General features: G+C 42.8%; 1 protein-coding gene across 3 annotated transcripts; it reads right to left on the bottom strand.

Moving 5' to 3' along the window:
* Positions 1 to 6,122: 6,122 nt before the first annotated feature.
* Positions 6,123 to 79,604, bottom strand: PPM1B (protein phosphatase, Mg2+/Mn2+ dependent 1B). Of its 3 annotated transcripts, XM_053311910.1 has the most exons (7): positions 79,298 to 79,604; positions 41,084 to 41,952; positions 38,677 to 38,794; positions 19,362 to 19,473; positions 15,407 to 15,464; positions 9,212 to 9,516; positions 6,123 to 7,955 (listed from the first exon to the last, which is right to left on the bottom strand). In XM_053311910.1, exons 2-7 carry the CDS (start codon positions 41,927 to 41,929, stop codon positions 7,940 to 7,942), a joined length of 1,455 nt encoding a protein of 484 aa, XP_053167885.1. In that variant the 5' UTR covers positions 41,930 to 41,952; positions 79,298 to 79,604; the 3' UTR covers positions 6,123 to 7,939. The 3 variants fall into 3 exon arrangements, with proteins under 3 accessions (XP_053167885.1, XP_053167892.1, XP_053167899.1); XM_053311917.1 differs by lacking the exon at positions 9,212 to 9,516 and having other exon boundaries at positions 79,298 to 79,599; XM_053311924.1 differs by lacking the exons at positions 6,123 to 7,955; positions 9,212 to 9,516; positions 15,407 to 15,464; positions 19,362 to 19,473 and adding an exon at positions 23,520 to 23,730.
* Positions 79,605 to 127,530: the final 47,926 nt, after the last annotated feature.

Raw genomic sequence — 127,530 nt, 5'->3', positions numbered from 1 at the left:
CTAAAAACCTGCTAGAGTTCCTTGGCCTCGGACTCTGCTTTTCACTTAATCCTTGTCATTGTCCCTTCTTCTCTGACACTGTTTTGCACCTAGTCCCTGTCCCTGCTTATTTGTTTGAATCATTATGATCTCTTGTTTTCTGGTCTGAAGTGAGGGTTCACCTCACCTCACTTTCTCCCCAATCCCTTCTCTGTCACTGACTTACCTATGTGGATGGCAGAAGAGCATAAGAACCTCTTTCACTCAAAGAACACCCTCCCATAAACACCATTTTCCAGGAGGAGCATTTGTTCACAGTGGAAGTCAGGATGCAGCCCTAACAATTCTACCCCTAATATGGTTTTAGACCTACTGAAAATATTCAGTCTCTGGCATCTCCAGGGAGAAGGGGAAAGCAGCACAGAGGTCACATGATGATGGCTTAGATGTCTGTTCTAGATGGGGCTACACTCCCCCAGAAGGAAGAGGTATGCAGTCTGGGAGGGCTTCTGGATTCAAACCTTTCTCTGGTTCTTCAGAATGTGGCAGCTGCCAGGAGTGCTATCAACTTCAGCCGATACGCCAGCTGCACCCATTTCTGAGGGTAAAGAATCTTAAGACAGTGGTACATATGCTGGCAATTTCTGGATGAGACTTCTGTAGTGTGCTGTTCATGGGGCTGCTTTTGCTGGATCAGGACCAAGGCCCATCTAGTCCAACATCCTGTTTCACAGTGTGGCCCACCAGACGCCAATGAGGGCATGTCCTCTCTCCTGCTGTTATTCCTCTGCAACTGGCAGTCAGAGGCATCCTGCCTTTGAGGATGGAGGTAGCCTATAGGCCCCCAACTAGTATCCATCAATAGACCTCTCCTACATGAAATTATCCAAACCCCTCTTAAAGCCATCCAGGTTGTTGGCTATCACCACATTGTGTGGCAGTGAATTCCACAAGTTGATTATGCTTTGTGTGTAAAAGTACCTCAATTTGTTAACCACACCACCAGTTCTAAAATAACTGTACTGGCTGCAAGGGTTTCCAAGGAAAGTACTGGTTATTACTTATAAAGTGCTTAACGGCCTGGGTCCAGGGTGCTTAAGAGAGCACCATCTTTGTTATGCTCCTTGCCACTTCCTGAGATCACATGACAGAGTTGAGTTACGGCTGCCATCTGCCACCATAGGGCCAGGCCTTCTCTATAGCTGCCTTAGGGCTCCCTATCACTAAGAGCTTCTCCATCTCAAACTGCCAAAAAAAATAAAATAAAAAATAAATCACTTACTTGTTTCCTCAGGCCATTTGCTAAAACTATTTAAAAGTTTGTTTTAATTATTTTAAAAACTTTTTTGCTTAATTTTTTTTAAAGTTGTGTACACTACCTTGTGTGCTAGTAATTTATCAATGTAATAAAATTTTAATTTCCTTTGATCATCACTGAATACTTTTATAATAAAGAAGCGAACACACATTCCAGCATCTGGGTGAATGGGATCCTGGTCTTCAACCTTCTTGTATCTTCAAATCACCAATACACATTCAGTTTTACTAGCAGAAACTAATGATCCAGCTGTTTCTCTACAACCATCTCTGCAGAAAGCAGGCATTTTCCTTTTGCTTTTTTGCAAACTTCCCATTGTTTCTTGTCCCCCATTATCCAGCAATGGCTCTGACTGAGTACATGTTTAGGATGTATTTATTAGAACCAATAAAAGTAGTGTTTATCATAGGTTTAATATTTGCTTACCTGTTCTTATTTAAGAACTTGCGTTATTTTATTTTTCATCAGTTGGAACGAGTCCCACTTTTTAAACCAACTTCTAGGCTCTTTCACAACATGTGTTAGGCATACTAGTATTCTTTTGGACTTGATTCGGGCCTCCTTTTTAAAGAACGGTTTAAGCAATTTCTGCCATCCCATCAAGGGCTTCAACGTCTCTAAAGGGTTTCTTAGCATCACTGTTACATATCCTCCCTTTGTTGAGCAATTGCCACTTTTAAAAACTGAACATGACATAAGACTTCCAGGACAACCTTCCACATTACAATTTAGTGTAACCCTCAGAGCTTGGATATCACGTGGAATGAGAAATCATCTCTGCTCCTGCTGGTTCCAACTGCTCCACCCCAACAAACCACTGATTGCTTCTTTCTTACCAGTGGCCATGTTCAAAATTCCTCATTACAATTATACTTAGCCATTGCAGCTATACAATACACCCACTTTCAGACCTGAAATATAGCTTTGGGGTTAATGGGCCTTTTGCTGTATTCTACAATGGTTTTGCACTCCATTGCACTTTGCTCTACATCTCTCTTTTGGAGAACAGTCAAGTGTTTTAAAACAAAATATAGCACACTATGAATTGTGACTGCATATCTTCCTTTGTCAGTTGAAGCTCAATATGCTTCAATATGCAATATGTCACTTGAAGCTCCATATGCTGCTCAGAACAAGTGAGCTCTACCCAGAAGCCTTACAGTCTACACAAGCTTGATAATGTGTATACAGAATAAAGCCCATACTGCACCTCACTATCCTTGGACAGATAGTGTCACCCTCCCATTTCCCCAAACCATAACACCTTTGAATAGATTCACATATATCTGCACATGGACATCTCCCTTCTGTGGCCTCCATTTGTTTCAATGGGAAGAGAGACTAAAAGATGCATTCTCACATTATAGACTTCTACAACATTAAAGCACTACTCCGATTCTTCTTCATGTCCCCCAGCTTATATGGGGCAAATCAATGCTAAATATTATTCATACATTTACATTGTATTATGTATCTTCCTTTCTGGTTCAATTCTGGAATTTTATTTAAGTACTGGAAATGGTGCAGAGCAAGTGCACAGGCTATGAGGTGTCAAGTACCACTCGTAAGAGTTCACTCCATAGGGGGAAATTGGTTCTCTTCCTTTTTGAAGTCACTTCCACCTGTCAGACTGGATACCAAGACAAGCAACTTTAGGTACTTAGGAGACTGAGTATAGGTGGCTAGAAGTAGGAGCAAATTCCTAGTTTGCTGCATGAAGTTTAACACACACTAATTGGTCATAAATCAGAATGACTGTATCTTCCTACTACACACCTTGTTCAGTGTCAAATGGAGGTTTTAAGGGAAACTTTAATGGGTAAGAAGTTTAGGAGAACAGTTCACAGACTTATGGAAATAGTGTAACTGAATTATCCTTGACAGCTTTTTGATGAGAACAGCAATAGTGAAGCGGTAGAATTTTTAACAGCTACAGACCACTTAAGTAAATACCTTGTCAAAGTAGAGAAGATTAAGATGACAAATAGTGAAACAATGTGTTCCAAGGATGCATAATATGGGTTATGCCATGTTTGTATAAGGCAACTGTGTGTTGGAGTTGATGGACAGATAAGATATTTAATAGACTACCATGTTAGTCAACCTGAAGTGCCACATACACTAAATATTAAGGCAGGAAAGGAGCCCTCAAACAAGCAGCTTTGTCCTTTACTTCAATATTTCACCTTGTGTAAAACACACACACAAAGTTATCATAGGGCAACTTATGTGCAACTATCAACTCAGAAAAATCCTTTCAGTTATAGAATTCATTGATAAAATTCAGCAAGTTTAGGACCACCAAGAACAAAAGCCAAATAGGAACTATACCATAAGTAATATTTATACCACATGAATAGATTGACATGCACCAAATTCACGATTTACAGGCATCACAAAGAATGTTACAGCTTCTTTAAACAGAGCTTAGTACAGGGTTTGGATAATTCAACAGGATCTTATGATAAAGCAAGCTGGATGTTCTGGTGCTGCTTATGGATTATGAAGAGGACACATAGGAAAGCGGTTGCAATAACATGAAGCTAAAAGCCACGCTGGCACTTGATTTAGCAAAGACAACACAATGTCAATGTAGACAAGCATGAATTTTCTGCAATGACCAAGATGAAATATTCAGACTCAAAACAGGCAAGACAATACCATATTTATTAAGCTGTTCTCTTGACCCTTGGGAGTTAATATTAGAAGGCATAGCCCAGATGAAAAAGAGAAGTTGACTTCACTTTAATATTATATGAAAGAGCATAATATAACTTTAGTTTTAAACTTTTTCAAGATGAAATCTCCATACAGCAATTGTACTTTAAAAAACTATTCAGTCAAATTAAGACATTTATTGCAACTGATAATCAAGTTCTTTTCCCATATTGGTTTTATTTTATCCATTTGAGCCAGCTGAACTCAGAGGCCATCCAGAGACTGAGCAGATGGAGATAAAGTCCCTAATGCTAGAGACCTGCCTCAAAGGAGCAGTGTGATGGCCATTTAAAAACTAAACCACTTGAAGGCTGCTCCACATGGCAATCAAAGTCATGTGCAGCAGATCACATGCATACAGACATTTGTACCAACACCACTGCAAACTAAAGGGAATGGTTTCTAAAAGGAATCAGTCTCCGCCCCGCCCCCCGCCCGCTCTCATCCATATAATGAGCAAAGCAACACCGGGCAATTTGAAATTCCAACTGCCATCAACACAGCTGTATTGAGATATTGAGCAACCTGGGCCTCCAATTACGCTAGTAACCAATCTTAAGTCTGTTTTCCCATTTCAAACATTCTGCGCATTACACACATAGGATTAGGCTGCACACCAAGTTATTTTATCACTCTTATTCTTGAGTGATAGAGCCCATTATATCCCCAAGTATCTGCTTCAAGTTTCCGGCAGTTTAAAAGCAAAAGGACTGCAAGCCAAAAGCGTTGGAAGGCACTAAAGGAACCAATTTGTAAGCAAGTCAAAACGCAGCTTAAGATCATGTTCCATTGGAATAGGTGGCCTGGAAATAAGACACACACACATCCACACTGTGCTTGGCAGAATGCTGCTCTGTGCCTGCAAGTTAGCTGGGGCTATTCTAGTGATAAAGCCCAGCTTTACTCTTTCCTATGCAGACAATGAACAAGTCACATTTCAGGTTTTGATGCAATTCCCCTTAGATCACCTCATCAGAAGACAAATATTTCATATTGGATGGCTGTGACTTAAATGGAGCCATCAAAATCCACATAAGATATTTCAGGGTAAATATTATGAGTAATTAATAAGTATATCAAGATCCACAGAACTCTTAATTCCTATATTTAAAATCATTTAAATTGTAATGGCTTGGCACATCTGTCAGCCTAAGCCATTGATGGAGCTGCATTAATCAAGAATTAAGTTGTCTTTGGCCTTTCCCCAACATGGTCTGCAAGCTTTTGGCAAAGTATAATTCTGATAAGACAAATATTTGACAGGGTATCTTGGTAAAATGAATGGACCCTAGTGATATTCACAAAATCTATCCAAAATTGCGTTATAAATTCCTACAAGACAGTAACTAACTTCCTCTGGGTTAGAAGAATGATTATATTTTAACGAGGCTTCTTCCTCTTTCAGAAAACAAGGTATGCTCTCAACTGCAGCCATAGTAAGCCAAAGCTATGGAAAGCAAGAATGAGTAGCAATGAATTGCGTAGTATAATTCCCTCAGATATAATGAACAGGTGGACTGTGGCATCTAATCAAAGAGTTTGGACCACAATGCATTGGTACTTACATTCCGAACTGAAACCAATGATGCACGTGCATCCAGATCAGTAATATACCTGTCAATTGCATTTATCAAAATTAGAACATGCTGCAAATAATGGCAATAACTTGGCTCTCTTTCCCATCTTTTAGTATTCTTTATTACTACTACTATTTGAAAGTAGAACTTGTCATATTCAGTCTGAAGAATGCTAAGGTGTGTTTGGAAAAATATTCAGCAGCCTTTTTGGTAGATTCCAGATATCTTCCATCAGCTTATCAAGCATGGACCCCTTTTGCCTATTTCATCTGCAGTTTAGTTCTTTCCATTCATCTGGACTGGATCAAATGCATTTCAAGTAGCAACCAGTCAGATCATATGGTTTGTACAGAACAGTGCATTAATTAAATGAGTTTTTGTAAACTAAATCTTTCAATAAAGGGGTAAAGTCCTTAGGTTCTTACAGGTTGAGTCAGCTTTTGAACACACAGAGAATATTTAGTTAGAAAATCAAGTAATTGCTTCCTCCCCCCCCTAACTCCCCCCCCCCACAAAATAGTGCCTTTCACTGTTTTAGCAATCCTTTATTGAAGATAACAAGTTGGTTATGTTCACTGTATTGTATGAAACATCACAATATCATACTGGGAAGGTACTATCAGTACAGGATTGGACCAGAGCAGACAGTCTGAACAATAAACCATTTTGCATTCTTCGTTCCCTAGCTTTTAACAACCCAAAAAACCCAGTAGGGACAAATACCTGTTAACATCATCATTTAGAACACTTTAACTTACAAGGCTAAAATCTAATGAATAAATAAAATATATTGTGGCAATAATCTTCTCTAGACCCGCCAAAAAAAAAAAAAAAAAATCAAATACACAATGAACCAAATGATTGGGAAGCTGGCTGTAGGCACCAGATTATACGAGTGTACATGGATCTACACTCAAGTGTGTGTATGGGGGGGAAGTTACAGAAAAATACCATGAATTTCATTTCACACAAACCAGTTGATGACTGTCGTTAGCTTAAACTACACACAAGGGCAATTACATCCTCGTTGAAACACAGTTTAAACAAATAGGAAAATGTTTACAAGGCATCCACAGCATGTAGATCATGTACAGATGGATACATTCATTGTTTCCCCTCCCCAATAGCTTTTATTTTATTTTTTTAGATAAATACTTTACTCTTCTCCACTTTCAGCATTAACTGGACTCAATACATGCACAACTCAAAAGAATTAAGAAAAAAATAAGGTTATTGCAAAAATAGAATTAAACTAAGAATCTTCAAGTACCTTACATGACGGCCACTCTGTACCATGCCCATTGTTTATAAAATGAAAGGTCACTGAACCCATGAAAATATCTCTAATATTTTCTTAGATTTAAAATAGATAATTTTAGCTGTATTTATAGTAATCTCAAAGTGATAATTTGACTTTGTAAATAATGCAAACAATTAAAAATTATACCCATATTACACAAGACCTCTCTTCTCTTAAGCTGATAGAAATCAAAGGAAAAAACTATAGAAAACCACATTTAGAACAAAATCACAATTTACATTATAATAAAGGCAAATATTCAGCATAAAAAAAAAACTTGCAGCAATGAGTGAGATGTCAAAGCAAATTACAACTAACCATAAATTAAGTTGTTTGGTTTAAAAAGACTTCTTCTAGCAAGAGTTTAAGGATGTGTTATACACATGCGTAAAATTCTTATTGGTTTTAGATGCCTAAAATCTCCTTATATTATTGCCAAATACACTTTATCTTAAGCAAGCAGTAGGCAACATATCACAATTTGGACACTGTAGGGAAAAACCTAACAGTCTGGTAATACAGGTAAAACTGGAAAATTAAAAGAAAATACACATCCTATAGCATATTGCCCAACTGAAATGACTTCCAAGCCCAGAGCTGCAAAAGCCTCCATCTTGGTAAGGTGAAGCAAGTGTCTTGTTACAATTATTTGCACTGAGTCGTGCTTATATTTTAAGTTTTGTTAAACCATAGTGTGTCTTCAGAGTACAACTACAATCCCATGGTACATTATGTACATTTAGTGATGTGCTCCCAGCATTATTCCTTCCTTGGTTTTTAGGGCTCAGGCTCCATAAAGATGTAACCAATACACCCAAGGCTGGTAAAAATACTGTAGTACAGGCAATGCTAAGAGTGGCAATATCAGAAAACACAAATATGAACAAATGATGGAAAATCCTAATAATTTCTTTCTGCCCATTTCACAAAATGTTGGAAATCCACCAGAATTTTTCCCTTGTATTGAAGAAAACTGATTAAAAGTTTTTCCCCCATTTTTCAGATTCAAAAGCATTTTAGTAGATCTGTAAGGCTACCACGGATCTTCTAGATCGCCAGCACCCTACAGGGAAAGAAGAGGGAAACCGTTAGTTTTCCACTAACCCCAGAGTGTAAAATCCATGTTCTTAATTTCGACAGGAAAAAAACAGGCACAGAAGAGCAAGGAAAAAGCATTTCCACATTCGTTTCAGACCAGACCCTCCATGATTGAACAACTGTCCGTCCCCACCCCAGTAACAGAATACACAGAGTGCAGCAATAAAACCAAAGAGGTGGTGTTAAAACACCAAAAAATGTAACACACGTTATCCACATTTTTGTAACTGGCAACACTAGTATTTACATATTTCAGTGTGTAAGGAGTGAAGTTTATCAAAAGAGCAGAAAACCTAATACTTTCTGCTTTTATTAATTGCATAGGAGTTTCTTATTTCTGGAGTAAAGCTATTTGTTCACCGAATTAAAATTTAATATGAATATCCTCCATGCTACTTGCTATACATTATATAAACTCAGTACACTATTCTTAAATATTTCAAGATACTCTACAGCTACTGCCTGAGAACAGTTTGTATCACTTAAATAAAGTCAATATGCATTCAGATTATTCCACACATTCTTTATTTGGTCTTAAACAGTAACTCATTAACTAAACACTAATTGTCAATACATTTTATCCATTGGATACATAGTGCTATAAATTCATCCCAAATACAATCTTAGAAATATTGTACAGATTATATAGTCTGAACTACAGCCTAATGCAACACCATATTTTATTTTTTTTAAAACCTCATTTAACATGCCTTAAAGCTTAAAAAATACTGTATCTGACATGAACTATTCCCAGATCAATTACAGACATGCAATATCTACATCAACATGTATGTCAGAGAAAGTGGGTTATAATAGCAAATTGTAAATTCTGGATTATGGTGGTCATTCTTAACTCTAACAAAATTTAAATCAAAATAAAAATTCTCTCACTTGGAATACATTTACACCATCAAATTCCAGCTCAATGCTTTAAGACAAATCATATTCTCAACCAATTTCCAGGGATATAGGTCTTCATATTACTGCCACGCGTGCAGTGGAAAAGCAGTGACAATGGCTCTACAAGCCGCAATTCATAATGGTTAAGAGTCTCAGAAAGAAGCCCCATCCTCATTGGCAAGAATGCCTTTTCGTATTATCAACTGTACATTAAAAAAAGAGGAACACTAATTCTCTACAATGGGTAACAAATACTGAAAGCATAAGATATGAGAATAGCTAAGCTAGCAAGTAAACTGTGAGAAAAAATGAAGGTATTACATCTGTTTCCCACTCTGTTCATCTCTCATCTCTGAATCTTCATTAGTGCTTTGCGATTCAGCAAGCTGCTGCTCAGATTCTGCTTCAGACTCTGTCTCTTGGTCAATGGATCCACCAGAGGTATCTGAAGTTGATGTTGTTGCCTGTCCGTCAGAGTAATCTTCTCCCTGCATTTTAGCTAGCCTGTAACTAAGCAGCACGTCCTCCAGAAGGTGGCGGTAGTTTCCCCTATGATTAATTCTCACTTGTTTGAGAGCTTCCACCAACTTTCCCTGTGTTCCACCTTCCGCAGCTTCACCAGGGTCCTTATTTAAGATTCAAGACCCCAGAATCAATAACTGAACTAGGATATTTTAAAATGTTAATACATTAGAAAAGCTATAAAAATTTTAGATGTTCTAAATTTCTAAAAATTTTAGAAATAAAAAAATTCAGTCCTGGTAAAAAAAATATTCATGGCAATTTTTTGAATACTCTAATGGTTAGGGTTAAACACAAATTTGCAATTAATAGGCAAAGCAATACAAAAAGATGAAACTAGGTCCTCATATTCTGCCCTCTGATGGACATGAATGGTGTTCACTAAAGTTAGTGGTAGAGGGCTGGGCATCATTCATAATTTGAATCTTTAGAAGATTATAATCAACTAATGTTTTAAAACCAACTCCATAGCAAAACAAATCTGTGAACAGCTTAAATAAAATGAATCGCCAATTAACTCTTTCACAGAAAAGAATCTAGGTGCAATTGAATCTGTTTATCCACATAAAATTGCCAATAGAAAGTTTATTGCCAACTGGATTCATTCATGGGAACACTATGCCCTCCTTCCAGAGAGAATTCCAAGCCAATTCTCAAACGCACAAATGGAAGTGCTCAACAGAATGGCTGAAACAGATTACTGGGTTTCACACACACACACACACACACACACACACACACACACACACACACACACACACACACAGCAAGAGCAGAGTTCTGTTCATACAATAAATCTTTCTTGTCCCTCTTCCATGCTGTAGCCCCTTCAACTCCAAAAGAACATATCTGAGGGATGGAGGACCCTCTGGAAAGATCGAGTCTGCAGTGGGGGAGGGTGTTTTGTATGAGTGGCCGTGCCTTTCAATATGCACAAGGCATCTTTGAATCCCACCCATTATTTTTATTGAGTTCCACAAATGGCATCCACAAAACTAAAAAACCAGGCCACATTCAATTTTAAGCTGTTTGATGATACTCTTGTGAATATCTATGATTAAAATCAAGATTCTTTGTCAACCCATGTAGCCGATGGGCAGCATCCAATTTGGCCAGTATTTTGTAAGTTTTTAATTAATTAATTTTTTTTAAAGAGACCTGCCAGTTAAAAGCAGTTCAAGAATAAGGTGTCCAACAAGTCAGATACCCCAAATCACTAAACCCTGAACTGCTTTTCAAAAGCTATAAGCAATACAAAATTTGTTTTGCTAGAGAAACCAGTGCCCATACAGGGTCTACAGAAGCTCCCCTGAAATATATACTGTCACCCTTACGATACACACGATAAGCTGATTAGAACCAAACCAGACACCACAGTTATGTGAAATTTTTTAAATAGCTGACTCAACTGCATACTGCAAGGAGTGGGCAGATTTTAAAAGCAAAAAGGGAAATAGGACAAGGCCTGAATCTTCCCCCACTGTAGTTTATTTTCTTCTAGCCAAGCATATTTAAAATGTTAACTGAGCAAAGAGGCAGCTTTTAAATGTGGTGATTCTCTTTACTGAGCAGGGGGAGAGCAACTGGCCCTATCTATCCCCAGCACAGCATCCCTCCAGTGACTGTTGCTGGTATTTATCTTATGTTTCTTTTTTAGATTGTGAGCCCTTTGGGGACAGAGGGCCTATCTATCTATCTATTTGTAAAACTCTCTGGGAACCTCGCTGGAAAAGGGGTATATGAATATTTGTTTTATTGCATTGTATATCAGAGCTTAGCTGAGAAGAAAGAGGCTTAGGGCAAGGGTTCTGTACTTCTCAACCATTTGAGCATTTTGATATTAAAAGTTGCATCTTCACTCCCTTTTATGATTTGGAACAGTTCTGTGTCTAAACACCTGGAACTGCAGCCATCATGTCCATCTTGGCCCGTTCTATGATTCAGAGGCCCTTCTAACAGATTTTCAAGGTTAATAAATAGCAGAGAGGTGGCAATGGGCTGGATGAGGAATAAAATCAAACTGAATCCAAAGAAGATGGAGGTACCAAAGTACTGGTTATTACCTATAAAGCCATGAACAGCTTGGGTCCAGGGTATTTAAGAGTGCCTCCTTTGTCATGAACCGCCTATGAAGATCTGGGGAGTCTTGTTAGGGCTACCACTGGCTCATATGGTGGCTACTCGGGACTGGGCCTTCTCTGTGGCTGCCCGGGGCTCTGGAATGCACTCCCTGTTAAAAGCAGAGCATCTCTGGCTGGTTTTTTTTTTTTTTTTAAGAACCTCAAGACACACCTTTTCTCAGGTGTTTAGTTTTAATTTAATTTAATATTGTATTTTAACTTATGTTTTATATGTATTTATGTTTTATGTATTTTAATTTTTATTTTATATTGTATTTTAACTTATGTACAAACCTAGGGATGCACATGTCAGACGGTGTAGAAATATAATAAAATTTAAAAAACCAAACTTAAACCAGATGAAAGTTATGAAACCTTGCAGTACAAAATAAAAATGCTACCCTGTGTCAGAGACCCAATTTATATACTGGTCCTGCATTTCCGCCATTATTTTGGCAAGGCTTATGCTGATCATGCAGCCAAGATCAAAGCAGCCAAGATCAAAGGACACAGAAAACAAGATGAAATATGTAAACTTAATATATGTTTTTTAAAAATGTGAAACACCCCTAATGTTTGTGTCCAACAGTAAAATTCAACATTCTGGAACATTTTAAGCAATTCCTTTAAATGGGTCTTTTAACACTGGAAATTTTAAAAGCCCTTAGCTGCATGTTTTTTCTCCTACAGTTTACACTTCCATGTTGAAAAACTATCGCTGCACAATTTGATTATATAAATACATATATAATCAGTCATTACTATCTCATTCTCACATGAATTACTGAAGTCCGAAATATCACAGGAGTGAAGTTTCTCCCAGACTTGAACAGAAAACTGTTATGCATTCATTTCACATTTTGAGGTTCCCAGTTTTCTAATCATCAACTCAATATTAAACTAAGTTTCTGGAACTTCAACTTATGGAGAATTCACATGAAAGCAAAATTGGGGAGTGGGGGGAAGAAGAGGAAAATATGACACACCGGATGGAGCACAAACCAATGAGAACAAGCTTCCAAGAAAATCTGAGCAGTTTCTAAGCTCTGGGTTTATGTCAGTTTATTAGAATGAGACTGAAATACCAAAAGTATTCTGAATAGTTTAAGAACTGGAGCTTTAGTATTAATGGTGAATACATATTTTTAAAACACAAGTATTCCCCAAATGCCTACCTATTATGAACGGTTGCCCTTCCTTATTCTGCAGTCAGACTACCATCTTCTCAAACATGATGGTAATAAATACTTTTCTGAATTCTGCAAGCTAATTCAGCAACAGGCAGAGTTTTCACCAGCAAGAAATCCTATTTTAAGGAACCAATAAACTAGGCATACAATCAGTTATTTTAACAAAGATAATTCAGTGGGGATACATTTTAAGTCTTTCAAAATCCATATTGTGGGTTAGATTTTAAATGCTCAAAGATTGGAGATGTTGCACCATTTCCCTGAATGTGGGGAGAGCATCAGGGGCATGGCTAGCTTGAGCACTAATTTCCCCTGTATCCATACACACTGTGCCCATGTGTAGAATTACTTGAATAGGGCTAGCATGACATGGGAAAGCTTAACGGGGTTGCCGGAGACCACGATGGTAGAGGGAGCAAACAAAAGTACAGTAAAACGCTGCCAGATGGCTGTGATGGCAGTATGGAGATCAGAGCCAAAAAACTGCTATTGATGCTTTGATGCCCCTACACACTTCCTATGCCATTACTGCCTAATGAGGAAGCAAAAGCAACAGGATCACCTGATACATTCCATCCTTGTTCTCTGAAGGAAAGATGCGCACACAGATTCTAACTGTGCAAGCAAGCATCCATGATCATCAATGTCTATACTGTATATGCTTGGGACAGCACATATCTGCATTTTGTTGTGCAATGCAGGTAAAGGAAGGAAAACTCCACTGAACAGTATTTCAAGACCAAGGCTGAGATCCTAAACACACTCAGAAATTAGTTCCACTGAAATTGATGGGACTTCTATGTGAATATATGTTTAACACCAAGATACAAAAGTTGGTTTAAAAATTTATCTTAGGTCTGTTCAGGAAACTAGAGGTCAAGTATCCTTAACACACATTTTAATTAAGCTGTTCACATAACACATTTTTTACAAGTCAATTTGGTTAATGAAAACACACACCCCTCTTCTTTTATACTATGCAATGCCATCAACTTGGGTTATCTACTCTTCTTAGCAGTTAATATAGGCATTTAGGATTCACATCTATATAAGAGAGTTTATGGAGCACAACTTCAATGCACAGACTGGCAAAAAAACAACAACCACACACAACATGCCAAATTCTCTTCTGGTTCAGATTGCTTTGCTGGAGATTTAAATATTTATTGCTCAGAGTTCAGCCCATCTTACATCAAAGAGTGAAGTTAAGACATCACCACATGAAACAGGTAAAGCACGCTGTGCTTTAGAAACCAATGGAAGACTGACCTGAGCTAACACAAAAGACGAAGAAACGCAGTCCAATCAAAGCAACTGTCACAATTTTCATATAGTCCACTTTAGGCAATGCTGCAAATCTTTGTAGGCTAGAGTGGAACCCAGTAGGTTTCTGCTAGACACTACCATTTAATATAAACCTCTGCCTTTGCTTAGGTAATGAGCAAGCTACACCCCTCATCACTCTTCTCTCTTTAAAAGGGACTTTAGCTCTCTACCAACGAAGCCCAGGAGACCTAATTTTTTTTACTCTTAAGTACTATGATCAAGTTTCTCCTGAAGTTAGGCTACAGGACACCCAACAAACATAGCACAGCTTGCCCAAATTATTCCTAAGAGAAACCAGTGTTCAATATGGTATGATCATCAATGGTTTCCCCTTACCACATGTCCACATGATTTCCCTTTTTATCTTTCTAGCCCTCATGGTAGAGATGAAAATGTCTCTAAACAGAAGGCAAAAAATCCCCCTAACAGCATGATATATGGCAGGGGGGACCTACTAAAGCAATCCAATGCTAGGGAGACACGGAATAGCAGACACTAAATATTCTGACCAAAGGCAGATGTGGTATTTTGGTGTCCATCTACTACCCTACAGGGCAGCAGCTCAGAGACACCTAGGACTAAGCTGTGGGATCTTGTGTTGTGAGCTGCCTAAAGAACAATTTGTTATGCGATAGCTAACCAATAAAATTTATGATCATTATTACTACTACCACCACCCACCCCATCCTGTTTGCTGGTTACAGCATCTTTCCCAACCGTTACCAATGATAGAAAGAACATTAAGAGGCCATTATCTCTCGATCACTCTCAAGGATTCCATCACACCTAGCATTGAGTGCTGGCTCCACCCAGCCCTACCTACTCTGCAGCACCTTTTCCAACAGTAGTTGAAAGAGGAGGAGGATTCTAGGACCTGCGAGTTAACAGCCCTCCTGGGCAAAGCTCTAGAGCTACCACCACCACCTGAAACTGAGCCCCCCACCCCCACTTATTTTAAGTGAATGTTATGGTTAAAGTATTTTTATTTCATCTGGTCTCTTTTGTTTAAGCTTCTTTTTTTAGTGAGTGCCCCACTGGAACAGGCATATTACCAAGCTTAGGGAGAAAACTCTGAACCCTCTGAAGAGAAGATATAACACTCACTCACTCCCCGCTCCCGCAAGACCCCTGCAGACAAATAAATCTTCAAGAGATACTTACTGCTGTTGCTCCTGCATTTTGTTACAGGGCAACAGCCATTCATATTTAAAGTAGCTTCTCCAGGATAAGGCATTTAAGTTTAAGAGGTATTCCACTGGTGGCAATGACCAAGTGCACATGCCAGACAGATAGCCATTCTACATTGAAATATTACAGGTTGCTTGCATCAGTAACCACTACCAAGAAGTAGAACTTACCCCATCATTCTCTCTGTGTGGGTTCAGCCTGTTATAGACAGCTTCGATAATATTTCGCCTGTACAAAAACATGTTTAGTTTGTTTTGAGCATTTTTTAATACACGAAAGTATTTTATGTTAACATCCTGTACATAATACAAATCAGCACCATCCTCAAAAGCACATATCCAAAGCAATCCACTCTTGATGAAAGCAAGGCTGGCAGTAGACATATTTCAAAGACTGGAACTAAGGACTGAAGCCTCATTGAGAAGTTTCACAGTTCTAGCAGCTGCAGAACACACATTATATTGCATTTCAAACACACCAGGATTAGGCAGTGCTCAGTGAAATATATAAGACTTAAGATGTCCCCTTCATAAAGGGCAGAGCAGAAAAGATGACGCACAAAATACGTTTTTGAATTTCATAAAGCTTTGTGCTAATGAATATAGTAATTTGGGGGACTGGAATCCCACAGTTTGGTGGAAGTGTTGCAACTCTTGATTAGTTTGCCAAGTACTCAGGATACTTTTGCTTTGCTTATTTCAAATGCAGCATGGAAAGTGCAAAACTCATTCTTACTACTTGAACAAGCTCTCATGTAACAGAAGGGCTTATGGCAGAGAAACAAGGTCACATTCTCAGAAGCAGATTGGACTCCCTGATAATCAGATACTGGCAATATTAGAATGGGACAGCAGAGAGCAATTTTCAAACCTTAAAGTTTCCTGAATTTCCGGGATCTTGCATACAGGGATGCATATTCTGAGGGACAATGGGTTTATTCACTTTAAACTCTGTTCAAAAACAAATCTGATGCCAAATGGTATAGTAGAGACTAAAGTGGCAATCCTACTTGAAAATAAGCCCCATGAACTCAATGGGACTTGCTTTTGAGTAAGCATGAGTAGGATTGTTCTGCAAGAATAAGATATGAATTAGGAAGCCCACATTTCAAATCTCATGCCAGCCAAATAGAAAGCCCTGAATAAGCCACTGCTTCACAGCCTCAGCTTCCCATCTTCAATATAGGGTAAGAAATACTACTTTTCCTAACAGAACTGCTGTAAGGATTGCCAAGTATAAGGAATTATTTGAACATTTAAAATGAAACAAGTGTTGCATAAATATTAGGCCAATATTAAATTAAGTTTTAATTGGCAAAGTGGCTGCTTTGCAGTACCTTTGGCTGCTTGACCACTTCCGAACTGTTTAAGGCACAGAAACAAAAAACGAATAGTTTAAGTAGAAATCTGTTTTCTAGAGTTTACCTAGATGAAGAGTCTACCAACAACATTAGTGTGAAATAGTTAAACACAGCTTCCTGGTGGAAAACATCTTTCTGGTTAGATTTATCATATAGAAGCCCAAGGCCTGGCATTTATAGCACTTGGAGTCCTGCCAAATCTGGCATCGAGCCACACTACTAGGGCTGTCACCCGATCATAATTGATGGATTATATAAATTCAAGTAACTGGTTCAACATGAAGAACAAGTTTCTTTGTTTTCAAGAGATACATGCACATCACAGTGTACATCATGTTAGAAGAGTCATTCCCTCTTATGTCAGGGAAAAGAAAGAACGTCTGTTTTATGTGAGGCACGTCACTGGTAGTTTTTATAAGTGCTTGTGCTTTATATACAAATCAGAGAGGAACCATACTTCAGAGGCAGAGCACACAATTTGCATATTCATAGAAACATAAGAGTAACCTTGCTGAATCAGGCTCAAGGCCTACCTAATCCAGCACCCTGTTTCCCACAGTGGCCCCCACAGATGCCTCTGGGAAGCCCAAAAGCAGGAGATGAAGGTATGTCCCTGATCCTGCTCTAACTCCCCAGGTTCAATCTCTAGGACTGCTAAATGCAGCTGGGGAATATGCAACCAGACAGCAGTTGGATAAATCAATGGTCCAACTTGGTATCAAGCAGGAGCACCATGAATAGATTTAAAGTCTTCTTGATTCATCTAACCAATTTAACACACTGGAGCCCCACAAATTAGTTTAAAAATTATGTTCAATGAAACAAGGAGTTGTAATTAACCTTTTGCAGAGCTCTGCTCCCTAACTGGAAGCTCCTTCACTTGTAGGAGGAGACTTTTACTCAAGGCATTTTTCCACATGCAAACGAGGTCTTTATAAGTCCAACGCTGTACTGCAAGTGGAAAGCACTTCTAACAAAGCAACACTTCACAAAAGCTTAAGATTCTCATTATGAGTAGAGCCACAGCACTAAAACCAAAAGACTAAATATCCAAAGGTCAGTGTATGTAAAACTTTGGGTTAATAACAAGCAAGCTCTCAGATGCTAACCATAGGTTATCATTTCAGAGGGTCATCTACCCTTTTTACGAAAGACTACGCAATGAATGTTCATGATTTAGATCTCAATTCCAGCTCTTATGCTTTAGTTTCTTACTACATTTTTAACAGGCGACTCCAAATCCTAGGTATGCTGGATCTCACAGAAACCAACACCAACAGCAAGTCCAGAGAGTGAAATTGCTTGAACTAATCATCATGCAGCAGAGGAAATTGTATGATCAGACACTCCATAATATTAGAAACACCTAGAAAACTTATGGGGGTATTCTAGCCTAGACTTTCCCCTAATATGTGCAAGATACTGGTTTCATGGGGGTGCGGGGAGAAGCTAAGAGAGGAGATGGACATTCAACCAGAACATGGTCTAAGGGCACACAATACAGCCACCTTACTGAAGCTAAGCAGGCCTTGGTGTGGTTAATGCCTGGATGAGAGATCATGTACGGCACTTTTGGAAACGGGACTGTAGCTCAGTAGTAGAGCATCTGCTTTGCACGCAGAAGGTCCCAGGTTCAACCCCTAGCATCTTCACATAGGTCTGGGAAAGTATTCTGCCTGAAAACTTGAAGAAGCTGCTGCCAATTAGTGTAGACAACACTGAGCTAGATGGACCAATGGTCTGACCGACTCCATATAAGACAGCAGAGTCAGAACATCCCTATGTCCCATGTTAAAGCCACACCTGCTATTCTGAAATAACGCAATTCCAAGGAAGACTACACCGAGCGTTTTTGCTGAATAGATTGGTTCCTAAGCCGGTGGGTGGGGGCAGGTGGGCGGTGTCTGTCTTGAACAAACCTTATTCTTCCTATCACACCGGAATGTAAAGCTAAAATGGAGCTTTGATCTCCTTGGACAAGAAGCAGTGTAGAAATATAAGTAACCAGCTATTAGTGCTTCAAGTAATTAAATTTAAAATATCAACAATACCTATCCTAAGCCTCATGTGTCAACTAGCATAGCCTAGTTTTTCATCTCCCTTCAGATGTATACGAGTCATAACTGAATTTTTCCTGAAGTGAAAAATACATACCAGTTACAAATCAAACATTACTGAGTATGATTTAAGCTTATACACAAGAACCTCGTTAATTGTGGACCCGGCATCCATGGTTTTGGATATCCATGGTCAGGTAATTGCCACCTGACCTCAGTATACATGATTAAATTAGGCATTTAAGGGGTTGAGACTCACATATCCATAGGTCAGGGATGGGCAGAAATTACCTCAAAGATCATTTCTGCCCACCATTTTGAGAACAGGAACCATTTTGTGGCTCCTTTTTGTAGAAGAAAAAATGTGATTTTTTTTTTAACTTCTGGAGGCATTGCTGGACAGCTGGGGGGACACAGAGCACAGTAGGACACCCCCTCACACACATTTAAGTCTGTTTCCCCATCCCATTTTCATCCCCTCTTCCCCATTTTTCGCTAACTTGGGAATCTAACTGCCTCCCAATTACACTAATGCCCAGTTATCCACGGTTTCATGATCCGCCCCCCACCCCAGAATGGAATCCCAATGGATGGATAAACAGGATTCTACTGTATTCAGAGTTTCAAAAACAAAAGACTTTAGTCAAAAACAGAGGCACATTTGTACAGAGTTATGTTTTAAAAGCTGCATTTATATTCTGCACTTACTTGCCAGCTAGACCACCTCCTGGTGGTAAATTTGGGATATTCTCTGCAGACAGAATGCGCATCACATGAGCAAGATCAGGCATTCCTTCTTCACCCGACTTCTCCATAATTTCTATTCAAAAGAGAATTCTCAAATTATTAAAAAAAAAAAACAGACAGCAAATCCCACATAAGACATCAAGTGCAAGATTCAAACCAAGTCAGTCATGACTTCCACTGAAAAAAAGACAAGTCATAGGAATATAGGAAGTTGCCATATACTGAGTCAGACCATTGGTCTATCACGCTCATTATTGACTTCACAGACTGGCAGTGGCTTCTCCAAGGTTGCAAGCAGGAGTCTCTCTCGGCCCTATCTTGGAGATGCCAGGAAGGGAACTTGAAAGCTTCTGCTCTTCCCAGAGCAGCTCCATCCCGAGGGGAATATCTTACAATGCTCACACTTCTAGTCTCCCATTCATATGCAACCAGGGCAGACCCTTCTTAGCTAAGGAGACAAGTCATGCTTGCTACCACAAGAGCAGCTCTGGATAACTTGAATCCCGTGAATTTAGTCATGACTAACTTAGTCTGAATTCTGCCCAAAGTAAACATCTGGTAAACACATTTTTGTGTACATCAAAAAGTGCTATTTGTATAAAAGGTGCCCACTATAATGTTTCAGAAAGTGCAAAGATCACACTAATGTCTTTAGGAGCAAGGTAAACCTGTCATGTCTGCAGCATCCATAGCTAAAAAGATTATCTCAGCCAAGTCATAAATATCTACAGGAGGAACATTTCAATCTAAACTATAGGAATATGTTTCTTACTCTTTGGCACCAACAACCTTGTGCATAAACTCTAGAAAAACTTCACCAATAAGACAACCAATTTCACAGGTTTATCTTCTGCAGCTTAGCCCTTTCATGGGCAACTTCCTTGTACACCAATTTAATTATAGGAGGGGTAGTTGCAGTCTTTTGTGGAGTTCCCTCATTGGGACACTCCAACTGTCAAATCCCCAACCAAGACTACCCCATAAATAAACTGGTCTACAATAAGTAGCCTGCACACCAGCTGAGAAACATGCAGGCTGTTCCACAGGATTTAAAGTTTAAATTCCCAATCTCACATGCCAGCTAAAAAGCTGTACACAGGGTTGGGAATTTAAAAAAATTAAATCCTGTGGAGCAGCCTTCGAGCCACTTCTCAGAAACATAACCCCAAGCTTCAGGTTAGCTTTAAGTTCTGAATATTGTAATTTTAACCTTTGCTGGACTCTCCTACAATGCTACCCCCACAATATTCATGGGCCTCTTTTACTACAATTGTGGTGGGGGGGATCCACTAGTATGAAGGCAGCAAAATTCTCATGTCCAGACCAAACCCACCAACAAACAAAGGCAGCATTGTACAATAGGATACACATTAGAATGGGGGCAGGGGAAAGAAGAGGCATGTTCCTTTTTTTACCATTTACATTTCTGTAAGAAAATTAAAGTTGACATGATTCTGCCACTTGGAACGTTACAAAGTGTCTGGCTACAAAAACAGAGTAATCTCAAGTGGACATTTTCAGAGCTTTGTCAGATCTCATGCTTCATTTCGAGAATAAAGCTTTATAATGTAATGTATTTTATTACAATTCAGTCATGAGCCGTCCCTCCCAAGGGTGATCTCTTGCACACAAACACAAATTTGAGGCAAACTAAACCCAACAGGACATTTTTAATTTGCCATGTGGCACTGGGTACTGTTTAAGGAATGGGTTCCAAGCACCCTTGGGCAAGTCAGCACTTGCATGGCTCTTCTGATCCTGACCCATTTCTACATTACTGAATAACTCAAAGAAGAAATTGTTTATTGGAGTAAAGATGACATGCTATAATATCTAAAGAGGAGTCTTTGTCAAGGAAAAATACTATCTCGAATTTGCATTACTGGAATTTGCATTACTGATAATTTTTTTGCTCAAGAACAGTCAGATTTCCAAACCGATATTACATGGAATTACTATGCATTTTCAAAATATGTATTGTTTCATAATTAGTGTTCCTAGTTTGTTCTGTCCCCATGTAATCGTTCAGCGAATGAAACATGTGCCTTGTTCCTAATCCTTAGGGCTAGATCTTTTCTCATTATGAATTCTTTATTGTGATTTTTGATCATTAAAATTTCATCTGTCCAGAGTGATGTTTCATTACCTTATGCAACCCAAGTTCATCACCCTTTAGATAATTTAATTCGTTTCTCCCTTGCCTCCTTTTCTCAACCCTGTTTCATAATTCCGTATTCACTCTGTCAATTCTACAGCTCTTTCTATTCTACATTTACTTTGTACTATCCATTTGCCTGATCTCTTCTACCATTATCTCCATAGTACCTTTCTGCCCTCTTAAGAAATCTTCCCCAACATAGTAAACACACTCCTAATTTTACAACACTGACTAAAGGAGAAATAAATTCCACTCCTAGCTGCTTCAGATGATCAGCAGCTGACAAGATAAAAATTCAATGAATGACAAATTTAATTAGAAGCAACTTCCAAATGGCTTTTTCTTCTTTATAAGCTTTCTAGCTCTATCTTCAACCTACTCAGTTTTAACACCACATACAAAACTTCTTTATAAATGCAAACATCATCCATGTCATTCTAAACATAACTTGCAATCTAGACCCAGCTATGTAAATTTAACCAGCCTCAATATGGAAACAAGACTGGTGAGCAGAGGGAAAACTACAGTCTACTTTAAATAGTCACATTCAACATTGTTGAACTATGTTCATATTGTTTGTGGCTGCAATTAAAAAATCTAAGAAAACTAAACTGCTGAAAATGCAGCTGATATGGTGGTTAATATAAGGGGGGGGGGGCATTAAAACAGATCTAAAGCCGTAAATCAAAAGCAAGTCAGAAACCCTTCTACAGGTGAAACTCGGAAAATTAGAATATCGTGCAAAAGTCCATTTATTTCAGTAATGCAAATTAAAAGGTGAAACTGATATATGAGACAGACGCGTTACATGCAAAGCGAGATAAGTCAAGCCTTAATTTGTTATAATTGTGATGATCATGGCGTACAGCTCATGAAAACCCCAAATCCACAATCTCAGAAAATTAGAATATTACATGGAACCAAGAAGACAAGGATTGAAGAATAGAACAATATCGAACCTCTGAAAAGTATACAGTGTACTGTGCTTGATTGGCCAGCAAACAAGCCTGACCTGACCCCATAGAGAATCTATGGGGCATTGCCAAGAGAAGGATGAGAGACATGAGACCAAACAATGCAGAATTGCTGAAGGCCGCTAATGAAGCATCCTGGTCTTCCATAATACCTCATCAGTGCCAAAGGCTGATAGCATCCATGCCACGCCACATTGAGGCAGTAATTGCTGCAAAAGGGGCCCAAACCAAGTACTGAATACATATGCATGCGTATACTTTTCAGAGGTCCGATATTGTTCTATTCTTCAATCCTTGTCTTCTTGGTTCCATGTAATATTCTAATTTTCTGAGATTGTGGATTTGGGGTTTTCATGAGCTGTACGCCATGATCATCACAATTATAACAAATTAAGGCTTGACTTATCTCGCTTTGCATGTAACGCGTCTGTCTCATATATCAGTTTCACCTTTTAATTTGCATTACTGAAATAAATGGACTTTTGCACGATATTCTAATTTTCCGAGTTTCACCTGTACAAAAGGAAAGAAGGTATCTATGATTGTTGCCTGATGTTTATGAAAGTGCTTTAGCATCAGCCCATGGCACATCACTCAAAGTAATCTGCAAGCATTTTTTAATTCTTCCATCTTGTTAAGAGATCAATCACTTATTTGCAAAGTGTGGCAGGAACATTCTTCTTTGAAAGTGAAGTGTTCACACTTACAAACACACCTCAGCCATCTTCCCCCAAGCTTGCTAACAGGAATCCCCGATTAAACACAACAGATGAATTTAGAATCCCAATGGAAAACTAGGCTGTGACAAATATCAATGCTACTCAGTAAGTTTTCCGTGTTTTCTTGATACAACAAAAGAGTCGAGAGGTGATATTGTCCATCAATCTTTTGTCCTGCCTTATCAAATTTTACACAAAGCCACAAGTTATCATATCTTTGACCAGAATTCATTGTTTAATTAAGAAAACAAGACATTTGTCCAAGGGGTACTGAGTTAGAGTATTTATTGGAGTCAGGAGAAATTTGGAGGAAAAAAAGGGAAAATAAGTCTGTGCTCTTCTGCAGTCTCTTCCATTCTCTTTACATTCTTCTATTCTTGAAATAAAATTCCATCTATACTCTAACTCTCATTTCTTGTCAAGTGTGTGTCACTTATAGTTCATCCAACGTACAGAACATTGAATGACTGGGGCAATTCCTGTAGGGGGAAAAAAATCAAAAGCAGCACAGATAGGATTACAAAGAGATGGGCAAATTATTCTGTCAAAAGGTTTGGCTTAACATTATAGATTTGTTATTCTTTCTATGAAATTTTCTTAGGCAAAACAGAATATGGTCCAGAGTTTTATTGCATCGCAATTCTAAGGTATGGTTGCAACATGCTACATCTTTTTAAAAGAGAGATCCACTAATGCAAAATGACGAATTTTAGTGTTATCCTCCAACTACAGTTCACATAATCTTATCCACATTACAAGTAGGCTTTTTAGGTTCCTAAAATAAAACTGCTGCTTCCAATCCAGCATGTGACTGAAAGATACGGACTTCAATATGAAGAGATACTAAAAAGTTAATTGCCCTGTGCACAAATGCAATGCATCCCTCTAGATCGTCAACCTGACTTCTCTTGTAAAGCAAGTTTGTTGGTATAATACAAAACACTTCAGACTCACCCCTGCAACAGGTTCAATCTAGCAAACATTCAACCTGGCAGAAATATCTCCTGAACTGCTACAAACCTGCATGCAATTGCACTATGGAAGCCTTACCTGGGAACAGGATTGCAGACAATTTGTTTTGATCTGTACATGCCAGGAATTTTAAGTGTATGTCTCAGGAACATTACTTTCAAAGCTGGAAAGCAAAGCTTGCCAACTATGTAACTGATGCTTGCATGATTCTACAGAACCAGCAACAGCAAGCACATAGCTCATTCAGTCACTTCAAGTACTTAAAGCAACCTACCACTCAGGGAAAGCTATCTTTTCTTAAGTGCAAGTGTGAGTGATTATTACCAATATGCTCACCCATCCTAATGCAAGCAGATTTGAGAACCTGAGCAAGTCAAGCATCCAATAGCCTTCTTACAGGAAACCAGGATGCTGGAAATAGAAGGGTAGGCCAAGCAGCTGATGGTTTCCTTGATCTTCCAGGAGTAGTTATTTAACAACCAACCATCTTTCCTCTAACTGTCCCTTTTGGCATGTTAACTTAAGCGATAAGAGCATATAAGCTACCATATTAGGAATGTGTACAGAATGGGATTTGAATTCCGTTCAGAGCTCACAACACAAATCACTAGGGATGTTCTGTCAGAACAACTGGTCAATCTGGTAGGTCCAATGGAATGAGCTCAGGTTTTGAGTGTTCTGGGTGTGTGTGTGTGTTGGTGCATGAAAAATAGTTTCCTTGGCACCCCTCACAACTGTGAGCAGAGGCGCCCCACTCAACATCTTGTACTGAGGCTGCCCCATCTACGGCACTCCTCTAGCCTCTGTACATGCATGGAAGCCATTTGCTTGCAGGCAAGGTTAAAAACCTTGCAAATTTAAGTGCTATTTAGATTGTATACAACTACAAACAACTGAAAGACTGGTTTTTTATGCTAGTAGTCCTATGTATATGTTCCACCTAATGGCGCAGCGGGGAAATGACTTCATTAGTAAGCCAGAGGTTGCTGGTACAAATCCCTGCTGGTATGTTTCTCAGACTATGGGAAACACCTATATCAGGCAGCAGCAAAATAGGAAGATGCTGAAAGGCATCATCTCATACTAAACCCCTCCTGTATTCTATCAAAGACAATCACAGGGCTCTGTGGTCACCAGGAGTTGACATCAACTCAACAGCACACTTTACCTTTAGTCCTATGAATGCTTTTTTCATGGCCAAAACTCTGTTTCAACGAGTAGTGACTGAACAAATTTAGTAAGTGTTAACGACAGTGAAACTGCAGGATCTTCCAATTCCATACCCACACCCACAAATTTTAAAGGCCCAAACTTTGTGTCTAATAAGACTGAATGTATCCAAGCTTACCTTTAGATTAGCTCCTAATGTCTTTTGTTCTCTCCTGTTCTATAAAATCATCCTATAATCTCACATACACTGTCTATGCCACAATAATCTGAACTTGTCTTCTGAGAAAAAATGGTTAACTATAGGGTGTTTGAGGAAGTGAACAGCTGATGGGGAACACTTCATTTGTGCCCAAGTTAAGATGTTATACCCACCTGAAGTCAAGTAGGTAGGTAGGTAGTTCATTAGTTATTTGATTTTTATACTGCCCTTCCAGAATGGCTCAGGGTGGTTTACAATTAAAAACAGAAACCATTAAAACCAATAACAATTAAAACAGAGATATAAATATTAACACCAATTAAAACATCTTAAAAAACAACTAAACTATCATAACAATTAAAACTCTGAAAACCAGGTTAGCATTAAAACGATTAAAACTAATTAAAAACCCTGAAAGGCCAGGCCAAACAGATGGACTTTAAGGGCTCTCTTGAAGGTCAGTAAGGAATTAAGATTACAGATTTCTGCTGGGGGTGCATTCCACAGCCCGGGAGCAGCCACAGAGAAGGCCCGCCTCTGAGTTGCCACCAAACAAACCGGTGGTAACTGGAGATGGACCTTCTCGGATGACCTTAACGTGCGGTGGGGATCATGTAGAAGAATGCGCTCTCTTAGATAACTTGGACCCAAGCCGTTCAGGGCTTTAAAGGTGATAACCAGCACTTTGTATTTTGCCCGGAAACGTATCGGCAGCCAGTGTAATTGTTTCAAGACAGGCATAATATGGTCTCCCTGGGTTGCCCCAGAGACCAATCTGGCTGCTGCATTCTGAACTAGCTGAAGTTTCCAGACTACGTACAAAGGCAATCCCATGTAGAGCACATTGCAATAGTCAAGCCGGGAGGTTACCAGCTGATGCACCACTGTTTTGAGGTCATCCTCTTCAAGGAATGGGCGCAGCTGTCGAATCAGCCGAAGCTGATAGAAAGCACTCCTGGCCATGGCCTCCACCTGAGATACCAGGGTGAAGCAGGGGTCCAGGAGTACTCCCAAGATGTGTACCTGCTCCTTCTGGGGGAGTGTAACCCCATCCAGCACAGGAAGATCTAACTCAGATTCTAAGCCCCCACAATGAGCACCTCCGTCTTGCTTGGATTAAGCTTCAATTTGTTATCCCTCATCCAGCCCATTACTGCCTGTAGGCAGGCATTTAGAGAATGAGTGCCATTTCCCGAAGATGAAAAGGAGAAGTAGATTTGGGTGTCAGCAGCATACTGATAACACCAAGCACCAAACCTCCTGATGACCTCACCCAGTGGTTTCATGTAGTTGTTAAAAAGCATTGGTGACAGAATGGAGCCCTGAGGGACTCCATATAACAGCTCCTGTTTTGAGGAGCAACTGTCACCAAGCTCCACCATCTGGAATCTACCCGAGAGATAGGAACGGAACCACTGCAAGGCAGTGCCCCCTATCCCCAACTCCCCCAGGCGATCCAGAAGGATACCATGGTCGATGGTATCGAACGCCACCAAGAGATCCAGAAGAACCAGCAGAGTCACACTCCCTCTGTCGATTCCCCGGTAAAGGTCATCTATCAGGCCGACCAAGGCTGTCTCAACCCCACAGCCAGCTCTAAAGCCAGTTTGAAATGGGTCTAGATAATCAGTTTCCTCCAAGACTACCTGGAGCTGGTCGGCCACCACCCTCTCAGTCACCTTTCCCAACCAAGGGAGATTGGCCTGTAATTATCCACCGCTAAGGGGTCCAGGGAAGGCTTTTTAAAGAGTGGTCTAACCATTGCCTCCTTCAGATCCTCAGTTTTGTCTGAGGATCTGTTTTCATTGTACAGCCACTGCTTCCGTACTGACTTTTGTATGCCATTTGTAAGCCTTTTCTGCTATAGGGGCTGTACTAAGGGACTGACAGAGCTGAGATTACTCAGATGTCCTATAATCAGCACACTATCATACCCCAGTCACCTTAAGTGGCACAGCAGGGAAATGCTTGACCATCAAGCAGAAGGTTGCCGGTTTGAATCCCCACTGGTACTATATTGGGCAGTAGCAATATAGGAAAATGCTGAAAGGCATCATCTCATACTGCGCAGGAGGTGGTAAATCTATGCAGAAATGCAAGAGACATACTTGTCTCAAAACATAGAAGTCCAGCCCTGTTTTCTCCCTAATGCACATAGCCCCACAGCAAGCACATCTCCCTGTGCATCCAAAAAGCTGTTGCCAAGGATGGAGTGAGTAGCAGTAGCAATGTCCCATCTACAAGACGACATGTAGAAGGATAAGAATGATGCACATCTGGCTAGGAACTGGCCCCTTACTGGGAACTTCAAAATCTTTGAACTTCAACATTTTCAGAGGCGCTCTCAAGAAGTTTTAAGAACTTTTGAAAAAGGGAATTCTGCTCTTTCCAACTGCTTTGCTATAGGCTAGAACCACTTATTCATTCAAAAATGATTTCTGGAATCCCTCTCCCAACAGAAGCTTGCACATAGCCATCAATAGCAAAACACAAATGTCTGACACCCTCCCACCCCCAATACTACAGATCACTGTCCCCAATTCCATACCCACACCCACAAATTTTACAAGTTGTACAGGTGTACAGATCTCTGTACATTTATGTGTCTGTATGAATGACTATCTGTATTTATTTTAAAGCGGGCCCCTCAAATGCATGGTAGAGTTAGGAAATGTGCTGCTGTACCTGTGTTCAACATAACATGCTAACAAGGCCAGAAAATTTAGGACCTACCAAAGGAAGTACATAATACTGCACATAAGTAATCTATGGAATTCTCTGCCATGGGATGTGGTGGTGGCCATATCCCATGGCCCTTTAAAGCCATCCAACTACCTTGGATGGCTTTAAAAAGGGCTTAGACAAATTCATGGAGGACAGGTCTATCCATGGCTACTAGTCTAGTGGCTATAGGCCACCTCCAGCTTCAGAAGCAAGATGCCCTGGATACCTGTTGCAGGGGAGCAAAAGGAAGACAGATGGCACACCCTCACCTCTTGCCTGTGGGCTTCTTAGAGGCATCTGGTGGGCTACTGTGTGTAACAGAATGCTGGCCTTGATAGGCATTCAGCCTGATCCAGCAGGGCTATTCTTATGTTCTTAAAGGCTTGTAAAGATCTTAAGCCCTGGATAGAAAAAAATGAATATTAACTAGCTGCCTTTGACTTGCTCTGCTGGGCATCTGAAAGGAGGTAAATATTAAAATGCCTTATTCTGTACCTGTGTGCATATCCCAGAACCACACACACTGGGGTGACATAAATAAAAGAGGCCTTCCCAAGGTATGGTTCATGGTGTTCAATAGGGAATTAGCTCCACCACTTTGCCAGCCTTCGGGGTCTTGTCCTGTTAGTCAAAGTTCCAGTTGGAAAAAAAGAGAGTAGATCATACAAGCCAGGAGTCTGTCTGTTCCTGCTCTAATCACTTATTAGGCACTCAGCATATGCTTCAAATGCTAAGGTTTCAATCCCAGACATTTCCAAGTAAAACTGGCAAAGACCCCTGTCTGAAACCCTCAACTGTGATATTGTCCAGACAGACAATTTTGAGCTATACAGGATCAATGGTCTTGCTCAGTTCCATGGATGAATGCTAGGAGATCACAGCTCAGTTTATTTATTTATTTCTGTGTAAACCACTTTGGAAGCTTTAGTTGAAAAGCAGTATATAAATATTCATTGTATCTACAAACAGGTACTGTCCTAAAGAGCCATTTCATTACTCCATGTGCCCATTTTCCATTCAGAACCTGCCACAGCAAAGAGAACTCTCATACGACACAGGTGATTTGTTATCTCATAGCCAATAAAGATACAAGTAGCAAGCCGTAGAAGCCAATTAAAAAGTTTACAAGAAATAATTATTTCAACTAATACAAGGACAAGAGGAATGTTTAAGAATGAAACAAATTCAAAAAGCAAAGCAGATCTGCAATCTTACTGTCTGCAATTGCCCAATGTGTTCATTAAGCAATAGCTTGCAGTTGCCTTTTATTTCCTTGATTATACTTCTGCAATTCCTATACACAATGACCAGAATATACAGTTTTTTTGTTGTTCATACATGGACCATGGAACTCTAATCACAAAACAAGTCCAATAATCGGTTGTAATTAGAGTTTTTATGTTCCAGATCCCTTTCCGCTGGTTATGTGGTGCTCATACATAGACCACGGCCATTTGACTAAGGGTGCATCTGGACTAGTCTCCAGTCATCTGTTTATCTGACAGCCATGTAGGCTAGCCCCCTCCCTTTTGCATTATCTTCCTATTGTTTTTCCAGCTTGTTCTCTCCCCTCATGACTCCAAAAGACAGGGAAGGAATGGCACAGAACCATTATTAGCAACTGCTTTAAAACAAAGTGAACTCTAGCCATTCTTAAAAGACTTCTGACTAGCCCACAATTTAAACTGAAGTTCAAGCATGCCTGAAAACAGTCCCTTCCACCTTACGTCTTCTCCATACTAAACTATCTCAGTACTGTCACAACTCAACAACGAATCCATTTCATTTTCCCAGATAAAATAACACAAAGTCATCAGCCATTTATGGTAGCCTGCCAAGTGCTCAACCACCCCTAGACGGGTGCAGTACTACCGTAAACAACCAGCACACAAAGCAGACCAAGCTCCTGGTGAACCTTTTCAGTAGTGACACCCAGTCTGAACCATCCTTCCCAAGGAAGGCTGCTTACCCCAATCCTTTTCCACATTTCAGCACTAAGTTAAACCAAGCCTTGAACATTTTTCTTTGGATCTAGGAACCAGTTTAAAACTGTAGGAGCCAGACACTGGACACTTGATGAAACTACCAGGCTTCGTGATCAACTTTGTGGAAAGGGTAAATGGTAATATTTACTGAACAGAACCAGCATTTTGTGGGACAAAAAGATTTTAATAAGTAACTACCCCAAGTATCCTACTCGAGCTAAATTTCTAGTCACCGTAGCTTCCCAACACCTGGGATTTGTCAAGCCCCAAGTTAAACTCTCTTGTGTAGCAAAGTAGGATTGCCCAGATTACTGCCACTGCTTTTAGGCAATGTCTACTGCTCTGTTTTATACTGGCAGTTGAATTGCTATTTTATGTTTAGTTGATCACAATATTAATGTATTTCGGTTTTATTGTATGGCGCCTAACACAATTTATGTCAACATAATATGTACCAGTGCCACTACAAACCGGGGAGTGGGTTTTTGGCTTGTTAGGTCTATACATGTCCCAGGCTTCTGTGACAGGGCAGCAAATTCAGCATGGGAGCAGAATTCAGCTTTCCAAAAATTTCAGCTTGTTTTAAAAAGTGAAGCAAGTTTCTAGCCATCACAGCTAGAAAAATATTCTTGGAAGTTCAGACAATGCCTGTTGAAACATTCACAGCCAGAGGGATGACCCAGGCAGGCTCCTAGAGACTGCCATGCACAGGAATGCCATGCACAGCTCCTTGCCCCTCTCCATGGCTAGTAAAAGCAGAACTATATAAGACAGACATTGTATATATTCACATGATTTAAACAGGTTTATACAATTCAGCTCTTCAGGCTGTAGAATTTGAATTGTCTGCTCCCTGGGGACAGCTGAATAAGTTTATACAAGAATGAGTATTTTTCAAGCTCATTACCACAAACTGGTACAAATTTTCAAGTGTCAAAAATTTTGGAATGACAAGATGCAAGATAATAGATAAAGACAGGTTGCTCACATGTAACTTTTAATTTTTTGTGATAGGTATCATTCACAATGTGTGCTTTGCACCTGTGCAATAGTCCCCATAGAAGGATTTCAAGCTCCTCATAATAGGGATGTGCACAGAACCGGCTGGCCCAGTTCAGTTCGAATCTGGACCGGATTCAAACCAGGCCAGGCCAGTTCTGTCTGGTACCCCCTCGAAACCACACACCCCCAGTTTTGGGGGGGTTCGCGGACCATTAAAAAAATTTTTTTTACCCTGATTCCCCCTCAGAGGAGTTCTTGGAGGTGGCGGAGGGGGCGTGTCCACGGAGGTTCCCCTCCCCACCACTGGCCTCTGTTATGCCCCCCCCCCGGCATGTTCGGGCGCTCTTCCAACGATTTTCGGCCTTCACCCAGTGACCCGGCAGCCATTTTGGAGGCTGCGCACATGGCCTCCAAAATGGCTGCCGGGTGAAGGCCAAAAAGCACCTGAACGGGCCAGCGGGGGCATAATGAAGGCTGTTGGGGGGAGGGGGAACCTCCGTGGGAAACCCCCCCACACCACCTCCAGCAGCTCCCCCAAGGGGGAATCAGGTAAAAAAAAAATTGTTAATGGTCCGTGAACCCGCCCAAACATTTGGTTGTGTTCGGTCCAGGGTTGGACCGAACAGGGTGTGGTTCGGTTTGACCCCAAACAGTCAAACCTGTTTGCACATCTCTACCTCATAGCACTCTAAAGAGCTCCTCCTTCTGCACATGGAGTACACTTGGTATCTTCAGCAGCAGAACACTTTCCAGCTCAGTGCCTGAATGGCCAGTGTAGCAGGTACTTCCAGAAATAAACGAGGCTGAGAGGGTATTGTGAATGATGCCGGATCACCCAAAGATAAAAAGTTACAGGTGAGCTACCTGTTTCTCTTAATAGTGATCTGGTATCTTTCACAATGTGGGCAGTTAGCATGTTCTCGCGGGTGTGTGTGTGTGTGTGTGAGAATGAGACATTACAAAACCACCCAAAATCCACCTCAACCGCAAAGCAGATATTTAAAGCGTAGTGTTTTACAAAGGGCATGTTGGAAGAACAGTTAGCGGCTTTCCTTATTTCAGAAAAGTAAATGCCCAACAATTGAGCAGTAGAGATAGCCATAGTCCTAGTTGAAACGGCTTTGATAGTGCTAGGATGTTTTACATCTTGTTTGTCGTAACAGGTGGAGATTAGTTGGACTAGTCATTCAGAAAACCTTTGAGATAACATGTTGGCACCTTCAAGGTAATGAAGAGTCTATTCGACTTCCAGAAGTCTTTAGTCCTGATCAGGAAGTAGAGGAACGCTCTTTGCATGTCTAGGGAATGCAAAAAGTGTTCCAGGGGGTGCAAAAAGTGTTCCAGGGGGTGGGGAGACAGGTTTCATGAAGAACAGTTGGAAGGACAGTGTCCTGGTTAATGTGAAATTCTGAAACCACTTTTGGAAGGAAGGCGGGGTCAGTGTGCATAACTTTATTGGGGGGGAAACACAGTAAACTGAATGTCAGCTCTAAGAGCAGTGAGTTCACTAACTCTCCTATCAGTAGTCATTGCAATCAAGAAAACTCTCTTGAATATGAGCACCTTACTAGGGGCTGAGGATAACAGTTCAAAACATGCCTTGGTAAGGGTGGAGAGTACCAAGGAGAGATTCCAGGGCTCCACTGGTTTCTTAACTGGAGGGGAAAGATTGCGGAACTCTTAGAAACCTTTTGCAATCTGTGTGTGTGTGGAGCATTTTAGAGGCCTATCCTTTATGCATCTCAGAAAGGGCTGACATATGGACCTTAACAGATACATTGGAAAGGTTGATATGTTTTAGAGCAAATACAGGAGAACTTTATGTCCTCCTGCATTTGGTGGGCCACTGTGCGAAACAGGATGCTGGACTAGATGGGCCTTGGGCCTGATCTAGCAGGGCTGTTTTTATGTACTGAGGCACAAGTTGGTTTGAAGCCTTTAGTCTTAGCATAGTTTGCAAATCTTTTCCATTTACATGAGTAATTGTGCCTGGTTGAGGCTTTCTACTCGTGGAGCAATATCTGGTCTAGAAGTTCAGCCTCCAAGGTTCAACGTTTGGATGTGGTGATGCAACACCTGACCACCCCATTCTGTGAGAGTAAGTTGGGGCGCTGGTGGAGGTGGTGATGAGGGCCTTGAAACAGAGGTAAAATGAGCGGAAACCAAGGCTGTCTTGGCATAAGTATAGCCACAGCTTGAGTATTATGCATTTGGTTTTGTGTTGTACGATTCTGCTAAGGGCATGTAACAGGAAAGGCAAGGGTGGGAAGAAGTAGTAGAGATGTGTTTTCCAGGGGGATTTGAAAGGCATCCCCGAGATCCCTTGCCCACTTGAATCATGAAGAGGTCCACTTGTGGAGTCCCCCAGCATAGGAAAAGAGTTGGAAAGGATGTCATGATTTACCTCCCATCAGGACAGATACATTTCCCTGCTGAGATTGTCTACCAAGTCATTGTAGGTACCCTTTGTGTGAAGAGCTAAAAAGAGTAGGCACGGTGGTTTATTGACCAATCCCAAGGTTGAATGGCAAGGTTGCAGAGTAAGCTGAAAACTGTCACCTTGGCGGTTGATGTATGTGATAGCAGCCTTATTGTCTAGTAGGACCTGGACTGTTTTGCCACTCAGAACCAGAGGGAAGGGCTTGAGGGCCAAGAAAACTGCCAAAATCTCTAGCATGTTTATGAGGAGTGATTATTTGAGGTTCCAGAGGCCCTGTGCATGAAGCACTGCGCATTGAGCACTCCATCCCTTTAGGGATGCATCTGTGGTAGCAGTGTGGGAATAGTTGGTTTAAACTGCATACCTGTTAAGACTCCCTGGAAGAGTCCATCAGAGCAGGGAGTCTGAAACTGTTGCCAGATTTGGCTTTTTAAAAGCCAAATTTTGGGTTACGGCCCATTTGACTCTGAAATAGTTTGTGGTGACAGAAGTTGCAGATGCTGGCTGTCCACATTTGGACTGAATTCTGAAAAGAACTGCAACTGGAGGCATTGCATATATAGTCTGGTGTAACTAACAGTCATTGTACAAGATTCTATCAGGCCCAAGAGGCGTTGGATGGACTTCGCCTTGTGGGTGAGACTGGACCTGAAAGATTGAATCATAAGTAGAAATTGTAGAAAAGGCTATTTTGCATTCAGGACCAACGGGGCACCTATGCACCTATGTCTGCGGGACAAGGGAAGGTTTTTTCTAATTTACCTGCACACCCAGGTCCTCTAGGAGAGTGAGCACCACTTGCATGTGATTGGTGAGCAGTGCTTTGTCTGGAGAGGTGACTGATCAGTTGTCCAGGTACGCAGAGATGCCTTCCTTCCTGAAGTGGGCAATGACTGCACTCACACATTTTGTGAAGATGCCTGGGACAGTGGAGAGTCCGAAGGATAGAACCACATACTGGTAAATGTGGTCTCCCACAGTAAACCACAGATATTTGAGAATGCTAAATTCCAACATTAAAGCAGGCATTTTTGAGGTCTAGCGTGGCAAGTCACTCTTCCTCTGCTAGTAGTGGGAGGAGCTGTTGCAGAGTCAGAATAATAAAATCATTGTAATGAAATTGTTGAGGAGACCAAGCTCTTGAATAGGTTTGAGATCTTTGTCTATTTTTGGTACTTGTAATAGAACCCTGCCCATTGGTTTTTCCTTCAAAACTGGTTCTAACTCCCCTTTGGACAACAGTTCTTGGACTTTTGTTAACAGTATGAGTTGAGGGGTGTGTTTTATTCCAAGGAAAGGGAGAAATGTGTGAATTGCTATGGCGTAGCCAGTTGAAATAATGTCTAGCACCCAGGCATTGCCTGGTGGAGAGGAAAGGGGAGAGACTGAGGGGTCCAGAAGTTCCAATAGGCAGGGGGACTGGGAGTCAATGACTCCATTTGGATTGGTCTTTAGTCGAGGTTCTTGACAACATTGCCTTTATGGGGAGACGTGCTTTGGGGTGTTCTAAAGATGCTTCGCAGTGCTGTAATGGTGTGTAATATCTGCAGAGTTAGCTAGCATAGCTTTGAACTGATTTTGGATAGAGTCAGAGGTGTCTGAAGTCTTTTTAAAAATCCTCCCAGATGGAATAGTGGAACTTGGCCATGCAGGTCATATAATTGACTATCTTCATAAAAAGCGATAAGGATGAATATAGACCTTCCAGCTGACAGACTCCAACTTTCTGTCCCCCTTTGTCGACAGGAGCAAAAATCTTCCAGCCGGATTTACTGCTCATCGCACAATCTATAACTAAAGAGTTCAGTGGAAGATGCTTAAAGAGCAACTTCCTATCATCCTCCTGGATATGGTAAAAATCCTCTAGATGCCTGGAGGTAGACAATGGATGAAGATGAAGCTTCCCATGCTGATTTAGCAGAGTGGATTAGTATTGGTAGTATGGGGAGCGCTGCAGGGCGAGATGTGGTAGAGGCAATGAAATCACAGACTCAAGTCCTTGACTTCTTGGATAGGAGACTAATTCCAAAACAAGGATCTTTGCCATCTCAGCAATCTGAATTAGGTAACCTTTAGTTTCCTCAGTTGGAGAGATGTTTGAGGCACAGGAGGAGGATCTAGCAGACATTTTAGAGAAGGATCTGCACCTGCAGAAGACTGCTGACCCTGAGAAGTGGTTCAAAGTTTTTTTTTAAGTTTCCAAAGACCGAATCAGTTTGTAGACATAAGGAAAAGATGGAGAAGTCATGTAAAGAGGATCTTTAAATCTCCCCATCCTTCTGATGAACCCTGGGTCCAGGGCTCCATGTGAGATCCATATCTCCAGTATGGAGAGTAGATAGTTTGATTGGGAAATGATAAAACAAATTTTGCAGGTGCGCGAGTTGTGGTCTTCCCCTAAGCAAAAGCAGGCAGAGGTCATGCCTATCTGAAGAGGGAAGGGTCCCATGGGAGGAGGAATGTTTAAAAGTCTTTTTGAGTCCATACAGAAAAAGCCAGAATGTGAGGCAAGGAACAGGAAATACAGTCCAAAGTCAGAAGGGATAATAAACAAACCGTAAACTGTGTCTTTCAGGAAGCAAGCATGAGGAGCAAATCCTGAGGGAAGCGTTCACAATGGCATTGAGAAGGAATTGAGCTGGAAAGCACTCTGCCACCAAAGATACACGAAGGATGGAGCTTTAGAGCACTATGAGGGGCTTGAAATCCTTCCGCAGCGACTATTGTGCAGGCACAAAGCCCATGTTGTGAAGGATACTGGATCACCATTAAGATCCTTATATATTATTAGGTATAGATTAGGAGGTGGAATATGACAGTGCTATTTCTCCACAACGTTTTTGTGAAACTGGTACAAATTGTAAGCAAATGTTATACTGATTACAGCCGAATCAGCGTTTGAAGTTTATAGGTGTATACAGATTATTAAAAAGCAAGAAAAATCCAATTTGGATTGCATAGGCACAGAATTTTAATTTTTCTAGTGCACACAAGTTGTGTTGACCTGAACAGAGTAATATTATGTCAGCAGAAACATATCTTCAGCTAAAGGCGCTGCCAACACATTTCCATGCCATTCAACTAGTTCAGTCACAAACTGTTCTGGCTTCACAAATAATGTTCAACTGATGTTAGGGTCAGGCAGCAAAGTAGAGCAGCACTGAACATGAAAGCGACAAACCCATGCTAGGCCAATAAAAGGCAACAAGTGACCTTGGGCTAATTATCAAGAGCAACAGTGTGATGTTAGGCCCTATTGCCACAAGATCAAACTACAGGTCCGATAGAGCCCCTGAATATCCATGTACGAAGATAGGATTATTCTAGTCAACAAAACCCAATTACAAGTACTATTAGTGACAACTAAGTTAATGAGTTCAGGATTTAGACTTGAGAAATGATGTGAAGAGCAGTCATAGAAGGTTAGTTTCCTCCAAGCATCATGTGCAGACCGCTAATTAATTGCTATGTACACATTTGCTCGATTGTCAAACATGCTTCAGCCACTGAGAAAAATGTTAGTTTTTCCAGTCATGTCCTTTTTAGTGCAGTATATGTTCAGCTTAAGTTTTAGAATAATCAGTTTACATACCATGAAGAGCTAATTGGCATATTTCCCAAAAAACTGTAAGCAAAAGTTCAGATGTGAGGCAATGTGAAACTGAGCAATTCTGGCCTCAGGGGCCTACATGTTACTTGTATTGCTCTGCTGAGATGTGTAGTATTTGAAAAGGAATGGATCCCAATTCTCCTTAATATCTGCACTTATATACAAACCCTGCCTTCCCCCATCCTGCTTCACTGGACCATGAACACAATCTCTCTCTATTCTAAAGGAACTGGCCTACATTCAAATGAAGAGTAGTGTGTGTGGACACAAAGAGAAGAGGCAATTTTCAGCAATCCCCACCTTTCCTCTGTAGTTGCCTGTACCTACTGAAGATCTGACCATGAGGGTTGTGGAACCCTCATTTTTTTGGGAAACAGGCAGTTGCAGAGGGAAGAGGAACAAAGTGTCAAACATCACCCTTCTTCTGTGTGTAGAAGCCTTTCCCACATGCAATTCCTATTTTCAATGGAAGCTGCTGGCTCCACAGTCCATCTCGTCATTGAAGGGAATGCAGGTTCCTAAGGAAATTCACTTTAAAAAGGGATGGGCGAAGGGCATTAATGGGCCTCTCCCATAATAAATCTGATACCATGCGCCACAAAAAGTACAGTAACACCAATCAAGTTTCTGCATTTGTCATCACCAGTTTAAACTAACGAGTTTATTGAAAAGCATTACACTGAATTTTTACAATTCACACCAATATTCTGTTGCTAAGCAAAACCTCAAGGCAAATTATGAAGAGGTCTTTGACAATACTTAATATTTCAGCCAGGGACAAATCTTACAAAATATTAATGGTACTCCCACTTCAGTATATCAAGATACATATGCTGCCTGATCCAACACCTGGAACCACCAACTAAAAAGCAAGTTCGCCTGCTCTTCAGCAGGGTTTGCTATGTTTAGTAACAGTGACTCTACTTTCACTGGGGATGAGCTAATAAGTCTAACTTAAAAATACACTTCTGGAAGTTAACACTTGTGCTACAGAATAGCAACAGTGTAGATTGCATGTTTGCAAGACAATCTGTACTCTGCCAAACATAATTCAGGTTTCTTCTCTGCAATCCGCTTCTTCCACCTGTTCTTAATTTGTGCAAGCCCAAGAATAATAGTCACACAGTTACACCAGGTTGCAGACTGGATCCTGAGGCTGCTCAGATGCACATCCATACACAGCTAGACAAAAAGATTGAGTTACTCTTTACATTTGCACCAGATGTGCACTCTGGTTGGTTTTTGCCTATTGGGTGAGTTGTTTCTAGGAGTCATGTGTGGGTTCAAAATATAGTGTTTCTAATACAGAATGGCATTTCTTACCTTCCACCCGTGATTCCAAGTGCTTATCCAATTCTGCATCTCTTTTCACTGCCTCATCTGAGACCTTAGGAGCATTTGAAAAGCAAACTAGAACAATACTCATGTTATCACGACTTCCCTATATTTTGGGAGGAAAAAACAGGACAAATTTGAGATTCTTGGCTCTTCTTCACAATCTTAAATCAAATATTTTTCAGAAGAATATTCAAAGTCTACACACTATTGGTAGTGCCAGTTCTTTCTTAGTCCAAGAATTTAATTTAAATAGTTCAGCACAATCCCATGCATTTTTACTCCAAAGTAAGTTCCACTGTGTTCAGTGGGTCTTCTTCCTAGCTAAGTGTATATAGGTTTGCAACTTAAGTATCCCAAACATGTTTCTGCCCACATGGCTCACTGGAATCCACAAGAAAATGCATTAAATAACGTTATTCCTTGGAATCTGTTTCAAACCAACTGCCAGTACAGGTTGAGTATCCCTTATCTGAACTGCCTGGGACCAGAAGTGTTCCGGATTTTTGAATATTTGCATAATGAGATATCTTGGGCATGGGATCAAAGTAAACATAAAAGGTTACTGTATTTTATTTTATTTTAGGTTTTATTTAAAGTATAAAAACAAATAGCATTGAATTTACGGTAACTACAGGTAGCTGTAAATTTAATGAAAGGGTCCTCCCTTTCAGTCTCTAGTCTCCCCATTGGCATTGAAGGAAGAAACTGACCAAGAGAACACCACAAAAGAAGCCACCAGCCCTGAAGAGCAGATCCACTTCTGCCCCCTCCCCCATGTGTGTTTGTGTGTGTGTGTTTAGTTTTTGTTTGGGCATGGAAACCTCCAGCCAAGCGTGCCACTGGGCTGTGGGGAGAGAGTGGTGTTTACTAGAGCACCAGGGAGCTTGCTTTTTTCTCCTCAGCATGCTGCCGCCCTCCTCCTCCCTCTGCCGCCGCTGGAGAGTTTCTGCACAGGACTCTTTTCCAGGCAGAAACACACACACACACACACACACACACACACGGACGGACGGACGGAGGGGGGCAGCAATGGATCCACTTCTTAGCACTGGAGTCCTGTGTAGAAACTCTCTAGTGGCGGCACAGGGAGGAGGTGGTCGAGGAGGAGGAGGGCAGCAGCATGCCGAGGGGGAAAGCAACATGCAACATCAAAATCATTTAGAAGCTTCACAATAAAAACAGAGCCGCAACTAGAGAGAATTACAGACAAAACCCTTGTCACTAACAGCTTTCTGAAGCAAGTAAGTTTTGACTGCACGTTTAAAAGCAGCAAAATTAGGAATCTACGAGTGAGCTGAAGTGTTTTGTTTTTGTTACGGTGTGGTGTCTGAATTTTGGAGCATTTCGCATGTCTGGATAAGGGATACTCAACCTGTACTAAATGACCAATTGCCAGTACTAAAAACCTTCCCTTCCATAGTAGTTTCTCTGAGAGCACCTTAAATGATTAAAATTTATCAAGTTTTATGAACGCATAAAGGGCAAAACACTGATCAACTAATATTTTGCCCTTCTGCATTTGGTTTCCGAGTATTGTTTTGAAAAGTATGATACATTCACACCAGTGTTCCCTCTAAGGCATGTGTGCACTCACACGTTTTTTCACGTCTGCTCAGTTAATTTTAGATCCCACTCAGGTTGAATCAGGAAGGACCCATTCTGAATGTATGTGTGCACACACTGCCTTGATACTGCCGCCCAGAACAAAACTCATTTCATGCACAGATGGAAAAAATTAGAGAGAACACTGATTCACACCATTCAGGTTGATTTACCAACAATAGTGTTTCCACCCATCACAGTCTGGCACTTACTACAATATTTATTAGTTTGGGAACAGAAGGAAGCTTGAATCAAGGGAAGCTTCCTGCTCTTTTTCTTGATTGAACAGTAATGTCAGATTTCTATCCCCACTCAAGCGACAACTAGAAAAAACTGCCACTAACAATAAGAATTGCCATTAGTAGCTCCACAAGAAGCCATGAACAGTTTCCAGTACATAGCAATTCATCAGCCTAGAATTGAACAGAAATGTTTGTACTTTTTCAAACCCAGCTTTATTTTGGTGTTTTTAGTATTCTGCTCCAAAGTGAAGAGAGCTCTCACTGGTAAATGAAGGGAGTGGTACTAGGGAACCCAAAAACTTTATTCTAAGTTGCATAACTAGACTGACAGCTCCAAACCAGTTGTGGTGTGGATTCCTAACAACTTTGCAATTAAATTAATTTGTACCAATTTTCTTTTATGCATTCTCTTAGTATGCTATCAACAAGCGTGGGAACACTGACCAGTCAACACTCTTACTACACTGTTTTAAACATTTTGTCCAATTTTGCTAACACCCAGAAATTTTTCTACAAAATTTCTGAATTTGGGGTGGAAAGTTACATACCTTGTGTAAACAAGTATCCACTACCCAATTGCACACTTTTTCCAGATCATCTGATACTTCAAGCCTAGACTTAACAAATTCACAGAGCTCCTCATTGCTTATTACATCCCAGATTCCATCACAAGCCAAGACAATAAATTCATCCTCTTCTGCTCTCACAATTTCATAAACCTCAGGCTCCGGAGAAACAAGTTGTTCTGTAGGGCCTTTGCCATCAACACATTTGTAGTCATAGTCCCCCAGAGCACGAGACACTGCTAATGAGCCGTTAACACGCTGAATCATGACACTCCCTCCTGCATTTTGGATCCGTTCCTTCTCCCTTGGATTGCAAGGCTTGTGATCTTGTGTTGAAAAACAGACTTGTCCATTCCTATAGAGAACAGCACGTGAATCTCCACAGTTGATAAAATAAATGTGCTCAGGCGAAATCATAACTCCCACTGCTGTTGAGCCACTCCTGTCCATGCCATTTCTGAGGTCTGAAAAATTGCGCATGTACTCGTCAATTTTCAAGAAGCCAGTTCTGATTCCACTCTTTACATTTTCCACTGAAGGTTCAAGAGCAGAGCCGGGCTGTTCTGTTCCCCTGAAGTCTTCATTGTTAGTGATGTGTTCTAATAAGTGGTTTGAGCAGTAATTTGCCACGCGAGATCCTGCATGACCATCATAAACAGCAAAGAAGGACCAGTCTTCCAAGCCATGAGGAATTCCTACAACAGCTGTGTGAGCATCTTCCATTTCCACTCTCCATCCTTGCATACTGCTAAGGCCATAACGCAGACCATTTCCTGCCCCATGAGCATTATGCTTCTCAGTTTTTGGTTTATCCAAAAATGCACCCATCTTTACTTAATTTGCAAAGAACTCTGCAAGACAAATAATTTAAACATCAATACAAAGAAGTGCCAATTGCAAATCATATAAAGAACTACAAGCATCTATGTTCAGTTCAAAAAGTCAAAGTTCTGCTAGATAGTTCTTGAAAATCAAATTAATCTGCGACAACAATTTAGCCCTCACAGCCTTCAAATGTGGCTCCATAATATGTAACCTGGGAAGGATAACAACCTACACATTCTGAGACTGGTGTGTAGCCCTCTAGGACCACCAGACTGTAGGTAGGGAATTACATTTTTGAATGCTCCTCTGTATTAAAAAAATGCAAACAGAGCTATTGTTCTGAACCCTCCTTCCTGAAATAGTAGCTTTTCACATGCAGAGAGAGGGGGGGGGTTATTTACAGAGGGGAATGAATATGCTTATTTCTCGTCTGCCATCCAGAATTGTCAAAACTACAACTTAATTCTTCAAACATGTAGATTGTATTGTGATTTTGTAGGCTGAATCATCATAGTTTGAGGACGTTCAGTTAAATGCACCCAGTTAAAAATAGACCTTAAGCCCAAGTATCCAGCTGCAGAAGGTTGGCCAAATATGAAATAGTGCCCATGGCTATCTAGAATAGCATTTCCAAGCCAAACTTTCCTATAAGAATTCTACAAACTTCTATCTACGGCAAGATCCATTCCAAACAAAGCAAAACAAAAAGAAAAAAAACCACCAAGTAACTTCTAAAATGAACACAGCAACATGTTTTCCTCAAATCCCAACCTACTATAAAGCAACATTTCTTGGTTCAACTATACCCACAGGAATGTCAAACTATTTCAGATCAATATAACCATAAAGTAATATCCCCTACATTCCATGAACAAGTGAGGCACAGGAATAACAGGATCTTAAGAGATTCGAACAAAATACCACAGAAGTACTAAATTAAGAGAGGGAGACTTAATTGAAGCTTTTGACCAGTGTGCAATTGCTCAACACCAACAAAAACCTTGTAGAAAACTTCTACCACCATGTTATGCTTCATGCATACATATTTAACTGGGTTATTATCTGCAAAATTCTTTATACCATTTTCGATTTGTCCTCATAACGCCAATGTGCAATAGGTCATTCCTTTATTTCACAAATCAGAATCTGAACTATTAGCAATGTGTTGTATCAAGCCTTGTTCTTGTCCTCTGCATGCTTCACTAATTAGGTACGTCCTGCTTTGTTACAAAACATTGCTTGCTGCTCCATCTAAACCAGCAATCCAGGATTGGAGGGCACATGCAAGCTATATTTTGTTAGAGAATCCGTGTATAAGGAGGTTCTCCTGTATTTAGAGGAGAAGCCAGGAGTTCCCTCCCTGGCTTCTCCAAGATAGGGCTGAGAGAGATTCCTGCCTGCAACCTTGGAGAAGCCGCTGCCAGTCTGTGAAGACAATACTGAGCTAGATAGACCAATGGTCTGACTCAGTATATGGCAGTTTCCTATGTTCCTATATCTGTGTTTTTGCATATTCATGGGTGTCTAATTGATACCCAGTTTCATTATCTACAAATTTAAGAAGGGTTAAAACCCATGTATCTGCAGTTCCTAGAGGGCTAGAAATGACCGTGGAGGTCATTTCCAGCAGCCATTTTGTCTGTGTGAGCCATTTTGTGGCTCAGTTGAGCAGAAAAGAATTTGGGGGGGGGAGAAATCCACAATTTTGGGACCATCTGGGCAGTACTGCTGGATGCTAGGAGACCCAAAGAGCATAGCAGAGCACTTTATTTTTGCGGTGGTGGGGTGTTTCTGGTGTTTTGTGTGTGTGTTTTAAAGTCTGGGGACCTAACCCCCGTGTTCCCATCTAATCAATGACTGGTTATCCTCAGTAATATGTAAGAACAGAACCCCCATGGATAATGAGGCCCACCTATCGTGTCCACACTTTCCTTCCAAAGCAGTTTTGGAGGTCAAGTGCAAACCACAGTACTCCAATTTGGTTGCAATGGGCATCCCAATTAGGCAAGCAGAGAAAGTGCATGCAACTGAGGCTCTGTTATGGAGCATAGAAACCATGGCTTAGTCTTACCTAACTGACCCAGTGAATGGTTTTACCAAATATTATCAAGTTGCCTTTGCCAAGCTGGGTATCAATACAATTTTAGAAATGTAATACCAAAGCTCTACCAAGATCCAGTCAAAGTTTGCAATTACGATTAAGTTTAAGGTAGCCCTATCTTATTAAACATATTTGGCCACAGTATGGAATGCCACTGGCTGCTGTTATGCCACAAATGGCTGAAAGGATCTGAACCCATAATTCTGGGGTCCAAATGCAAACACTACCCACTGTACCACACCTGCAGTCACTGGATCATAAGCGAGCAAACAAAGATGGAAAGTGCTCAGCATTTGCAATGTATTCAAGAGGGACTTTTCTTGTTCTCACCTCCCCACTGCAGTTCCCCATGTCCCCGCCCCCCACAATTTAATGGACCCTCCAGAGTAGTGTTGCATGGATTATGAGGGAGGCCTGCAGTGTGAAGAGTTAAGCAATTGAAAAGTCAGGACCTTGAATGAGCAGAAGTGCCTTTCTGCTTGTTCAAGTCACTTTCAGATACAACTCAATATAAACAAACATTTATAGTTTGCAACTTGAAATGAACAAGCCAATGGGTCCATGTTTAGTTTTATTCTTGCAATATTTTCCTACACGAACTCCTTACTGCCATGGAACTAGGGGACATGATTTGCAGTGTACTGTATACGAATACTGCATAAAGCAACACTAGAGATGTGTTCTACTGCAAGACAACCATCTGAGTTTTGAAGGATCTGGGAGCTATTCCTGGCTATGACAGAATTTCTAAAACTGAGCTGGACAACATCCTAATGCAGATATGTAAACAAGAATGTAATTAATATATCACAGGCCAACAGCTATTACTTTTCCTTCATCACAGATACAATTGACTATAAAGAAGAGAATACCACAATGACCTTGATTTAATAACTGGAGGGCTCACAAAAACATGGGAGACCACTGAAACTGAACTCCTCTTGATCCAAACAAAACAATCTATTAATTCATGTGTGTTCATCATCTGGATAGAGACCAATTACACATTCCATTATACTTGGGTACAAAGTTAAACAATATTTACCTGTCAACTGCACCTCTGCTGATTTTTGCACAGATCAGAAACCTTAGACTTACATTCCTTTACTCAACAAGTACAGAACAGATTAGTCACCTTAAGTGTCGCAATGGGAAAATGCTTGACTAACAAGCAGAAGGTTGCCAGTTCGAATCCCCGCTGGTACAATATCAGGCAGCAGTGAAATAGGAAGATGCTGAAAGGCATCATCCCATCATCTGCAAGGGAGGAGGCAATGGTAACCTCCTCCTGTATTCTACCAAAGAAAACCACAGGGCTCTGTGGGCGCCAGGAGTTGAAATCAACTTCATGGCACACAGTACCTTTACAGAACAGATTAAGCTTGAAAGACTTCAGATAATGCAGAATACATTTGCATTAATTCAGAATTTTTCAAGAGAATAGTAGAAATTAGTGCCTCTGATATAAAATATAGAATACACATACTTTATATAAAAGAATATTTTTATAAAAGAATTGAGTAGGAATGTGGTAATGTTTCCTCATGCCACTTGTTAGAGTACATATTTCAGAAAGACAAACACTAGCAATGATTGTTAATCCATTTAAGAGTCATAACTAACATTACACATTGAGTTTCGTATAAGTTTAACTGCTAGAGCTACATTTGCTCAATTAAGAATAATATTTACTCTGCAACATGTACTGAACATTCCCTTTAACTTTATTGACTCACACACGTAGGGGCTCAACTAAAAAAAGATGCATATTTCTTTAAGCATTGACAAACAAAAGTAATCGTTGTACATATTAATCTGGAAGGACGCTTTACATACTTCATTGCTTAAAATTAGAACATTTCTGCATCTCTAGCAAGTGGATATAGGAGTGAATATTAACTGTCTTAAGATAATGGCTGTGATCCAAAGTTGTGTGCAACAGAGCTTTCCTGCCTCCTCTCCACTGCAGCCCCCTGAAGCACCCGTTGGTTAGGGCAAGCATTCAAAATAGCACCTTATGTGAGCAGAAGTGCCTTTTCACTTGCTCTACATGCTACTGAACCCAAGCCAGTGGAAATTCAGGTCTGATGCTGCTGCTCCTGCTGTTGTGAATACTTCTATTTATATACTGCTTTTCAAAGCTGTTGATCCAATAGGCAAAGTAGAAGCTAAAGTATGATTTCCAGAAAATTAAAGCATGTATGCAAATTGTATTAGTTTTGCTAGTGCAAAAGAATTGGCCTAGAAATTCTAGATATCTTTCTAGGCAACAGAAAGATTAAACTGAGATTTATTTATTTTTAAGGTGGTTTTTCAGGAAATTCCAACTTTGACTATACTTAGAAGTTTAGTCAAGTATACACTAAGAGTTCCTAGGGTCAGTAATTCTCTCCTCTCACCCTTCTCAAAATCACACGCTTGAGGAATCCTTGGAGAGGAGTAAGCATGAAAAGTGCAACAATGGCATTGACTAGTCTATAAGGGCATGAAGGATGGAGAGTACCAAAAATCACAATAATTGGACTGTATATGGCACAACCATGTGAAGACTTAGGGATGCAACCCTTAAGAGGTGAAGAGGCTGCTATTATGTTTCTTAGAACAACTTCTAGTATATCGGTGAAAAGCCATTTTCCTTTCAGATAATTCAGAAACCCACCTTTTCAATCAAGTCTGTCTTAATTCCTTACTCATCCAAGCCAAAACCAAGCGTTTGCTTGTACTATTTTTCTCTTCCATGGCTGAAATTTAAATGGTATGTTTCTCACTGTAACACATGTACAACAATGTTTAAATATTGCAAGCCTTCAGATTTTCACTTAGATTGTGAACAGCGTTCCCTCTAAGGTGTGTGCACGCTCATGTTTTTTAATGTCCGCTCAGTTAATTTTAGATCCTGCTGAGGTTTAGTCAGGAACATCCCACTCTGAATGCACATGCGCACACACTGCCTTAATACTGTCATCCAGAATAAAACTCATTACACACAGAGATGGAAAAAAGAGAGAGAGAAAACAGATTGTGAACTGCCCAGGGATTTTCATATGGTGTAGAATAAAAGTGTTAAATAAAATAAAAATTTTGCCAATTCAACTTTATAAACAGTGAATTGTATTTTAATTGTTGAGAGGAATGCTTGAAAATCCAGGGTTCAGTATATCCAGGCAGGACACAGCACCCCAAAAATGAGTGAATTAACCACACACATACTTTGACTTGTCAGTATGGGTGTGTGTGTGTGCTCAGCCAACCTCCCTGTTGCACTTGTGCACGCACACACACACACACAGGCTTATGTCCCTTTACAAGTAAGTACTGTGAAGAGATACATTTTACTCTTGGTTTATTGAGCCAAATGAATTTTCATTGCACCTGTATAGTTTGTGCAACAAGGCTGGAAGAAAAGGTTTCCCCAAAGCCATGTGTGTATCCAGCATTCCTCTACCTCCCCTGCCAATTAACCATATTGCTTGTGTGCATACAGGAGTCAAGAACTGTTGGCTCTGTTCACCATCCAGTCCAAAAGAAAAAGTCTGTTGGTATATTACTCTTCAGGATTTGTTTCACTCATTGGGATTTCTGAGCCCTGCATACATATATACCAGCCCACTTCAGGATTAGGCAAATATAGTCTTTCAACTATGCAGCTTCTCAGACTTAACTTATGAAAAGATAAGTCAGTGCAAGTAGCTCCCAACATTTGCAAGTAGATTAGAGGAAAACCAGGCTGGGTAAGATCTCTTTTTTTATTGCTTGGCTTTATCAGTCTGTCCAATACGTACCAGTAAATCCTGGTCAACAACTCGTTTTACTGGAAAAAATCACTCAAGAGGTGGCTGGTGAGCCAGTTCAACAGTCCCTTCACTAATACCACCTGTCTTCAAGTTGGCCTCCAGGGGATAGCAATGTTGTTTGTTTAGGGGCTCGACCTGGCCTAGCGCTACTGGTCTCTAGACTAAAACATCAGATTTAAGGTTATGTATCTTGAGCTATTGTCAATTTAAACCTGGCACAGCAAGGAAGCAACCTGCCTAGAGAGCAGGAGGCTGTTAGTCTGAATCCCGACTGGTGTGTTTCACAAAATATGGGAAACTCCTATATCGGGCAGCAGCGATATAGGAAGGTGCTGAAAGGCATCATCTCATACTGCAAGGGAGAAGGCAATGGTAAACCCCTCCTGTATTCTACCAAGAAAACCACATGGCTCTGGTCACCAGAAGTTGACACTGACTCGAGGGCACAATCTTTCCTTTCCCCCACTAAGTTCACAATAGCTCAAGCTTTACCCAACATGATGTTTCAAGAATATTTTGAAATTCCACCCTCCACTTCTGTGTGTGTTCAAAGATTATCACCTTCTCTATTTTCAGCATACCCACTTGCTCATTTCTCCCCATTCCCACTACTCTTCTATCTCAGCTGCCATAGTGCACCACACCATTTCTCCAGTGAAAGAAAACAAGGCTGTTGGCCTCTGTGCATGCATCCTCTCTTTTCAAGCTTTAAATGTCAGGGAGAGGGGAAGAGAGACCACTGCGTGCACAATCATTAAGCATCTCCTCAGCTGTAGAAACACTGCTACTAAAGCAGCTATACACACAGACACACTTTTACTGCAATCTTTGACTTTAAAGAGCTAAAAACCAGGTCAGACAAAATCCATGAGCACAGTCTGTATAGAACTACCTTAAATTAGCATGGGAAACTAGGAGCAGCACTATAGTAGTGATGGAATAGCAATCAGATGCAGTCTGTTACTCTAATAATCAGGCAACTAACCAACATAATGGCATTTCATCAAATTCCAGTTTTCCTCAAGGAAAACTGCTGTCATTAATTCTGTGTAACATCTATAGAAAAAATGAATAGTAATTTATACAGCAATATTGAAATACTTGTTTGAAATCCAAACATTACGAAGTTCTCTCTCTCGCGCGCGCTCTCTCTCTCTCTCACACACACACACTTTAAAGTTCTTCGTTTCTTTTACCCCAACATCCAGCTCGAGTAAACTAAAGACCATTGCCTCTGCCTCAACCCTCCTACTTGTTCAGGAGTTTATGCATGCTTGACTGGAAGTATCCGTCCCTATTTTCCTCACTGGGAAAGGAAACTTAAGATGAGCATTCTGCTCTTCATTTCACTCACCAGAAGAGCCAAACTTTTTTCTATGCTCTGCAAATGATGCTCCCTGAACAACTGCCTTTTTATTCTCTTGAAGGGCTTCTAGAATCTGCATCCTAGGTATCCCTGGTAACAGCATCCAGCCAGCATAATATCCCATGACACTTGCCAACTCAACTGTGCAGTAAAATGCATGGTAGGGCCTTTACCCTCATGCCTTTGCCCAAATGGCAGGAACTGGAACTAGCAACTGCAAGACTGAAGAAAGCAAAGGAAATACAAAAGGCAGCAGTGCTGCATATCTGGTAAGGTACCAACATTCAAACATGCCCCTCCACCAAGTCTTGAGAGAGCGAGTGCACTAAGTGCATTGGGCACTCCAAAGAAAGCAACCAGGTTTCTCCTTGCAATTCAAACACATGGTACCAGAATATGCAAACAATGGTACAGTCAACATTTAAACGTTAACTTGCACAGTTGGAGCAGATTTTTTTTTTAAAAAAACCCATTCATCACTGACAGATTTATATGACAAACCCAGAGAATCATGGAACAACAAGGAATTAAAGTAAATGTAGTTTGCACAGCACCAATGACACTAAAACAACTGTTAGTTAATTCTAGGTTGTATGATAGGAGATGTGATATACAAGATTGTGAGATTCATGAACAGGGGAAAGGAAATTGTGGGAAGAAAGGTGCAATATATAAAACTAGCTGGGCCGGGCGCAGAGCCTCTACACCTCCGGCTGACCTGCTCAACTGCCACAGCCTTTTTCTTTCTTCCCCACTCAACTGCTTTCTGGCCAGCCCACTTCTCCCCCCACCCACTTCTAGGGATGTGCGAACCGGTTTGAATTCAAACTGGGGTGGTTCAAATTCGAACCAAACCAGCCATCAGGTTCGAACTGCAGGTTCAAATTCAAACCAAACAGGGGTTGGTTCAGTTTGAACCTCCAAAAGTGGGTGGGGTGGTAGCTGGCACCCATGGGTACCTACCACCCAAACCACAAAGCAATCGGACATTCGTATGATTTTTTATGAATTTTTGAAATTTATTTTCTCATAGGGTATAATGGGACTAGAACCAGCCCATTATTCCCTATTGTGGAGCACCCATGGGTGCCAACAACCACCCAAACCGGCAAACCGGTTTTGTGCACATCCCTACCCACTTCTCCACCTACCTCCCCCGTCGGTTTCTGGCTGGCCAGCTGGCCCATTTCTTTCCCCACCTGTCCGACCGCCACCCCCACTGGCCCGCTTCTTCTCCCCTCCACCTCCTCCTGCTGCTTTCTGGCTGGCCAGCTTCTTCTCCCCACCCCGTCCGCCCAGCCCCCATTTTCTGGCTGGCCGGCCTGCTGCTTCTCTCCCCCCGCCCCTTTCTAGCTGACTGGCCAGCTAGCTTCTTCTCCACCACCGCCGCCACTTTCTAGCTGGCCAGTCAGTTGCTGCCACAGCCACAATTTTCTTCCCTCCCATCTGTCCCATGGCTATCCGGCAGCTCTCCGAACTCTTACGAGAGCTGCCAAGCATGGGATTAGCCATAGGTATGCCTAAGAGAATTTGATAGATAGAAGATTCAATGCTTAGGCTGTACTTCATTCTATATTGGAGAATCCAGTAGGCCACTGAAAGATAGATATAAAGAATATCTAGCTGATATGAGGCATTATTCACAGAGAACAAAACCTTGGTCAATGCATATGAGAAACATGTTCTAATAAGAACTAATCAGCCTACTTTCCTTTCTCTGTCTGGACTAAATTTGGTTCAAATCGAGGACCACATGGTAGATCTCTTGCACTTCAAATGTTCACGTGTCCGCCATCTTGGATCAGGGTAGATTACATCATTACGAACTACACCATTGCTGTGTCCCTGTGTATCACTCACTACATCTGTACCAAATTTGGCCTAAATCGGCTAGACAGTCCTGAAGTTAGTGCATTTGTGTCTCAAGAACTGTGAACCCTGAACAGCTTAGGCCCTGGGTATTTAAGAGATCGTCTTTTTTGCCATGAGCCCTACCACCTGTTAAGATCATCTGGAGAGGTTTGTCTGCAGTTGCCACCAACTAGTCTGGAGGCTACACAGGAATGGGACTTCTACGTTGCTGCCCCTGGACTTTGGAATGCGCTCCCTGTTGAAATAAGAGCCTCCCCATATCTGGCAACTTTTAAAATGGCACTGAAGACATTTATTCACCCAGGCTTTTAATTAGATTTATTTTTTAAAGATTTTTAATACTGGGTTTAAAATGTTTTAAATGATTTTAACTGTAAACCTCCCAGACATGCATGTTTGGGGTGGTATCAAAATATTTTAAATAAGTAAGAATTCACATGCCCACCAACTTGGATCAGGGTGGTTGACATCAATCAACTACAGCATTGAGGTTACCCCATGAGCCCCTACAGCTGTAGCAAGTTTGGTTCAAATTGATCAAGCAGTTCATAAGTTAGTCCACTTGTGCCTCAAAAGTTTAAACGTCTGCCATATTGAATCAAGGTGGGTGACATCAAAAACTACACCTTTGAGGTGTCCCTATGTGTCCCTACAACTGTACCCGATTTGGTTCATATTGGTCCAGGCATTATGAAGTTGATGGGAGGGGCACACAGAGAAGCTGGGTGATCTCATAAGCCTACTGGAAAGTAGGTTAAAAAGCACGAACGCAAAATAGTGCCTAGTAAAAAATATATTTTGTGGATTGAAAGGAATTTTTTAAAAAGGAAAATAAAGGAAGCCTTATTTATAAAGAAATAGAGACCAGATATTAATGCTCAGGAAGCACTGGCTGATGCTATTAGATTCATTAGCATTTGAGGAAAATCAGGTTAATCCCTTTCTTCCCCGCCCCAACTTCCCTCATTATCTCTAGTCATGGAACAGAATATTATCAGGACTATGGAATTTAACAGCTGGGGAACAGAGGAGGTTTTTATCTGTGCGCAACTGTTTGTTTACTGATGGTGTGTTATACCAAAGTGTCTTATTTTACTTTTTGTATACCATCTTTAATTTCTTTTTGCACAATAAAGGTCTTTTGTTGAGAGTTATGTACATTGCATCGCTGACATCTCAGTATATTTAAATGATAACTTGAACTGTTGGAGCTGATTTTTAAAATTTTAAACAAACTAAAAAAAATTACAATGAAAAGCAGAAGTCACACTTAAGAGGAGAAAAGTGACATACATAACAAAGATTATGACAGCACATTTAATACAAAACAAGATCCTGGGCATAAAATCAAGACATGTTCAGATGAACCAAGAGCTCAGATTGAAACATAACAGGAAATTAAAGAGGAAAGATAAGAAAAGGTTAAAAATAGAGGGTATTAAGAATGAAACAAGTTTAAACCAACTATGAATTGGGAGCCAGTGAGGATAACAAAAAGTAGTAACAGGGTCTTAATGATATAAGGTAATGTTCATAAAGAAATCCAAGGTCCGTATTAGGAAAAGAAGACTGGAATGCAAAGTCATTTGCACAGTTATGCAGCAGAGACAAAGGATAAATTTTAGCAACATTTTAGAGAACAAAACAGACTACAAGTATGAGGATTGTAGTATTTTTCTCTCTTTCTGAAATACAATACATATTACCTATAATTAACACTGAGATATCTAAATAGGCAAAGCTGAAACTCAATCAGAAACATAGGACACAGAGGAAGAAAGTTGGGTATCAACATTAAACAGATAAACAAAAAGGGTACATAGAATATAAAAAGGGTGAAGAGAAAATGCCTTGAGAACATGTTAAATATCCACAGAAGAGGAATAACCACCAAGCGCAGAGAGCTAAACAAAGTCAATCAGTAAACCAAGATTAAAAAGAACTAAAAAGGAATGTGGTCAAAAGGAACAAAATGCTAGAACTGTAACAGAAGAAAGCCCATGCAGCAACAAAGCACAGGAAGGTCTCCCTCAAAGTATATTTATACTGAATCATATGCAAGCATTATTATTCTTAGACCCTAGCACCAAGGTCCATTCTCTTGCTATTCTGAATCAATCATGATACATACCTACCTTGAACAAACATCACACACACCTTGAATACCTTTAGAATTAAAATATCATTCAGACATTGTACATCTTAAGGACCCCATAGTATCATATGGGACAAGATCTAGTCCTTTAACAATTGCTAAATGATATCAATGTAGAAAGATACATAAAACAATTGCTCATCTAATCCATTCATTCACATTAGCATGGACACTCCTATAGGTCCCAAATAGCTCCATCTGGCAAATCAATTGCCACAAAGACCCCAAGGCATAAGCAGGATCCAGTGCCATGGGCAGGATACATTGAATACATATCCTGTATTAGTATCCTAAATTTAAACTTACAGATTTTTCCCTGGCATCTTTAATAAAAAATCCAAGTATGTGGACCAACAATACAACTGCTTGAAGCCATGCAAGACAAAAAGATCATCCACCACAGACCATGACAATTCATTTTACTTTTATAAGTTAAATATAAGTTAGTCACTTTTATGCCTCCCACACTACTTTTCCCCACTTCATCATACCCTTTGGGACAGCTGTTTCAGTTCCTTTCATCTCCCACGTCCCTTGAACAACTTGCCATTACATGGCTTTGTTTTCCTGCTGTCACATAACACTTTTGTGGCACTGCCACCATAAGGGTTATTACACATACATCTAGTAACTTCCTGCATTCACAGTTATCAAGGACATACAAACAGCTGCAGCAGTTAAAGCTTTATTAACACTGCAAGTGGTGGGAATGTTGGGGTAGCAGTTCAGAGTAGCTAGCCTTCACTGCTCACAGTTGCTCTCTTCTGATTCCAAATGAGCCTTCTCATTTCTCCAAGCACTGGGTAGCTTACCTGCAGAGAGAGAAGGAATGCAGCATAGTACTAGTGTCCACTGGTTGGCATCTTAGCCAGAAGAGGGTTTTAGAAGAGGGTTTACCGTACAAGTGAATGAAAGTGCCTCTTCTTAAGTACACAAGCTCAAATCTCCCTACCCCCATTGTTTATGCATCCTCATCAACCCTGTGCCCTGAAGTTTAAAGTATTTACCTGTTGGGAAACAACCTGTCAAATGGAGAGCTGGTACCTGGGATCTGGCTCCAGCCCACTCCCCTCTGGCTGCAACACAGAATTAAGTAGAGGTGAGCATTTAGCCTGCAGTGTAAGTGGTCAGAGTTTTCTGTGACATGGTAATTGTGTTCCTTTCTTGAGTGCACATAAAGGGGTTTGGAATGCTCGGCTCACATAAGTCCCCTACTGTGTAAAAGAAGCATTTCCTACAGTTCAACTTTAGGGAAGCTGCTACTGCCTCCTGAAGAACAGGAGCATCTGTCAACACAAACCTTGGGCTTGCCTACCCTGATGAGGTGCTTCAACTTCTCAGCTCCTGCTACACACCCTCAGACTAACAGAATGTACCTATGGAGAATATGAGAACACAAGAATAGTACCAGTTGCACTCTTACCTATGGAACTACAGTCCTTGACTTTTTTTTTTTCCCAAAAACTGTCCTTTACATTCAGAAACCCTCCACTTTTCATTTTTCCCTCTTGTAAAAAGGTAAAATGTGCCATCAAGTCATTTCAACTCCTGGTGCCCACAGAGCCCTGTGGTTTTCACTTTTTATTTTCCCCTCCTGTGCTCTTCTTGTATTCCTACAGTAGCATATGTCTGCAGAGCAATCTAATCTGGTGTCTTGGCAACTTTATACACAAGCCCCATCTGCTCAGATAAGTGTATATATTTCCAATGCTATGCCATATTGGACTGCAACCTTAAATCATCCTTTTCACGTTTTTGTTAAAGAAAGCCAACACTGCCAATATTCTCTCAAATTACTATTCCAAGTATGAGTGCCCAGAGGTCCACAAATACAATCACCATGTACCACCTGAAACCACATGTATTTGATTTGAAGTTAGAACCTGCCACTCCCTCAACTCATGTAAGGGGACTGAAACTCAGACTTCATTACTTTGAAGCACCATTTCTCTCTGCAACTTGAATGTGTGCTAAGTCTGTGGCTAATATGCAGAGACGAGAAGTCCCTTATCAAATTCCTCCCAAAAACCCTTCAAGTGGCTTTGGGTAAGTCAGTATTCTCTCGATCTCAGTCTCCCTATCTGTAATGCAAGTAACACTGATCTAGTGTACATGGTTGCAAGAATTACCAAGAAATGTACATGGCACACTTTGTACACTCAGGAAAAATGCTATATAAATGTGAAATATCTGGCAGTTTTTCCGACTTCCCTTAAAAGGACATATTTACTAGGGGTGTGCTGAACTAGTCTGCAGCAAATCAATCACGGACTAGAGTGACCCAGCCCCGGTGAAAGGTGCATGATCGAACCAGATCGAATCCGGTTCATCCGCGGATCAGTCCGTGCACCTCTAAAATGGGAATCTGGTAAGGATTTCCTTTTGCTTCCAAAGGTAATAAAAGACAGTGGGGGAGTGACAAGAGAAAAGCACCATTCAAACTGAAAGAAGGTGCTCACCAGCAGGCCTGCACAGAGCTCCCATTACCCTTTCGCAGCAGCAGCACACAAATGGCCTCCATGCACGTGCAGAGGTCATTTGCATGCCGCCAACGCTGCCAAGAGGGTAATGGAAAGCGCCATGCAAGCCTGCCAGTAAGCGCCTTCTCTTTCAGTTTGAAAGGTGTCTTTCTCTCCTCACTCCGCCTTTTATTTCCTTTGGAAGCAAAGGGAAATCCTCCCCAGATCCCCCTTAACAGGCACTCACACCAATTAACCTGTTTGAGTTGGTTCAGTCGGACTGACTGGAACGGTTGGTTTGACTGAACCAGTTCACGGACCATGGTCTGGTCTGAAACACACAAAGCAGTTCCAAATACACATCTAGTATTTACCAATGAGTATCTTGCAAAGTTTGGGGCAAGCATGAGAGTAATAGCATAGTCACATTTCTGTTTGCCTTAATTGAGGCCTACTCAACTTTCCTCCTGACCCCAGCTGTTTCTGGACTACAACTCCCATAATCCCTAGCCACAGTGGCCAATAGCCAAGGATTATGGGAGTTGTATACCAACATCTGCAGGAGGGCTGAGGTTGAGCAGCCCTGCCTTAATCACTCTCAGAAGGCCACACAAATTGGTGAATTCATCAGTCGCAATTAAGAGAGGATGGCATTCTGGAAAACTGCTCAAAGAAAGTTGTTGAAATACTTTCCATTTTATTTCTATAGAGAGTAAGATGTGTGAGGTAAAACTTCAAATTATTAGTGCCCCCATGAAGACACAGAACAAACCTTTTAACAAAAATACTATTTGTCATACATATATTCAATCCTTCAAAATTGCTCAGGGCAGTATTAGTGTGGCTTATCAGATTTTCTCTCAACAGCAACATGAAATAAGTTACAAGATGGTGATTAGCCTAAAATGTTACCCAAACATCATAGCTGTGAGGGGTTCTGAACCCACATTATCTACCATGATATTGATTTTGTGATTACCAATAGAGTAGCTGATACTCCATGTTAAATCTTTCTCCTTTGTTTTGATGGATCTGGAAAGAATGGCTTCTCCAAGATAGGGCTGAGAGAGATTCCTGCCTGTAACCTTGGAGAAGCCATTGCCAGTCTATGAAGACAATACTGAGCTAGATAGACCAATGGTCTGACTCAGTATATGGCACCTTCCTATATTTCTAAGTTCCTAAATTTACTCATTAAAATTCAGTCAACCATACTATTGCAAAATGTAGTGAACATCTAGTTCAGGGGAGAACTGAAATGTACTGAAAGCTGGTAATATACATCACCTTGATTATTTTATTTAGAAAAGTTTTATTTAGAAAAAATTTAAAAACAAAAACAAATAATGCCCTCAGGTGAAACAGCATCACCCAGAAACATTTCCCTGTTATAGAGCACTTTACATACAAACATCCCAAGATATAAAATGAATTACAACTGAGCCAAAATAGAGGCACCAGAGGGGTGCTTTCTACATAAGCTTTCATCTTCTGGGAAAAGTGATCCCCATTTTGGCAATCTGAGAGAAGATACTTCCTGCCAAAGCCAGTTCAGAGCAAGGACAATACTTCTTGCCTTCACTCGTGATATAGTCCTCCTGTTTGGCTGGTATCACATTACGAGGCAGCTGAAGGCAAGCGGGTGGGGTGGGGGGAGAATGGTGCTTAGCAACTGATCAAAGAAACAGCAGCAGTGAACAGTTGGCAAGAGTGGGGGGGATGGGGGAAAGGAGGCGAGCAAAGCATGGGGGGGGGATATTGTGAAATTGCCCCTCCGCTTTTACCAAGGAAACTGACACAGCTGCAAGATTAACTGTAACCTCTCCTCAACTTTGAAAAGTTTCCCCCACAATTGGAGAACCTGAGCAAAACTTACACACCCCAGTTTCACTTCAGTAGGTAGCCTAGTGAAATTACTCTGCAGGCTGGATTTAGCCCATAGATATCAAGTGGTGTATGTAAGCCATAAGGACCAAAATAGTTGATGAGACTATTTAGAATCCAAGTTTCAGGTATGAGTCCAACAGCAGCTCCCTAATCCAGAATAGCTGAACACCACATACCAGGGAAACAGAGTGAACAGCTGTAAATCTTACATTGACCCATGGCAGGTACCTATAGTAAGCACAAAACTATACCCACCCAATGATGGAACACAGACACAGCCAGCAGAACCAACTGTATAGGTACTCTTCATATTTTTCAGGCCCATAGTACAATTTTATTCCAAAATAGGAGACGCACTTAACTTTAAAAAAATTCATGTCCATCTTCAGTCTACCTCCCCCACCATCTCTTCCTTCCTGTTCAATAGGACACTTAAAAACTGGTGGTGATGCCACTGGTACAACCCAACTTAGGCCAGGTGACACCCAATTTTGGGTCACAACCTATAAGGGACATGCTAATGGACTACAGCAGGGGTGGGGAATCTTGGCCCTCCAGCTGTTTTTGAACTACAACTCCCACCATCCCCAGCCACGGTGGCTAGGGATGATGGGAGTTGTAGTTCAAAAACAGCTGGAGGGCCAAGGTTCCCCACCCCTGGACTACAGGGAGGAGTTAATTAGCATAGCTGAACAGGGTTTACTTACATGCATACTTATTGTTATTTTACAAATGGGACCCAACAGTTTATTCGGCCAGGATTATAATCTCTTTATTGGTGCTACACCAGTAAAGTAGCATTGGTAGTACTTACCATGAATGTTCTTTCTCCCCAGTGTACAGAGGGTATCTATTCAAACAGGTTGAAACACCCACTTGCTCCCAGCAGACAGAACCATATGTAATTTCAGAGCAGTCCCATGGTGCCTTGGGGCAGGATGTTTCCAGTTCTGCAACCATCTGGCAAAAGCTGTAAGGAAGGAAGGCTCCAAAGGCAAAGACAGTAACACCAAGAAGCAACAACGAGCAAACTATGATAAAAGCATTGCAACACTGAAAAAGGAACCAACTCCAAACAAGAGGCAGCAAAAGAAGACAAACAAGTATGGAAACCAACGTGAGCCAAATTTCAGTGCATTTTGACTCACCCATAAACCTAGGGTGGGTTGAATACCCTCCATGAACTGAGGAGAAAGAATCTTCATGGTAAGTACTACCAATATTACTTTCTCCCCCATGTAGGAGGGTATCCATTCAAATGGCATATACCAAAGAAGGAGACACAGGGCAGGGAAAGGTTTATGCTCAAGAAAAAATCCTATGTTTCAACTACTTGCTGTAGTACTGTACGAATGGATTCTGCTTGTGCCGATTGATGTACGTTCAGTTTGTAATGTCTGACAAGTGCAGATATGGAAGACCATGAAGCAGCTCTGCATATTTTTGAGATAGGCATATTTGCTGAAAAAGCTACAGAAGCTGTTGCACTTCTTTTAGAATGTGCTGTGACTTTGATTGGACACAATGACAGGGATAGATATAGATTTTAAGGGCTCTCTAAATGCGTGACTAACAAGCAGAAGGTTGCCAGTTTGAATCCCCACTGGTACTATATCGGGCAGCAGCGATATAGGAAAATGCTGAAAGGCATCTCATATTGCGTGGGAAGAGGCAATGGTAAACCCCTCCTGTAAACCAAAGAAAAAGAGGCAATGGTAAACCCCTCCTGTAAACCAAAGAAAAACCACAGGGCTCTGTGGACACCATGAGTCGGAATCTACTTGACGGCACGCTTTATCTTTATGTCGAGAGTATGCCAAATCCTCTCTTTCGGATGTTTAGGTGAAGGACAAAATGGAAAAATTATGTCTCGATTCCTTTGAAAGGCTGTATTCACTTTTGGGCACAAGGTGGGGTCTGTTTTTAGCACTATGGAGTCAGGTCGGAACAGGAAGAGATGTTTACGTACTGAGAGGGCTCCTAATTCGGAAACCCTGGAAGTGGATGTGATAGCCACCAGGAATAGCACTTTGTAGGATAACAGTTTAATTGTTGCTGTTTTAAGTGGTTCAAATGGAGCCCTGGTGAACACATTAAGCACCTTATTTAAGTTCCATGAAGGAAATCCATGGATTGTGTGAGGTGTGATATTGGGGGGCCCTTTAAGGCATCTTTTGATATCTGGGTGAGAGCTAGAGATGTCTCAAAGAAGAGTGAAGCACCAAGGAAAGTGCCAGCGTGGTGTAGTGGTTAGAGTGCTGGACTAGGACTGGGGAGACCCAAGTTCAACTCCCCATTCAGCCATGATATTTGCTGGGTGACTCTGGGCCAGTTACTTCTCTGTCAGCCTAACCTGCTTCACAGAGTTGTTGTGAGGAGAAGCTTATGTAGCACACTGCTCTGGGCTCCTTGGAGGAAAAGCGGGATATAAAATGTTTTTTAAAAAACCCAAAATAATAGTCTCCATGAGTGAAGCTGAAGCCATGAGGGTTCTGGATGTTGAAAGGCCCCTGTGAGAAGAGGTCCAGACAGTCAGGGTTAGCTACAAGAATCCGGTCCATCTGCTCTTCCTTGGATTTCTGGATGATTTTCGGTATCAAGGTGAAGGCCTTGGGGCCAAGGGGAGGTTAGTGCATCTACTCCTTCTGCCTATGGATAGTGGTACCTTGTGATGAATCTCAGGGTTTGGTAGTTCAACACGGATGCATAGAGGTTGAGGACTGGGTATCCAAAGCAGTGAGCTATCATGTTGAAGACTGCAGTGTGGAGCTTCCACTCTGCCTGGTCTACATTGTGTCTACTCAACCAGTCTGCTTCTACATTTTCTATTCCATTGAAGTGTTCTCCTGTGAAAGATGTTTTTTCTACCCAGAGGAAGAATTTGTTGGTTTCTTCCATCAATGAATGGGAACACGTGACCTTCCCTTGGAAGCTGATGGAAGTTGGTGGCCATATTGTCCATTCTGACTAGTACATGCTGGCCTCTCTCTACCTCCACAAACTGAAGGAGTACTAGGCGGACAGCCTGAGTTCCAACCAATTTATGCTGTGATGAACCTTGGAAGTCGACCAGGTGCCCTAGGTGATCAAGTTGTTGCAGTGGAACCCCCACTCCAAGTTGCTAGCATCTGCTGAGACTTGAATCCGGGGTGGGGGCTGTTTGAGGTGCATTCCCTGATCTATAGCTGGTGATGTCTATAACGGAGCAACAGATACTGAGATTTTAACATGGACCCTGGCAATGAACTATCTTGGTGAGGAGGGAGGGGCCACTGCAGCTGTCTGGAGTGTCACCAGGACCACGGAATAGTTTCCAGGCATAAATCATGCATCCCAACAGCTGGACCAACATCATGACATCCACTGCTGGTAGAACTTGGATCTTGTAAATTTAAGAGCACAGTTTGGCTTTGTGATCCTGTGAAAGGGTTATTTTCCCATGTTGGCTATCTATTGTTACCCCTCGGTCGATCTGTTGAGAAGGATGCAAGTGAGCTCTTTGACTGGTTCACCAGGAAGCCATGTTCACATGAGATCATGACAAAGCAGCTTATGTCCTCTGTATGATGGCTATCTGACCAGGAGATCTTCCAGTTACAGGTATATGTGCAACCTCTGTACTCTCAAGTGAGCTATGAGAGACCATCACTTGTGTAAACACCCAGAAGGCTGACAACAGGCCAAAGGGTAGGGCACAGTTCTGGAAGTGCTTCTGAGCATACATGAAACTAAGGAAACAATGATGTGCTGGTAGAATAGGGATGTGGAGGTAGGCCTCCATCAGATCAATGGAGGTGAAGAAGCAATTCATTTGGATTGCCTGCACAATGGTATGTAAAGTAGTCATGTGCAATTTTTTTCAAGATCAACTCAAAACTGGTAGATTTGAGCAATTCAACCTCAAAATGAATCTGCCCAGTCACCCCTAACTACATTTGAGCTCAAATCAAAACTCCCTAGATTCAACTTGAATCAATCTTAGATTAAGGTTTCCCTTATTCATCCTGACACATAACTGAGAGAAGAGCTGGCACATGGGATAACACTAATTCCCACCACCACCAAGGCAGCGAGGTACTCAGTTCATTTTAAGGTATTTTTGAAGTGTTTAGACTCTGGTGTGTTATGAATCCATTATGAGGAAAGGTCATAACACCAGTTTAAACACTTCAAAAATAGTGACCACACATTTTGCTCCATCATTTAATTTCTACAAGGGCTAGAGTTTAGCTTTTTTTTTTTAAATTAAAGCTGGGGGTTCAGGCTGCTTCAAATCCCCACTGTTCCCCATGGGGGAAATATATAAAATCACTAAAAAAAAATCACTGAAAATCAACCCAGTGCCCCACTGCCTTGATAATTAGGTGGTTGGTGGCACCCAAGGGGCCCTACCCATCACCCCACTTTGGTCCCCCTTTGACCTCTAAATGTGGGTCAAACAGATTTGAATCCTAATCTAATCCAATCCAACTCAAATAGAGTCTGACCTATTTGAGTTTGCAGATCTGAGTTCAAATAAAATATGGCTGATTCAATTCAGCCTTAAACCAAATTGCAAAAACCAATCCATGCGTACCCCTAATGTCGCATTTCTATCCTAAATCTGTGTTTCCTGATCAATTTGTTCCAACGTTTCAGGCCCAACAATGCCCTCCTGAAACTGTCTCCTTTTGGCACCAAGGTTAAAAAAAACCACAAATGCTTCAACATGTTAGACACCCCAAGTGCTCTGGTGGTAACATTTGAAAGACTAGAAATTAATTATTTATTTAGCAGGGGGAGAGCAACTGGCCTTATCCATCCCCAGGAAAGCACCCCTCCAATGGCTGTTGCTGGTGTCTGACTTATGTTTCTTTTTTAGATTGTGAGCCCTTTGGGACAGGGAGCCATGTATTTATTTATTTATTTTATATCTATGCAAACCACTTTGGGAACCGTTGCTGGAAAGCAGTATATAAATATCTGTCATATTTGTAACCGCCACCAATAGTGGAAGTGACCCACTGGTCCTGGATAGATAGTTGCCATGTTGTCAGGAAGCCTTCCCTTTTTCCTTCCTCCAAGGGCTGTCCTCGTGGAGGCTGCTGAAGCGGGGCTGGGAGAGGGCTCCTGGGAACACAGGGACAGGCATCACTACTCACAGGCACCACAGGAGTGAAAGGAATAAGTCCTCATTGGGTGGCGAGTCCCACTACATCACTGGCAGGCAGCTCATGTTCCTCCACATCTGAGTGGTATGGCTGTGAGGGCTGGGCCTAGTTAGCAGTATCCTTGGGCAATGTGTATGGGAAGGGCATGCCTGGGTGGGCAGAATCTCCCTTGACAGTGGCAGAAGCCAGCCCTGAATGGGGCGAAGCCAAAGCAATTCCCAAGCTGGTGAAGAGGCCCAGCTGAGGCGAAGTTAAGGTCGTATCGCTTACTGATCCAAATGGTTGGTGCCGGGTCTCATGTGGTTGGAGCACCTCTGGACAAGCCTGGTTGCACCTCTTACGGCCAGTGCACTCCTCTGAGTGGACCACATGTTCTTTTATGGGCCATTTGGTTGCGGTCCCCCTTTTTAACTCAATCTCTGACCCTTTCGGTTTTTGTCCTTGAGGTCTGCTCTTGGTCCTCAGATAATGAGGCAGTGAGCTCTGCACACCACATGGCATGAAAGCAAGCAAGGCAGAAAAACAGGAGTGATGAGGTTCTTTTTCTTCCTTAGGGCGAACAAGAAAGGGCTGCAGCAAAAGTGAAGAGGAAAGTTGAGACTGAAGGAACTAGAAAAAAGAATAAACCATGAGGTAAAGATTGGAATTCTTCCCAGGCCCTGTGCACGGGAGCAAGACAGAACTGGAAGGGCCTTGCCCCCAAGGCATCATGGGACTACTTGCATTTGCATATGGTCCCATCTGCTGGGAGCAATTGGGCATGACAACCCTACTGTTGCTGTGACTGGTGTGTGTCTTATGTTTCTTTTTAGAATGTGAGCCCTTTGGGGACAGGGAGCCATCTTATTTGTTATTTTTTTCTCTTTGTAAACCGCCCTGAGCCATTTTTGGAAGGGCGGTATAGAAATCGAATTATTATTATTACTTGGTTTTTAATGGATATCCTCCTACACTGGGGGAGCAAGTGTACTGTACTGGCATTAATAATCCTAACTTGAGCCATTTCGGAAGGGCGGTATAAGAATCGAATAAATAAATAACCAACTTGTACTGCATCTATCAGGTGAAAGGTACTGAGGTAGCATCAAGGAAAGAGCTTCCTAGAACTATAGCTGTTTGCTGCTTAAGGTTAAGTCTTTATCAATTAGGACAAGGCCTGTTATGTGGAACTCCAAACTGCTGAAAGACTGAGCAGCAAGAGAGCTCTTGCAAAAGTTGAATACCAACATCCTTGCTGCATCAACTGTCTGAGCTAAGACAATATGACATGGGTCCCCCTTTCTCAGCACCCTGCCAAGACTAATCATTTGCTGGTGAAGACAACTAATCCCAAATGAAGCAGGTCTTCATTGAAGAGCAAACAACATGCACCCAACAAGCAACAATGCTTAATTTGAGTAACACCTCAGACAAAGAAGCATGTAACATTTGATAGCAAACCATGAACTGCGAATACAATTCAAAGGGTCACAGATGAAAATGTATGGGCAAAGCTTCCCTGGACTTTATGTTTGACACAAGCCCGTTTTTCATGTTTGTATTTTAGGCTGGCCTTCCTACTCTATTCAAATCCTATCTAGGAGCAAGTTGGAGGACACAACTCATGGTAAAGGATAACCTCCTACACCATGTGAGGACAATCTCTAGATCTTTTAACTTGGCCCTTTGGCTCTAGTAGAAGAGTTACAACTCATGGCTGCACCATCGGCTAAAGCACCACAGCTTACCACAGCTAAAGCACCTATAGTAACTATTCATGCTCACTGCCCTGAAAAACTTCCAAGAGCCAGGAAACATGCTGTTGGCCGACATTTCACTGATGAACCCTGACCAGCTGGAACACAAGTTATGCTTCTTAAAATCAATGCTCTCCAACAGATTCTCTGCACTTCTCAATCTGTATGTCAGTCATCCACTATCCACTCAAAGTTATTAACCGAGATAATGTTTTTGTACAATTCACAAAACCTTTTCCACTCTGGAAACTATTTAAACTATGTCAATTACCAACATAAACTGCAGCAGGTACACAAAACACCAAGTCCTTATTTCTATAACTATAGTCATTACCTATTTTCTTCAATGCAAGCATCAGAAAACAGTTACCCTATATTTGGCTTCATCTGGCTCTATTCTTGAGTGATCTTTGTCTTTGCTGCCCCTTCTCTTATTGGACCTTCTTTTTTTAGCCACCTTCTATATGCAGGCCACAATATCTAGTCAAGAGACTCATCAAGAAGATCCAAATGCAGACTGGGCCATGCAAAGTTTACTTACCAAAATGGTTCAAAGTTTTTATGGCTGTATTTTATAGGATTAGAATATTTGGGATCTTACCAGGAGGTAGGTTTTTTGTTTGTTTGTTTGTTTAGTTAGTTGTTTGGGGACAAATATGGAGCAAAAGCTCAACTGCTAAACTGCTCCCTGTCAGACTATCCACTAATCTAGCAGCAGCATTAAGCTGTCATTTCACCAAACGTAAGTGAGAAAGAAATATAAAGGCTTAGATTATTTTATTTTTATTTTATTGTTAGATTTATATACCGCCTTTCACTAAAAATAACCCCAAGGTTATGGTTAGAATGGTTTTAACTAGGAACAAGGGGACTCCCTTTCCTTAACTCTCTACCTGTAAGCAAAAGTTTATGTTCTGCAGATTGTATGTATATATTTGACCAATGACCGCTGAAAGTCTGACTGAAATACAGTACCGTTCATGGAAAATAAATTGGATGCATAAAGGATTCCAAAATTAACATGTTTCATGCAACTCATCTTGCATTTTATTAACCCAGGAATAAATACTACTTGATGCACAGCATCTCCTGAATGTACATAAATCAATGACCATTGTCAGATGGCAACACTGGAGAAATACTGTGGCTTGTCCATCAAGCTTGGATGCCTGGTCTGCTGGTCAGCCTCCACTCAAGGGGCACTCAAACCATTGGCCATGGTCAGCACATTAGGAATCAAATCCTGTACTTTCTTTGGCACTAAATAATACATTCAAGCTACTAGCAAGAAGTTGCTGTAGAAAAAGCTTTTAAATCCAATGGTGCTAAAATCATCCACAAGAATCAGAATAGCTACTGGAGCAGCTCACCACCATCCTGCTAATACAAATGAATACAGAAGACCTCAAAGAATACAAATATTTTACAATGGAAATTGAAAGCAACATTGCCCTAGTTGTTCCTTTAACCGTTCATAAAATGAGTTCCAAGTTGACTGCTCAGATCAGTTGTCTAATTTAACCCTAGTAATTTAAAAAAAAAAAAAAACCAACCTTACTCCAAAGAAGCAAGACAGGGATCCAGGCAAGAAGAAAAAGGTTTTCTACAGTCAGACTAGACAAAAAAACCTAGAACATTTGGAAAAATTCCAACTATTAAGTGTAATCCCCTTTCCAGTAAGAGTAAAATGATTTCTACAATTCAGTGCTTGTTTGCTTTCCTTTTTAAAAAAAACTAGGTATTGGAGTTCTAACTTTAAACTGACAGAACTGGAAAATAGCTGATGCGGTGAAATGATTTCAGCTCACAAGTAATCTTTGCACATTTCTTATTTAGCACTCTGCTTATGTTCCAGTTATAGCCAAAATCCATGCATTGCAGAGCTTGGTGTTGCTAGCTGAGCTGCGGTGGGAAGCGATGGAACCGGTTCCACACACCCCACAGAGTACCAGACTTTGAGGTCGCAGAAGAGGAAATGGTGCCCATCCAAGCCGCTTTCGTTTTTGACCCCTCGTGAAAGGATAGTCTGTGGCGTGCCGCGTGCCTGACACTCAAGGTAGATTACTCTTGCTTTTCTTCTTCTTTGGTTTAGCTGGGGATAGCACCAGTTCATTGACCGAGTGCTTGGTCTCTCTCCATGTCTTTTGTCAGACTGAATTGTGGGCTCAGTGGCAGCCTGCGGGGCTATGTGGGGGGGGGGGGGGAGACGCAGCCTCATTAATTGAGAAGGCTGGGAGGCTCCGCGTTTTCTGTAGCGTTTGAGTTTGAGCCACAAGTGGAGCTTCTGATAAAAGTGGGGGGCCCTCTGAGAAAGAGTTCACGAGGGCTTCTGCTGTTTGTTCAGGATCCATGAAAACTGAAGAGGTATGCCCATATAAATTTAAGGAAAGAACGCAAACAGAATATCCAAAAAAGGGTGTTTGGAATTTGATAAAAGCAAATAGGCCTGAAATGGGCATTCAATTTGAAGAGCTCTCTCTGCGTGTTGTTCTCTGAAGGACAGGAAAGAAACTGAGGCTTTTGGGTTCCACCTACTGCTAACCAAAAGTTCTGCTGCGATAACTTCCTGTCTGTTCCTGAGGCATGATGGGTACACAACCCTATGGTAAAGGATGGGCTCCTATTAACAGCCGGGGCGGGGGGGGGGGAACAGGACAGCAAGAGCACCTGTGCTCTATTGTTCAGACAGAAATTAACAGAGGATTCTAAAACATAAGATTGGTGTTTACAGTTTTCCATATTTAGAGTATACACAGAAACAAGGACAGAAAGAAGCCATCTATTTCTCTTTTCCTCCTCCTTCATCAAGAGCTGTAAAACAGAAGTGTCTCGATTACTTATTTTAATTTATTTGATGTTTGGCATTTCCATGTGCCAAGTGAAATTTTGATAAATGTTTAATCCATTTGGTTTTGTGGTGTCTCTGCTACCCAATAAGTGCCCCAATCAATATATGCTTAACAGAAAAAGAGAATGGAAAAACCTACTTTTGGAAAAACCTGGATGGAATGGAAATGGAAAAACCTGGGCAAACCTACCTAGGTTTGCCCAGACTCCCAGAATCTGGATAACTGATCAGTGTACTGATGGAAAAGACAAGGGAGTGTCAAAAGCTGCCACTACAGATTAAGAGGTGATCATTCAGAGGGCTTAATCATCAGCTCCCTCATACCTCTAGTGAAAGCAGCAGGAAACAAGTTGTTCTAGCAAGAATTAATCTGCCTACTTTCCTTTCATTACCCCTACAACTGGACTAAATTTGGTTCAGATTGGTTAGGTGGTCCACAAGTTAGACTTCTTGCACCTCACCTGTTCACACATCTGCCATCTTAGATCAAGATGGATGACATGATAAACTATGCCATTAAGGTGTCCCTACAACTGTACCCGATTTAGTTCATACTGGTCCAGGCATTGCGAAGTTGGAGAGGGACAGACACACAGAATGCCAGGTGATTTCATAAGCCTACTGGAAAGTAGGCTAAAAATGCAAATTTGGTGTTTGATAAGATAAAGAAAGCTATCCTCACTTAAGTATAGTAACTTGGGATCTGAAAATGTCTGGAAATTTACTTACATAAAACCTGTTCTACCACCCCATTGCATCTGGACTACTCCTAAACAATAAGTTTCCATTTTTAATTTGTGTGAGATGTGTAGCATTTTATGTATACAAAACAGAATCAGAAGTTATGGATTCTCCTGATGCAAATGTTTAAGTCAGGAAGAGTTTAAGTTATGTCCTTTCAAAATTATAATTACAGGCGTTTTCCCCATTACGCTATAAATATCATGATTAGGCTATTGCTTCTATCTTGCTTCAGTGAAGGAGTCAAGTGAACACTGTAAATATTTTGTTTTTTGTTTGTATATTTTTTGAAGAAAACCCAATACATGCACACTGTGCCTTTAAAATATATGCAGATTTGACATATCCAAGTCAGAGTTTACACCATTAGCCACAAGTCAAAACTGAACTTTTCGTGTTTATAATATATTCAGCTCTGTATAAAGTCCTAGGTACACTGAATTTAAGTAGGAAGGTCAGGCAGGGGTCAAACAAGTGGGGGCCCTCCATTGGCCTTGCTAAGACCAATCCTTGTCTGGTTCCTCTCCTACAAGAGCTGCTATATCTGCAGCTATTCCACCTGCAGTAAACCAGCCAACCAACCACCATCAGAAATGTTGAAGGATTTAATGTATTTCTCTTTTATTAATATTTCAACCCAGGGCTTGACAAATCCCAGGCACCAAGGACTCATGACGCCTAGACATTTAACCATGGCACCTAGACTAGGATATTTATAAAGAAAGAGTTATTTAATAAAATATGTATTTGTCCCAGGAAGTCATGTTTCTGCTCCAGGTTTGTTACTTATAAAAGGGGATAAAGCAGCCCCCATTTACCCTCCCCCTCCACAATGTCAGTCACCAATTCCAGTAATTTTGTCAAGGGTCCACTGAATAGCTCCCAAATTAGGGGGCTGCCTCCTAGATCAAGATAAAGTTTGTCAAGCCCTGTTGTAGCCTACTCTAGGAATTCAAAAACAGGAGGATAAAAATCTAAAGTAACTATCCACACAGGAGCCTGAAAACATTTACAGTCCTGCTTTATTTTTATTTATTATATTTATATACCACCCAAAACCTGTTTCTCTGGCACCTTAAAATTTCAAATTCAAGAAAGAAGGTACAACTACTCACATGGGTCCAGCCAATAGCTGGCTGACATTTTATGTCACCATGACCCTCTGATCCTCTCCAAACTCAGAAGGCTGGAGTCTTGTCTCATCTCTGCTGCTAAAGTTAAGGCACTCAGAAGCAATTAAGACTTTTCACTGTGTTCAAGGGCCTTTGAAGTCTAGCATAAGGTCAGAGCAGAGTCCCATCTCACTTAGTAGCTGGGCAAGTGTTCATCTGATTAAGACAGGCCTTGACAAATTTTCTTTGGATCTAGCAGCAGCTCGAAAGTTTTGAAGCCAGACAATGGAAACTTGACAAAGTTACTTGACTAAGTGATGGAAATTGTGGGGGTAAGACTTCTCTTTAGTCCTTTATAAGCAATATACTTAGAATATAACAGGGCTACCTGAGGCAAATAAATATTGTATTGTATTAAGTAACTTGACCTCTCAACTTCCTAATCGAGGCATCATAGCTCCCTGGCACCTGGAGTTTGTCAAGATGAAGAGATATGCTTGCCACTGGCAAATACTTCCATGTGGACCCCAGCTAATTGTTTCCAACATAAGCTGTCCTGGATACATGCATTACTCAAAAGACTCTCTAAAGGTAACTAAAGTATATGCAGCATTCACACACCATACTGCAACCTCTATGTTACAAGTGTAATTTGTATTTTTAATCTGATAAGTTTTATAAAAGTGTTTGAAAGCAAGTCAAATTATAAAAGGCAGAAACGCTAATTGTCATCTCAATCTTAGGGGGAGGGGAGAAAGTAACCCAGTTAGGACACATTTCATCAAGGTGTCTTTTAAAGACAAGTGGACAACCAGGTCCCTTGGGAAAGACATATTATACCGAATGCTAATAATGCAGGGCAGTTGGCAGTAATTCAGAGCAGACTAATTCCTCATTTCCTATCATTTTATACATCTAATATCCTGGCCCAGTTTCATAGCTGTTCACGTAGATCTCCCATGCATGCCAGTGATTTCTCCAGTCACTTCAACAGAGGACGCAGTTCTACATACATATCCTTTGCCTCCTCCAAAGCCAACTGAGAATGTAAAGTTTTGTTTCCTTTCCCCTGCTGAGCAAATAGGCACCTTTTTATTTTAATTTTATTTGTTTGATTTCTATACCGCCCTTCCAAAATGGCTCAGAGCAGTTTCTACAGAGAAATAATAAATAAATAAGATGGATCTCTGTCCCCAAAGGGCTCACAATCTAAAAGGAAACATAAGATAGACACCAGCAACAGTCACTGGAGGTACTGTCCTGGGGGTGGATAGGGCCAGTTACTCTCCCTCTGCTAAATAAAGAGAATCACCACATTAAAAGGTGCCTCTTTGCCAAGTTAGCAGGGGTTTTTAAAGCATTGATTCTCTTTATTGAACAGGGGGAGAGCAACCGGCCCTATCCATCCCCACCATAGCATCCCTCCAGTGGCTGTTGCTGGTGTCTTAGGTTTCTTTTTGGAGTCCTTTGGGAACAGGGATACATCTTTATTTCTATTTCTCTATATAAACCACTTTGGGGACTTTTGTTGAAAAGTGATATGTAAATATTCATCATCGTCCTCGAGGTAAAGTAGAGAAAAGGGTGGAAGGTGAAGGGGGGAAGTGAAGGTGGGGGAAGTGAAAAGTCCAAGAGAAGCCTGAGCTTGTGACCAAAGGAAGGTAAGAAAAAACGGGGGAAGAAAACAGGATCAGCAAAAATTGTAAGAGCTCTCTCTCTTTGCTGCCGTCCTGAGGCGACAGGAAAAGGAACTGGGGATTAGGGATCAACCTAGCCCTCCAGGAAATCTTTGCTGTATTAACTTCCTGTCGTTCCTGATGGCATAGAGGAAATACCCTTACCAAAGGATGGTCTGTGATTACGGTGGAAAAGTGATATGTAAATATTCATCATCGTCCTCCACTGTAGCAAATGGGAAAGCCCTTAGCCATATGACAACACCATGTTCACATTAGAGCACCAACTTGGACAAGTAGCCTCTAGATGAAGCAATAATCCAAATATTACTTAAAACAGTCCCACTTATCAAAGACACGATGTACAAAAATATTCCAAACCGATTAAGTAGTTAAGGGAGCACTCTAAGCACACTCCCATGTTGAAACTGAACAAGAAGAGATTCTTCCCTTGGTTAAACTCCTTGTTGTGTACAAAAAAACCCAAACTGTTGCATGCCAGCAACAAAAAGGTTATGAAATGCTTTTTTTTTTTTTAGAAAGCCACATCCAACTTAGTTCTGAAGTTTAAGACTGCAAAGCACTCTGAACACCTAAGTAACAATACTTCAGCCATAAGACACTTGTGAAGATCTTTTCAAATGATGCCGGCTTCAACATAATTTTCAATCAGTTTAAAAAATTGATATTTCAAGATATTCTTTCACTTCTATTCCACAGAACTGTTACACACTTTCTACAGTCTCCTAGAGATAGAAAGATTTATTTATTTAACATATTTTTGCATCACCCAAAACTTACATCTCTGGGCAGTTTACAACAAAAACAGAAGAGTTAAAACATTAGTTAAAACAGATAAATGACAAGAAATTAAAAAACAGATTAAGTTACAGCAAAAAGTTAAAACATTACAACAATTGAAAACCTTAAAACAATATTTTAAAACAATGTTAAAACTATTAAAACAGTATTTAATTAAAAGGTGAACAAATGTGACTTTATAGGTTTTTTAAAAAAATTGTCAGAGATGGGGAAAGCTCTTATTTCAGCAGGGAGCTCGTTCCAATGCATTGGGGGAACAACTGAGAAGGCCCGTCCCAGAGCAGGAACCAGACGAGCCGGTGGCAACTGCAGATGGACTTCTCCTGATGATCTCAATAGGCGGTGGGGTTCATGCTGAAGAAGACATACTCTTAAATACCCAGGGTACAAGCCATTTAGGGCTTTATAGGTTATAACCAGCACCTTGTATTTGCCTGGAAACTTATCGGCAGCCAGTGTAGATCTTTCAATATAGGAGTAATATGGTTTCTCCGAGATGACCCGGAGACCAACCTGGCTGCCACATTCTGAACCAGCTGTAGTTTCCAGACTACATACAAAGGCAGCCCCACATAGAGTGCATTGCAGTAATCCAGTATGGAAGTTACCAAATGTACCACTGCGCTGAGGTCATTTATCTCAAGAAATGGACACAGCAGGCGCATCATCTGAAGCTGATAAAAGGCACCTCTGGCCACTGCCGCAACCTGGGACACCAGGGAGAGTTTTGTGTCCAGAAGCACCCCCTGACTGTGTACCTGTTCCTTCTGGGGAAGTGCGACCCCATCCAGTATGGGCAGATCAAAATCATCTCCCGAGTTCTGACCCTGCACAATAAGTACCTCCGTCTTATCTGGATTCAGTCTCAGTTTGTTATCCCCCATCCAGCTTATCACAGCCTCCAGGTAGGCATTTAGGGAGGTTATGCCTTCTCCCAATGAGGTTGACATGGAGAAACAAATTTGGGTGTCATCAGCATACTGATGGCACCCTGCACCAAATCTCCTGATGAGCTCTTCCAGCAGTTTCATAGAGATGTTAAACAACATCAGAGACAATACAGAGCCCTGAGGGACAGCATACGAAAGCTCAGATTTTGACAAACAACAGTCTCCAAGGGACACCATCTGGAACCTGCCCGAAAAGTAGGAGTGGAACCACTGCAAAGCAGTGCACCCCACTCCCAACCCCCACAGACGCTCAAGAAGGATACTATGGCACGTACTAGCCCTCTCATAACCCTGAACAACTCCGCCGGACGTTAACTTCAGATGCAATATGGACAGAAAAGAATCTCTTTGCCACATGTATTGCCTGAGCATAGATCTTCAAATGTACTTATGTTGCAATCTGTCAGATTCGAGTTGAGTCTTTCTCCACTTGCACGCCAGTTGTCTACCTTGCCGCTTCATCCCCCGTAGTTCTTCTGTATACCAAGGGGCCAATTTTGAAGGGGGTCAGAGAGGACACTTAGGCGCAATCGAGTCTACTGCCCCGGTGAGTTTGCTGTTCCAGTTCTCCACCAGAGCATCAACAGGATCGCCGGCAGAGCCACGGGAGATTATTCTCCCTTTCCATCTTATCCAGTTTCCCTTCATCTTTCACTTTCAAATTTAGGGCCAGGGCAATATTTAAATGAACAGATCCAACTGGTACAGGTCAAGAATCACTTCTACATTCTGCAAAAAAATAATTCCTGACCATAATACAGAAAGAAGTGCACGTTGGTATCTCTATAATGTAGATACAGGAGCCAAGAGAAGATATGTACAATATGCAGGGAGATTAAAGATCTCTCAATTTCTCTTACTAGTTATGAAACAAATAGCTATCCTATTACCAGCATGATCTCAAAGCAATCTGCTATCAAAGATAATATAATACACACTTACTACAGAATTAGAGAACAAAGATGCTTCCAAAATAGTAGAAAGGGTGGGCTACATGCTCTCCATCTACAATTTCCTAACTCAGTTGTTTAACAATTCTCTCCAAATTTCACATACAATTTTTCCAAGTATTGTTCAAACCATCTTACTTTATGAATACAAAATGTGTAATATTTGAATTATTCCTGTAACCTTACATTTCTATTCGAGTCCTATAAGTATATTATAGATCCCTAATGTGTGCCAGTAACTACTGTACTTGAGAGAATTTAAAAGTCAGCAACCATTTTAGAAGTCATTCCTCCAACCTTAGCAAGATCAATTACTTCTAAATTATGTGATGATTCAGACTTTGCCAACCTACTTTTCAAGTGACCAATGAAGAAGCAACTGCACAAGTTTTCTGTAGTTTACTCTGCTGGCTAAACATGTATAGTTTGAACATTTTTAATATGGTGCCTAATCTAGAAATTCAGTGAAGTCGGACTTTTATATCTTCCTACATAATTATCTAACTGCATGCATGCAGCCATAGCCATGAGAGCCAGCGTGGTGTAGTGGCTAGAGTGTGGGACTAGGACTGAGGAGACCAGAGTTCAAATCCCCATTCAGCCATGAAACTAGCTGGGTGACTCTGGGCCAGTCACTTCTTTCTCAGCCTAACCTAATTCACAGGGCTACTGTGAGAAGAAACCTAAGTATGTAGTACACTGCTCTGGGCTCCTTGGAGGAAAAGCGGGATATAAAATGTAAATTTTAAAAAATGCATGTCTCAGTCATATATCCTTTTCTATATTACTCTCTACTCTCCTGCTACATTAACAGTGGTGTCATTGACCATTTGCTATCTGATCACTGCTTATAAACATTTTTATGCAACATCTGCAACCTCATGGAAAGCTGTCCAGATACTACAGCCAAGTGGCAAAAGAAGCATTAACACATGGAAATACATGACAGCAGGGCCACAACAGCACTCTTCTCCCTCAAAGTAGGAGGCCACGGCTCACAATGGGATTGCGGCCTCATTGCTGTAGAGAGTTGTCCTTTGCTTAGGTTAATCCATTAAGTTCAGTCTTTGATTACCATTGATGATGATTTTGAAAACAGGAAGATTTTGCAGTGCGGTTCAGAAATAGCGCTTTGATTCTCTGTGGGAAGGGAGTTGTATACTGATATTAGCTCTTTGGCAAGTGGAAGTATAAATCTATAGTGGACTAATAAAGTTGCCTTGCCTGCATAACCATTTTAAGTAACAAGTAGTCCAGGAATATAGCAGACTTTGTTGCTCATAGATGGTTTCAGGACAACGCTTTCTGGTATTGTGACCGATTATAAACTTGCAGTATGGTATCTGTGATCATGTGGAGACTACCCATGTTATGAGAAACAGTATTCTCACATTTTATTAGCACCCATATTTGATATAGGTAAAAGGTAAAGTTGTGCCATCGGATCAGTGTCGACTCCTGGCGACCACAGAGCCATGTGTACACACGTTTTTTAGCAAGAGGGCAAGTCACTCTAGTACTGGACCTAAGCCATTTTGGATTGAACAGGTAAGAACGAACACCTCAACTTTTAAACTGCAAGAAGTCAATAATTCTGCAGCATAATGCTAGTCACTTAAAGGTTTTGCTGGTCACTTTATATGTCTGCAGTTTACTTCTCCTTATAATTTATCATAATCTTGAAGTAGCATTATCCAGCTGGACCAAAAATGAAAACCCTTTTAACTATTCACGAGTGTTGATGCTCACATACACATCCAATCCTTGCTGGTAGATAAAACTTGCCTCAAAACTTCCACCCCAAGTTCCTTCTCTTACAGTATTTCTGCTCGTCGGGTAAGCCAGTCTGCCATTTTAATTCTTTCCCCCCCCCTGCCCATTCATCCAGGTACCACATTCTCTTCTGTACTGGTCACTGTCAATTCCAGCTCTCTCAGTGGCCACTTCTGCATCACCTGGTTTGCTAGTCTGTCACTGTGATAAAGTTTTATTTTATGACAGGCCTTGACAAACTGTATTTGAATCTAGGAGTCAGGCCAAACATTTAGGAGCCAGACAATGGACATTTGGCAAAACAGATTTTTGGAGGAGAGGGTAAATGGGCTTCCATTTATCCACTTTACAAGTAACATACTTCGAACATAAACAGGGCTGTCTGGGTCAAATATGCACTCCCGGCTGAGATATGATCTTCCCCATCTCTGGCATTTTTTTAAAAACACCTGAAAACCCATCTTTTTGTCCAAGTTTTCTCAGCTTCCTAAAAATTTCTAGGTTTTAATCCCTGGTTTATTTTTAAATTGTTAAATTGTTTTATGTTTTTTGTATATGTTTTTAACTTGTTTTATGCTATTGTTAACCACCCAGAGATGAAAGTTTGGGGCGGTGTACAAATATGATAGATAGATAAATAAAATAAAGATTTTATCAATTAATGGTACCTCTGAATATCCTAGTCTAGGTGCCATGGTTAAATTCTAACCATGGTGCTGGAGATTTGTCAAGTCCTATGTCTGGATTCCTTTTCTTAAGTAGCTAAAGCTACCTAAAAACTCTCATAATACGGACATTACTTTGCCCTTGCAAAACTAGAACTAGAAAATGGGGAGGCGGAGAGACGACTTCTTGCTCATTAACATTCAATTGCCACAACACTACTATGATTAATCCCAATGGATGCACTGGTAAGCACTGTTTAAAATACTTATTGAATTATTATTACTTGCAAAACTTTCTCAGAAACTGCAAGGTCTACAAATCTGATAGTTACATTAACTTAAAATTATGTTTTCAAAATATCCTGGCTCCAAGAAGAAAAGTGACTTAATCTGACCAAAAATGCTAGTATAACGCATGTCTAAACTCAGAGGTACAGTTTTCCTGTCATCTATTTGCTTGGGGCAAGTATCAATTGTCCCCAGGAAAATGGGCAAGTGTCAGCATCAGTTCCTTCCTTCGACGACAAAACTTATCCCAGCTGCAAAAAGCAGTGCACATTAGCCTGTGTGTATTTCTCAACACTTTCAAGCCTGGAGAGGTACCAAGAATAATCCTATAGTCCTGCTTCCATCCGTTAAAAAAAGCAGGACTACCATGATTGTGTAAAGGTAAGGTTGTGCCGTTGTGTACACTGCCTCTATCCCTGTAAGAAGCTACTACTACTGAGAAGCAACTGGCAACAAGGGGAACGATTAGGCAGGCTGGGTACATAACTTTGCCTAAGTCCATTACCCTTACTCAATTTCAGTTGAAGGAAGCTTAATATTGAATTGTAGCAGCAGCCCACACACCAGCAACACAAAGTCTGAGCAACTGCTTCCTGCAACCCACCACAGAATCCTCCATGAAGGCAGAGGCCTTGCCTTAATTGTGGTGCCTTATGAGATAAGGCAAGACTTAGAAACAGTGATTTACACAAGGCCACCGTAGATGAGCAGGGATCATGACCAAGTCCTCTAATCACTACAATGGCTCTAGGCATGGTCTGCACCATTGTTCCCTCTAAGGGAACATTCACATATTTTGATGTCCACTCAGTTAATTTTAGATCCCACTCAGGTTGAATCAAGAACCCACCCTGAATGCATGTGTGCACACACTGCCTTGATTCTGCCAGCCAGAACAAATCTAATTCCGCACATAGATGAAAAAGGTTAGAGAGAACACTGGTCTGCACTATCATGTCAAGAGATTTGAACACATTAAACCTAAGCTGCTTTAGTACATTCAAACACATCTTTATAAGACACTCACAACGTTCCCCAGATTATTCAAGTTCTTCATGAGAACACAAAAAGCTTCCAGTATCTGCCATCGACAAATCTGCATAAAGACTTGAGATCTGTAACCAAGACAATTAATAGATCTTCTAACAGGTCCACTATTTAAACAATGGGACATCAGCCAATGCATGATCTTCACAACACTGTCCATCTGAGAACAGTGCTATAGCACATGGTGCTCAACATTGCATTTCAAGCCTTGCTTGGTCACCTGCAGTAACCATTGCTTACCACAGATGATCAGGCAAGTGCTAGAGTTACAAAGCAACTCTTCCATACATTTGAACAGGCAAAATATTCTTCTTTTAGTTCTTAAAGAGTCAGTAGAGCAGAGAGTAGCAACAAAAGGCCCAAAGGCCAATTCTGTTCCGGAGTGGCACCAAATAGTCCTTTAGTTGCCAACCCAAAAGAAACCAAGCTATGTTGAGTGAGTTAGCGGGTGTCTTAATCAACTTTTGTACACAAATGGTTATCCAGCACCAAGTCACATTCATAGTTGGGTAAGATGGAAGTTGGTAAAAACTACATTGGAATGTTAAGACATTCACTAGTATATGAACTCATTGGGTATTAAGTGGGCTCTCTCCACATAGAACATTTAACAATTCACAGAAATATATCACATTTCTGATCCCTCTCATATGTACAAATAAGAATATCCTTGACCTCACAGCACTGATGCAAGGACTCTATCTTCTGCTAAATACAAATGCATGCAAGCACAATGGAAACTCCCTGGCCCCAATACAATATCCCAGAGGCTCATGACATGTTAGAATTTACAGTCATCTCATTTTACACTAAATACTGTGAAATAAAGTCACTTTATGTCAGCCTAAGCAAATTCACAGCTCAGCAGAAATTTAAACCCAACGTTTGATCCACTGAAACTTCAATCCTAACCTACATACAAGATACATACAAGATCTTGCCTTTCATCTGACCCACATGCAAAAGAGAAAATGGGAATCTAGTGTAAGTCTACAAGTTTTCTTTAATACCTCATAAGTTGCAAGTATTCATATGTGATAGCGAGAATGGACTAGACAAAAAGTTCAAAACCCGAACCAAGATTTGTACCCCAGTGGCTCACCTAGAGATAAAGGACGTCACCCACAGCTACTTCCAACAGCGATATACATCATCAGCATCAAAACCACAACCAATGTGCGATTGTAAGCAAAAAGCAAGGTCCTTTCAGAAAAGCCTAGCGCCCCTATACCGTGTAGTAATCACCGCACACGAAGACTGCCCACTTCTGCCCCACTTAAAGGCCTGCGGTCTTCCCAAAGGTATCAAGCGTTCCAAGATAGAAATGGGCTTGTTTGGAACAAAAATGTAATCAGGCTGGGGACAACACAGCATGTGGGGCAGTAAGCAGTTTTCGATTGTGACTGGGGACGAAATAACTGCCCCCACGGTTTAATTTTGGAGTGGGGGATAGAAACAAACCTAGGGGAAGCTCAAGCCTATCTTAGGCCGCCAAATCGCGACAGCGACGAAAGATCTTCCCCCAGCCCGACCCCAACCTCCCTCCCCTGGCTCCCTCTTTTAACAGCCCACCCCACATCTCACACGGAGGGACCCCTCCCTCGGCCCCCAACAACCAAGGCGGCCCGGGCAGTCGAGGCGCGAGAGAGGAGCATCGCCCCCTCCCGCCAGCCCCCCTTCTACCTGCCCCCCCCTCACCCGGACCAAGAGATCCCCTCCCCTCCCGACGCCTTACAGCTTAGGCACCAATTCAGCAGCGGCGCCGCCGCCGCCTCTTCCCCCTCCCGCTCCCAACTACGCACTACGCAGAAGCCCCTGCTGCTGCTGCTGCTGCTGCCGCCGCCCGTGACGCCAGCGCAGGCCCAAGCCCAGGCCTTCCTCGTCTCCCCCACCGCGCCTCCCTTCAGCGCGCTCGAGGCCTCAGCCACCGCCAACCTCTCTCCCCCTTTCCCTCAGGCGGAGCCGGCCCGGGCCTGTACCTGGCGCCGTAAACTCCTCGCTCGATTAAGCAGCGGGCGGGCAGCCTCCGCCTTTACCGACTGAGGCGCCGGGCTCTGGGGGAGGGGGGGTTGGCTGAGCTCGAGCCGCCGCCGCCGCCTCTTCCTCCTCACGCAGCGGCCTCTCCCCTCGCCGTCCTCTGCTCTCGCAGCCCGAATGCAGCCAGCAGCACGGACATGTTGGGGACCCCGTCCCAGCGGCCGCTCTAGGGCCCTCCCTCCCTGCCGCGCAACGTCAGAATGCACCGGGCGGGAGAAGGAGGAAGAAAAGAACACAGCCCTCCCACAACCGCCTCAGTAGAGCTAGTCCTGCCGGCTCCGATAAGGCCTTACCATAGGCCGTGGCGGCTGTCACTCAGCCCGTTGCCGCATTCCTATTGGGTCTTATCCCTGTCAGTGTCCCGCTTCCTGAGCGCCAATTGGCCACTTCCTTTGCCACTTACTCGCTAGCGGTCCAGCCTCTTTCCCCCCAATGCCCGTGGGTAAAGGGCTCCACCCCAAAGGAGTATCTATTGGTCGCTGGCTTCCGCGTCCTTCATAATAGCTTCTCAAACAGCCAAGGACGCAGGCGTGAGTCCTGCTCTTCGATTGGGAGGAGCGGGAAGGGGAAATGAGAACAAGGTGGTATTTGAAAAGCAACCTAGCAAGTCACCACCACCCCCAAGGCCACAGAGGACTTGCTTTTCCGTGATTGGCTGAGCTTTGGAGCGCCCTTCTCTCTAGTGCTTAACCAGGAACGGGAAGGGGGAGAAAAATGCCCGTATGTTCTGTCGTATTACATCATCGCTAACCAATGGGAGACGCAGAAGGCCTCGGTTTGGCTTCCCCTTTAGTTGGGGGAACGTGCTTGAGGCTTCTTTCTCAGTGGCAGACCAGCCTCTCCGGATATCAGAGGGAGCGTCTGTTAGTGTGTTACACTAAACACCTTCCCTGTATAAACACCACACAGTAACTGTTTTAGTTTTAAAGCCAATACCCCAAACACTCACAGTGGCTGGTTCAGGCAGGCGATACTCTGATTGGCCCATATAAACACATGGAGGAGGAGGAGGGTGGGAGTGTATGTTTTCCTCTCATTTACCCCGCTCCCCATCATGTAAGGGCTACTAGTTAATCTGAACTACCCCTTCTGCATGTGGTTCAAATACTGAGAGCTTAGCTGTAACTCAGTAGCAGCAGAAGCTGAGCATCTGCTCTGTATCCAGAAGGTCTCAGGTTAAATCTCTGGCATCTCCAGTCAGGGCTGGGAAAAAGGACTCCTGCCTGAAACCCTGGAGAGCTTCTCAAGGGCAGCTCCAGAGACGGGGTCAGACCGGATAAGTAGTTGCCCTTCCACCTGCCCACCCATTCTGTTTCAGAAATCTATTGTAGGACACAGCTCATCCGCCCAGAAATGCACTTCTTTGCCTCTTCTGTGCCCCCTCCCCCCCCCCGCTTTGGTGCGGCTACTGGTGCGGCTGCCAGTCAAAAGAGACAATACTGAGGTAGATGAAACAATAAGCAGAAGGCAGCTTAGGAACATAAGACGCTGCCTTATACCAAGTCAAACCACTGGGCCATCTAGCTCAGTGTGTTGTCCACCCACACAGGCAGTGGCTTCCCCAGGGTTGCAAGGGGTTCCCCAGGGAAGAGGGAAGAGAGTTTGAGGAACACAAGGCCAGCCATGCTGGATCAGGCCCAAGGCCCATCTAGTCCAGGATCCTGTTTCACGCAGTGGCCCACCAGATGCCGCTGGAAGCCTATAGGCAGGAGTTGAGGGCATGCCCTCTCTCCTGCTGTTACTCCCCTGCAGCTTCTACTCAGAGGCATCCTGCCTCTGAGGCTGGAGGTGGCTTATAGCCCTCAAACTAGTAGCCATTGATAGACCTCTCCTCCATGAAGTTATCCAAACCCCTCTTAAAGCCATCCAGGCTGTTGGCTGTCACCACATCTTGTGGCAGAGAATTCCACAAGTGGATTATGTGTTGTATGAAAAAAGTACCTCCGTTTGTTGATGCACTATCCAGTTGATTTGTATTTGCTTTGGATATCTATCAACAATAGTTGGGGACTTTCTACAATTTCTAATATACAAGTTCAGTTTTTAACCTTGTCAAATAAGCTGTGTACACTACTGTCATGGATTCCTCACCACTGCAAACGACTGCCCACTCCATTTTTCAGTTCCTGGATAAGCTATTTATTGGTGAATTAATATGCTATTTATATGTTAATTTAAATATGCATTTATTTGTAAAGGTAAAGATACCAGAAAAGATTGGTGAAGATACCAAATCAAAGTTCATGCTGAGGAGAAGTACTGATTGCATTTTAATCATCACAAACTTCTACAATTGACCCTACAAACCTGGCACTAGGATTTAAGGCTTTCATGCTTGAGCATTGTCACCATCACCATTTACATCCTGAGAATGTAATGTAACACCAAAATGACTCCTTTTGATTTAGAATACCGGTATAGGCTGGAAAAGAGCCAGGGGCAGGGGGAAATCATAGTGACTTAAAGCAAAATTTAAACATACAAATACAAAATTATATCTATAGAAAATAGTGCAGCAGGGAAGTAATTTGCCTAGGGAGCAAGAGGTTGCCAGTTCGAATCCCCACTGGTAAGTTTCCCAGACTATGGGAAACACCTATATCGGGCAGCAGCGATATAGGAAGATGCTGAAAGACATCATCTCATTCTACACAGAAGGAGGCAGTGGTAAACCCCTCCTGTATTCTACCAAAGAAAAACACAGGGCTCTGTGGTCGCCAGGAGTCAACACTAACACGCCAGCACAACTTTACATTCAATGTGAGATATTAATAGCAACTAGCTGACTGGGCGCATAGCGTCTGCTCCCCTAGTTTGACTCTTCCCCCCCACCTTCAGCCCTTTCTCCCTGTCTTCCGGCGGGCGTCTCCGATGTCCGCCCACCCTGCTTCTCTCCCCCCCCCCGCGATTTCTCCTGCTGCCACCTTCTCTTCCTGGTGGCCCAGCCGCCTCCTGACCCCGGTGGGTGCGCAGGACACCATCGCCTCCTCACCGCCGCCATTTTCCCCCAGCAGCAGTTCAACAGCCTCCTGCCACGCGTGAGCTCCTGCCGCCTCAGCCTATCAGGCACCTCCGCCGCCCAGCCAATCAGCTGGGCACCAGGACGCACATTCTAAAGGCGCACCCAAGAGGATTATATAGATAGACAACAGAACAAAAAAAAATGCACTGATCTTTTCAGTTAAGCAATCCTGGCAGGAACTTAGGAGAAAGTCTGATTGAAACCAGTGGTACTTACTTCTAATTAGGCATACATAGAATGGATTGCACTATAAAGCCAACAACATTAAACATTACAATACATAGGTAGGCAGTGATTTACATCAGAATCAAGCTGTCCTCTCAACTGCCCTAAAGGGATCCCCTGCTGACAAAAAACAAAGGCAGCATTCTTCAGGGGGATTACATACTGTAAACCTCTCCAAACTAGCCTCCTGTCCTTCGTCTACCTTTCTCTAAGTCCTGTGCTTGAGCAGAATACTGACTGCATGTTTTGCTCCTTAACTCCACTTCTACAAAGGCTAGTAAAGTAAAGTGTGCTGTCAAGTCGGTGTTAACTCCTGGCAACCACAGAGCCCTGTGTTTTTGCTTTGGTAGAATACAGGAGGGGTTTATCATTGCCATCACCTGCACAGTATGAGATGATGCCTTTCAGCATCTCCCTATATCGCTGCTGCCCGATACAGGTGTTTTCCATAGTCTGGGAAACATACCAGTGGGGATTCGAACCAGCAACCTCATGCTTGCTAAGGCGGAACCAGGCGGGGCTGTTTCGAAGAAGTGGGGGTAGGACTTTAAAGGTGGGGAGGGTGCACTTACCCTTCCCCCCACTTTCCCCCCCACCAGCGCTAGATTCCTGTAAAAGCTTTTGGGGCGGGAGCGTACCTCTCTTCACCCCTTCAACTGGAAGCGGCTGTAAGTACAAGGTGTGCACACACATGTCGCAATTGTGCATGAGCCTGTCTGACATTGACGTTGGCACAAGCCCAATGTGCGCCCAGTACTTCCAGCCACTTCTGGCCAAAGAGGGGAAGGGCGGCAGGGAGGTATGCTGCCACCCTGGAAGCTTTTACAAGAATCTAGCACCGGTGGGGGGAAAGTGGGGGAGGGGTATGTGGACCCTCCCCCTGCCCTTAAAGTCCTACCCCCGCCACTGCCGAATGTTCGGAAGCCTGTAAAAGGGCCTCCATACAGGTTCATGTACATCCCTAGAAGCTAGGCTGGAGAAGGACATGTGGCCATGGAGGTTGGCTGCAGGAGAATAACTCTGCAGATCCTTGAAAGACAGGAGGACAGGAAGCTTGAATTTTCAACAGGTGTTTGGTGAGTTCAAGGCAAGGAGCCAGGGCTTATGGCTTCAGGAAGTTTAGACTAGGGAAAAGTTTGTTTAGTCAGACTTTGCATGAGGGATGTTACATATTCCTGATACATATTCCTGATACTTTAACTTATTCCTGATACTGTTCTATTATTGTTTACCTGAAATCTAATTAAAATAAGAAACACTAGCCTATGCCCATCCTACCTAGGGTGTTGCAAAATACGCTATAAACATTTAAGTGTGCATTAAGGCAACATATTTTTGTAACCCTACTAAGTATTCTTAACTGTACCTAAAAGCTGAGAAAGCCTCAGATGGAAGCAGTCTGTAATAATTGAATAAAACAGGTTTTTAAAAGATCTTTTCTTTTTACAAGCCTCTCCGAGTTGATTTTTAACTCAGGAAAAAGAGGGGGCAAAGGGGGTTTACTCTGGTGCAAACACGTCCTCAAATGTTCAGCAGCTATCAGTTTCTCACCACGTGTAGGCTTGCATGTGGAAGATTTTTGTACTTATCCAATAGCAAAATAATGAGAGTTTTCCCTGGGATTCCACTCCCAATCCCAGGGAGCTTCAAGCTGTGTCCATAAAAGGGGTGGCGGCGGCAGCATTTTGAACCTACTGATAAAACAGAATAGTTTTAGGAGAAGCCTAGCCAGACAGCTCAGCAGAGATGATTCAGCATTTCTTTCCCTCACGTGAGCTTGCTCTGAGACAAAGACTTTAATCTGCTACATGCATCTATACCAGGAGGTAGAAGGGAAGTATTTAATAGCCTGTACTTCAGTCCTGAGATTCCTAGAGCAACTCGCAACACAACATGAAACCAATACACAAAAATATTAACAAGATCCCTAAAACACAGCAGAATTACGATCACACTTTTAGTGAGAAAAAACTAGTTTTTAGTCATGGAAAAGCTAAACAACAACAAAAAGTTTCTACCTGGCACCAAAGATATAATAAGGCTCAGAACCAGGTGAGGAAATAAAAAAGTGGGGGGGGGATTCAAACTTTGGGACACCACCACAGAGAAGGTCCTGTCTCCAGTCACTGCCCATTTCACTACCAGTTGTGGAGGGATCCAAAGACGGGGCTCTGAAACAAATCTCAGGTCACAGGGGAAACTTGTGTGAGAAGAGGCAGTCCTTGAGGTGTCTGGGTTCCAAACTGTTTTGGACTTTATAGGTTAATAATTGTGCTTGCAAACAGATAGTAGCCTGTGGAGTTGCTTTAAAACCAACACAATGTTTTACATCTCGTCCCAAACAGTAGTATGGCCTGGGAATGGACACAATGTAGATCAGGACCAGTGGTAGATTTGAAGTAGATCGTCAAAGGTTTCTGACTCAAAAAATTTAAAAAATGGGAACAACAGAAAGGTTTCTTCCCACCCTTGATAAATTAGGCTGTTAGAATCCCAATACTATCACATGTGATAGTAACTCACATCTAGATTTGTACTTATATATATTCAGGTCATCCCAGAGTATGGCTCATGGGGTTCAGTAAGTAATTATCTCCTCCCACAGAGCCACCATTTTGCTTCTGACTCTAGCTCTCAGCCATCGTTTTGCATCTTTGCATCTGAAGTCTGCCAGCCTCTGATTTAGCCACTGTCAACAGTGAGGCCACAAAGCCATGAACTGCAAGTGATCCAGTCTGTGACAATTTTATGCAAAGCTCAAAATCCTATGTATGTTTATGTGGAAGCAAGTCCCACTGTGTTCAAAAAGGCTCGGCATCACAGTCTTGCCTGTCAGACAGTGAGGCAATGGTGGTCAAAGATGGGACCTTCACTTCCCAGGGACACTTGCAGCTCAAGCTTATGCATGTTTACTCAGAAACGAATCCCACTCTGTTTACTGTGGCTTATTCCCTGGTCTGTGAGCATAGGACTGGAGCTCCAAAGGATAAGAAAATCAGGGAGCTCAGTTCTTCTCTAACAGGCCAGCTTTCCTTCCAGTTATGCCCAAGTGAGCATGTGTGAAAGGAACTGAAACGCAATCCAGTTTGGTTAAGGCATTGTTGGTATTAATTGTTGATATGATACTGTCACTTTAAAAAGGAAAGCCTAGTGGAACTCTGGAAAAACTCCAGAATAGTTCTAGTGTTGGCCTAGATGGAGAGCAACAAGCTTGTGAAAATATCTGTTGAGCTGTGACACAATAAAGGTTTGCTGCTCCCCCCGCCCCAATCTCCTTGCATTGTGGTGTAACACATAGACTGCTTATAGCATTTTTCCTCACTTCCAAAGTAAATGAACTTCTATTGGTTCAGATTCTGGAAAGAAAGAAAAAGTGCTGCTGCATAAAGTGGGACTTACTTCTGAGTAAACATGTGTAGGTTTAGGTTGCACAAGTTCCCCCCTCCTGCTCACTGTAGTCCTGAGCTGAGTAATCCAGCTAAAGGAGGAAAAGGAAGCCCTCATCCTGAGAGGCATCAGGCAGAGGCAACCCTTTCATGAGGTGAGGTGAGGTGAGGCAGACTCTCCTGAGGAGTTGGACCTGGACATGTCAGAACCTCTCATCCTTTAGTGCCTGCTTGAGCATCAAGTGAGAGGTCACTGAGAGAGAGTTGAGTGCTTGGCTTCAGACCTTGTGGAGGACCAGGCAGCCCTTTCATGAGGTAAGGTGAGGTGGCTGCCTCAGGTGGCAGATTATTAGGGCTTCAGTTGGGTGGCAAGATGCCCCCTGCAGCTGCCATCAGAGGAGCTCTTTAGGACTGACCTGACCCTAGCAAGCTTTGCAAAGAAAGCATCTCCTCACATGACTTGCAAAGCTTGAAAGAAGGACAAAAAGAGAAGGGGAGGCTCCCGGCAACCTTCACTCCTACATGCCCCACATGCACTTCCAAAACGTGTAAGGGTTGGTTTTATAAGATGGCAAGCTCCCACTAGGGGAATAAGGCAGGGCAGCATTTTCTACCTCACATCAGGCACTGCAACCGCTTGGGTCATCCCTGGTATCAAGGGTTGGAAAAACATTGGCTGGGAGCCCAGGACCATCAGAAGCCCACAGCCTAGCCCTGAAACCTTGTCCTGTGCCTAATTTTGAGCAGCAGTGCAAATCAGTCCAGAGCACTTCACAATGACAATGTGAATGCCATCACTGCCTTCCTTTAAGATCATGTACCATTGCTGTGTGACTGCAGCACACAAATTGGATGGACTCATTGCATTGTTGTTAAAAACAAATACAGAGGTGGCTAGGCTGCTGCCACTCTACTGCACAGGTGAGCTTTCCCCACATCCTTGTGGAGAGTTATGCAGGTAGAAGGGCAGCAGCAGCAGCGATAGTTCAGAGTGCTTCACCAATGTAGCTCCAGCACAGGGCTTTGCTTCAGGTCTCCTGCAACCTGCCTCAGTCCTGTCCTCTCACCTGTAAATAGTGATTAATTGCTCTAGGGAAAGATTATACTTTAAATATTAAACAATAATAAATACATAATTTTTATTATACTAATTAAAACATTAATGTTAATTGCATGTTGTAAACCGCCCAGAGACGTAAGTTTTGGGCGGTATAAAAATGTTTTAATAGATAGATAGATAGATGAATAAATAAATAAATGTTCCGGTTATAGAACTACCGGGGTGGAGGGGTCAATGCAATATTCGTTACAAACTAAAGCTGTAAGAAATTCTACTCCTTTCCCCTTCTGCACTTTCTGGGAACATTCAGAGCAGGGGGAAACGTCACTTCCAAGAAACAGGGGTGGGAGGGCAACTTGAAGCACAGGTGGCATAGAGAGAGTGTTTTTGTGGCACTCCTAGACCAGAGAGGGTCCTGGCTGAAGCACAGAGCCAGTCCATACTTCTGCCTGCCTAGTGCCTCTCCCACACTGCCTGCTCCCCAGTTCTGAAGACGGCACAAAAGCACTCCAAGGTACAGATAACTGACAAAGCACGCAGTAAGTTGGATTCTGCGCATATCCTTGTGAACTTTACACACAGCCCCCAAACCAAATGGCAATGCCCCTGTTTCCCTGGAAAGGTGTAGATGATCGGGGGGGGGGGGGGGGGGCTCTTGCATGAGACATTAGGCCAGAGTCACTGTGCTGTGCGTTCAGTTTGGCCAGGCCTGATACCTAGAAAAAGCACACATCCAAGTTCCTTGTGATGGGCTTCCAGCAGAGATGACATTAGATGGTGTCCCATGGGGAACGGGCCCCCAGTGAATTGCTCAGAGCCCCAGATCTCACCTGTCACCTCCCTCCTCCATGACCTCTTCCAGAAAGGAAGCAGTGGAGGCACCTGCACAGAGCATTTGGGAGAGCACCTAGCTCTCTGCTGCTTCCACCTCTGTGGGTGCTGTATTATAATATTAGAAACTTTAAAAAAAAAAAAAACCCTACAATTCTTGGGGAGTATATGACTGAGTATAATTATCAAAAGTGGGGTTGAAACTAGGTAAAGATACAGATGCAGTTCAGCATTTTTCTGTAAAAGGGAAAATATGTTTTCCCTGGAGATTTTCCATCAATGGACAAAACACACACAGATACACACACAAACTGAGCTGTAAAACTACAGCATCTACTGCTCCTTTTAGTGAAGCAAGAATGCAACCTATTTGACACATGCAAGAGAGACACATATGCATCAACTGAACACTTTCAAAGCTCAAAAACCAAAGGTAAAAGGTGAGATAATAATGTGAAAGTGTTGTCAGCTCCAGTATCTTCCTGCAGTTACTGATGTTATTTTGTCAAGATGCATTTCACAGATCATTGATTTGAGCATAAAGCAGACGTAATCCGTGAGGAGATCCATCAGCTACAATCACTGCAAAGACAAATCTTTTCTTCCAGGCACAAAAGAACCACACACACACACAAACAAAAGGGGGGACTTGGAAACGGCTGGTTAGAAAATATCTAATAGATGTCTGTAAGCAATCCATTGATTGTATTGTTAATTTTAACTGGTTTGATGCAAACATTTGATAAGTTTGGGCACATAGGGATCTGCAGAAGGGCATATGTTCTTTCAAAAATATTATATTATTTAAGGCAGAACATTACATAATATAATATCACAGAATGCAGAAGCTCATTCATTTTAGCTTCCTAGAGATAAGGTCTCAATTATTATTTATCTATCTAGATGTTACCAATCCAAAATATTAACCCAAACAAATCTGAGCATTTTATGAATAACACACATCTTTCCATATCTGAATATAAAAAGCAGGCAATACTTTACCATAATTTATTTGATTAATAAAAATATTAAATCTTGCCAAATTGCAAAGAAAGAATATGGTTTCTATTCAGAACATATGCCTTACTTTCTATTATATCCATACCAAAACCAGAAAGGCATATGTTCAGAATATGCAATAGGCAACCTGCAAGAACAGGAACATAGGAAACTGCCATACACCGAGTCAGACCCTTGGTCTATTTGGCTCAGTATTGTCTTCACAGACTTGCAGAGGCTTCTCCAATGGATCTCTCTCTGCCCTATCGTGGAGAAGCCAGGGAGGGAACTTGAACCCTTCTGCTCTTCTCAGTGCTATCTTTAAAAGTATGCACAGATCATCGGGAAGTTTAATCCTTCTCAGTACTTTCCTAGTGTAGAATCCAAGGAAAAGTGTTGTGCTATGTAAGGACAAGGCAGTGGAGTGGAATCAGGAATATTAGTAGTTTAATGGAATAGATATCCTGCTAACTTGGCAAAGAGGCATCTTTTAACGTGGTGATTTTCTTTTATTTAGCAGGGGGAGAGTAACTGGCCCTATCCACCCCCAGCACAGTACTTCCAGTGACTGTTGCTGGTGTGTGTCTTATGTTTCTTTTTAGATTTTGAGTCCTTTGAGGACAGGGATCTACCTCATATATTTATTATTTCTCTGTGTAAACCACCCTGAGCCATTTTTGGACGGGTGGTATAGAAATTGCATTGCACACACTGAAGTTAAAAGAAAAATTGGAAGTGAATACATCAGGAGAGTTAGAAAAATCCTAAAGTCCAAACTCAATAGCAGAAACACCATACAAGCCATAAACACCTGGGCTATACCTATTATCAGATACAGTGCAGGAATAATAGACTGTAACCAGGCAGAGCTAGAGACGATAGATCGTAAGACCAGGAAAATAATGACCATCAATCATGCTCTGCAACCCCGCAGTGACGTAGATAGGCTATACCTCCCTTGCAGCTCAGGTGGAAGAGGAATGCTGCAAGTCCATCAAACAGTAGAGGAGGAGAAAAGAGGCCTTGAAGAATATATCAAGGACAGTGAAGAAGATGCACTTCAAATGGTCAGTAACGAGAAACTATTCAACACCAATGAAAGAAAGCAGGCCTACAAGAAAGAACAAGTCAAGAACCAAGCAGAAAAATGGAAAAATAAGCCACAGCATGGTCAATATTTGCACAATATAAGTGGAAAATTACTTAAGAATGGCAACTTGAAGAAAGAAACAGAGGGTCTAATATTGGCTGCACAAGAACAGGCACTAAGAACAAATGCAATAAGAGCCAAAGTCGAAAAATCCACAACAAACAGCAAGTGCCACCTTTGTAAAGAAGCCGATGAAACAGTGGACAACCTAATCAGCTGTTGTAAAAAGATTGCACAGACTGACTACAAACAAAGGCATGACAAGGTAGTAGGGATGATACACTGGAACATCTGCAAAAAATACAAGCTACCTGTAGGCAAATACAAGCTACCTGTAGCTACCTGAGACCATAAAATTGAAAAAGTGGTAGAAAATGAAGATATAAAAATACTATGGGACTTCCAACTACAAACAGACAAACATCTGCCACACAATACACCAGATATAACTGTAGTTGAGAAGAAAGAAAAACAAGTTAAAATAATCGACATAGCAATACCAGGGGATAGCAGAATAGAAGAAAAAGAAATAGAAAAAATCACAAAATACAAAGATCTACAAACTGAAATTGAAAGGCTGTGGCAGAAAAAGACCAAAATAATCCCAGTGGTAATGTAGCAGAATTCCCGCCCGGGTTCTGAGTGAGAGATTGACACCAGCAGTTGAGAGAAAGCAGAATTTATTGCCAGCAATTGATCTCAGTGGAATAGACTCCAAAGCCTGAGATGCCGATTACATCGTGACTTCAGCTTTTATATCCATTTCAATTACATTCAGTGGATACAATCCTCATTGGTTAGCATCACATCCTCATTGGTTAGCATCACTTAATCGTCATTTTACAATTATTACAATTAGACAATATTCCTCTAACTATAATTGAGCATTCCTTCCCCTCCTCCTCCCTCCATACAGCCAAACTATTCCACTCCCTTTTCCAAACGTGTCCTTGAAGGTGTTGTAGCTAGCGCCCTGCTATCTGGAGATATCAGAGAGGCCCCAGCCTGCATTCCACAGTCAACAAGAGTTATTGTGCTGTTTGCAGTTTGCAATTAGAGCAGCTTGCAGACCCTAGTAACCATTTCTTGACCACAACAAACCTGAGTGCCTCAGTAATTGGCGCCCTAGTTGCAATTCCAAAAGACCTTGAAGAGCACCTCAGCACCATAGGGGCCACAGAAATCACCACCAGCCAATTACAAAAAGCAACTTTACTGGGAACAGCCTATATTCTGCGATGATATCTACAACAACAGCAACAACACTGATAATAAAATTCAGCCATCCCAGGTCCTTGGGAAGGACTCGATGTCTGGATAAAACAAACCAGTCAATAACACCTATCCTGTGTAAACAAACAAACAAACAACAACAACAAACATGTACAGAGAGGCAAGTGCAGACTGCTTTTCTGTGCTCTTGCTGCTAGCTGTTTATTAGCCCCATCTTTACTCCAGGACTGGAATTCAAGTAACTAAAGCCCCTTTCAAAAGCTATCCTGGGTCAAGGAATGGATTAACCAAAAACACCACACCCAGCTCAATGGGGAAAGCCTGGAAAGGACTATACTCACCAGCATTCTGTGTGCACACCTTCCAAGAACATGCTGGGGCTTGAGAGGGTTCCATCTCCCTTAAAAGAGCCCCACCAGTGTTCTGGGCAAAGTGTAGCACTGTAAGAACCATCCCCTACTCTTCACATCTGGTGGCGTGGAGTTCCATTGTATGAAAGAGTACTTTTGTCTGTTAGGGTTTGTTTGTTCTTTAAACTTTATTTGTGAGCCTTTCGGGGGTAATCCCTGTCTTTTTAGAAATAAAAACAGCAATAATGTTTGACATCCATAATAGTGTTTTCAAACTGAAGTGGACTAAAGTTGACTGACTTTCAAACTGAAAGACTGACTTCTAAATCAGTGTGTATAGACTCAAGCTGCAGCATTCCCAGTTCAGAGAGAAAAAGCATATTCTCAAATGTTTCATACTGTCCAATTAAGATTTTTCTACTATAACTCCAGTGACAGAGTATTTGTTGCCTTTCTCACCATTTTAATTCATACCATGACATGCTGATATCTCGTTAACTTGTAGAGGCTAACCTCAAAAAAGTGCATTGCAGGGGATTCTTTTCACATCACTGGTTTATTATTTGTTCCTCCCCACCTCCCAACCCAAGTTGTACAGTACATCAGGATCTGATTGAAGAAGTTCTATGTCAGCCTTCCAGCTAATCAATGACCTACTTTATTATTACATCCCAAGCCCAAGCTCAAGAGAGGCTTTTTGCATTGAATGAAGTTCTGATCAATAACTGGCATGAAGGACACGGCAGGGTACAGCGCAATGGAACAGAGAATAGCTTTTACTAAATGTCATTTCATAACACCTCCCCTTGCTGGTCCACTCTATTTTGGGTCCAACAGGAAGTCCTAATTCAAATTACTTTTTGAACTACAATGTGCAGATTGTGGAAATCTTCTGCGCAGTGAACCAAAAACAACAACAAAAATCCCTTTCAAATAAATATTAGCACATGATATAAGAGGAAAACTTTATGTTGTCCTGATTTTATGTTGTGAATTTTCCCCATTTGAGACTATAATGGAATCATAATAACACTGAGACTTGCTGTGCCAGAATGTTGCCCATGTTCTTCCACAATAGTTTCCAAATAGTTTACCCAAGTAACTGACATTTATAGGGTTTTTAAAAAAAAACTTAGAGGGTTTCCCAAAAAATGGTTCTCGCCTGTCCCTACCACCACTATTGGCACAATTTCTTCACTCATTTATTCCTGAAAATCCAGATGACATTTTCCTCAGATATCTACATTTCAGTTTTCCCCAAAAGTCCTCCCATTTTTGTGGTGTTTTTATAATTATTGTTTTTATTCTTAAATGACAACAGCTACAGGAACAATTGTCTTTTCAGTAAAATAACCTTAAAGCTTGAGTTCTAGTAAACCATGAATGGCATCCATTTTTCCATCAGGTTACATGAAAAAAAATACCCAGTTTCTTCAGTAAACCTTATCAAAAGGTCTGTCTCAGGACTCAGAGGGCCCTTTTGGACATTGTGTGATAACGCAGGTTGATGAACCTGAGGTTAATTCTTGAACCCGGGAATCGCCCCGCAGATGATCTTCTAACCCGGATTGGACAACCTCTGGTTTCAGGGCAGAGGAGACCCTCCCTTTTCCTGGTCCACCAAGGCCACTTCCCAGCAAGCTCTGTAGCACTGACATCACCAGATTGCAGGCAAGGCATCCACACGTCAGCAGGGCAGCAGCCATTGGCCACAATCTTCAGGCAGCGTGCCCAGTGCAATCATGCCTTTTCAGCATGGATCACCTGCCCTCAGCAGGGAAAGGGCATTTAAACTCTCTCAAATGGCATTTAAACCCTTTCCCTCACACCACATGCATCACCGCCCTCGTAAGAGCGCCACAGCCAAACAATCTCATACAAGCATGATTGCTGGTAATGGGGGGATGTAGAGGGGCACTATTTTCCTGTTACTCTGGGAAGGGATCGTGATGACTTCCTAGGAGGGAATATATATATGGAGGTGGGCAAAGGATCTTGAGGTCTGGTCCTCTGTGACAAAGGATGCTCTTGTGGCGGCAGACCCAGTCAAAGCAGTCCAGGAAGCCCCCAAACACTCCTGCCCCCGTGTTGGCTTGCTGTCTGGGGATTAGCCCTCTCATGAGAAGGCCAATCTGCCCTAAACCCACCACAGTCGATGAGCCGTGCATAATTTACAGTGCAGTAGCAGACGAAGAGATATCTCCCATTAAACACTTCTTCCAGGCAGGCGTGAGCTTTCATCCAGTGTCTGTAAAGAAACACAAGAGAACAAATCACGACCGAGTACCAAGTCCAATCCGTATTCCCCGCAACCAAGGTTGCTCACCAGATCCCCAAGGTCCTGGGTCCACTGGTTCAAGGCTGGTATCGAGGCTGTTGACGAGTCGTCCCCAGCAGCCCGTCCTGAGTGAAGCTTCAGAATTTATAGCAGGTTGTCAGCTGGAACCAATCAGCACTCTGCCCAGTCTGCCGCCCTCAATCAGTCTTGTGAACACTGCAAGAGACAGCTGCGTCTCAACTCCCTGACTTGGTTATGCTGCTTCTTGCGCCTGCGTGACCTGGGAAATGACACCGGCAACAAGAGTTCCTCCTGGGATTCGTTACTCTGCTTTGCCTCCTGCACCAAGCCCTCCTCCTGGCCCATCACGAGTGCCTCCTCCCTCCGATCACAGAGCTGGCCCTCTGGATCCTCAGGTGAATTCACTGCCTCCCACTCCTCTTCTGAGTTCTCGAACAACGGCCTGACACAGTCCATTGGGGAGGAATAGAGGCTCGTTGAGCTTTGGGTCCCCATCACTGCACCCTCATGAGTTAGGCCATCCAACTATTGGGGGCCCCTGGATGTGGGTCCCCCGATATATCTGTTTAAAAATAGAACTCATACTACTTGCCTTCCCCTCTGCACTCAACCCCTACAGGCTTCCAAGGAATCCGGGCCACTCCAGATATCTGGCCATTTCCCTGTGGGCTCAGTCTGGCAAGATCGGGGATGCTTCTAGTACACATTCAAACTTCCCAATCTGGGACCAGCATGGCAGTGTATGCGGCTGTGTGGCTGTGGGGAATCACAGGAGAGGGGAGCCCCTATTTTCAGTGATCCCTGGCAAATTGGGGTTCCATACTGGCCCAAGATCAACATACATATGTACCAAGGGATGACCAGACTGCCAGAGTGAGTGCTTTCACTCCTGTTGTCTGCCAGTCACTGTGACCTAGAAAGATGTTGGTGTGATACCCTTCTCCGGGGCTTGCATGGATCTAGCAATGGGGCTGGGTGTTGACAACTCTCTGGCCCACATGCATGTCTCTATGGGCCTGCCAGTCTTATGAGAGAGTGGTCCTTGGGAGAAGAGAAGTCATCAGACATGATTAGCGACCCAGCCCCTAAAACATCATCCTGGTGTACCCCAAGATAGTTCTTCTCATGAGTAATGCCAGTGACTGCATGCTTACACCCAAGGGGAGGGGCCTGGGCCTCCTTTCCCCTACTAATTTGTACAAAAAATAGAACAGAGCCACTCAAGAATTCCAGGGGCTGCCTTCCAACCTGGACTCTGGGTATCACTCCCCTGGCATCTGTTATCTTTGTTGGGAGACAACTGGGATGCCAGTTTATGGTGCCACTGGGACTCCATGTGCTTGTGGAAATACTTCTTTACTTGATTTGTAGAGACCTCTCCACAAAGTGCACATCTTATCATCCCATCCCCTTTTCCTGCAGATTGCCAAAGGGAGGAACATGAGACACAGTGGAGAGCAGACATCCCCTAATGTGGCTTTCCCTTTGACATGCTTTCAAGATTGGGACGTGGCATCCCTGTTACCAGGCAATGGCTGGAGGAGTGCAGAGACAGTAGAGGTGGGGCAAGTGCTCGGAGAGGCAGCCAGTGAGAAGCACGGCAGGCACAGAGCTGGAGCATTTCTGGGCTGATCTGAACCGCCCTCTTAATGGTTTTGGCAGCAGCCACAGAACAAAACCCAGGTTATGGCAGTGACAGAATTCAGACGACATGAGGCCACCTTCAAACCTTAAGTTGGAGCAGCGAAGCTCATTACAAAACAAAGATTATCTTCTTGGATGCAGAGAAAGCATTTGACAATCTCGACTGGTCCTTTCTGTTTAAGGTTTTGGAAAGAATGAAGTGTGGATCAAATTTCCTCCCATGGATTTAAAGTATTTATCAGGAGCAATCGGCAAAGATAATAGTGAATGGGACTCTATCCAAAAAATGTCCCATCAACAAGGGTACCAGGCAAGGGTGCCCTCTTTCTCCATGCTTGTTCATTTTGGCTCTGGAACCTCTGGCAAAGAAGATTCGGCAGGAGCAAAGAATTTACAGAATTCTCCTGTGACCATTAGAAAGATGAGCAGCAGTTATCTGGGAGATTGTTGGAAATGCAAGAATCATGCGTGGACATTCTATCACATGTGGTGGACTTGTGGCAAAGCACAACAATTTTTGGGGGGGGGGAAATCATCTTAAGATGCAACAAATTTTAAACATAAACTTTCCTTATTCTCCTGAGCTTTTTTTGTTAAATATGACTAAACCCGGTATACCTACTAAACACACGGAGTTGTCCTTATATATGATTTCTGCTGCCAGGATTCTTTATGCTGCCAATTGGCGGTCACAGGCAACCCTGACTTTGGATGAATGGCTACTAAAGCTATGGGACTATGCCTCAATGGCTAAGGTCACTGCTTATTTGCAGAATAACTCAGATGAAACATTTGCGTTAACTTGGGAACATTTTATAAATTACAATATAGTACAGAGTCAACAACCACACCCAAGATTTGGTGTGGGTTTCTTTAAATACTGAAGGCTGACTATTACTTATACCTTATATCTATATGTATTGTGTATAATATATGATATTACTTATATCTTTCTGCAATATTTGTAGATGACCTTCTTCGGGACCTTGACGAGGGTAGTGTCCCTTTCTTGGTACCTTTAGATCTCTCAGAGGCTTTTGACACTATCGATAAGGCTTGTAAACCGCTCTGAGCCATTTTGGAAGGGCGGTATAAAAATCGAATGAATGAATGAATGATATCTTTCTCGACCACCTGTGTGGGTATCAGGGGCACTGTTTTACAGTGGTTCTGTACTTACCTTAGCGGGCGGGTCCAGTCAGTATGCATTGAGGACATGTGCTCCGTCCCATGGATACTCCTTTATGGAGTTCCCCAGGGTTCATTTCTTGCCCCTGTCCTCTTTAACAAGTATATGAAGCCGCTGGGTCAGGTCATTTCCCAGTTTGGGGTGAGATTTCATCAATACGCTGATGATACTCGGCTGTATATTGCCATCCCAGACCATTCTGGGGACACTGTTTCCGTACTTACTCAATGCCTGGAAGCTGTTAAGGTCTGGATGAATCAAAACAAGCTCAGACTAAATCCCACTAAGACTGAACTACTTTTATTCAGCCCTCGTACCAGCCAACAGTCGGATGTGAACCTTTTTTTTAGATGGGGTGGCTTTGCTCCCAAAGGAGCTTGTTCGTGATTTGGGGGTCCTTTTGGACTCGCGCCTCCTGCTTGAACAGCAGGTGCAGGCTAAGGCCAGAAGTGCTTTTGCTCAGCTACATCTGGTTCGCCAATTACGCCCTTACCTTGATCGGCAGGCATTAATGACAGTGATCTTGTTATCTCCCGCTTAGATTATTGTAACGCTTTCTATTTAGGGTTACCTTTGAAGATGATCGGGAAGCTCCAATGCGTCCCGAATGCAGAGGCTCGCCTACCCATGGGTGCCAGAAAATATGACAGTGTAACACCTCTCACTGCACTGGTTGCCCATTCGCTTCTGGGTTCAATTTAAGGTCCTGGTTCTGACCTTCAAAGCCTTGTGGGGTTTGGCACCTGTCTACCTACAGACCTGCCTCTCCCACCCAGTTACATCCCTTCCAGTTATATCATCTCAGATGGCCCTTTTGTTGGTCCCTGATTTCCGAGAGGTTCGGGGCTCTAGGACCCGCAAAAGGGCCTTTTCGGTTGCTGCCCCACTTCTTTGGAACTATCTTCCCCTTCAGATTCATCTAGCCCCTTCTTTACTGATCTTCAAATCTCTATTGAAGACTTATCTTTTTTGCCAGGCTTTTGCCCTGTAGTTTACTTTATTTGTTTTTGCTAGTTACTTTAACTTTTAATTTAGAATGTAATTTTTAATGTTGCCTTGTTTGCATGTTTTTGTGCACTGTCTTTGGAGTGGGCAATATATTAAATGTTTCTAATAAATAAATAAATAAATAAATAAATTTTATGCAAGGGTCAAGGTTGGCAAAGGGTAGGAGCGGAATCTTGGATTGTCATATGTAATATGTCCTATGTAACTGCTTGAAGTTCGAGGGAGGTTAATGCAATTATGTTACTTTTTTCTATTTTCTTATTTTAAAATAACTAAAAAAACCCACCAAAGATTAAGATTACAATTTGGGCTTAAAAACCATGGTTTTATGCATTCGGACAACCACAAAATGGAACCTCTAGCTCGTTCACCTCTGGTTTGGCGTTGTGTGCTAAGGCAGCCTAAGAACTCTGTAACAGTCAAACAGTGACACACCCAGATAATTCTAATTACCAGGGAGGAGGAAGTGGCAGCAAGGAGGAGGAGAAAGTGGTGGTGGTAGTAATGAGGAGCGGTGAAGAGCTACTTGGATGGTGGAGATAGGTGTGATGGCAGGAGCATATTGCCCTTTGCTTGTACTCCAATAATTTGCTACCTGAGGCAACTAACAACTACCTCTAGTATTACTTACAAGTGTGAAACTAAGCCTACCAAGTAACTAATAATCTTTGTACCAAGGCTTGGTGATCCTCCTTTTCAATTTCGTTTTTGCTTTGATTCAGCTTCAATTGGTTTACTCACTGACACAGAACGTTGCATACCTGCAAACATGTCCTTATTTTCCCATTCAAGTGAATGGGATAATAGGGACATGTTGGCAGGTATGAAGTTGAAGTCATGTATGGAACTATATACAGGCCTGAGGCCTGGTCTCCAGGTGCGATGGAATCAGGTGGCAAAATGCAGAGGTGTTAGAATGGACTGTACTACTTCAGAGGTCAGGTGGGGGTAGCATGTTTTCAGTGCCCCCCAATGATAAGGAATGCTCTGAAAATAGAAAACCAGCACAGCAAGTAGAGCTGGGCTAGAATCTTTACTCCGATGTGTTAGCTTTCTATGTTCTAGCTTTTATTGTATTCTATCTAGCAAGCTTTTATTTGTTTGTTTGTTTATTTATTAAGAGGTTTAATATACTGCCCAATCCACAGACTCAGGGCAGTGTACAAAAAAGAGCAGCATCTGAGATTTAAGGGGGTGGGGAATAGATACCGCCCCGCCCCCCCAAAATCAAAGGGCAAATGCCTGGCAGAAAAGAAATGTCTTCAATAAGGTTTTGAAGGCTGAAAGGGAGGAGGCAGACCAAATCTGGGGTGAGGGGGAGAGAATTCCAAAGTGAAGGGGCAGCAACAGAGAAAGCCCTTCCACGAGCCCTAGTACTATGGACCTCTCTGAGACCAGGGACCAAAAGAAAGGCAGCCTGAGAAGATTTCACAGGATGGGACAGGACTGGCTGGGAGAGGTGGTCCTGCAGGTAAGCAGGTGCTAAACCCTGAAGGGTTTTAAAAGTGAGAACCAGCACTTTGAGCTGGACCCAGAAGCAAATAGGTAACCAGTGCAGCGACTACAAGAGAGGTGTCACACTATCATATCTCCTAGTGCCCCCCTAAGTAGACGGGCCGCCACATTCTGGAACAACTGAAGCTTCTGTGTCATCTTCAAAGGCAACCCCAGGTAAAGCACATTACAGTAATCCAGATGAGAGATGACGAAGGCATGAGTTACCATTGCCAGGGCCTACCTGTCAAGATAGGGCTGCAACTGATGGACCAGCTGAATCTGGGCAAAGACATCTCTGGCCATGGCCTCCACCTTCTGCTCGAACAGGAGCCGTGAGTCCAAGAGGATCCCCCAAATCATGGCCCACCTCCTTCAGGGGCAGTGCAACCCCGTCCAGGGAGGGACTCAGACTCGGCAATTGGCCAGATCGAGGAGTAAGCAAGAGCAATTCAGTCTTGGAGGGATTAAGTCTGAGCTTGTTTTGGCCCATCCAGACCCTGACAGCCTCCATACACTGGGCAAGCACAGTGGTAATATACAATTGAGTATCATCGGCATATTTATGGAATCATATTTGATAATTAGAAGTTTGTCCCTGTGGGGATCCTGTAGAGAGGGGTGGGGTGGAGTCAGAAAGAAAAGGGAGGGAAAAGAGAAGGAGGAAAGTGGAGTTGTTTCTGAAATAAAGTCTTAATTTTAACATAAGATTATTTTGTCTTTACAAGGGAAGCAGCTTTCTAGGTGCATGTGCTTTCTTTTTGACATGGTTCAGTTGTCATGACCTCAGCCCTGAGCATCCAACCCTGAGGATGGGGAAGCAATCAGGCTAAATATGATACGATAAATAAATAAAATAAGTAAAGAAGACAGGACTAGGCCTACCCCAAGCCCTGATACTTAAGTGGGGCTGAGCCTGCCAGCAACAAAACTCCAGAAGTGGAGACCCTGGATTCAGCACTCACTAACCTGAGGTCCCCCCACCCATGAACAGGACTCTTCCACCAAACTTGCGCTCCCTCACCCCAAAGTCTGCATAACAGTACTGGCAATGAGCCAGGAGATCGTTGGATATTATCTATGTTTCTGCAACCATGAGTGGTGTCATCTGTTCAGGTTCTGATTTGGGGACAGGATGTCGAGGGAGTGTTTAAAAGTTGTATTCCCACCAGTGGTTTGAAGTGGTACAGCCTCCTCTGGCGCCTCAGAATTCTGCTGCAGGGGTAGTCCCAATCAATTTCTTCCAGTTTTGATGAGCAGCTATAGCTCAGCTGACTTGCTTTCTGCATGGCAGCGCTGAAGCATATTTCAAAACCTCTGTGCAGCTTTTAAGCGGCATTTCAGGTCTGAGCAAACAAGGCACATCGTGGGGGTTTTTGTGTGTGTGTTTCTGAATCAGCCTTTTGGTCTCTCTCATTACGCCTCAGCTAAGAATTAGCTCTTGGAAACGGAAGGAGTGGGGGTGCTCATTTTATAACTGCCTTCTGAACCAATTTCCAAGCAGGTAATTAGCAACAGCCACTAATGTTATTTAATTACCCAGGGTGAACAAGTGATGCATTTGCTGACACTGACAAGTTTATGTCACCATGAAAGGCATAAAAAGGACTTACTAGCATCCTCCCCTCCCCCTGCAAGCTGTTGCAAGCAAGTACAGTTGAAGGATGGAGTGGGCAGGAAGTAACATGGAGGGCAGCATTACTGTAGGCTAAACTTTAAGGCAACCAAATGTAGCAATGCTCCCACCATTTATTTATGTGTTTATTTAGACTGAGATGTTAGGCCACTTTCTAGCCACAAAGCAACTTGAAAGACAATAAGAGAGCTTCACACACAAAAATTATAGAGGAACTTGTACATTATTTATTAGGCTGCCCATTATATAGTTACTCTGGATTTCTACCTAAGTTGTTGGAGTCCTTTTCTGTATTTTCCATTTTTTCTGCCTGTAGGCTAGGAATCCAGCTTGGAAAAACAACAGCAAACTGGTTCCCTTTCATATCTTACATAGATGCTCTTCCCCCAAAGAACCATGTTCCTGTAGCCACCGTAAGAGTCCCCATTGGACCCCCAGAAACCGGGTCTGGGGGTCTGGGCCAGGGCTGCTGGACCCAGGCGGGATACACCAGAATCAATCTGGAGCTTAGCTAGCTCTGTAAGTACATTTTGTATCCTGGGGCAAGAGGAGGCTTCTCATGCACTCTGCATGTCCTCATGAACCTGAAAGGTAACACAAAGGCCTGACCTCAAGGTTTTCTGAAATACACTTTCTTTTCACAGTCTGTCTCTCACCTCAGTTGCTCTACAATAAGAATGGAGATCAATCATCTCCATCACCTGGGAAGACATACATTAACAACATCCTGCCTTAGGCAATAGATTGGAGGAAGAATGCAAGTTGCAGCCTGCAGTGGCTGGTCAGATCTTCCAACTACCTAGGGTGAGAGAGAGAGTATATTTTTTGGGCCCTGGAACAAATTTTGGGGGCAAGGGGGGCCCGTTGGGAGGGCTGGGGATGGATGAGAATTTGGGAAGGGCCAGTCCGTCTTGGCACATGCCAGGCTATAGGGGTGCTTCCAGGTCAAGGGCTCCCAACAGGGGCGTAACTAGGTTGGAGTGGGCCCCGAGACAAGATTCTTAAATGCCCCCCCGAGAATTTTTTTTTAAAAATGACTTCAAAAGGAAGATCGGGTAGGCACTGGGTGGGGGAGAGCCTCTGAGGGCCCCCCCCCAAGGGTGGACAGAATGAGGTTAGAATATATATAGCCCTAAAAAGAACTGACACCCGGGGAGGGTCAGGGCAGGAGGCGGGAGTCCTATTGAGTTCAATGGGGCTTGCTCCCAGGTAAGGTAAGTGGGCACGGAATTGCAACCTTCCTTGCCCTCCCACCTAACAGTTGTGGAAAGCTGCTTGAGTTGGAAAAAGCGTTGGCTTGCTCGCTTGGAAGCCCCAAAGCCCAGCCAACTACTCCCCAACCATGCCTAAATATCTCCTTTCCTCGTGCGATTTACCTGCTCTGCAATCCAGCAAGCCAAGCTGCTTCCTCCAGTGCTGCCAAAAGCTATTTGAAAGACACGAGCATATCAACAAACAGCAAGCGTTAAGTTTGCGTCGAACCTGGTTTCTATATGTCTGTAATGCAAACGAGGCAGGTGGTTTAGTATCACCCGTGAGTAAACACGCCTTAGGCGATTCCCTCCCCACTGTCCACAAAAGGAAGATCGGGTAGGCACTGGGTGGAGACAAACAACAAGCAAATAGCGGGCGGCGCCAGAACAAGGAGGATAAATTTTTTTTAATGATTTCAAAAGGAAGATCAGGTGGGGGAGAGCCTCTGAGGCCCCCCCCCAAGGCGGGGGGCTCCGAGACAACAGCCTCCCCCTGCCTAATTGTAGTTACGCCCCTGGCTCCCAACCTTTATTAACAAGTGAATCCCAGAGCAACTCTAGAAAAGGCTCGATTTCAAGTCGCCACCAATCGAGCCAGTGGCAACTGCAACTGGACCTCCCCAGATGATCTTAACAGGCGGTGTGGTTGATGAAGAAGGCCCTCTTTTAAGTACCTCGCTTAGATGCAAGCTGCTTAGGGCTTTATAGGTAATAAACAGCACTCTGTATTTTGCCCGGAAACATATTGGCAGCCAGTGTAGTTGAGTCAAAAACATCTGGGATCCCCTGTTACAGGGAACACAGGTTGCCACTGGCTCGCTAGGTAGCAACTCAAAACCAGGCTTTCTCTAGAGTTGCCATGGGGCTCTGAAACACACTCTCAAATAACATCAGCATTTCTCCATCTTTCTTTGTTTTTAAATGACTTTTGAAAACACACCTGTTTTATCAGGCTTTTAGTTTATGATGTTTTATTTATGGTAATTTTAATGTTTTATATGTTTTTTAGGTTTTCCTTGCTGTTTGCTGTTTGTTTCAATTGTTAACTGCCCTGAGATTATATATAGGGTAGTATATAAATGTGACAAACAAACAAATAAAAATAGTTTGAACTGAATGATTATCTGCTATAACTGGTTTACTTTTGGCTTGCAGATGGATATCTTCTGGTCTTTCCATTTTTTATTTATTTATTTATTTATTACATTTATATACCACCCCATCCAAACGGCTCTGGGTGGTACACAACAACAAGGTGTGCCCAACAATTTATGTGTCCAAATTATTCTGCATTTTTGGGAAAATTATATTTGCACTTTGTACTGAGGTGCATGCATTTATCTGTTTTACACTGTGGTTTTATATTGTGATGACCTAGGATGGTTAAACAATAAGCTTGTTTAACTGAACTTGACGTAAAAGATCATTAAAATGTTCATTTATTAAACAAAATACACAAACCTCAGTTTGTTTGTTTGTTTGTTTGTTTATTTGATTGATTGATTGATTTCTATACTACCCTTCCAAAAATGGCTCAGGGCAGTTTACACAGAGAAACAATAAATAAATAAGATGGATCCCTGTCCCCAAAGGGCTCACAATCTAAAAAGAAACATAAGATAGACACCAGCAACAGTCACTGGAGGTACTGTGCTGGGGGTGGATAAGACCAGCTACTCTCCCCCTGCTAAATAAAAGAGAATCACCACCTCATATAAAATTAGGAACAACCTTAGTTCTCAGAAAGTCTGGTCCTGACAGAAAAAGAATTTCTTCACAACAGGGACATCATCAAGGACTTAGGCCCCCAATCTATGACTCAGAACGCTGAATCTTGTCAGCCACTCCTTCTCAACTTGTGGGTGGGTGGGTTGCCCCTTCCGCTAAAACTATGCTACTGCTACTGCTACTAACCACTTTTCAACAAAAAGTTCTCAAAGCTGAATAATAAGTGAATGATAAGAAAATGGTCCCCTCTCCCCAAAGGGCTCTCAATCTAAAAAGAAACACAAAGGTAGACACCAGCAACGGACATTAGAGGGATGCTGCATTGGGGCTGAATCGGTCCAGTTGCTCTCCCCCTGCAAAATATAAAAAGAATCACTACTTTGAAAGGTGCTTCTTTGCACTGTTAGCAGCAGCAACTGCTTCTCATCTCTGTCTCATCCCTAAAAGGGGTTGTGCTAGAGACAAAACTGATGCTTTAGCCCTCAATAAAGCACTTGTCTCCTCCCGTTCCCCTTTGGGGTAGAAGTCAACAAGGCCGACCCATCCATTAGGTAGACTTAGATGGTCGCCTACAGCACCAATTCTGGGAGGGTGCTACAGGCCTCCCTTTCCCACTCCAAGCAACCATTGACATGTCTGACTTTCTGGGAGTGCCCATTCACTCCTAACCTTGCCTTGCTTTGCTCTCGCTACCATCCCAAACTCTCTCCCATCACAGTGAATGAGATACCTGCACAGCTCAAGTTAAAGCGGCAGTGAGGGGTGGGCACCAAAGTCCAAAAGTCAAACTTCTGCTAAGGCACCAAAAACCTTAGGGCCGGTCCTGGAAGTCAGACACAATTATTCAGGTTGGTGGGCATGATTGTGTTTAATTGTCTCGGTCACCCCTATTAGCTTGGCAAAGAGGCACCTTTTAATGTGGTGATTCTCTTTATTTAGCAGAGGGAGAGTAACTGGCCCTATCCACCCCCAGGACAGTACCTCCAGTGACTGTTGCTGGTGTCTATCTTAGGTTTCCTTTTAGATTGTGAGCCCTTTGGGGACAGGGATCCATCTTATTCATTATTTCTCTGTGTAAACCGCCCTGAGCCATTTTTGGAAGGGTGGTATAGAAATCAAATCAAATTAAATTAAATTAAATAAATAAATAAATAAATAAATGTCAAAAGGAGGGCTGTGGGCCCAGGCCCTGGATCTTTACAGTATCTAGCAACGCCCCTGCTTCACAGACCTCCCAAAGATCACACTGAAGCTGGCCTGGTGTATTTCCTGTAGGAGAGGATTCCACAATACAGGTACCATGACGGAAAAAGCTCTGTTTCTCGTAAATGTTAATCTTAGACTGCAGTGGCACCTCAAGCAACATCAACATTTCTCCTGCAGATAACTCAATTAGTGCGGAGTCTGTTTTCTCAAATCCAAAATAAATTGTTTATTTTCAGTGGTATTTTGAATCTGACACAGTTGAGCTATGCATGTCAAAAATAGCAAGGTTTTTAATTGCATTGTTCTGAAGAGATTAAATAAACATTTGAGTTCTATTATATTGGGTAACATTCTGCATTCTTTGTTCACGTGTTTGCCTCTTCTGGGGTGTGTGTGTGTGTGTGTGTGTGTGTGTTTTCCTCTCTCAGTTTTACACCAGAAATTTCCAGAGAGGCAAGAATATTTACCTCTTTAGAAGATCAAAAAATAAGACTCACTTGAAAGCCATAAGAAAGTTAGAAGTACAGAGTTTGGCTTTTAGGCTATTAACACTGGCAGATAATTGTGCAAATTCTGACCTCTCTTCATCCCTAGACTTATGGTTCTGGGGGATTTCAATCTTCCAGCTCCTGATGGGGGTTCGATGGTCCGGGAGTTCATGAGCTCTATGGCTACCATGGGCTTATCTCAGGACATTTCGGGCCTGACTCATGTGGGTGGGCATACCTTGGATTTGGTTTATCTCTCGGGGCAATGGCAGGCAGATCTAGCCATGGGAGACATTGTCATCTCTTCCCTGCCATGGTCTGATCATTTTCTGTTTAATATACAAATTGTAGTGGCCCCCTGTCTCCACCGGGACAGCATTACAACACTGATGGTCTGCCCCAGGCGCCTTATGGATCCTGTCCAGGAGGCTCTTGGGGATATTCCTTGCAATCTGGTGGGTGTTTCTCCTACACAGCTTGTGGAATCTTTGACCATCAAGGCCACAAGGGCGTTACGCGTTAGATGAAATCGCTCCCAAGCGTCCTCTTAAGCTTCGTGGATCCCGGCTCCCTTGGTTCTCTGCGGAGCTTAGGGAGATGAAGCAGACCAAAAGACGCTTGGAACGTCATCGGAGGAAAACTGGTGCCGAAGATGACCGAATGCGATTACTTGCTCATATTTGGGAATATTCTAGGACAATAAGAGCAGCAAAATCTCACTATTTCTCCACTCTTATCACATCAGCTGACTCTCATCCAGCGGCCTTATTCCGGATTACCCTCTTCCTTCTTAGGAGAGTGGATCCAGTAGATTTTCAACCTGGCCACTGTGATCAATTTACTCAATTCTTTGCTGATAAAGTCACCCGCCTTCGGCTAGAGTTGGACTCTACCTCTTTAGGATCTGATCAGATAGAGAAGATTCCACCTTGTGACATTACATGGGATGCCTTTGAGCTGGTAGAGGATATGGACATGATTCTCTCGGGTATGGATGCGGTAACATGTTGCTTGGACCCTTGTCCCTCCTGGCTGGTCAGAACAGCCAGTCGGAATGTTCTTGGCTATGAGAGCTGGTTAACTCTTCATTATGTGAAGGTTTCGTGCCAGCAGCCCTTAAAGAGGCAATAGTTTGCCCCCACTTGAAGAAACCCTCCCTGGACCCTGAGGTCCTTGACAACTATAGACCGATCTCCAACCTCCCTTTTTAAGCGAAGGTGTTAGAGAGGGTTGTATGTGCCCAGCTTGAGAGGGTCTTGGAAGAAACTAGTTATGTTAATTCTTATCAGTCGGGTTTCAGGCCTCGGCATAGCACAGAGACAGCACTGGTCGTTCTGGTAGATGACCTTCTTTGGGACCTTGACGAGGGTAGTCTCCATCTCCTGGTCCTTTAAGATCTCTAAGCGGCTTTTTACACTATTGATCATGCTATCCTTCTTGACCGCCTGTGTGGGTTGGGTATCGGGGGCACTGTCTTACAGTGGTTCCATTCTTACCTTAGCGGGCATGTCCAGTCAGTATTCATTGAGGACAGATGTTCTGACCCATGGCCACTATGGAGTTCCCCAGGGTTCAGTTCTTGCCCCTGTCCTCTTTGGCATCTATATGGAGCCGCTGGGTCAGGTCATTTCCCAGTTTGGGGTGAGATTTCATCAATACGCTGATTATACTCAGCTTTATATTGCCATCCCAGACCACTCTGGGGATGCTGTTTCTGTGCTTACTTGATGCCTGAAAGCTGTTATGGTCTAGATGAATCAAAATAAGCTCAGACTGAATCCCACAAAGACTGAACTACTTTTACTCAGCCCTCGTACCGGGCAACAGTTGGATGTGAACCTTGTTCTAGATGGGGTGGCTCTGCCCCCAAAGGAGCTTGTTCGTGATTTGGGGGTCCTTTTGGACTCGCGCCTCCTGCTTGAACAGCAGGTGGAGGCTGAGGCCAGAAGTGCTTTTGCCCAGCTTCATCTGATTCGCCAATTACACCCTTACCTTGATCGGCAGGCGTTAGTGACAGTGACCCATGCCCTTGTTATCTCCCGCTTAGATTATTGTAACTTTCTCTATCTAAGCTTACCTCTGAGGACGATCGAAAAGCTACAATGGGTCCAGAATGCAGCAGCTCGTTTACTTATGGGTGTCAGAAAATATGACAAGGTAACACCTCTCCTGCAGTCATTGCACTGGTTGCCTGTTCGCTACCGAGTTAATTTAAGGTCCTGGTTTTGACTTTCAAAGCCTTGCGGGGTTTGGCACCTGTCTACCTACAGAACCACCTCTCCTATCCAGTTACATCCCATCCGATCAGATCTTCTCAAATGGCCCTTTTGTCAATCTCTGATTTCCGAGAGTTTCGGGGTACTAGGATCCGTGAAAGGGCCTTTTCAGTTGCTGCCCCACTTCTCTGGAACTCCCTTCCCCTTCAGATTCATTTAGCTCCTTCCTTATTGATTTTTAAATCTCTGTTGAAGACTTTTCTTTTTCGCCAGGCTTTTACCCTGTAGTTTACCTATTTGGTTTTTTCTTTTTGTTAGTTACTTTAGTTTTTAATTTAGAATGTAATTTTAATGCTGTCTTGCTCTGTAAGTTTTTGTACACTGCCCAGAGTCTTTGGAGTGGGTGGTATATTAAATGTTTCTAATAAATAAAAAAAAATAAATTCCTGGCATAATCGAAAGGAGAAGGATCAGCTTGCCTCCTCCCTAATAATCTATGCTTGGAGAAACGAAGGACTACTTGGGCTGCTATCTTAACGACATCTACTCTCTGTGGCTTTTTAACAACTATAGTTTCTCCCCAACATTACAATGACGAATAATTATGAAGAGAAATTGGGCAAGAAAGGATGGAGAACCACTTGACTTAGAACATCTTTCTAGAGGAGCTCTCCCTGTATTGTATGTGTGGGGAACCTTTCTCATGGGAAGCCCTCAAGTATTCACTATCCATCAGGCTTAAGCGGTGCAGTTCAGAAACATGAGTCTGCTGATTGTGTGCAGAGCCAGCATCAGCACAGAGCACCCTTGGACAGCTGCTGAAGAGCCAGCACCCGGGTGGGGAGTGTAGAATCGAAGGGGGAAAGTTGTGGTAGGCAAGGACAAGGCAGTGGAATGGAATCAGGAATGTTAATCGTTTAATGAAATAGATATTGTGTACAGAGAGGTAAGTGCAGACTGCTTTTCCGTGTGCTTGCTGGTGGCTGTTTGTTAGCCCTGCATCTATTCATTCATTCATTCATTCATTCATTTGAATTCTATACCAAAATGGCTCAGGCCTCTACTCCAGGACTGGAATAAAAGTAACTAAAGCCTCATTCAAAAGCTGTCCTGGATCAAGGAATGGGATAACCAAAAACCCCATAGGGAGCACTGTTGACACCTGCCTCAGAGAGGATTGGACCTAGCCAGAAAATCGTGGCCACCAGCTGGGTGGGAACCCTACTGTGGCAGTGGCCATAGCCTTGACTTCAAGCCAGGACTCAAATTCTGAGGGAAGAGAGTCAAACAAATCCTCAGCAGCAGCAGCAGCGGTTGCTGAGGTGAAGGCCACAGGCCCATTAATGAGAATGAACGAGGCCCAGGAACTGCTACTGCTACTATGAGCCCCAGGAACTACTACTACTACTACTACTACAAATATTTATATAACATTTTTCAACAAAAGTTCTCAAAGCGGTTTACATAGAAAAATAATAACAACTAAAAATGGCTCCCTGTCCCCAAATACCCACAATCTAAAAAGATACATAAGGTAGACACTAGCAACAACCGCTGAAGAGATGCTGTGCTGGAAGGGTCCTTTCTGGAAATGATCCTCCCTGAGTCAGACTCACCTGACCTGGACAAATCAGGAACCTCTTACCTTTTAGTGCCTGCTTGTGCATCAGGGGAGAGGTGGCTGAGAGACAGTGGAGTGATTTTGTGCAGGACAGAGTGGTCCTTTCATGAGGCACGGTGAAGCGATTGCCTCAGGCAGAAGATTACTGAGGCTCCAACTGGATGGTAAAATGCCCCCCACTGCTGCCATCAGAGGAACTCTTCAGGGCTGGACTGGCCCTAGCAAACCTTGCATGGAGCACTTCTTCTCACACTCCTTGCAAAGCTTGCAATATATACAAGGACAGAAGAGAAGGCTGCTGGCAACCTTCCCTCCTCCTCCTCTCCTCCTCCTCCTCACCCCGGCACCACTTTCAAAGCTTGTAAGGTTGATTTGGAAAGTGGGCTACCTCCCAGCAGGGTCGTGGGGCAAGGTAGCATTTGGTCCCTTGCCTCAGGCACCACAATACCTTGGGCCACCCCTGGCAGGGGTTGATGGGAGCTGTAGTCCACCACCAGCTGGATTGCAGCTGGGATTATGGGAGTTGTAGTCAAACAACAGCTAGAGACCTCCAGGTTTGCCACCACTCCTTTAAAGCTTATGGCAGAGGTGGAGTGTTATTTTTATCAGAGAAGATGCTCCTTGAGATATTCCAGGCCCAGACCACTTAGGATTTTGGTATCTATTTTTGGACTGTTCCACTTCAGATGACAGGCTGGGGACGAAATGTCTGAAAGCTCCTTGCATGAAAAGCTTCTTGCACATGTGGAATTATGCCAAGGAGAAGATTCTAGCTTTCTCACTGCCATACCATTTTCTAATAAAGAGAGAGTTTTTCATTCGGGTTGTTTGATTTTTACAGAGAGAGCATTCAAATGGTCAATCACAGTGCTTTGGATTGTATCCTTATTTAATATATTTTTATAATAGCTCTGGGCAGTTTATAAGAAATAAAAACAACAAAAAGTTAACAAACACTAAAAATAACAAGTAAACAATCAAAGAATTGAAACCATCTAAAAGAATTTAAAACAAGCAATTGGTAGAAAAAAGGTTGGGAAGCTAGTTCCTGAATAGTTATTAGGCAAAACTTTTTCTGTCTTCCAAACTTTTGACACCTACCAGAGTACACTGCTTGGTCGGTCAACCTCTGTTAACATCTTCAGATCTAGCCATCTGCTACACTTCAGCTGTTGTGAACTGGTGCCAAGCTTTCTTCCAAGTAGACGTGCATCAGTCAGATTCCTTATAATGCTGTAGCTGAATGCACTTTGGAGAAGGCTAGATCTGTGTTTTTTATTGTAAGGCTCGGGGGGCCAGTAACAGCCCCCCATCAACTCTGGCTTCCTGACTAATTGCTTATTGGGCCTGTGTGTAGCTTCGGCTAAGTCTGAATACTCTGCACTGTCCCCCGGCACCATGCAGAGACTACTGTTCTCATCATACCGTGCTGTTCCCTGCCCAGCAAAGGGATGTGTGTGATCCTTTAAGGGAAATGGAGTTATCTTGAGCCCCTGCACCACCTTGGAAGGTGTGCACAGAGTGCTGGAAAGTGTAGCCCTTCCCAGCATTTTCCCCATAGAGCTCTTAAGAGAGGGCTCCTTCTCTCTTAAAGGGCCCTCCCAGCACTGAGAAAAATGCAGTTCCCTCTAAGGTGTGCACGTGAGCGAACACACAAAATGTCAGCCCGCTGCACAGCTGTCTCTACCAGGTGCACAGTGCTGTTCCTGCCACTGCCGCCCAGTTGGTCCTGGTTTCCCCTTCTCCCCGGCCAGGCTACAACCACCGCTGCCACCACCTTCCGGTTTCCTCCTCTCCCCAGCAAGGTTCCGATTTCCTCCCTCCCCAGCTGGAATGCCACCACCATTGTAGCAGCCTCCTCCTCCTGCTCTGGCTTCGGATGCAGATGTCATCCGAAGTCTTGTGAGAGGTCAAAGTCCCTCTCATGAGACTTCTGTTGAGATCTACAGATGGAGCCAGAGGAGGACAGACGGAGGTGGTGTTGGAGGAGGAGGAGGCAGATGGCAGAGGAGGTGGATGGCAGAGGCAGTCCCCGGCAGCCCAGAGTAAGTAAGTAACATTTATTATGATCAAGGATCAGATACATCAGATACTATTATTTAGAAATACAGTTAGTGACCAGATAATATTAATAACAATAGATGTCAAACAATCATCTAAAACTTTAAGAAAGCTTAAAATAACAATAATTCAGCTAACTTAGGTCGTAGCTTGCAGACAGCAAAACAATATTTTGCAACATTTAAAGAAATGGCATCATAATGATCAGACAATAGGAACATAGGAAGCTGCCATATACTGAGTCAGACCATTGGTCCATCTAGCTCAGTATTATCTACAAAGACTGGCAGCAGCTTCTCCAAGGTTGCAGGCAGGAATCTCTCTCAGGCCTATCTTGGATAAGCCAGGGAGAGAACTTGAAACCTTCTGCTCTTCCCAGAGCAGCTTCATCCCCTGAGGGGAATATCTTGCAGTGCTCACACATCAAGTCTCCCATTCATATGCAACCAGGGCAGACCCTGCTTAGCTATGGGGACAAGTCATGCTTGCTACCACAAGACCAGCTCTCCTCTCCCTATTTTGCAAATAAAATTTGCAAATAGAAAGTATCTGAGTGCCCTGGATATTTTGACAGCAATGGTAAGATTAATCAAGCCCGAACATCTCTGTAATACAGACAATACAATAGAACATGAGCAGAAGATTCAACAACCCCAGCTCCACACAAGCAAACCCTGGTCCCATAAAGAAACTTCTTGAATTTGCCTTCAAGAACACTGTAGGTAAAATATTAAATCTAACTAATGCCAAGGCTCTTCTTCGTATGGGGACCGTGATGGAATATAAATATCTAGCAGGTCTCAGCAGAGGAGAACCACTGCTAAGAAAAACTTCTCTTGGTAAACTGGTTATATCCTCTTGGAGGTCCAAATCTATAAAAACGTTGTACCAATATTCTCCTGGCATTTTCAAAGCACATTGACAATAAAACTTCGCTTGAAAACCCAGTATAGGGCAGCTTAAGCTCCAATGTTTTTTCCCAACTTGACTTAAAAGTATCAATTAATATCAGTGGAGCTAGGCAAGCTGAAGAACAGTGCAGTTTAAACCAATACACAAATGTGCATTTCCAAATCTTAGTCTCCATTTTAAGAAATCCCACCTCTTGTGTAATGCTGACAAGGAGACACATCGTGTTACCTGAAATATGTTCCTTAAAAATCTCGTTTGTATCTTTTCAATGTCAGTAACAACACCAACCGGCCCCAACTGAGCGCCATAAAGAAATTGTGACCCCACTTTAGCCTGAAAAAGTTTTAGCGCGGCCGGAATATAGTGGGCCCCTTGGGAGCTGGTTACAGGCCAGTGCACGCTCACTGCAACTACACCTAATATGGTTCATACTGGTTAGACAGTCCACAAATTAGCCCGCTAGTGCCTCAGATGTTCACGCAGCCGCCATCTTGAATCAGGGTGGATGATGTCATCACACACCATGCCATTAGGGCATCCCTATGTGTCCCTACAGTTGTAGCAACTTTGGTTCAAATTGGTTAGGCAGTTCACAAGTTAACCCATTTGTGCTTCAAAAGTTTACGGGTCTGCCACCTTGAATCGGGGTGGATGACATCATCAAAGCTACACCATTGAGGTGTCCCTATGTGTCCCTACAACTGTTTCTGATTTGGTTCATATTGGTCCAGGTGCTGCGGTTGATAGGGGGACATGGAAACACGGACGGACACACACACAGAATGTCGGGTGATCTCATAAGCCTACTGGGAAGTAGGCTAAAAAGGAAGAGAAGATAACTCAGCAAGAGTGAAATATAGAGCCAGTGTGGTGTAGTGGTTAGAGTGCTGGACCAGGAACAGGGAGACCTAAGTTCAAATCCCCATTCAGCCATGAAACTCACTGGGTGACTCTGGGCCAGTCAAGTCTCTCTCAGCCTAATCTACCTCACAGGGTTGTTGTAAGGATAAACATAACCATGTACACTGCTCTGGGCTCCTTGGAGGAAGTGCGGGATATACATGTAAAAATAAATAGATAGATAGATAGACAGACAGACAGACAATAAATAAATATACAGGAGAGTTGGAGAGGCCAAGAGGCAGTTTTAGGTGGTGGTTCTCTTATATTTTGCGAGGAGGGGGGAGCCATTGTCCCTATGGAAAGCAGCACAATATATTTTCGAGTAGCTGTTTGCTGGTGTGACCCTAGTGCCTTTTGTGTGTGTTTAGATTGTGAGCTCCTTGGGAACAGGCAATTGTTATTTTAATTCTTTTGCTGTGTAAACCGCTGTGAGAACTTTTCTTACTGAAAAGCACTATACAATATTTTAATAATATTAATAATAATGCTGCAAAAATTAAAGGGATCCAAAACACTTGTAAAATCCTAAATATGTACATCTCATTTTCACAGCAAGAGGAGCAATAGCTCAGAATTATTAGCCCTGTTCATATAGTATGTTGTACCTGAGTTCAGATGTGTTTGTGTGAGCGACTGTACATGCATTGATTTTAAAAATGAACCTGGGTACAGGCCCTCAAATGTATGGTACAGATAGGAAGTGGACTGCTGTACCTGTGTCCAGCAATATGTGACCCCTGCTAACTTGGCAAAGAGGCACCTTTTACTGTGGTGATTCTCTTTATTTAGCAGGGGGAGAGTAACTGGCCCTATCCACCCCCAGCACAGTACTTCCAGTGACTGTTGCTGGTGTCTATCTGATGTTTCTTTTTAGATTGTGAGTCCTTTGGGGACAGGGAGCCATCTTATTTATTTATTATTTCTCTGTGTAAACCACCCTGAGCCATTTTTGGAAGGGCGGTATAGAAATCGAATTAATAATAATAATAATTATTATTATTTATTTACACAGTCAGACAGGTGTTATTCTCTGGTTTTTTTTATCCAGACATCGAGTCCTTCCCAAGGACCTGGAATGGGATGGCTGAATTTTATTGTCAATGTTGTTGCTGTTATAGATATCGTTGCAGAATATAGGCTGTTCCCACTAAAGCTGCTTTTTGTAATTGGCCTAATGGTGATTTCTGTGGGCCCTATGGTGTTGAGGTGCTCTTCAAGGTCTTTTGGAACTGCACCCAGGGTGCCAATTACCACTGGGATTATTTTGGTCTTTTTCTGCCACAGCCTTTCAATTTCAATTTGTAGATCTTTGTATTTTGTGATTTTTTCTATTTCTTTTTCTTCTATTCTGCTATCCCCTGATATTGCTATGTCGATTATTTTAACTTGTTTTTCTTTCTTCTCGACTACAGTTATATCTGGTGTATTGTGTGGCAGATGTTTGTCTGTTTGTAGTCAGAAGTCCCATAATATTTTTGCATCTTCATTTTCTACAACTTTTTTGATTTTATGGTCCCACCAATTTTTGGCTACAGGTAGCTTGTATTTTTTGCAGATGTTCCAGTGTATCATCCCTGCTACCTTGTCATGCCTTTGTTTGTAGTCAGTCCGTGCAATCTTTTTACAACAGCTGATTAGGTGGTCCACGGTTTCATCTGCTTCTTTACAAAGGCGGCACTTGCTGTTTGTTGTTGACTTTTCTACTTTTGCTCGTATTGCATTTGTTCTTAGTGCCTGTTCTTGTGCAGCCAGTATTAAACCCTCTGTTTCTTTCTTCAAGTTGCCATTCTTAAGCCATTGCCAGGTCTTGGTGATGTCTGATTTTCCACTTATATTGTGCAAATATTGACTATGCAAGGGCTTATTTTTCCATTTTTCTGCTCGGTTCTTGACTTGCTCTTTCTTGTAGGCCTGCTTACATCACTGCGGGGATGTAGAGCATGATTGATGGTCATTATTTTCCTGGTCTTACGACCTAGTGTCTCTAGCTCTGCCTGGGTCCAGTCTATTATTCCTGCAGTGTATCTGATAACAGCTATAGCCCAGGTGTTTATGGCTTGTATGGTGTTCCCGCCATTGAGTTTGAACTTGAGGATTTTTCTAACTCTCCTGATGTATTCACTTCCAATTTTTCTTTTAACTTCAGTGTGTGCAATGTTGTTGTTGTTGTTGTTATTGTACCTGTGTACAGCTCTGTACCTGTGTACACTGAACACAGATTGAGTGTTGAATATAATGTGTGAATAGAGCTCCAGTCGGATATGACAATCTTTTCTCAGTGAGCAAGATCTGATTATGATCACATCATAGTGAGAGAAACCTGCTCTATTACCTGCTCTATACCTACTGGGAGAAAGTGCTGTCTTCTTTATGATGATTGCGCATACTCTGGAACTGCTTCCTGAAAATCAAACCTTATTCTGGGATTAACCTATTTTGATTTTAAAAAAATTTAAACCTATTCTCAGAAAAATCCTTTGTGCACATATAATCTGTGATGAGTCAGAAAGTGGACCTTGTCGCATTCTGTATTGCCATCAGATCCCTCTGCATCTTTCCCGTCAGTGGGAGGGGCCAGCCCTTCAGGGAGCTTGATCTCTAGGGGTACCATTTCCAGGAGCTCCGGTTCTAGAGTTCCTTCAGGTTTTGTCCTGGTGTCAGCATCTGGGACTCGGTCTAGTTCTGGTCCTGCCATCTCAGGGTCAGATTTTGAGACACTACTCAGGGCAGGATAATGAGATCATCTTGGCAACTGTGCATTTGGCATGTGCCTGCACAGGACAGAACTGGGGGTGCGAACCGGCTCGACAGTTCGCCTTTTGTGTTATACACACACACACACACACACACACACACACCTACACCTACCTTAAACCCTGTACAGGGGGTTGCCAAAGGTGGCGGGGGGGTCTGCAGAGGGGACCGCAGAGGTTTCCCCTCCCCCTGCAGGCCTTAATAATCACTGCCGCATCCAGTTCTCTAGCCCTTTTTGGCCCGTGCAGGCTTCCATAGCGCAGCGCAGCAGCCATTTTGCTGCTGCCGTGCATGCGCAAATAGCCTCTGCGAGGCCTGGCATGAGTCCAAAAAGGGCTATAGAACCGGCTGTGGTAGTAATTATTAAGGCCTGCGGGGGGAGGGGAAACCTCCATGGATCCCCTCCCTTGGCTGCTTTCGGCAACCCCCCCAGAGGGGATTTAAGGTTTAAAAAAATATCTTTCTTTTTTTTTTTTAATTTTACAAAAGGCTCACAAACACCTCCCCCGACCGAGCCGAAATGCGGGTGGGTTCGAGGGGGTACCAGACCAAACTGGCCCAGTTGGGTTCGAGCTGAACCGGGCCAACCAGTTCTGTGCACACCCCTAGAGAGAGCTGGGTGGAGGGATGGTTCCTCTGTGCAATTTGATATGCCAAGGTTCCAAACTGCATGGAGGAAATGTTCACACCTTCAGCCCTGCCATTTTCAGACCAATGCCCAACACATGGTGTAGAATTCAGAGGAAAAGAGTTGTGGTATGCAAGGACAAGGCAATGGAGCAGAATCAGGAATATTATTGAAACAGATATTATTTACTGAGAAGCAAGTGCAGTCTGCCTTCAGTGTGCTTGCTGCCAGCTGTTGTTAGCCCTGCATCTATTCCAGGACTGGAAGAAAAGTAACTAAATGACCACTCAAAAGCTGGCCTGGATCAAGGAATGGATTAACCAAAAGCACCACACATGGTTGCTGGGGAGGCTGTGGTCAGTAGGTGCATTGGCATTGGGGGTTTTGGCTAGGGCATGCTCCTGTTTCCCCCTCACACATTGGCTGCATGCAGGTGAGAATAACTTCTGGAAAGGGCCAGAGAGAGTGCAGTCTGATTAGCAAAAGGAACCTCAAGGATGCAGTGCCTCTCTCTGGGGCTCTGATGTAGAGTGGCACATCTGTAGCTTTGTAGGAGTGCCCATTGTTTGCTTATGCTCCATCTGTAGATATGTAAATCAAATCAATCAAACATAACAAAAATACCACAAGTCTCCATTGTCCATTAATCAAAGGAAACCATCATCACTTGATTAGCAACACTGCCCCAGGAGCTCCTCACCACTGCTCAGGGAAACGAGGAGTGCGCCAAAGTGTCCTACATTAGCAGGAGTGGAGGAAGGCCAGCGGTGGCCTGGGTTCTTCCGCCACCACAGTCCCCCTAGCCCTGCCCCCTGCATCTGATGTCAGACGCGGGGAGTGTTTAGCCACGCCCCCACATCTGACGTCAGGTGTGAGGGCGTGATTTTGCTCCCAAACGGGGCCACACAGCCCCATTTGGGAGCTAAATTAACCAGTGATGTGTTTGCAGTGTGGCCAGAAGCGGCTCACCCTGCCTTTAAAAGTCAGGGAGAGTCACTCCAGCCACACAATGAATGCAGTGCTGGCTGATTTAGCTCAAAAATCTGGCTGTGTGGCCCTGTTTGGGAGCTAAACCACACAAACATCTGCATTTGACATCAGACGCGGGGTGTGTGACTGGGGCACGAGGCGCGGCCCCTGAGGGGTGGCGGCCCGGGTTCTTTGAACCCGTCCACTCAATAGTGGCTCTGCTCTGTACATTAGGACAGTTCAGATAAACACTGTCCCACAACACGGAGCAGAATGGGGTCATTCCCACAGCATGCCTGCCCTTACATCATTAGGGTTTGGGAGTGCATGTAGAGGGGCGATTCAAATGAACTCAATTAAAGGATTCCTCAACAGTGCATCAAATTATCCTCCATTGGTGTCAAAACGACCCTGTCTCGCTCACACGATGAGGCTGATGCTTGTCGAAACTGGCCTATCATGAAAACAATCAGTGACATCTTCTTGTGCTTCATGAGCTGCTCTGTGTTGAAAAGAATCAACGTTTTGTACAATGCTCATGTTTCTGTTAATAAGTAAGAGTCTATTCTTTTGTTGAACAGCTAACCAATGTCCAAATATTTAGTTCTTACATCTTTATAAAGAGAAAATAACAAAACAATGTTGCAAATCCTCCGTCACCCTCAATTTTTGAGTGCCTTGTGCCAGGCAGAAGAGCGTTTGGGTGTGATTTTTTCTCTCCTGTACAGCTTCTACCAGCAGATAGGACCATGCTCTTAATTAACACTGAAAGAATTGGGTGGTGGTGGTGGTAGTTTTAGAATGGAAAAACCCGCAGGATAGCTCTGAGTCAAAAAAATCCCCACTGACAAAGCACTTGAGCAAAGGCCAGCCGTTCCCATATCATTGTCTTCTAGGACAAGAAAGTAAAACAACAAATTCCAAAAGGAGGCATAATTTGAGACAAATCCAAACTATAATCCCAGCTATTTTTCAGCGAGAGCTCCCTGACTGTAAGGCTTCATTTGGCAGCACATCCGCACACAAACATTTCCTTTAGAAGTCTCCATCTAGACATAAAAGAGGCATTTTGCCAAAAAGGAGGCGGGGTGGAGTGGGGGGAGAGTTGAAAGTCATTTGCCAAATTAGCATTGTGTGATCTTAGCTTTCAAATGACCCCGTTGCTGTATAAACAAGATTATGTAACTGTTCTGGTGGAATGTGAAGTAGTTCAGTAGTGCCATCTTGAGGTTGGTTAACAGAGGCCTGCAGAACATAACGGTTCAGACCAGAACAGACATTGTGCAGTCATTAGAAATCAGTCACCAAAACAGAATTTCTGACAGGTGTGGGATAGTCCTGTCTGTGTTTACTTGGAAGAAAACCCCACTGAATTCAATAGAGCCTGTTCCCAAGTAAATGTGCAGAGACTTTCAGTTTTAGGACCTTTGCAGACCATCAGTTTATAGCTCAAGAAGTGCTGAGCTGCCACATTTGCTGCACTGGATCCAGATGTCTTCCTTCAAGGTAGTCCCATTTGGATGCGAGGCGGGGTTTCCACATTCTCCAAGTACATAAAATACAATAGTTTGGGGCCAAAGTAGACAGAACACAGATGTTCTCTGTTTGGAACTCCCTGTGGCTGACAGCTAGACTAAATTACTCAGGAGCAGTCCCATTGAAACAAATGGGACAAATTAGTCATGACTGTGTCTCATGAATTTCAATAAGACTACTCAAATAATTTAGTCGATGTCAGCAGATGTCTTTCACTTTTTCAAAAAGCAGCTGTGCAGAGGAAGGTGCATTGATTTGGTTGCAGATTATGATGAAATTAATAATTTAAAAATTCAAATGAATGAATGAATGAATGAATAAAATTTATTTGTTCTCCACCTAGTAACAAATTGTTATTGGGTGGCTTACAACACAGCATTAAAACATGAGATAAAAACACACACATTAAATCATAACAGACCAAAGGTGGGGAGGGATACAAAATACAATTTAATTTAAAAAAAAAACATTTCTAAAATATCAGTTACAATCAGATCACAATTTTTAAAATAAATTTACATTTAAAATTTGGAAGGAGTTTTAATTAAATAAGTATATTGAATTATTTAACCAATTCCCCAAGTTAAATTGCTAGCTGTGATATATTGTCACAATTTGTGTCCCTGAGTTTCCCCCTCAGTGACTAATAGCAAATCCGGAAAAGGGTGGGCGTGAGTCAAGAAACTGGTACAGAGGCAAGGCACTATTGCCTGATCTAAATTGTGCCCCCAGTTTTCTTCTTCTTCTTCTTCTTCAAGTCAGGAGTTTGGTTCTTCTCTCTCCCAGAAATATCTCTCACAATATGAATTTTGCTCATCTCCCTCTTTTCTCCCAATACATGTCCATTTTCGAGCATGTCTACTGGATCCATTCATTCATTCGATTTCTATACCGCCCTTCCAAAAATGGCTCAGGGAGGTTTACACAGAGAAATAACAAACAAATAAGATGGAACCCTGTCCCCAAAGGGCTCACAATCTAAAAAGAAACCTAAGATAGACACCAGCAACAGTCACTGGAGCTACTGTGCTGGGGGTGGAGAGGGCCAGTTACTCTCCCCCTGCTAAATACAGAGAATCACCACGTTAAAAGGTGCCTCTTTGCCAAGTTAGCAGGGGTAAACTTGCTAACTTGGATTAGCAAGTTTCAATGATATGGATTGAATATCATTATGCTAAAATGTGGACTGCCTTGAGTGCATTCACAGAAAGGTGGTATATACTTGTGCTAAACAGAGAAAGTTCTTAGCCCCAGTAGGGCTGATGATCTTTCCAACGTGACAGGGAACCTAAGGCCAGGCAGGGCCTGTCCTTGAATGTAGGGCTGGCTTCAGGTTTGAGTGGGCCCTTGACAAAGACCCTTGGTGGGCTTGGTTGAACAATTACATAATCTTGTTTATACAGCAATGACATAGATCAAAGCCATTAAATGGAGACCCACTACATAGCTCCAAGTCACAGTAATGCTTGCCCTGATACATTCCTTTCTGTTTCACTAAGGGAGGGATGGTGGCAGTCATCAGACCCTACTTGGAGTGCTAAAGGATCATTTGGTGTCTGGACTTTGCTGCTGGCCCCAGGAGCTCTCCCAGGTTCTATGGTACTTGGACCTGACTAGTTGCCTGTAACTGACCCTGTTATGCTGTTACTGTGGAATGGGTCAGCAATGCGAGAATGCACCTTTTGCGCACACACAAGGTCACAGAGCTGGGACTAGCCTCTGTGTGAGCCCTTGGAGAGCCACCAGTCAGAGTAGACAGCACTGGCTAGATGGACCAATTGAGCTAAATCAGTATAAGGCAGAGGCTCAGAGGATGCTTTGCATGCAGATGATCCCAGGTTCAGACCCTGGCACCCCCAGGTAGGGCTGGGAAGTATTCCTGTTAGAAAACCTGGAAAGTCATTGCCAATCAGCATACTGATTTGGATCAGGGGTTCCCAACCTTGGTTCCCCAGATGTTGTTGGACTACAACCCCCATCATCCCCAGTTGCAATGGCCAAAGGCAAGGTTGGGAACCCCTGATCTAGATGGACTAATGATCTGATGTCAATATAAGAAATAGGAACATAGGAAGCTGCCTTATACTACGTCAGTCCATTGGTCCATCTAACTCAGTATTGGCTACACCGACTGGCAGTGGCTCTCCAAGGTTTCATACAGAAGTTTCCCCCAGCTCTACTTGGAGATGCCAGGGATTGAAATGGAGATCTTATGTAAGCAAAACAGATGCTCTACTACTGAGCCATGGCCTCATTCCCAAGATGTGCTTGAGACTAGGGAAGTGCACGAAATTGACTTTGTGTTTTGTTTTGAGCTTGAAACAAAATGCAAAACAACTGAAACGTTTCATCGAAAAAGTGGTCGAACTGACTGTTTTGATGAATCAACTTGAAACATTTTGAGTGTTTTGACCATAGGGAACAATGGGAAACTTGAAACATCCCATTGTTCCCCGTGGGTAGCTCCTAGGGACACCAAAGTGGGTTGTGCAGTAGGGCATGATGGGTACTACTTACTGTACCACCCAACCCACAAAAGAAATGGGTAAGTGGGTGATTTTAAACCATTTTTTTAACCTTTCCCCAAAAACCCATAGGACCCCCAAAATGCACTTACGGGGTACACACACACATGTTTTGCATTGCAATTTGCAATGTGTTTTACAATCCTGCCTTGAAAAACACTGCAGAAGCACACAGTAAAAGGGAATCTGTCCCTCCCAACACAGAACACACATTTCAAACATAGTCCAAATGGCCAAAAAGGAATCACAGACCCATAATACACTGCCAGCCACAATGCTTGTGCTGCAGGAACATCATTGGTACAGGCCCTTTATTTATTTATAAACAGGCCCTTTATAAACAGGCCCTTTATTTATTTAACACTCGGAAAGGCCCGTTTCGAGTCGAAACATTTCAATGTCGAAATGTTCTGCACATACCTGCTGGGGACTGCAGTCGCAGGTTCCTGCACTGAGCAGGGAGGTGGTTCAGAAGATCTCCAAGATTCCTTTCCACTCTATGAGACCTGCCTGCCAGGAGCCCTTTGTTCAACATCATGTGGCTATAACCATAACTCACATCTTTTGAAAGAGGATTTCCTCCAATTGGCTTTGAAGTGGTACATAGTGAGGAGGGTCCAGATGTGAACCTGAATTAGTTTGATCCTGAATGATCAAATTCACTGGAAAAGTGTGTCATCCTTTGGTTTTGTCTCTTTTTGCTGCCATTGGGATTAAGCCCAGGAAGATAAAAAGGATGTGATACTTTTGCTAACTGGCAGCTATACCTTGGGAACCAAGTTGCTTACCTAGCAACTAATCATTCACCTGTATCAAGGCCCTTCAGGCTAAGAAAACCTCCTCTTTTCCTTCAAGCACTTGGCTGATAAGTGGTTACATCCCAGTAGGTGATGTGGAGCAGAGAGAAAGGTGACAGAGGACAGCTCAATTATGGTGATAAAGCGATGAGCTGCAATTATGGTAGAGTCAGATTCAAAGTGAGGCTTAAAGAGAGGGTCAAACAGAAAAGTAGGATTTACCCAGAAATGTGTCCCAGCCTATAATAATCTGACTGCAGGTGCAATTTGGTCAACGCTGCTTGTCAAATCAGACTCTCTCTCCCTACACAGACAATGCTAAGAAGTGCCCCTCCTCACAGCATTCATACTCTGGGGGAAGACAAAAAGAAAACCTATAGAGACATCAGGGTTGTCATCTTTGTTATGGACGGATGGTCTGCACCTTTAATATGGCAGGCAGAAATCAACTTTGTAGGAAAGCTCTTTTTTGTAGCAAGCTTTGTAAATTGCTGCAAAATGCTTCATTCTGGAAGGCACCAGGGGGCCTCACAACAGGAACATGCAGAATAGGCATGTAGGGAGCCGCCTTATATGAGTCAGACCATGTGTCCATCTAACTTAGAATTGTCTACACTGATTGGCAGTGGCACTCCTAGGTTTCAGGCAGAATCTTTCTCAGTCCTGGCAGTATAGAAATGCTGCCAAGGACTGTACCTGGGTCCTTCTGCATGCATGCAGATGCTCTACCGCTGAGCTACAGCTGCATCCCCCAAGGGGAATATCACACAGCAGACAGTGCTCACATGTAATCACCCATCCAAATGCAAATCAAGGCAGGGGTGGAGCCACCATTGGGTGAACAGGTTCAAAGAACCCGGACCACCACTCCTCAGGGGCCGTGCCTCACGGCCCCGACACACACCCCGCGTCTGACATCAGATGCAGGGGGTGCTGGTTTAGCTCCCGAGCAGGGCCGCATGGCCCCGTTCAGAAATTAAATGGCCGGCTCTGCATTCATGGCGCGGCCAGGAGCAGGCTCCTAGCCACACAGCGAACACAGCACCGGCCTGGATCTAACTCCCGAACGGGGCCGTGCAGACCCATTTGGGAGCCAGACCACGCCCCCCACATCTGACATCTGGTGCGGGGGCGTGGCTAGCCCCCACATCTGTCGTCAGACACAGGGGGCGGGATGAGCGGGGCCACCGCCGCGGCTGGGCACGGGCCACTCGCGGTCTGGCTCTGCCACTGAATCAGGGTGAACACTGCTTAGCAAAAGGGGACAATTCATGTTTGCTATGCAAGACCACCTCTCCTCTAGGACCCAGGCTCCTTACATCTTGTGTCATCTTGGCAGCTTGCAAGTAGCAGGAAGTAAACTGCTAGTCTTATCACAACAGCCTGATTTGTCTGGTCATCACCACTGCAAATGGTTAGAGAGTATACAGAAATCAGGTGACACAAGGAGCCAATGGGATCCCTTCTGACCCTATAAAGCTGCTGACTCTAAGCTAGCTTTTTAGTCTGAGCATTTGTCCACTTGAAAGGAGACTGCCCTGCCCGTGGAGAGCAATTATTGGCTAGCACCTGTGCCAATGATGCTCACGCGCACACAGACCTGTAACCAGCCTCAAAATTGGGCCGGGGGGGGGGATTTGCAGAAGTCAGGGGAGGCAGGTTATAAAATGTTCAGTGAAAACAGTCAGTGTGAGGCTGGGGAGGAAAGAGAAATTTTTGGTGTGGCAGGCACACACCATGCCACCAGCTGGCTACGGGCCTGCACATGCACACACACGCATACACACATGCACATGCACAGAGTCCCTTGAGCAGTTTTGCAATTTTTTAAAAAAAAATTCTTGTGATTTATTTTTCTGGCAAGGTGAAGTATCGGTGAACTTATATATATTCCACACTTGTTTTTTAAAAAGTCATGAAAACAGTCCATTCAAAAGGTACACAAGGCAAGGAGTAAGATTGACAGTAGATTCCACCATCTGACTCACTAGACTATACCTCTGGAATGCAAATTGCCAAACTAACTCAAGAACTCCCTGTGTCTGCTTTTGAAGCCTTCCATCTGTCTTTACCCCTAAGCAACCATGGTTGCTTTATGCCAGCTAATAGCAGCTCTGCCATATTTTCAACATGGATGGTTATCTTCTTAGTCTGTACCAATATCTTAATAGCAGTTAGCAGTTTCTACCAATAGAGAAAGAAGAACACTTTTTTTTGCTTGAAATGGGTTGTGCAATTGAGAGCAGTTGTTAATCACCAGTCTTTTCTTGATCTTGAAATGCTGTTTCCATTTCTGTTACCTTGCTTTATGGTACTAGATCATGGAAGGTTGAGGCAGAAACTGCTTCTGGATTGGGATTAACTAGACAATAACACGAACAAAGCTATTCCCTTGTCTGTTTTGTAGCATTGTATGTATGTATGTATTTATCTCTTTTTTTAAACTGCCTGATATGCATATCTCTTGGAGGTGTACAAAATTTAAAATATTCAAAAGTCACAAATTAAAATACATGACAATAAAAACAATATAATAAAATTATTGAAACAAGTTTTAAAAATTATTAAAATTAATTTTAATTAAAAGCCCGAGAGAACAGCAGGGTCTTGAGGTTCTTCCTGCAAACAAACAGAGACGGAGATGCTCTTATTTCAGCAGGAAGCTTATTCCAAAACCCTGGGGCAGCCACAGAGGAAGCCCAATCCCAGATTGCCACCAAACGAGCTGGTGGCAACCGTAACCGGACCTCTCCAGAAGATTGTAACAGGTGGCAGGGATTATGACAATGGAGGCACTCTTTCATATAGCCTGGACCCAAACCATAAAGGGCTTTATAGGTAATAACCACCACTTTGTATTTCACCCGGAAACATATTGGCAGCCAGTGCAGTTCTTTTAGAACTGGTGTTATGTGTTCCCTTCGTGTTGTCCCAGAGACCAATCTAGCTGCCTCATTCTGTACCAATTGTAGTTTCTGGACTACGTACAAGGGCAGCCCCACATAAAGTGCATTACAGTAGCCAAGCCTGGAGGTTACCAACATATGTACCACTGTTTCAAGGTCATTCACCTGTAGAAATGGATGTAGTTGACATATCAACTGAATCTGATAAAAAGTACTCCTGGCCACCGCCTCAACCTGAGAAACCAGGGAGAGCTTTGGGTCCAGGAGCACTCCCAAGCTATGTACCTGATCTTTCAGGGGGAGTGTAACCCCATCCAGAACAGGCAGATCTAAATCATCCCTCAGTCAGTACGTCCGTCTTATTTGGATTCAACGTCATTTTGTTATCCCTCATCCAGCTCATTACTGTCTCCAGGCAGGCATTTAGGGAAGATAGCCTATTTCCTGATGAGGTCAGCATGGAGAAGTAAATCTGGGTGTCATCAGCATATTGATAACACCCAGCACCAAACCTCCTGATGATTTCTCCCACTGATTTCATGTAGATGTTGAAAAGCATTGGAGACAATATGGAGCCTTGTGGGACTCCACACTTCAGTTCTCACTTTACTCATGTTACTATTGAAGGGTACAAGATAAACATGGAGTAAAAACTGAAGACCTGGAAGATAGACAAGGAGATGTAGTGCTAGAGGTTATTGTAAGAAGCAACATGCAGCAGATGGCTTATAATGCAATCCTATGCAGCCTAATTCAGAAATAAATCCCACTGCCAGCGCAGTTAGAATAGAGTGTCACAAGCCCATGATGTTGGAGCTTGTGACACTCTATTCCAACTGTGCAGGCACCCTGGAGTGCCTTGCAGTTCTCAAGGGCTGCTGGGCCAAACGTTCAGGCCCAGTGGCTGCTCCCAGTCTGCCCCCTGCTACCGCCACCACCACCACCACAGGGGTGGGAGAGGTCTGCTCAGCTAACCCCACACACACCCTGGCCTCTCACATGGAGGCTAGAATTATTGAAGTTTTTGGTGCTGCAGTTCAGCACGGCGGGGCAGAGGCGTCATGCTTCTGGGGAGGCCCTCTACAAGAGGCCTTTGAGAAATGCAGGTCCCCTTAAAAAACAAACAAACTTTAAAAAGCCCTTTAACTTGTTCTTTTTAAATCCGGGGGGGGGTGGAGGGGCCTTCGAAGCCCTTCTAGTCTGGGCACCAAAATTACCCTAGTTGCACCCCTGTTGGTGCAGTACACTCCTGGTAGAGGCCCATTTGGCCAGAACCAGCATCATGGGTGGGCCAGGTTGAGTATGCGCCGAAGACCTATGCCTGGTCTTGTGGTGGCAACTTGCAAGCATGACTTGTCCCCTTAGCTTATCAGGGTTCACCCTTGATGCATATAAATGGGGAACTTGATGTGTGAGCCCTGTAAGATACTCCCCTTAGAGAATGGAGCCGCGCTCTGGGAAGAGCAGAAGCTTCCAAGTTCCCTCCCTGACATCACCAAGATAGGGCTGAGAGAGACTCCTGCCTGCAACCTTGGAGAAGCTGCTGCCAGTCTGTGTAGACAATACTGAGCTAGATAGTCCTATGGTCTGGGGAGGGCAGGAAGAGTGGCTCATGCGACAGTTCCTCCTTCCACGTCCCCACTGGCCAATGGGATTTCTCTCCAAGGTCCCTGAAAGAATGTACAACTGCTGGTGCCTTCGGGAGAAAGTCCATCAGCCAATGAGAGAGGAATGAGTTGCCACCAAAAGTCTCGGCAGCCACACATCTTCTTCCAATGGTGGGAAGAAGAGGAGCTCTGTTGCCAGCTTCTTGGGCAGTGAATCCTCCCACTCCCACCCTCAGAGGGGAGGAGCAGGAGAAACTGCTGCTGTATACTGAGCAGGGAGGGAACACGCTGGGGCAGTAAGGGCTCAGCAGAGGGCTCTGCCTCAGGGCCCTGCATAACCAGTCCTACCTTTGGCCCGTATATTGTATTCCTTCACACTCCGAGCAAAGACATGGCTTATTCGAAAAGCCGTTGAGTTTGGTTGATCTTCTCTTGCTGTAAAGTATCCCCCCAGCCCGCCCAGCCCCAGCTTTGGATTATTGGTTGTTCTTTTGGATGCTGGTTTTTTGTTTTTTGTTTTGGTAGTTGCTGCTATTCCT

Source organism: Hemicordylus capensis, chromosome 1 (genome assembly GCF_027244095.1).
Source record: "Hemicordylus capensis ecotype Gifberg chromosome 1, rHemCap1.1.pri, whole genome shotgun sequence".
Classification (NCBI taxonomy): domain Eukaryota; kingdom Metazoa; phylum Chordata; class Lepidosauria; order Squamata; family Cordylidae; genus Hemicordylus; species Hemicordylus capensis.
Note: the sequence above shows the minus strand (reverse complement) of the source record. Positions and strands in the feature narration are given on the sequence as shown.

Coding starts and splice junctions, on each gene's coding strand:
- PPM1B (XM_053311910.1), bottom strand. CDS start 41,929: ATGGGTGCATTTTTGGATAAACCAAAAACTGAGAAGCATAATGCTCAT. Junction 38,795..41,083: donor TGGATACTTGTTTACACAAG/GTATGTAACTTT, acceptor CCCAAAATATAG/GGAAGTCGTGATAACATGAG. Junction 15,465..19,361: donor GGAGGTGGTCTAGCTGGCAA/GTAAGTGCAGAA, acceptor GTTTTTGTACAG/GCGAAATATTATCGAAGCTG.